At 49.0% G+C, this 125,417-nt stretch overlaps 2 protein-coding genes and 1 long non-coding RNA gene across 3 annotated transcripts; 2 read left to right on the top strand and 1 right to left on the bottom strand.

Moving 5' to 3' along the window:
* Positions 1-4,796: 4,796 nt before the first annotated feature.
* On the top strand, positions 4,797-18,992 carry LOC121133776. Its single transcript, XR_005870754.1, has 4 exons — positions 4,797-4,895; positions 16,497-16,574; positions 18,318-18,466; positions 18,568-18,992. It is a non-coding gene; the product is annotated as an uncharacterized LOC121133776 (long non-coding RNA).
* Positions 18,993-34,776: 15,784 nt separating this feature from the next.
* Positions 34,777-42,630, top strand: Ntsr2 (neurotensin receptor 2). Its single transcript, XM_005084945.4, is given in 5 exon segments — positions 34,777-35,417; positions 38,590-38,863; positions 40,548-40,638; positions 42,134-42,302; positions 42,304-42,630. Coding segments are annotated over 5 exon segments (1,308 nt in total). The 5' UTR covers positions 34,777-34,793; the 3' UTR covers positions 42,454-42,630.
* A 7,669-nt stretch (positions 42,631-50,299) lies between these two features.
* Greb1 (growth regulating estrogen receptor binding 1) lies at positions 50,300-122,236 on the bottom strand. Its single transcript, XM_040730918.1, has 32 exons — positions 121,928-122,236; positions 116,994-117,113; positions 114,841-115,017; positions 106,616-106,798; positions 104,923-105,066; positions 102,436-102,564; positions 99,283-99,396; positions 98,841-98,984; positions 95,938-96,123; positions 92,473-92,823; positions 91,060-91,188; positions 89,470-89,598; positions 88,561-88,758; positions 87,355-87,535; positions 85,687-85,882; positions 84,380-84,516; positions 82,206-82,545; positions 81,005-81,120; positions 79,271-79,467; positions 78,275-78,379; positions 76,941-77,569; positions 74,297-74,399; positions 73,030-73,188; positions 65,571-65,713; positions 61,686-61,847; positions 59,520-59,724; positions 58,681-58,855; positions 57,561-57,779; positions 54,970-55,105; positions 53,458-53,658; positions 52,618-52,756; positions 50,300-51,437 (listed from the first exon to the last, which is right to left on the bottom strand). Exons 1-32 carry the CDS (start codon positions 122,082-122,084, stop codon positions 51,274-51,276), a joined length of 5,868 nt encoding a protein of 1,955 aa, XP_040586852.1. The 5' UTR covers positions 122,085-122,236; the 3' UTR covers positions 50,300-51,273.
* Between the last annotated feature and the right edge of the window lie 3,181 nt (positions 122,237-125,417).

Here is a 125,417-nt window from a genome sequence, read left to right as displayed (position 1 = left end):
CCAAGTAACTGAGAAACTGTCTCAAAGAGGCACACAACCTTCCTATATCCATTGGCATCTGAAGTGGTCATCTGACCTGAGTGTGTGCACATGCACACAGAGATAGACACACAGACACACACACACACGTATACAGATCACACAATTTCTGCTAATAACTCAGAATTGTCAATACAGTTGAAGAGATGACTCGGTGGTTAAGAGCATGGACTGTTGTCCCAAAGGACTTGGGCTGAATTCCTAGCACCTGCATGGTGGCTCAAGATTATCTGACTCCACTTGCAGAGGACCAAACACCACTTGTGGCCCTCCATGGGCCCTGCATGCATGTGGTGCCCTTATATAAATATGGGCAAAACGGGCTCAGCCATTAAAGGCTAGGCTCACAATTAAAATACACACATCATTTCATAATTAAAGACAATAGCAAATTTGCACACTAATGTGCATGCCCTTCTTCGGCTATTACAATATAAAGACACGCTAATTTGATATTTACATGCGAGGACTAGTGGGAGAAAATAGTTGTTTTCTGTAATTAAGCCATTATGTGTCTATTAACATGATAGCAAAAATCCGTACATATAAAAAGCACTGCAATTCACAAGACAATAGCCGTGAACCTGAGCTGAGGTGTTTCAGGCTGCATTGATTGACCCTGCACATGATGGCATTAACACCTTGAGGTCCACACACATTTGATTTTTTTTTAAATCAATTTCTGGTAGTCGCAAGTTGAGAATCCTTTAAGAAGCTTGGAGGTGCGTTCCTGTGCTGGGACTTCACAGGATGGCCTATCCAGCAGCCTCACCTCATGCGTGCATTCCCTCCAGCAACTGTCAGCTTCCAGGCTAATCGCTAACCATCGGAGAGGGTGTTAGGACCACTTCAGAAGACAGAATTCCCATCAAATCCCTATAATTTTACAACAGCTAACACTCCATCCAATTCCTTCTCCTCTCGTCTCTCTCCCTGGTCACTCACCCTGAGGAACGAATGGGCAAGCCAATGAGGGTTTGAGCCTGTCTAGACCCCTCCCTTTGAATTCTCTCTTCCGTTTGCCTTGTGGTGTCTGCCTGCCCGTATCACTGTGTGAACTAGCTAAGACACGGCTCCACCCTGCTGTAGCAGGAGCCCCAGGGCTCTGCAGCTCCAAGAGAGCACGTGGTTCAGAGAGACACGGGTCTACATCTTCATCAAATGTCTGGCCGCCAGGCAGAAGACACCCCTGCCCCGGCTTCCCCGCTTCCCCACCAGTTCTGGGCTCAAGCCCTTGTGAGTCATTTTCATTCTTCACACCCGCCAGACCCCTCCTTGTCACATCTCTCTGTGCCCTCCGTCGCCCATGCTGCACCCTTGTTCGACCACGTCTATTGGTGGATAGTCACACATTTTACTCGGTGGAGCAGGCTCTGAGGGTAGGAGCCCCTCCCCCCAACTCCTGGTCTCAGACTTGAGCGCGTTTCTATCCAGTGTCCTCTAAGACACCCTGTCCTGGGACGGGTGCCCCGTCCTGAAACAGGGAAGTGGGGGACAAGCAAATGTCTGAGGGTATCAGGAAGCAGTGTACTCTGGGGAACAGCGGGAAGGTACAGCGCTTACGACTAAGGTCACCGTGTTTACCCTGGCGTGTAGAAATGCCCGCAGCAGGAAGCAGACACTAAGCTCACCCACAGAAAGGCCACCCTACTCTGCCTAGGAAATTCCAGTCGGGACCTCCCTCATGACTTCAGCTAGCCGGCCCCAGTCATCTTGGCTGGATGTCATAAGCCGCCTGATTGGATGTTTTTGCCTAGCTGTCATAAGCCCCCTGATTGGATGATGTTTTTGCCTAGCTGTCACAAGCCCCCTGATTGGATGACGTTTTGCCATCCGCCTGTTGCCTCCATCCATCTGCTTCTCTCTATTTGTTCTTTTGCCTTTGCTCACCTTACACTTAATAAATTCCCTCATTCGAAACCAAAAGCATGGCCGCCATGATTCATTTCCTACTCAACACAACCCTAGGTCCAGAGTCTCCTCCCTCTTTGCTGTCTTCAACCTTACTTTAAGCATTGCTGTCCACACGCCTGGCAAACTGTGTGGGATCTGTTAGAGACTGTCAGCGGGCTGCACATCTGGACTCTACATTCGGTGTTTCATATGCATGCGTGACTGTTGTGAACCACTCTCCAGCAGGCAGCTATAGCAAGAGGAGAAAGACTATCGATTTTAGCATACCTAATGCCACACCCGACACTCATGTCTCAATAAATTAGACCCTAAATGAATGCCTAACAATCACATCACAGAGTGCCTGCCGTACCTGGTTACAAACAGGTTCGCCACAACTGCAAGCAAAGCTATGATGAAAAATAGAGTCGCCACACTAAAAATAAATGAATGATCCCTGCCGTGGTGTGGAAGGTGTCACCCCCCCCCTTGTTAGAGGCCATCCTGGTGTGTGCAACATGCCAGGCTCAGTGGCAAGTGAGGAAACAGAAGATGACTCTGCTCACAAGGAAGTTAATACCCAACAGACCCCCAGGCCTCTGACAAGAGACAGCAAGTAGTTAGAGTCCAGGGCAAGGTGCTCCCTAGGGTAGGAGAAGACATGGGTGAGGTAGAGGGCTGTGCACAGAAACAGACAGCAAACTGAGCTGTCACTACAGTGTGGTCATTGGCATATGAGGCAGCACCTCAGGGCATCTCTAGAAAACCCAAGAAGCCACCACATAGAAAATAAATGTTCTGTGCAAAAAAAAATACGTTATTGTTGTAACTGACTGTGCTGGTGCCTGTCGATAAGCAACATCCCTACAAACCGATATTAAGAAAATACAGCAGCTGGCTATGAGAGCCACACAGTGTGTTTCTAGATAAGAGTGCGTGACTATCACGAGGTAACTGAGAGGACTCTTTTCACAATGCGTGACAAGGAGGAAGCCACAGAGCAGGAAGCGGCAGGACAGCCAACATGTGCTGTGTTCTCTTTCCTTCAAAAGGAATGTCTTAGGATGGCTCTGCCTGTGATGGAACACCATGACCAAAGCAAGCTGGGGAGGACACGGCTTATTTGGTCTATGCGTCCACATCACTGTTCATCATCACTGCAAGTCGGTACACGAACTCAAACAGGGCAGGAACCAGGAGGCAGGAGCTGATGCAAAGCCCATGGAGGGTGCTGCTTACTGGCGTGCTTCCCTTGGCTTGCTCAGCCTGCTTTCTTACAGAACCCAGGACCACCAGCCAAGAGATGATACCACCCATCTTGGGTTGGACCATTCCCCATCAATCACTAAGAAAATGCCTACAGCACGATCTTATGGAGGCATTTTCTGAATTGAGGCTCCTTCCTCTCTGATGACTCTAAGTTGACATAAAACTTGTGCAAGGTGAGAAAGCTTTTAGAACTTAAAAAATCAACCCTGGACACAGTAGGGGCATCTCCACCTGTTTCCTAGTTCCATGTCTGTTGCTGCAACAAAAACCGGACAAAAGCAACCTAGAAGACAAAGCGTTTGCTTTCGCACAGGTGACAGTCCACCACTGTGGGGAAGGCAAGGCAAGGATCCAAAGCAACCAGTCACATCCACGATGAAGAGCAGAGAGAGAACGAACATGCTTAGGACCCAGCTTGCTTCCTCTACTTCTACACAATCCAGGACCCCTAACTAGGGAATGACATCGCCCACAGTGGACTGGGTCTTCCCACATCAGTTAACATTAGTCATCAAAACAATACCCCCACAGCCATGCCCACAGGCCAACCTGATCTGGGCAAACTTTAACTGGACTCTCTTCCAGGTAACTCTAGGGTCTGCCAAGTTGACACGCTACCCATCACAGCTGAAAGAGAGATTCAATCAGATCCGGAGGCAAACAGAGTTGAGGTAAACACCCCACTGTCGATGGGATAAATACTTTGTCCTCTGTCCCTCGTTATCAGTGAGGTCACTAGAAAGACCAGGTCACTCCTCCAGGTCACCACCATCAGCTTCTGCCATCCCCTTCCTCTGTGTCTCCAACAGCTCCCCTCTCCAGTCCTGGGGTCCATTTACTTCATGCTAAGGCAAGGTTAGGGTTCTTCTTTTAATCCTCAGGAAACTCACCTTATGTCGGAGGCTTTTCTCTAAATTTGCTCCTAAACCATCCACAGGCACCCAGCTCAGCCAAGCTGTTACCACCCCTATCTCTCTCCTACTGTGGAGGCTTGTGGTAAGCAGCAAGGACTAATGTGTGGGATCAAGAGAGTGCCTACTGTACACAGGAGCTACTGTTCTGTGGGGCACCTCGTTCGGGGTCTCTCAGAGACTGCAGGAGGCACAGCAACAGCCACAAGCTTAGGTTTTCATCCCCTACCACGAGTGATGGAGGTGTTCTGTAACTTCGCCCTTTAAGCAGGATGGTGTCTTCTGCCCACTGTCTCCTGGCCTGTTAGGATGAGTTAGTTCTAGGAAGGGCGCCATAACTTGGGCTAGTTGGCTGTTTCCCTCACCTGACTTTCCTGTGAACCATAACCATTGGCCTGCAAGCGGGGCCAGAGGTGAGCCGGAAACCTGGTAGCCATGGCTTCTACCCCAGGGTCCGCAGAATAGGGAGTTGGCCACAGGAAGCAATGTCGGACTACTTCCGTGACCACCAGCCCACGCAGCCACCCACAGAAAGAGGCGCTGCTTACCCAGAAGCTTCCTGCCCCGTCTCACAGAACACTGGCTCCCCGTTCTGGGCTTAACCGCCACTAACTGCCCACTCCTCAGGTTTCCTGGCCTCCCATTGGGTCCATTCCTGTCTACAGTTTAGACGTAGAACGTCGGCCCTCACAGAGTTCCTGGAACTCTGCCTGCTTCAGCCGCCTTCCTCACTCGCTCCACTGGGGCCTCCGGATCCACTCAAGAATAAAATCCCTTGCTCGGGTAAGCACTTCGCTTCGCTAGACCTCTAAGGCCCTGTGCAGGCTTTAGTCTACACCTTTCTCCTGAGCCACTCTAGCCTCTGAGATCTTTGAAGGCAGAGCCAATGCGCTAATTTTGTTTTATGAGTTCAAGGTGACAAGCCACAGCAGAGCCAAATAAGTCTAAGGAATTGATTCTTCGTTGGACTAGTCCAACAGCCTCCCAAAGAACCAGGGGCTGTAATGTGTTGTGTGATCTATTGAAATTTATACTAAGCACCAAGACAAAGGGTTAGATGCTAAGAAAAAGACTCAGGAGGTAGCAGAACCATTTCCCAGAGTAGAGGCTTGCAGCGAGACCTAAGGAGAGAGTCCAAGAGGCCTTGAATGGACAGGAGAGTCAGAGGATGGAGTGGACATCAGGTTCCTGGATTTGGGGTCTGGGGGAGATCCACAATGACAAGTTCCAGGGTCAGACAGAACAAGGATGGTGTAGAATCCTAGAGGGGACAGGAAAGGGTGGGACCTACGGCTTGGACCAGCTACAAGGAAGTAGAAATCCACAGCAGGACCCAGAGGACGCTGGGAAAGCTCAGGTGTGGCCGCCAAGACTATTATTAGACAGACACCTCTGACCACAGCCAGGGACGGCTGTCAAAGCCAAACAAGGGCACGGGTGTTAATGCGGACCTTCTCCCCCTCCATTAAGGAGCCTCTGGATGGTTGTTAATGTGGGAGATGGTAACAATCCCATCTGTACCTGGAGGGTGGTGGACTAACGAGGAGGAGAGAAGAGAAACCAGGCAAAATGATTAGCTGCTTGGGCACAGCTTACAGTGCTCTGGACGCATTCACTGAAGGATTCCCGCTTTGAAGGCTGTGTTTGCCCATGGCAGGAGGCTGCACTGTGACAAGATTTAATCTTGACATATGAAACTACACAGACACCTTAGAGCTATTGCACTCACGTTAATGTTTGAAGGCCACACGTTTCGGATCCATCCAGGGTCTCTCATTATTGGAATCTGAAAAATGAAAAACATTAGAAGTTAGAGGGGTTGGAGAGATGGTTCACTGGTTAAGAGCATTGGCTGCTCATCCAGAGGACCTGAGTTCAAGTTCCAGCACCCACATGGCAGCTCACAGCCATCTGTAACTGGAGTCACAGGGGATCTGACACCATTTCTGACCTCCAAGAGCACTCACAGCATGAACGTGGTGCACAGACACATGCAGGCAGAACACCTTCCACATAAAAATAAAAGATATATATATATACATACATATATGTATGCATACACATAAATATGTGAAGTTAATTAGAGCTTTAAGGTAAGCAAACCATGGCCCTGTTCGTATGTCAAAGTCCTTATGTTTTTAAGTACTAAGAATAAATGTTGAGGGCTAGGGACATGACTCAGTTAGCAAAGCGTTTGCTGACAAGCATGAGGCTCTGAGTTCGACCCCTAGAACCCATATAATAAAATTGAGCATGGCAGCATGAACTTATAATCCCAGCACTAGGAAAGAGAGACTTCCTGGTCAGCCAGTCTAGCCAAATTGTTTGCAATCCAGACCAGTGAGAGACCCTGTCTCAAAAACCCAAGACAGGGTCTAGGGAGAAGGGTCGGTGCCTAGGGTCATTTGCTGTGTAAGATGCGGACCTGAGTTTGAATTCCTAGCACTCACTTAAAAAATAGGGTGAGCCCCTTCTCTCAGTTAAGGGAGAGGTGTCTCTGTGGCTGTGTAATTAATGCCCATGTAACAGAAACCGAAGCTACCATTTGGCCAAAGTCAGAGAAATTAATGTTTTATATTTATTGTGGGATGGGAAGGGTGGGGTGAACAAAACATGAGCCCCTGACACTTTGTCAATTTTAGTGAAGTTTTTCTCCATATGCAGCTTGACCAAGCTTCAAGTACCCCTCAACTTCTAGGACTGAAAAAGACCAAGGGGTGGCCAGAATGATCCCTAAAGATCCCACACATGATAACAGAGATGTAGCCCTACTCTCTGCCCCCATGCCATCCCCACAAGACTCTGGTCTGACCAGAGCCGTGAGGAGGTAGAGAGGAACACCCCACTTCAGTAAAGGAAAACAAGGAAAAGCCATAAACAAAGACAGACTTGTATCTTATTTTGTATTTTTTTAAATAAATACACTTTACATTAAAGAAAAAAATAGGGTGATCATGGCGGTGTCTATGTATATTATACCCCAATACTGGGGTAAAGAGGATATTCAGGCCAACTGTAACAGTGAGCCTGCCTCAAGGCAGCAAAGGGAAGAGGGATGGAGGAAGACACCAGAGCTCCTCCTATGGATTCTGCATGAGAATTGATGGGTATTTGGGCACTCACACTCACGCTCACACATACACATACCACACACATACTCACACACACTCATACATATTCACATTCACCTACAATCACACTATACCACACACACACTCACACACACACTCTCTCTCTCTCTCACAGAACAATAACCATATGTCTTGGTTCACATCTGTAATCCTATCACTCAGAAAGTTGAAGCAGGAGGATGACAGAGAGTTTATGGCCCACTTACACTACATAGTGAATTCCAGGACAGCCTGGACTACAATAAGAGTAAGATCCAACCTCAAAAAACAAAACCTCTAGCAACAAAAAAGAGGGTTTTTTTAAAGAGACAATAGGAACTCTCTAGAATTGGCCAGTAGTAGGGGTTAGAGAACCAGCAACTGTGCTAAAAACCACAGGACAGAACACGTTAGCAAAGAGAATTCCAGCTCAGCCTAAAAAAGAATTCAGGACTAAGCAGCACACCGTGACTTTCCTTAGTACCTAGAATGTGATATGGTCATAAATGCCATTCCTTCCCTCCTTCTCCATCCCATCATCCTACACGAAGCACACACAACCTGCAGGTGAAGCCACAAGGGCAGGCAGGCAGACGGCAATAGGACCAGAAATCAGGAGAGAGCACCTCAGTGCAGTCACACCTGTTTCTTGGGTATCTGTCACTGCACAAAGCCATCTTGTTCAAGGGGATCCTATGGGCACTGTGTGAATGAGTCTACAGAGACTAAAGGGCAAAACCTAGTTCCCTGGTACAGATGCCAGTATCCCGGAGGGCAAAACCTAGTTCCCTGGTACAGATGCCAGTATCCCGGCGCAGTGTGCCCGTGCTAAAACAAACCAACCACACCATGTCTTTTCTACAAAGGACTCAATTAGCCCCACCCAGAGTGTGTCACTATGTGTGGTTAGCCCAGCTTTGTAAAGGTTGTGCCAGCTGTCCAGGGCCTTTAATTAATTACATTCCAATTTTGCTCAGAGCATGCCTTTATTAGCTTCCTTTCCCATGATAGTGATAAAATACCCTGACAAAGCAACTTAAGGGAGAAGGGATCTATTTCAGCTCACAGTTTAAGTCATCCTGATGTGGGAAGCTGGCGCAGCAGGAACTTGAAGCAACTGGTTACATTGTGTCCATAGTCAAAACACAGAGTAATGAATGTATGGAGGCTGTCTGGCTCAGCTCCTTTCTCTGCTCTGTGAGGTACAGGATCCGCTGCCGAGGAAATGGTTCTGCCTGCAGTTAAAGTGGGTCTTCTCATTGTATTTCACGTGATCTAGACAGCCCCTCACAGGTATGCTCAGAAGCCCACTCATCTCCCAGGGGATTCTAGATTACATCAAATTGACAAGCGACACTCAACTGTCTCAACATGATTTGAGCTCACCTAATACAGCTCTAATAGCCAAGTCCCCAAGTCCCTACCCATCCCCTCTTGCTACCTCTTTGACTGAGCTGGCTTTTCCAACCTGCATTTGTTGGGTTGGACGACGGTCTGCTGGTGAATTGGTGATGTTCTGCATTGTTTTTTGTTGAGTGCCTGTCAGAGTCCTGTGCTTGGCTTGGTTCTGGGAGCACAGAGATGGGTGAGATGGAATCCTCCTCTATGAGTCACTTAGGACTCGTGGAGAGCAAAAAATGCAAGTAAAAATATTAAACGGCCAAGGTGACCCTCAAGAGATGCCCAGTGTGATGGTTACTGTTAATTACCAACTTGGAAGATTCTAGAATCAGCTTCTAAGGTAGTCTCTCAATCAGAGATTGTCTAGATCAAGTTGCTCATGGGGGGAGGACTGTTGGTTGTGTTAACTGAGGTGGGAAAACCTTCCCATTATGGGCGAGACCATTCCCTAGGCAGGAGACCCTGGACTGTGTAATCATAGAAAAAGCAAGTTGAGCACTCGTGTGCATGCATTCATTGCTCTTGACTGATGATGTAACGTGACCAGCTTCATGTCCCTGCTGCCTCAGATTTCCCACAGTGATGGACTGCTACCCAGAATTGTGAATCATTTAAACCCTTTGGCCCTCAAGTAGCTTTCATTAGGCATTTTCACTCTCTGAAAAACAAAGACACCTAAGGAATAGTAAGAGCACAGAACAGGAAGCTAGTGGGTCATCTACCTGCATGGACTCAGACTGGAAAAGGCTCCACACCATGAGTGAAAGACCGCACCTGACGACCATATCCGGGGGAGAAGCAGGAAGTCAATGCTTCTGCAAGCATAAGCACAGAAGGAGGCTGGCTACTCAAGGAATGGAGACCCAAGCCCCACAGGGACCCTGTGGGTGAAGAACCCTGCAGCATGCCCAGGAGTGAAGGGGACAGGAGGCCCCCCAGGGAAGGATCCAGAGGAGTCCGGACTTCTGTAGGCTGTGTCTGCAGCATTTTAAGATCGTGTTTCTCAGCCGAGATCTTTGCAGGAGACTATTGTGTAAACCAACAAAGGAAAACCATCCAGGTCAAGTCTGGAGGGGGCAAGAGCGAGCTATCATGGCATCGTGGGCACTAAATCACCCCAGAAAAATCCCCCTGATTGAAGATCAAGGGGAGCAACCTTTCCTCCATCTACATTACTCTTCTTTACAACACACTCCAGCTCACTCAGCTTCTGAAGCCCAGCCTTGCCCAGTGCGTCCCACAGGCCACGCCTCCTGCCTGGAACACACTTCAGCTGCAGAGACACTGCCAAGTGTGCCCGCTCCTCAGCCAAGCTGACCTTGGCCTCCTCACCTCGATCGCCAAGGACTACACCTTCTTGGAACACCTGCGTGGTCCCCCACAGCACTTAGCACGGCTTGCAAATGTGCATCGGTTTGCACACGTGTTCAGCTAATGACAGCCTCCTCCCTAAGGAGCATGGCCTATTCTTGTCATCTAATGCCCCGAAGCCTCTGGCCACGGTAGGTAGTCATTAAATATTGCTGAATGGAAGAACAGAGGTGTAATTGTCTCAACATTCAGAGACAGACACTGGAGCCCAGAGGGTCAAGAGAGTTAGCCAAAGTTACACAACCAGCAGATTGGGGTTGGGGAGTTGGGGTTAGTCCCAGGTTCCAGTAACTTCAAATCCAGGATGTCATCCGTATTCCAAGCAGATGGCTGTGGGAGGGGCTAGCACAGCCCTTATTCTTCCACCTCCCCTACAAGGGAGGGGTCTGTCCAGTTCCCTCGGTAACTGTCTGCAGCTATTTGTGCTTCTACCTGGGCTCCAGGAGTTTTCCCCTAGTCACATCCTCATGCTACATGTGGGAGGGCTGAAGGGTGGCCTCACCCAGTGTCCACATATATGAGCGGCTTCTGCAGGACCTCCTGCAGGTGGGCGGCCAGGCTGAGCACATTCTGCAGAACAGACCCAGTGAATGTCACCAGAAAGGAGGGCCCAGGGCTGAGGGCTCCAGATGTGAGATGCAGAGTAAATTCCATCCTGGAGTGTGGTGAGGGGCATGGTGCTACCTGCTCCAATATTGTCTGACGCCAATGGTATGCACAACGTGACCTGTGGCCCCAGAATTTGTGGATACTCTGTACCGGGGACACCAGATGTCCTTAGATTTAGTGAGGGGTGCAGAAGATGATGGATTTAAGCCCCAGGGCAGAAATCACTGTTCAGAGATTCATGAAGACCTGGGACGGACAATTACTGGGAGTCTTCCAGCTCCTGCCTCTGACGCAACAGGGTCATCCCAAGGCCTGCTGCTTCCTGCCTACCTATACCCCAGAAGTGTGCTGGCCACGGAAGGCAGGCTTGAGCTCTGAAGACTCTGTGTACACATGAGAAAGTGTGTGTGTGTGTGTGTGTGTGTGTGTGTGTGTGTGTGTGTGTGAGAGAGAGAGACTGTGTGAGAGTCGTTTGTGGGAACGTGTGTATGAATGTTTGTAAATGTGTGTAAGTGTATGTGACAGACTATATTGCCTGTGTGCACATGCATGCATGCATACATGTGTGCATCTATTCTAGATTAACAATGTCCTCAAATTCCTCGAGACTCACGGCACTCAGGCAGGAATTTACCATCCTGCCTTTAAATCTGAGCCACTTGAGTGACTGACTTAACAACACGAATCTCCTCAGAGGCCAGGTTGTGAGAGTCCCTGTGGCACCTTCCTCTGCCTCCGCCATGCTCCTTCTTGAAGTGCTGACTACCAGGTTAAGAGCCCTAGCTCTGAGGAGCCACCCCTCAGGGGCTTGTGTATGACTCCTGTCCACAGTCCCCACAGTGCTGGGCCCTCCAGCTCCCTTCCCCCACAGGCTTAGATGGGTTCCTCCAAACCAGCTCTTCTAGCCGGCAGGTACCACTGAGTCAGCCAACACTGAGGGGCAGAAGAATCATCACACACACTCCAGACTTGAAATGTCCCCTATGACGAACGTGGTGACTTAAGTCAGTAAGTTTTCTTTTCCTTTAAAAAAAATGCTTTGTGTCTTTCTTACTTGGTTAACATTTTTAAATCTTTAATGTTTTCATTAGCATATATTGATTATACATACTGAGTTTCATTGTGGCATTTCAGTACATGCAGATAACTTATTTTGATGCTACTCAGCTCATTACTCCCTCTTGTTCCCCTCCTGCCCCTCTGATTCTGGTTCTCTTCCTTCCGAGTCTTCCTTCCACCTTCACGCCTTTTTTAAATGACCCGGTGAGTTCCATTAGGGTTCATTACAGGAGCATGGGAGGGGGCTGTTTGCAGGAGCACGGGTAGGGCATTGGTTACAGGAGCATGTAGCTTATTAGGGCTACACTATTGAAGAAAACATCCCTCCTTCTGAGCCGAGCAACCATCACTTGCCTATAAATGCTCGGTGAGAGGTGGGGCTGCATGGGTCCCCCCCTCCCCCAGTCTTGTGCAGGTAAAAACAGTTGCTATACATGCAAGACTGCAGCAGCCCACGCCACGCCCTAAAGTCAACATTCCACACTACTCCCACCTACTTCCCCCAGACTATACATTCCGGTTAGACAGAGTCTCACCCATGTGGTGCAGGCTGACCTTGAACTCACGGAGATCTATCTGTCTGCCTTCCAAAGACTGGGATTAAAAGCATGCACTACCATGCTCAGCTCAGTTCTCACATTTCTTTAAACATTTATATTTTGTTTGTATGGATGCTCCTCCATAACAGTGTCTGGGGTCAGTAGGCACGTTGCAGGACTCAGCTCTCATCAAATTCAGATCACCAGCACCTAGCCATGTCACTGGCCTCTTCCATCATGTCTGCCCCTTCTACATGCTCCCTGAGCCTTGGAGGGGGTGATATAGTTGTCCCATTTAGGATCAGTTCTGACTCAGCAGTAACCACTGCTCACCACAAAAAGAAAAAGAAAACTAGTGTTTGTCAGCAAAGCTGAGAACAGCACTAACTCACAGGCACAAACAGAGTTGTTTAGAAAGAAAGTCTGCCAGGCACACCGTGTCCACTTAGCAAAACAACAGAGCCTTTCCCATAGGCAAGCCAGGAAGTGTCGGAGCAACATGTTCCAGAAGAGTAAACAGCCAGAACGGAGCATGCGCACAGGAGGGGACAGCAATTTGGACTCGGTGCTTCTATGTACAGTGGCATGCATGTACCTGGAAGGTGGTAGGGACACTGACTGTGCCTGTCTGGGTAAGAATGTCTGTCTTGTCTGTAGGGACAGTTTGGGCCTCGGTGTGATTCCCCTCCCAACCCCTGCCCTGAGTGTGTGTGTGTGTGTGTGTGTGTGTGTGTGTGTGTGTGTGTGTGTGTGTGTGTGTGTGTTTATGGCAAAATGACACTCTCTCTTGAGTGAAATCAATCACATGACTCACTCACCCTCCTGGCTATTTACAAAAAGCACCATGCAGAATCCACGTGTTTACAGACACAGATGCTTCTGTGTGGGGTCAGGTTGACTGGGAAACTGGCCAAGCCTAGGATCCAGAGCTGGCAGGCAGCTATCCCAGCCTCCTCAGTCTCCCTAAAGCCCTGGCCTCCAAGCCTGGAGACAAGCCCAAGAGTATTGGCTCAGAGCCACCCCTACTCCAGTCCCCCCAGCAGGGAGACATTCCCAAAGGGTTTTTCACAGTGCTTGAGTCAGCTTTAGTAAATATCAACTCCATGGTGGGTCACAGAAGTGTAGTCAGAATGAATGGCTATCAAGAAGAGATGTCTGTGCCATAGTGACATGGGGGGGGCGGTTACTAAGGAGACAGAGACAGAGTCAGAGATGATAGATACAAAGGTAAAGAGATGGATCAGTAGGGATAGACAGACAGACAGAGACACAGATTAAAAAGAGACAAAGATAGAGAATCAGAGAGACAAAGACAGAAGAATAGTCATGGAACAACATAGGTAAAGATCAAGAAACAGGGTTAGAGAGCTAGAGTTGGGAGCCAGGGAAAAGAGAGATATACAGGGTCATACAAAGACAGATGCTATAGAGAGAGACTCTGGAGGTGGGGACAGACAGGCAGAAGGGAACTGAGGGAAGGGGAGGCTCACTGCAGCCTTCCTCCTGGCCATCCACACACTCTCTGTGGGTTCCTATTGCACACGGTTTATTCCTAGCCAGGCCATGCCAAGGATGACATGCTTGTCTTTTTTGAGACTATAACTGGCAGATTGAACTATGTCTTCCTTAAATTTATTTTGGGGTTCTTTGAGATAGGATTTTACAATGCAACCCAGTTGTCTTGAAACGTATAGTAATTGTCCTGCCTCAGTCTCCAGCATGCTAGGATTACATGCAAGTGACACCATGCTCTGCAAGTCTCACATTTCATATGTTTCCATCTATTTGAGTGGTTTGGGGATTTTGAGGCACTAGAGGCAGAAGGCAGGGTCTCACACATGCTAGACACATGTCAGACACATGCTAGACACATGTACCATCCCTGAGCTGCACCCTCAGCCCTCCTGTCTGGTTACATTCTGCTGGACTGATGTCCTTCCAGGACTGACCCTGTCTGTGAGGCAGCCTTTCACAAGCCAACCAACCAAGTCAGGACCTATGCTCCAACTGCCACCTCTCTAGGCTCTCACGCCTTTGGGCCTCCAATCTCCTGTCTGTCCTTTTCACCTCCATTGACCATCACATGACGAGGTCAGCTTCCCTGTCCCAGATGATTCAGGAGGGCTGGTCCTGGTCTGGGTGTCTGACCTGACCTCTTCTCTGCCATGGAGGCACCATCTCTGTACTTACCTGGCTTGCAATGCCACCCAAGCAGCCCCTGCTTCCCTGCCTGCCCTACATGATACCCCAGGCGCCCTGCTTCCTAGGGTGCCACTACACTTCCTGCTCTTCACGGCACTCATGTTCATGCCTACATGTCTAGCACATCTTGTTAAAGCAAATTCCAACTAAATTAAAACTCCTGGCTTCCTGGAGCCCTTGACACAGAAAGAAGGTGAAACTCAGTGGAGACAGGCAAGGTGACATTGGTATACTGGTAACCAGACACTGCAGAGGCTAGCTCAACAGGACAACATGGGCGACAGCCTAGCCAAACAGACTTCTGCCAACCACAACAGACACATCAGCCCTGGATTCCCTATAAATGACACAGGCTGCTTGCTATCCTATAGAACACTAGAATTTGACCAGCCGAGCTCAACCCTAACCCATCACAAACATTGTTTTCTCTGCTGTAAGAGAGATATGACAGTTAATGCAGGAGTTAAATGGCACAGCATGTTTTTCTATTAAACTCGGTTAATCCTCTAAGCACTGAGGGTGTTACCATCACGGTCCTTTCTTTGTTTTGTTTGTTTTTGCTTTAATGAAACAGTTTCAGCAAAGTTAAATCTCTTCCCCCAGGCCACACCAGCTTGTCCAGCGAGATTCATGTTCAGTTTTCATGTCATTTTGAACACAGCTCCTGCAAGTGGACGCAGCCTTTCCCTGTCCTGCCCCCTCCTCCCACCCCCATACTAGCCTGGGAGTGCACCAACGGTGGCCGCCAGCCTCACACAGCTTGTTCTTTAGAGCAGGGTACATGCTACATCGCTTAGTGACCCTCAGCTCATGAACGTGAAGAATAGAGAACAAGGGTGACATCACTACTGTTTGTGGCCAGAAGGCATTGAAGACTTACTTAGACCCTCACAGCATCATGAGGTCGGCGCCATCAGAGCAGCTGCGTGTCCCCATGTCACAGGCTTGAAGAGTGGGAAAGGCGATCTAACTTTTCCACCATCAGGGACAGATGGAAAGATCAGATCTTGCTTCCTCTTCTGCCACCTCGATCCCACATGCCACATGGACTCCACACCCCTAGTGACACAGCCCCTATCCAGTACTAGGTACAGGCATAGCCATGGGAGTTCTTAGAAAGTTGAAATTCACACAGCCCATTATTTATTTGTTTATTTATTTATTTTGTTTTGTTTTGTTTTTCAAGACAGGGTTTCTCTGTATTGTTTTGGAGCTTGTACTGACTGGAACTCCATCTGTAGACCAGGCTGGCCTCAAACTCACAGAGATCCACCTGCCTCTGCCTCCTGAGTGCTGGGATTAAAGGCTTGCGCCATCATCCCTGGCCTTAAATCTTCTTAAATTTGAAGTTGTGTTTTTAACTGGCATACAAAGTAACAGGTTTCCCTGTGGCATTTTTATACATACTTAGTCCCCTCCCCCCACTTCTCTCTTCTCCCTGATTTGATCCTGGCTGCGTCCCTCTACCCCAATGATGGGGGAAGTCCTGTACATTTGTTAATAAAGCACTGTTGGCCAATAGGAATCTAGATGGGTGGGACTAGGAATCCAGGAGGATTCTGGGAAGGAGAAACACAGGAGAGTCAACATGTAACGCCATGGGGTAGGAGCCCGGAACTATTCTCCGGTAAGAGACATACTTAGATTAACAATTATGGGGTAATTACTTAAGTCAGAGCTAGCCAGTAAGAAACAAGCAAAGGCGGACAGCTTCATAATTAATATAGCCTCCTGTGTGTTTATTTGGGGACTACAATGCGGCAGAGCCCAGGCGACTGGCGGGGGATAAACCAAAGAGGCTAGCAAAGAAAAAGCTGCTCTTAATACCCCGATATTCCTTTTCCTCACTTTCAAATCTCATGAGCTCCTTCACCCTCCCACCCGCCTCTTTTAAATCATCTTCCCCCTCTAGTTTCCCAGCTGCTACCCACACTCACTCCTACATACACATATAAAAATCAGAAGCTGGTTTACACATGCAAGAGAGAATAGTCTGTGTTTATATTCCTGAGCCTGGCTAACCTCACTTCTTATATTTTCCAGCTCTATCCATTTTTTACCTGTAAGTTTCACAGTTTATCTTTTCTTTATAGGTGACTGAAACTCCATTGCAAGCCAGTGGCACACGCCTTTAATCCCAGCACTCGGGAGGCAGAGGCAGGCCAATCTCTGTGAGTTCGAGGCCAGCCTGGTCTACATAGTGAGTTCCAGGACAGCCAGAGTTATACAGTGAGACCCTGTCTCAAAAAACAAAATGTGTATATGTACCATAGTTCATTATCAATTCTTTGTTGATGGGTATCTGGGTTAACTCCATTTCCTTGCTACTGAAGTAACAGCATTTTGCATGTAAATGGAGTACCTGTAGATGTGCCCTCACAGCAGGTGGGCTCAGTAAGAGTAGGAACTTATGATAGGGGCTGACGCCCTGCACCTGACATTGACCAGTGTACTCTAGATTTCGCAGCAAGCCTCCTGCTCACAAATGCAAAGCCTTGACCTTCTCCAGAGCACAGCAGATTCTAGCTGAGCAGGTTTGCTCACACTGTACAAAGCTCCCCTTTGGGAGGCCAGCCCAGAACTACAGACTGTTAAAGGACACGGTGCACTTTACAGAGTGGGAGGAAAGAATTCAGTCAATGGTCACAGTGTGGCTGCATGGCATCTGGCCACTGACAACTATGACATGTGACTCTAAGTCGTCAATTCAAAAGTGAAGTGTGGAGAAATCAGTTTATGATGACATCAGCGCCTAGACACTGTCCCCGAGGTACCTGGACTGTTCTTGTATTTCTTAGAAGAGGTAGGTGCATGGCAGCCAGTTCTAGCAGCTATGATCAGGAGAGAAGTTTCAAATAAATAACTCTGAGAAAGCCCTTTGGCCTCTAGAACATCCAGTTCCTCCTCTAAAAGCCTCTGACCTCCTGGGACAGCCATGGTGACGTTACCAAGCATGAATAAGGCTATGCACAGTCAGCTGGGTCCCTGCCAAGGCAGCCAGCAGTCAAGAGTCCCCCTCCCCCTGCCAGCCTTGGTTAAGTCTTGCTCTATTTGAGGATGAACTACATGAAAACAGACTCCCACAACCCGGAAAAGCCAGTACCTGGGCAGTATTCTGGGTGAAAAGGTTTCCGTAGCTTGGGAGACAATAATGGCACAGTCAGTACGGCATAGAGCAACACTGCAAGGCCACCACTGGTCTGTCAGGGCTGAGAAGCCACCCAAAGCCCAGATGTGTGACAAGTCAAGCCTGTTTTCCTTGCTTTGAGAGCTGTCCTCAGGAGACCCATTGCTGAACGCATTTCCCTCTGAGTATGATGAGGCAGGGCTTGTTCCCCAGCCGGGATAGACAGGGAGGGAAAGGCTGTGATACGGATGAAGATCACCTCCAGGTGCTCACACACTGGTGAGGACTTTGGGTCCTGGGACTTGTAGAGCCAAGTGCATCATTCTGGCTGTTTTGTTTTGTTTTGTTCCCTCTGTAATCAAAATGACCTCTCCCAAGGCCAGCTCCGTCTCTACCCAGGCTCCCATTCCCCACAGGCCCTCTAGAGCAGTGGTTCTCAACCTTCCTAACGCTGTGACCTGAAACACAGTTCCTCATGTAATGGTGACCCCCAACCATAGTTATTTTTGCTGCCACTTCACAACTGTATGTTTGCTAGTTATGAGTCAAAATGCAAGTATCTGGTATTTCTGATGGTCATTTGATCCCAAAGGGGTCACAAGCGACTCACAGGTTGAGAATCATTGCCCTAGACAGCAGAGATGAAGCCAGTTCTTTGTAATTACCTCCAGCAACCATGTTCTCTTTACAGATAACATAAAGATATAGGCTACTTTGAGTCTGAGTCATAGTTCAAATGTGCCCCGGTTTAAAAAAAAATGGTGCCATTGTCTCTGTGTCTCCAAAGGCAAGCCACAGAACGTGTACCTCCAATTCCTCAGCTATAAGACAGAGAAAACCGTTACTCCCAGGAGTAGGTCAACATTTGGTAAATTAAGACCTTGGAAACCACATATATGTGTGTTGGGGGTAAGGAGTGGATCAGAGACGCCCAAGGTAAGGAGGGGCAGAGGATATGATGGGGGAAAGGGAGGCCTTGGAGGAACACTTACACACACCAGTACCACTGTGCTAACCTGGTCCCTTGTCTCTCCCAGTGTGCCACATTAAGGACTTCAAGCTGGCGATTATGGACCAGAACACTGAGTGAGAAATGACAGTCTTTACTTAGAGAGCTGACTAGACAAGAAGGTGGTCAGGTTAATCTCCAAAGCACGGGTTCTGTCTTGCGTCTCATCTCTTGCCAGCAGGCTTTGTAGGGAAGGGTGGAAACAAGGGTAGTCCATCAGTCCTTCCAGGGTTCAGTCTCCCTCGTTGTCTAGAGATCTGGACTCGGAGACTTTGAAAATGTTGACTGGGGGACAAGTGAGGTGATCCATCGGGTATAGGCTCCTGCTGACCGGAGGTCAATCCCTGTGTCCCACATGGTGGAAGGAGAGATCGAGCTCTCACAAGTTGCCATACATGTGAACCACCATGCATGTAACACCCACACCCAAAATAAATGTAAGGAAAACTAAAATGGCCAATATGTTTAGAGTGCATCGGTGTCAACATAGCACTCTTTCATAGTGACCTAGGCTTCAGAATTAACTCATAACTTTAGCACTGTGTACCCGGTAAGCTATTCGTGACCCATACATGCAGATTCCTTTTTGCAATACACAGCACAAATGTCCCATACAATATAAAATATAGCAGGTCTCCTGTTCATCCCTGCTGGGCCCTAGAAACTCCTCCATCTGGAACACTTGCCCGCAGATTCAATGTCATTTCCTCTGTCCCCTTCAAGCCATTGCTCAAATAGCATCTTCCCCTGAAGCCGCCACTGGTGCCATCTGCCCTCCTGCTCAGAACCCTCCCCTGAAGCTGCAGCCAGTGCCATCTGCCCTCCTGCTCAGAACCCCAGGTCCCTGTACTCTGTTTTATGTTTCCACCCCTATAACACATCACAGAGAGTTTGGTTCCACTGTGCATGGCCTATCCCGAATGAGAGCTCCAGGGAGGCCAGACTGTAGTCTGGGTCTGTGCCCTGTGGGCAGATCTGTTTGGGAAGTTTCTAACACACTTCCCAGGTAGATCAAGTGATAGTTGCGGAGCATCCAAGCACATTACTTAGCCGCACCTTGATTTATTTCTTCATCCATTCAGAGCAGCCTTTCTCCACAACCTACAAAAACCTACTCTCTTTCCATTTGGAGCCCTAACATTCTGCACCAAAATGACAAAAGAACAAAACCGTGCTTTGCTCTGATGAACCTTCTTGGACAATGACACTCTGACACAGACAGGACCTTATGTAGTCTAGGCTGATTGCAAACTCGCTATGTAGTCAAGGGTAACTTTGAACTCCTGATCCTCCAACATTCACCTACCAAGCGCTGGGTTTCCTCACAGGACTTCGGACACCTTCCGGGACTCAGCTGTGAGGTTGTCCCCAACTCTCCAGCGCCATCTAGTGTGCACAAAGTATCCATCCTCGCCATACAGAAGTTCCTTGTAAACCACAACACAGTTCAAACAAAGTCTCTATGATTGACATACATAGGAAAAGCTGATCCCTGACCCCAAATAACCCCAAATAACATATCTTCCTGACTTCAGCCACTCTCAGACTGCAGTACATTCTGAAGATCTCAGGGGAGGGTCAGAATTGTGTTCATCTCTATAGCTTGAGATTTAACAAAAGGTATTTGAGCCAAGTCTCATTTTCTGGTGACTTTTATCAGAGTAAGACATCCGTAGAAAAGGAGCCTGGACAGGTCTTGTCCTACAGTCCTCTGTGATCCAATCCAGGCAGCCCCAGAGCCCCATGTCCCTTGGAGGGAAGTAGAGAAGGAGGCATGAGAGCAGGGAGTAGAGGAGGAGGCATTTGAGGGAACACTTAAGTTCTAAGCACTGTGTGCTGAGCACCTCACAAGGTTTAGGGCACAAAATCTAACCCTGTTGTTGTTTTGTTTTGTTTTAAACCAGAATCAGCTGAAGAGTTTGCTAGCTAGCATTATACATTCTCAACCGTTGCTCATCAGCTACAGATAGCAAGCAGATGAGCCCAAACTCATGTTTGCAAAATGCCGTTTCCCAAGTGGACCACTTGGATCCACTCTGACTCACTGTCTTTTTCCCCATGTGCTGACACCATGAGCATTTCTAACTGGATAGAAGCTAGACACTTGATCTCATCTCGACTCACTGTCCACTGCTAAGTGTCTACCAAATGGCTATTAATAAACTCCATTTCTGCTCAGGTCAAATCAGGTAAAAGCACCAACCAGCTAGGCCCCCTCCCCTGCCTCTTTCATATTGAACTTCTTTGAATTTAAACCGCTCATTCTTAGATGATGAGAGTTCGTTTAAGAGGTTCAATGAAACTCTTCTATTGTTAGCTGGAGACGTTTTATGTATCCAGTTTCTATTTGTCAATGCTGGCCACCCCTCACAGAAGGGATGAGCTCCCTGGGAGACACCTGGCTTGAGCATCTTGTCCGATGGCAACAAGCACAATTTGGATCTTGGGCCCTAGGGCTCCCTGCATCAGTGCTCTGCAGTGCGCAACTGTAGAAACTCAATGGCAGCTCTGACCTCATTTGATAGAAGTGTCCATCACGAGCTGCCACCTGACAAGAAAGCAAGCAAGTGGACAGACAGAAGGAACTCTACCGTGCTCCCGGTGTGGGTCCTTTGTCACTCTCCTCTGCTTATTCTTCTCTCGGAGCCTTTGCCTCACCTGGCCTGTGTTTTCTCAAGCACTGGAAGGGCATGGGGGCCTTGTTTTACACGGGGAGGGGGGGCGGGGAGGTCCATCTTCAGCACTGAGGAGAGAGTCTGGCATATTTATTCCTTACTGACGGATGTATATTTGTGTGCGGGTGTGAGTGCCCAGAAATGGAGGCCAAGGTGCCTTCCTCAATCACTCACCACCTCAGATTCTGGGCACGGGTTCTCTCGCTGAGTCTGGAGCTCTCGGATTCAGCAGGGCTGCCTGGCCAGCAGTCCAGGGATCTGATGTCTCCGCCTCTCCAGCACTTGGATTATAGGCACACACTGCCAGCTCTTTGTTTATTTTGGGTTTCTGGTATTTTTGTCTTGTTCTGTTTTTCTTTCTTTTGTGGGACAGAATCTCACTGTGTAGCCTTGGCCAGCCTGGAACCCACTATGTGCTAGAACTCACAAAAGTCGGCCTGCCCTCTGCCTCCTGAGTCCTGGGATGGAAGGTGTGTGTGGATGCTGGGGTTCTAAATTCAGGTCCTCCTGCTTAACAGGGCAGCATTTTCCAACCGAGCCAGTGCCCTCCCTGGCTCTCCTACTGAAAGACAATCATATATTAGTCTTGTTTCAGGCAGACATGAAATTATCCACTTTTAATCTCAAAGAAGGGTGGAGGAAGGAAGGGAGGGAAGTTGGGAGGGAGGGACCCATCTACTGAGATAATTTCACGAAGGAAAGAGACCTTACACTGGCCATATCTGTTCCTTTTCTCCTCACTGAGAACGAACAACAGAAAGGGAGGATTCTTTATATTGGCTCCTGCATTCAAGGCTTCAGCCCATGGTCACCCGGCTCCTTGAACTTGGGCATGGCTGTGACCCAAGGCAAACCAGTCAGCAGCACCCTCCATGGCCTCTGCATCAGCTGCTGCCTCCAGGTTCCTGCCCTGCTTGAGTTCCTGTCCTGACTTCCTTTGGTGATGAACTACAAAATGGAAGTGTCAGCCAGACAAACCCTGTCCTCTCCAGCTAGCCTTGGGTCACAGTGTTTCATCACAGCAATAGAAACCCCGGCTAGGACAGGCGTATTCTGGAAGTCTCAGGAGGCGGGCCTTCCTGGCAGAAGTGGGCACTGGGAGTGTGCATTTGAAGGTTGTAACAGGTCCTGGGTCTTTTCTTTGCTCTCTGCTTCCTGTCAGCCATAAGGAAATGGCATCTCTGGACAGTTGTGTCAAGGACAGTGGCTTTGTTTACAGGCAGCAGACGGGAATTTCAATCCAGGGACGGTGGACTCCAGAGCCTGGGTGCCCTGTATTCTCTATCCAGACCAGTGTTTCTCAACCCGTGGGTCGTGACTCCCTCACAGGAGTCACCTAAGACCACTGCAAAACACAGATGCAACGCAAGAGGTTCTTGTCCCAGCTGGTCCCATGCCCCTTGAGTCCCAAATAAACACACAGATGCTACATTGGTTATAAATCTGTTGGCCAATGAGTAGGGCTTCTTATTGGCTGGCTCTGCCTTAATTATTAACCCATTTCTATCAATCTATGTATTGTCACGAGGCTGTGGCTTACCTGCTTATATCCTGATTCTGCCCAGCTATGTCACTTCCTGTCTGTCTGTACAGATCTCTAGACCTCCATGGTTAGCTAGTGGCAAGTTTCTGCCCAGCTACGTTACTTCCTATCTGGCCAATCAGACAATCAGTGTTTTATTCATTAACCAATAAGATAAACATATATACAGAAGAACTTACCCCATCACACAGATATTTACATTATGATTCATGACAGTAGCAAAGTTACAGTTATGAAGTGGCAACGAAAATAATTTCACGGTTGGGGTCACCAAAACATGAGGAATTGTATTAAAGGGTTGAGAACCACTGCCTTAGAAAAGGGCAGTCTTTCTGCATGTGATGTCAGGGTACCACCTGCAGGGGGTGCTCAAGACTCCCATGCTCATCAGATACTTGCCAGCGTGGACCCTAGGTGCTGGAGCAGGAGCCATTGTAAAAGGCTGTCACCAGACATCCCTCCCTCCCCACATTATCTCTCTGCACATTACTTCCTGCAATTTTTCTCTCTGACCCTCCCCCAACCACGCCCCCCACCCCCAGTGCAAAAGCTCTTGGACCATGTGAACAGGGGACGCAAGCGCTCAGCCTGGACAGCTCTGGGCCGACACAGGCCTTGTTCCCGATAACCAAAGTTCCTTGAAGAAAGCAACCCAAGGAATCCCCAGTCCCTGGCCCGGAGTCTGGAAAGAAGAGGCGACACCCCAGAAGCAGACATGCTCTGTAGTCTTCTTGCAATCACATCAGCTGAGCCTACAGGATCTGAAGTAGCAGGCTGGGCCTAGGGTCCTGAAGGGTCACCTCCCTGGAGAAAAGGGCATGACCCAGTCAAAGTGTGACTAGGATGCAAGGAGGTCACAGTGCCAAGGAGAAGCTGGGGTTGACTAAAGGTCTTGTCTGGATGAAGTCTACGCTCAGGGTAGGGTCATGACTCCATGTGTGTATGCCCTCCTGAGAGCGCTGTGTTGGACCAGCACCTAAGCACATGTTATAATATGCATGCATGCATACATATGTATATATATGCATGTATATAATACAATTTTATGTAATTATAATTTATAATATATGTCCCATGAGTCTCATGTCCCACAGCTTGACCTTCAACTAACTATGCAGTTAATGATGCCTTCCACCTCTGACCCTTCTCCCTCTACCTCCCCAGTGCTGGGATTACATCCATGCACCACTGAGCCTTGTTTTATGCAGTTCTTGGGCTCAAACCCAGGGCTTTGTACATGCTAAGCACATACTCTACCAACCAAGGTACATGCCCAGCCCTGACTTTTTTTTTTAAGTTTACATTTACTCCTTTTATCTGTGTGTGGCTTGCGTGTACGTATGTGCATCTCACGCATGCTTGGTGACCAATGAGTTCAGAAGAGGACACTGAATGCCCTGGAACTGGAATAGCGATGGGTAGTTGTCAATCACCATGTGGGTGCTGGGAATTGGACCTGGGTCCTCTACAAGAGCAAGAAGTGCTTTTAACCCCTGGCCACCTCTCCAGCCCCCCAGGCCCCAATTTGTCCCTATTACATTCGCAGCCCATAGCCACAGGCCACCATACCCAGGTTCAGTGCTAACGTGAAGGACAACTATTGTCTAGAGTTCCCATGAGTCTTGTATCATCAGATATTGGAAACAATGCTTTACAATTGGGGACACTGAGGCTCTGTAGCAAGCTAACCCTGCAAAGGAATGCCATAGCTGGTATGTGAACCCAGCCAGACCTTCTGGCTCCTGTACCTTGGCCCTTTGGGTCTCATATTTGACCCATGACTGCTTTCTGTCTTTCAGAGGCTGAGTGCCCAGCCAAGATGAATGTCACAGTGCACGTCCCAACTGTGGGGGGGGGGGGATCCCTGAGAGCAGACAGCTTGGGATGGGGAACACCCTGTACTCTCAAGCGTTGCCTGTGCTCAAACTCACCTCCCAGCCCAGTGGGGTCCATCCCTGTTTGCTGTTTATTGAAATCCAACCCCTCCTCCGCCTGGCTCTCAAGCCAGCTTCTCACAGGCGCCTTCCTGGCCCTGCTGGCCGGGGACAATCACTCCTGAACGGGGCCTCAAGAACCCTGTGGCTGGCAGACGGCAGCCTGCCCACCCACAGTTGGCCTGACCTCCTTTAGGGACCAGGCTTAGCGTCTCCCCACCCTGCTGGGCTCTGCACACGCAGGACCCAGAAGGGCCTATGGCCCTGAAACAGAGGCCAGAGACTCTGTGAATGTCTGTGGCCAACGCTGCACGTGGGTGGTGCCAACTGAGCAGGTGCCTCCAGGGCTTGCGTCTCTGCCAGCTGCCCTTTTCCCAGCCCCACGGTGACTGGGCTGCTTTAAGTCTTCCCAGAAGCCAGCCAGCTGAGCCCGGGCCCCCGGCCAGCGCAGCTGCGGCTCCGGCCTCTCCTGTGTGCTCACCAGGCTTTCTGAAGCCTCCCACACGGCACCCTTGGTCTCTCCGTCCATTTGGGCTTCTGCTTCGGTTTCTGGACTTCGTCCCAGTTGCTGTGCTTTACTAACGTCACAACCCTGGGTACTCGTCCCATGTCCCTTGTTCAATGCGAGATCCTGATCCAGACCCCGCTGAACCCCCACTGTCGGAGGGGCACGTTGATTTCACTGGGCCCGCTGGTTAGGAGGGCCGGGGCAGGGCCGAACAGCAGTCAGATTGTCCCAGAAGGCAGAGGGCTAAGCCAAGGTTTCAAGAAAATCCCACCTTAGAGTCGACCCCCTTTGCAGGGAGCCAATAGCAGTGTGTCTCCGGCAGCAGCATCAAGGTGGACTCTACTTCACTGCCCCTCCACACACACACACACACACACACACACACACACACACACACACACACACACACACACACACAGACTTCTGTTCTGAGAAGCCAGGCTACGGTGAGACAGAGGAGAGACCAGCTGCAGACTCCACCTGTTGAATTTCTTTAGCGAATGAGCGTTTATCTAGTCCAAGAGACAGTGTGGGAAGTGACAGACTAAAGGGGGACAGAGGATGGACTTTTGTCCCCTGATTATAACGAAGTTCGGCCTCTGCAATGCTCCAGGAGCTTTCTCTCACAGCCTTTGTGTTCTACACGGTCTACACTGAGCACAGTCAAAACATAAGGGGCGGGCTTGGGAGATAACCGAGTCAGTAGGTAAGATGCTTGCCTCGCAGGCGGGAGGACCTGAGTTTGAGCCCCCACGTGAGACCCCTGTGAAAAATCCTGGGTGTGGTGACGCATGCCTGTGAACACAATTGGGGAAGCAGAGACATGGAGATCAAGGGGATTTTCTGGTCAGTCAGCTTAATCCCAGACCAAAACACAAGGCGGATGACACCTGAGGAATAACACCTGAGGTTGATCTCTGACTTCACACACACACACACACACACACACACACACACACACACACACACCTACCTACCTAACCACACCTGTGTGCCACCCCACCACACACACACACACACACACACACACACACACACACACACACACAACACAGATATCCCACCAGGGTTTCCTCAGGTTACAGAGCCAATGGGCATGAACTTGAGGGTTCGACAGAGTCTACCACAGTCCCAGTTTCACAGTTGGCTTCCTCAGATGCCTGCTAGCTGAGCTGGACCAGACGACACCGTGAGACCTGTACCTCAGGACTACAGAGTGTCAGTCATTCCGGCGGACACCAATGTGTCTGGTGGGCCTCCAGCCCTGCCCACAAAGGAAGAGGAAGCTTACACCTCAGCTGAGACAGATGAGGATAGGTGCTACATTTAAGTGACACTCTGTACTGAAAGAAACAATAAAAGCTACTTTAATGACTGGCTAACTACAAAACTAGCTCATTTAATCAGGGTGTCTGTGATTCACCAGGGCTGCACCCTCAAAGCGCGGTGTCACTGCTGTCCCCAGGGCTAGGCCTGCCCTAACACTTTCAGAAGAGTGAGTCTTCTCAGGAAATACCTGCCTGAGGGGAAGTGATGAATGGGGCACATGCAGCATCCCCAGCCACCTCCCTCCTCGGCTGCCATCACTGCACTGCAGTGAATCCCTTCACAGCAGCCCCTAGGACAGAGTCGAGCAAGCTAGCTGGTGCCAGGTGCTCTAGGGCATCTCCCTGAGGATGCACAATAGCAGAGCCCTCCCTGCTGCTGGTCCAGACCCCGAACCCGGGGTCCCAGCATAGTACCTCGGGCGTATCCGGGGCACCGTTCGGGTCAGCCTCACAATATGTGTCCTGCACCCGAACCCATTAACCTTTTTGGGGACAGTGAGGCCCAAATTTTAGCCTGGGTCCTATCCTCAATACTGCCATTTGGGGTGATCTCAGCCCCCCAGTTTGGGCTTTGGGGTCTTCATCTGACCAACCTCCCCTTTTCCTGGACTTCGAATGAGAGCTGACACAGGCAGGCCAGAATTGCTGAGAGCTTCAGAGTCCAAGGAGGCCAGGTCATATGCGGTGCTGTAAGTGACCATGCCAGACACGAGTCATTCCCATGCCTCTGCCTTCCTCCCCAATGAGGCAGGGACCTGAAAATGCCCATGGTCAAAGCACACACTGAGCATTTTCCATCAGGGCAGAGAAATCAGGGTCTGAGTCCCGAGTCAGCACCCTCAGTTTATAAACAAGCCTCCATAGAGCCATGGGGTAGGAGCTTTCAGGATCCTTGGCTGGATACCGTGAAGGCAGGACATTCCTGAATGGACCCCCTGGACACAGCAACACACAGCACATGTGTAGAGCACGCGTGGTCTACAAACAGCCACATGCAGCCTTACCCATGACCATGCCGAATCCACAGAGCCCTTGTCCCGTGACGCCTCCCACTTAGAGCTGCAGATACGATCCTGCTCTGCCATGGCTAGACCTGCAGAGTCCAGCCAGCCACCTCCTCATTCAACGTCTGGAGAGAAATGACCCTCAGGGACACCAGTTCAGGAGCTGGAGGCTGGGCCTAGCGACACGGGAGCAGGCAAAGCTGCTTCCCTTTGCTGAGCCTGGGCCAAGTCACAAGGTCCCAGCAAAGAGCAGGGTGTTGAATTGCAAATCCTTTCCCACCTGGGGACTGGCTGACAAACACAACACCCGGGATGCTGTAAAGATACCAGAAAATGCCAGTTTCTGTCCAGTTTGTGTGGGGCAACAGGAGGAGGGGCACAAGGCCAGCTGGCTCAACAGGGCACTTCAAATCGCCATGCCCTCTCCTGCCTTTGAGACCCATCTCAGGAGAAAGAACAAGGCACTGAGTAACTTCCAAGGCCGAGAAAGAAGAAACCCACATGAGACTCCCAGAGGGAATGTGATGAGAGGAAGTGTTGGCAGAGAGACCAACCCTCAGGCCCTGTTCCTGGTTGGGTGCAGGAAATGGTGCTCTCAAGTGACTGAAGTCCACATTCGGAGAGACGGCTCAGTGGATAAAATCGCTTGCTGTGTGTCTTAGTTAGGGCTTCTATTGCTCTGATATAACACCATGACCAAAAGCAAGTTGAGGAGGAGAAGAACCTGGAGGCAGGAGCTGATTGATGCAGAGGTCATGGAGGATGCTGCTTACAGCCCACTCCCCATGGCTTGCTCAGCCTGCTTTCTTATAGAACCCAGGACCACCAGCCTAGAGATGATACCACCCACCATGGACTGGGCCCTCCCTCATCAATCCCAAATTAAGAAAATGCCTTACACGCTTGCCTCCAACTTGATCCCATGGAAGCGTTTTTCTTAACTGAGGTTCCCTCCTCTCAGATGACTTTAGCTCGGGTCAAGTTGACATAAACTAGCCAGCACACTGTGTAAGCACAAGGACCCAAGTTTGAATTCCTAGGGCCCGAGTAAAGTTGGTACCAACTGTAATCCTGGTGTACCTGCAAGAGATGGGAGGTGGGGGACAGGAGAATCTCTGAGACACACAGGCAAAACAAGAGACTCTGTCTCAAACAAGACTGGTAAGGACCAACCCAAGCAGCTGGTTGTCCTCACTCCGATGCTATGGTACACACGCACCGGCATTCACACATACACGCCACATACACAAAAGATTACACAGCAGAAGCGGCAGCATTCCAATGCTTCCCCATCCCACACAGCATTCCAATGCTTCCCCATCCCACAGGTTTTCCACCAAATCGGAGTGAACTTGCTCTCTGTGCAGCCCCGTCATGGGCTCCCTGGAGCCAAGAGAGTGGGGTTCAACAGTAGAGCTACATTTCCCATGTGGCTATGCGGCACTCTGAGTTGTGTCCCCTGCATCCTTCACTAGCCTACTCAGTTCCATGCAGCCTTCAGCAGCCCTGGGTTTGAAATGGTTTTTACACCTTGGGAACTCTGCTGAGCATGGAGGCTGCATGATCGTGTGTGTGTGTGGTTTCTCACCACACACAGAATGTTACACACAGAAAGTAGAAGCTTCAAGAGTTGGCCTTGGACTAGTCAGAACACTGTTGCTTCTGTGGGAATTGTCTTCTTACTGGGTTTGAACGTGTCTCGGTTTGCCTTTCTCTTGTTGTGATAAACACCATAACCAAAAGCAACTCGGAAAGGAGAATCACTGGGCTTACATATCCTGATAACAGTTCACCATTGAGAGCAGCAGGGGCAGGAGGAAAGGCAGGGACCGTGAAGGAAAAACCGCTTGCTGGCTCATTCAGAGGGTCATGCTTAGCTAAATTTCCTGTACAGCCCAGGCTCTCCTTTCTGGGGATGGTTTGCCCACAGTGTACTGGGCCCTCTCATATCAATTGGCAACAAGAAAATGCCCCATAGATATGCCCAGAGGCCAACCTAATCAAGTCAAAGGTCCTTCAGATAATTCTGGACTGTGTCCAATTGACAGCTGAGGTTAACTAAGATCGTTATTTTTATAGGGACTCTTCAATTCTGGAGACTAGTCCACTCACTATAATATTCTTAAATTCTTTTCTTAAGATGTTGCTTTTTATTTTGTGGTGATTTTTTTTGCTCTATGAAAACTGTTAAACTTTAATTATTTCTGTCATTTTTTATTTATTTGAAATCTCTACTTAGAAGGCTTTTCATAGGTCAAGATTATAAAAAAATCTGATATTTTATTCTGGTGTTTTTACAGCCTTGCATTTAAAAATTGTGATTAAATCTTTAATTCATGTAGAAAAAAAGAAGAGTTGGCCTTGGGTCAAGATGTGGGAAGTGACAAAGCAAGTCCCGGGTTCTACTGGGTTCAGATGGCCTGAAATTGCTAGGAGGGAGGCTTACAAAGACTGACTTTGGGCACAGCTGGGGTCAGAGGTCATGAGAGAGAGTTTACCTACACAGCAAGGCCAAGGAAAGGAGCTTCAGAATATTGTCACTGAGCATGTTGGTGGGTGAGTGGGTGGGTGCGATCAATCAGTCTTACTTAGCTGTGGGCTCTGCATGTAATACTTCTGACTGGTCAGACAAGATGTGCCCACTGGTGTACAGTGGCATGACTGTTATGTATGTAACAAACTGCTTTCTCATAGGATTTGAAGTCAACTCCACAGGAAGGAATTCACATCTGGTCCTGTAAATCTTGTCAATAGCCCATGGCTGGGGAGGCCATAGGGCCTAGCAAGAAAAGCTATTGCAACTGGTTTGTTAAACAGACACAATATTCTTGCTGACTCGCCTTCCAGATAATTACCTTTGTGTCCACCTTTGGACAGAGAAGCTTCTCTTTGTGGTGGGCAGTGGTAAATGCAGAGACTCGTAACTTGCCAGATTGATGAGAATGGGTGAACAAGCATGCCCAGCCATAAGCAGGACGTCTATATCAACCTTTCTAAGACTCATGAAGCGTCACAGATGAGGGGCAAAAGAATGTAAGTGTGGGTGGAAGAGGGAGTATGGTGTGGAGTTTCAGGTATGACATTGAACTCTCCATTTCAAGCAACGGTGATTATGCGCACAAGATCTGGGCCCTCAACCTCTTGTCACGGAGAGGGAAACTCTCATGGGGCTCCACTCCTCCCTGAGGATTGATAGGCAGTTAATGGTTGCTGTGGAAGGGAGAGACATTTTCCTCAATGGTGTAGTCATAGCAGGGTGCCCATGCCCCAGGAATCAAGCCCCATCCTTGCAGCAAAGCTCATTGGGTCATAAGAAAATAGAAGGGAGGGTCACTGGGGAGAGCAAGGGAATCACTGGAAGGGACAATGGAGGGTAACTGGGGTAAATGTAACCCAAATACATTGCATACACATACAAAAGTATCAGAATAAAACCTGCTATCATGTGCAATTAAAATATGCTAATAAAATAACAAAAGACTTCCCTTTAATCAAGACAAGAGGCAGAGGCAGAGGCAGAGGCAGAGGCAGAGGCAGAGGCAGAGGCAGAGGCAGAAGCAGAGGCAGGTGGATCTCTGGGAGTTCCAGGACAGCCAGGGCTGTTACACAAAGAAATCCTGCCTTGAAAAACCAAAAAAGGAAAACAGAAAATGAGTCAGCAAAGGACAGTGGGTGGCAGAAACCACAGCGTGCCTCAGTTTCTCTTCTGCTTACCCCCTCGTCATGTTCCTGCAGCCCCAGAGGTTATACATCCCCTACCATCTTTAGCTCTGCTCCATGGTCTTGTACACGACACCGTGTGATTCATACAGCACCCCTGTAAGATTATACACAGAAAACAAGAGCTTGAAGAACAGGCCTTAAGTGGCAAAGCAGGACAGGTGAGTTCAGAGACGGTGCCCTTAGGCTGCGTGTGCAGAAATTGGATCTGTTAAGACAGGTTGGTGCTCCACCCCGGGCCTTCAGTTCCAACCCACTGAGCTCTGACACTAACGGCTCTGCAGGGACACCCTGGGCCTTCCTTACTCTGGGGAGGATGGGTGTGCACAGCTCAGAACAGTCACCCCACCACTATGACATACTCTAGTGCCCACATCTGAATGCCCTTAAGTGCCATAGAGAAAATGCCAACGCCTCATGACACTTCCACCGGTCTGGGTCACCAAGGCCCTTACTATTTTTAATTCGCCCTGTCAAGATATTTTCAGAGCCTCATGACTGACAGGTGATAAGATTGAGAGGTGTTGTACCTGTCGGGTTCAGCACTGGCCCACAGTCTGGCAGAAGCACCCCACTTCACAGGAAACACATGTGTTCAGACGCACAGCACTGTGAGGAAGGCACAGTGGGCGGCATCTTGGCCATTGTCCCTGGAGCTCCGAGCCTAGCTCAGGAGTTTTCACACTCACTGGCAGCATGCTGGAAGAGACACAGTGCTCGGGTGGCGTGCGTCTCACTGCTGGGTCAGACTGCTGGGAGCAAGCACTGGCTGGACAGCATGCTAAGAATGGGGATGTGACCACGGATGAGCTAGGAGAATGGGCTCATTTGAGGAGAAGTTCAGCATGGAGGCGAAGCTACAGCTGGAACCAGGCCAGGTATCATCTGACTCCGCCCCCTTAGAAACTGACAGGCCAGAGGGAGACTCATTCCACCTCCAACAGCCCTCCCTTTCCCATCTGGGAAAACAAGGAGTAAAAAACAGCCCCTCCCACACATGTACAGTGACATACACCTGTAATCGAGAGACCACAGCAGGAAGAGCCCAAGTTCAAAGTCAGCCTGTGTTGCAGTGAGCTCAAGGCCAGTCTGAGCAACTTAACGAGAGCCTGCAAAAAATTCTTTCAGGAGGTTGTGGGGAGACTTGAGGCCATGTCAGAAAGGTCTCATTGTGGTCCTTGTGTAAGCATTTGGACGGATCAGATGGGACAGGTATTCTGGCTCTCAGGAGTCACAAAATACTGAGTGTTACACAGCTCAGGTGGAAAGGTATCCTGGAACTCGGGAGCCAAGGACTACCACAGACCACAGTAAGCGTAGCAGCTTACAGCCCTGCCCCAGGGAAAGGCTTCCCCAGTGTATTGGCTCTACTCCGGCAGGAGGGCAGGAGAGGGTCTTCCAGTTGGGGATGTTTGCCCAGTGTAGCAGTTTTACTCTGGCAGAAAGGTTTCCCCAGCAGAAGTGTTACAGCCCTGCTCGCTATGCTCTGCCCAGGGTCGTCTCTGCTCGCCACAAAAGAAGGTCTTCACCCAAAGCTCATCCAAGGGGTTTATTAGGAGGAAAGAATCTAGGAGAGTGGCTGCCCTCTGCCACAGTGGCAGAGGACAGCCGGGTAGCATGAACACCCACAAGTTGAACAGACACAGGGTTTATATAGGGCTTCTTGGGGGGGAGGGCAGAGTTTTCCAGGGTGGGGATTGGTCAGATTTCAATCTCCTGCTCAGGGATTGGCTAATTTTCTGCACAGGGTTAGGGTCAGATTTGGCTCTGGTTTCAGGGCCAAAGTGTGTTTCTTTCACTGGTCCTTTTCAGCCTTTTGGCTCTAGTTTTAGGACCAGGGTGTATTTCTTTCACTGGTTCTGACTCCATGGACAAAGTGTGTTTCTTTGGCACTGGTTTCAGGGTCAAGGTACATTTCTTTGGTTCTGGTTGCAGGGCCAAAGTGTGTTTCTTTGACTGTGCTTAGGGTGTGTTTCTTTGGCTGGTCCCTTTTCCCTACACCTTGTACATTGTAACCCCAGGAAAATGGTGACAATTCCTGTTCTACACAGAAGCTTTGAGGTTGTCTTTAGGAACGCCATTGAAGAGATGCAGAAACAGTGTGTGTGTGTGTGTGTGTGTGTGTGTGTGTGTGTGTGTGTGTGCGTGCGCGCGCGTGCATGCACAGGTGTGCACGCACCTGTTTATGTGGGCACATGTGTATGGGGTACACATACATGTGTATCATGCATGTGTGTATAAACCAGAGGAAAACTTTAGTGTCATTCCTCAGAAACCATCCACTGTTTTTTTGGAGACAGGGTTTCCACTGCCTGAAGCTCACCAAGTGGGCTAGGCCGGCTAGCTGGAAGCCTCAGGGACCCTCCTGCCTCCATCTCCATAGCCCTGGGATTGCCAAGTGTATACCATCACATTTCACATTCTCCATGTGGGTTTCAGAGCGGAAGCTTGAGTCCTCACACTCAATTGGACAAGAGTGTCCCTTATTTGACAGTTATGACGTGCCAAGGAGGGCTGTCATCTGTGATGTTTCTCACCATCCCCACCACCACTGGGACCCCTCAGGACACAGTCTATGTACTCAGCCCTAAAAGCTCAGTCTTATTTTGAACATCATAAGTCCTGGAGGCTATAACTTTTTACAGTAGCACACTGAAGTTCTCCACCACTCCCTCAGTTACTGCGCCAGGACCTGAAGCAATGCCCCTCGCAGATTCCAGCTGTCAGGAACCCACAGGAGGCCACCCTTACCCTGGCAGCCACATCCACATCTAGGAGCCATCCACAAGCCCTCAGAACATGATCTCATCCTTCATGCTCATGCCTGCCCCCTCCTGCCACGACCAAAGCCTCTCCTCCATCCCAGGATGGTTTCTCCTTCTTCTGACCTTTAAAGGAGAAGGTCAGAGTTAGGGGGCTGGTGTGACTGAGGTCATTCTGGGAGCCACACACTCTTGTCACACACATCTTCTCACAATCTTCCCTGGGTTTGGGTAGGGTTTTTCACATCCCAGGCCCATTACTTAACACTGTATCACGAGTGGTATTTAAAAATTGAAAACGGAGCCGGGCGGTGGTGGCGCACGCCTTTAATACCAGTACTTGGGAGACAGAGGCAGGTGGATTTCTGTGAATTTGAGGCCAGCTTGGTCTACCGAGCAAGTTCCAGGACAGACTCCAAAACAATTACAGAGAAACCCTGTATCGAAAAACCAAAACATAAAATAAATAAAAATTGAAAACAGGGGTGGGGGATCACAAAGAGGTTTAAAAACCTGCCCGTGAGTCACACAGCTTATTAGTGATGCTATCCAGGTGAACCTCAAAGAACCCCTTTTTCCACCAACACGAGCTTTTCTGGATTGAGCCGAAAGGGAGAGGCATTCTAGTTTGATGTGGCTCTGGAACTCCCTTTGGGGGCGTGTCCTTCCAGCTCTGGAGGTTCCCAGGAGGGAGGAGGTGCTGGTTCACCGGGCAGCTAGCCCAGGCTCCAAGCAGTGAGAGGGAGGGAGGGAGGGAGCGCAGGCCACCACGAGACAGTGATGGAGACCAGCAGCCCGCGGCCCGCGAGGCCCAGCCCCAGCGCGGGGTTGAGCCTGGACGCACGGCTGGGCGTGGACACGCGCCTCTGGGCCAAGGTGCTGTTCACCGTGCTCTACTCGCTCATCTTCGCGCTGGGCACAGCGGGCAATGCGCTGTCCGTACACGTGGTGCTGAAGGCGCGGGCCGGTCGCCCGGGGCGCCTGCGCTACCACGTGCTCAGCCTGGCGCTGTCGGCGCTGCTACTGCTACTGGTCAGCGTGCCCATGGAGCTTTATAACTTCGTGTGGTCCCACTACCCCTGGGTCTTCGGGGATCTGGGCTGTCGTGGCTACTACTTCGTGCGTGAGCTGTGCGCCTACGCCACGGTGCTGAGCGTGGCCAGCCTGAGCGCAGAGCGCTGCCTAGCTGTGTGCCAGCCGCTGCGCGCCCGCCGTCTTCTCACTCCGCGCCGCACCCGCCGTCTGCTGTCGCTGGTCTGGGTCGCCTCACTGGGCTTTGCCCTGCCCATGGCGTTGATCATGGGACAGAAGCACGAAGTGGAGAGTGCCAACGGGGAGCCCGAGCCCGCCTCGCGCGTGTGCACAGTAATGGTGAGCCGAGCCACACTCCAGGTCTTCATCCAGGTAAGGGGGACCAACGGCAGAAGGGGAGAACCCACTCCTAAAGTTATCCCCTAACCTACACACACACACACACACACACACACACACACACACACACACACACCTCTTTTTAAAAGAAACCACAAGGTGAGCCTGTGAAATGCTCACTCCAACCATGTGTCTCTGGAACTGGCCTCTAAGAAATCTGGAAGGGGCGTCTCTCTGCTCTTGTCTTCTGGGGTCTGATGAGGTTTCTGGCCTCATTTCCTGCACCCTCCTCTCCCTGGCTTACTCCACCCCCATTGTCCCTAGCTTTGCCTGGCCTCTCTCTGGCAATTAGGTCAACAAGTCTTTCTTTGCTCCCTCCTTCTCCAACCCTTCTTAACCGTGGAAGTGAGCTATGTTTTTGCCTCTGTCTGAGAGCCTTCCCTCAACACGCTGTTTCCAAGGCTTCTCCTTTCCCACCTGCTCCCCTAGCCTGTGATCCACTCCCAGAGATTTGTGGTGCCTTTCTGAAAGCAAGTCTCACCTTCCAAGTACTTCCCAAGTCTAATGTTTTGAGTGGTCCTGTTGCCCAGGACCCTCTGAGTTTGCCCGGTCACTGCTCAGATGGGCAGTGAGCCTGAGTGAGATGCACACTGGGGTAGTGAGAGAAACTAAAGCTGCCACTCCAGCATCCTTCCAGGAAACCCAAAGGACCAAAACAGGGTGTAGCTAGCATCCCTTCACTAGCCATGAGCACGCTGAGGTTGAGGGAGGCTAAGCACACAAAAGTGCAGGAAGGTGAGTCGGGCATTGTTGGCACATGCCTGAGGCAGAGGCTGGTGGATCTCTGTGAGTTCGAGGCCAGCCTGGTCTATAGAGCCAGGATGGGCTCCAAAGCTACACAAAGAAACCCTGCCTTGGAGGGGGGAGTGCAGGAAGGCACACCAGCCAGTGGTGCATCAGGACACGAAAGACTGCACCACCACATCCGGCATTGCATTGCTGGCCAGGTATGGATTGCAGTCTAGAGGGAACTGCTGTGATATTCAGGTCCTTGTGTCCCAGAACAAAGAATTGGACTAGGGACACACAGGTGGTGGTTTGTCAGAGGGGAAAACACTTCCATGACTGAAGTGGACAGAGAACAGGAGAGAAAGGACTGTTAGAAGCTCAGTAGCACTGAGCCAGGAGAGTAGATGGTGGCGACATTTTATGGGTCATTTACATAGCATCTGCCTTCCTCCACATGTGTCATTCATGGGCTTTTCTGTTGCTCTGTCCCTTACATGTAGCCATTGGTAAGGGTCATCGGCCTTTCTCTGCCATTGGTTTCTCTCAAATTAATCCTGATACCCCTCTCTCTCCATCCTATTCTCCTGCCATGGTACAAGGCTGCGGCCCCAAGCCCTTCTATTTCCTTGCCTCGCCCTGTGTGTGCCAGCTGGGTCTGGTGGGTAGGGCGAGAGGACATCTGCACCTTCTTTCTCGCCCAAGAGGAATTTGGAGAAAGTGTGGGAGGAGCCAATTGTGCCCTTGTTTACCAGAATTCTACAAGGCTGCATTATCCCTGTCTGGTCCAAGTTCTCCTTGCATAGGGAACTTTCCTCCAGGGGAAAGGGAGACCAAACGCCTATCAATAGTTTGTTTGTAATGAATTTACTTTAAAAAGAGTTCGGCATCTGAAACATATTGTTCATTTCTAGAGAGTTCATCCACTATAGGTGTTGTGGGGGTGAAGGGAAGCTAGTCAACACTCTGTTTCGAGTAATACAAACACAGGAAGAAACTTTAGCCTACAGGACAAGGATGGTGAGGAAAAATGGCACCCTGAGTCAGAATGAAGGGTGTGCTGGCTCCTAGGAGGCACTTTCTCTAGGTTTTTTTTTTCCTGTTGTATTCCTAATCCAGAAAGGAGAGTTTCCCTGTCCATGTGGCGTTCACATGCCTGGGTTTTCCTGAATTCCAAATACATGGTGCCAGTGTCATGAGAATAATTAAATGTGACCCTTTGAAAGTACCAGGGATACAGCATAGTGTGGGTCCTCAGTCCATGTTCCCCCACTCCCTTTCCATTCCCATTTACATTCTAGAAGGTTGATCTCCAGTGTTCCTTCCCACTGAAGTACCTAGCCTGGACCACCTGAGGACATTATCCCATGGCACCATGCAGACCCCCCCCATGCACCTCATGAAGTTCCCCCATACATATGAGTGACAAGCGGAACCTACAGGAGCTGTCCATGTGGCCTCTAAGACCACCACTGAGAGAATGAGTGGGGACAGACTACCCACAAGCCACAATGCCCGCTGCTCTCTTTGCCCTGGGTATCTCCAGGGAGCCCCAGCATAGGCTCCCTTTTGTCACATGGCTCTGGAGACTGCTACTGCTCTTCCTGGACAGACTGAGGGACACCTCCAGAGCCAACACTTGCCACAGCCTTCTTACCTGTTTGTCAGCCTCTGAACTGTGATAACAAGCTGTGATTTTTAAAAACGATTTATTTTATTTTTAATCATGTGTCTATGTTTGGGTATATGGGAATGTCCACATTGAATGCAGGTGCCTGCAGAGGCCAGAAGAGGGCATCAGGTTCCCTAGAGCCAGAATTACAGGTTGCTGTGAACTGCCCAGCATGGATGATGGGAACAGAGCTCTGGTGTTCTGCAAGTGCTCTTAACCATCGAACCATCTCTTCAGCCCATGGAATGTGACTCTTCTTGTTTTTCAACTTGTAGCCCTAGTTGTCCTGGAACTCACTCTGTAGACCAAGCTGGCCTCGAACTCACAGAGACCCGCTTGCCTCTGCCTCCTGAGTGCTGGGATTAAAGGCTTAGGGGCTGTGATCTTAAATTGAAGGTATCCAGCCAGTGGGAGCCGTTTGAAGACCCTGTTTGAGCATAAAGTCTGCAAAGCAGGCTGGGTCACTCGCAGTCCAGACTCCAGAGCAGAGAGGAAAGTGGAATGAGGAGGTCAAGCGTCAGCGATGTCTCTCTTTGGGACGAGTTTCTGCCTCGTGTCTACAGGGAAGAACCCTTGGGCTTGCACTGTAGCATCACAGTCCTTAGAACATCCTTAGACCATCCTTAGCTTTTCCTTCCAGGCCCTTTTGTCTCCCTTTCCTGCTGATGCAGATTCTGAGTGCAGAGCAAACCTAATGACCAGAGTCATGGGCCTTTGCCCGCGTGACGCTTGGAATTACCTTCACAGGTGAACGTGCTGGTATCCTTCGTGCTTCCCTTGGCACTCACTGCTTTCCTGAACGGGGTCACTGTCAACCACCTGATGGCCCTCTACTCCCAGGTACCATCAGCTTCTGCCCAAGGCAGCTCTATCCCCAGCCGCCTGGAGCTCTTGAGTGAGGAAGGCCTCCTGGGTATCATCGCATGGAGAAAGACCTTGTCTCTGGGGGTCCAAGCCAGCCTGGTGAGACACAAGGATGCCAGCCAGATTCGCAGCCTTCAGCACAGCGCCCAGGTTCTCAGTTAAGTACTCTCCCATAACACTCTGGAGGAGAGGAGGTCGGTTACCAGGGCTGCCTCTATCAGTCCCGAGCTGGATGACCTTGGCAAGATATTGCCTCTCTCTAGGTCGTCTTCCCCTGTACCCCAGAGGAGCTGTAAATTCATCCATAGCTTTCCCTCACAAACACAATGGGATCATTAAAAGAAACAAATGGAGTTCTCTGCATGAAAATTACAGATCTGTCCAGGGAGCGGCTCACCCACCTGGCCCTGTTTCAGAAAGTTGAGCTGTGTGAGGCAGCCAGGAGTAGTGAATGACTTCAGTCTGGTGATTGTGGGCTCTCAGACTGGCTGGGTCCCCAAATCCCATTTCCCCTCCAGCACATCTGTTTACTTGCTTGCCTTTGTAAGGATCTGGAACAATCTGGCCTTGTAAGGGGCACTTTTAAAGGCACAGGAGAACAGGTTTCTCCATGCGCCTAGTTGATATCTGGGTGCTAGCTGAAGTCTGGGAGGATCCGATGGGACAGGTCTGTGCTCTCTGCAACATCACAGTATTGTGGGAAAAGACACTAAGAGCTGAGTGCCCTGTGATGTGACTGGTGGCACAAAGTCACCCGGGTGGGAATGCCCAGTCCTGAGTTAAGTCACCCAGGTGGGAATGCCTAGTCCTAGTCCTGAGTTAAGTCACCCAGGTGGGAATGCCCAGTCCTGAGTTAAGTCACCCAGGTGGGAATTGCCCAGTCCTGAGTTAAGTCACCCAGGTGGGAATGCCTAGTCCTGAGTTGGAGTGTATTCCAGCATATGTCAGGCTTCACTCTAGAGTTGCTGGCCTGCAGTTCCAAGAGCCAATGTCTAGAAGATCTTTTCCCTTCGTAGCTCTTTAGCATACGGGCTAAATAGGGCTCCCAAACTTCAGGGTGTATGCAATGGTCTAGGACACATAAAAGACAGAGGGTAGACTGGGGAGGTGGTGGCGCACGCCTTTAATCCCAGTGCTTGGGAGGCAGAGGCAGGCAGGTCTCTGTGAGTTCGAGACCAGCCTGGTCTACAAGAACTAATTCCAGGACAGCCTGAAAGCCACAGAGAAACTGTGTCATAGGGTCTAGCCAGGAGATTCCAACCCATGACGTCTTCAATGGAATGAGGTAATTCTGCATCTCTACCAGGATACCAGTTAATGCTGCTGCAGGTCCACACTGGGCGATTTGTAGGTGGATGCTCATGGGAGGAGGGGGAAGGTTCTCAGAGTCTCGTGGAGAGGAGCTTCATAGGGTGGCAACAGCGGAAACACAGACGAGATGGAGTCAGCATCCAAGGAAGAGCCCGTTAAAAGGCAAAATGTGGAAGGATAGAAAACTAAGAATGTTCTGGCTTCTGGCCTGATGATGGCACCCCCATCCATCCAGAAGAGCTCCAGGACAAGCTTTGCAGAGTACAAAGGGCATTTATAGTATGCTGCCCACACAGCCTCTCAGGTGGGAGTGTATTCCAGCAATCAACAGAAGATTCTGGAAGCATGTTGTGTCCAAGAACAGGGCAAGTTCATATCCAATAACTTAAAGTTCTCTTCCCATCCTTTGGCTCCAGGAAGAGGCCACGGGAATTGCTGTTGTCACCTTGGGCACCTTCCTCCCTGGACGATGATGTAACTGAGAACATGTTTGCTTTCTGTCTGCTATGCCCCCCCCCACTGTCCTGCAGGAGCCATCGTGGCTGTGTATGTCATCTGCTGGCTGCCGTACCATGCCCGCAGGCTCATGTACTGCTATGTTCCTGATGATGGATGGAATGAGTAAGTGTACTGAGGCTGTCTGGCCACTGAGAAGGGACTGCCGGGCTGGCCTGGAGCCAGGCAATGCATCCTCAGCTGCCAAGTTTTCAGGATTTCTGGCCTGTAGTCTATCTGGTCCTGCTCAGGGTCTCAGAATCTTTCAGCTGGAGGTGGGGAACAAGGCATTGTGGGGTTCTTTTGTTTGTTTCAAAAATTACTTTTATTTCATGTGCATTGGTATTTTAGCCTGCATATATATCTGTTTAAGGGTGTCAGATACCCTGGAACTGGAGTTATAGAAGGTTCTGAGCTGCCATGTGGGTGCTGGGAACTGAACCCGGGTTCTCTAAAAGAGCAGTATGTGCTCTTAACTGCTGAGCCAGAATACTGGGTCAGCTATACTGCCTCAGCTGACCCAGTATTCTCTTAGTAGCCAAGCAAGGCAATCCTCCTGCTTCAGTCTCCCAAGGACTGGGATAAGAGGCATATGTTATGCCTAGCAGGATTGGGGCACTCTCTAGAAATCTTCCTGACCTGGTAAGACCCTGGGTATGACAGGCCTTGTGGATAGTCAGGGCTATGAGTATCTTGGAACCAGAATAGACCAACCCCTGCAGCCCAGGGAGGGTGGCAAAGGCCATGTTATTACAAGGAGAGAGAGAAAGACACAACATAGTTCCATGATCTAATAAAAACTGCATGGAAAACAGGATGTGAACCCTCTTTTATTAAAGTTAGAGAAGAGAAAATTCATGGGCTGGAAATATAGCTCAACTGGTAGAGTGTTTGCTTAGCATGCACAAAGCCCTGTGTTTGATCTGCTTTAGTTAGGGTTTCTACTGCTGTGAAGAGACACCGTGACCATGGCAACTCTGACAAAGGAAAACATTTAATTGGGTGGCTTACAGTTTATAGGCTGAGTCCATTATCATCATGGCGGGAAGCATGGTGGCATGCAGGCAGACGTGGTGCTGGAGAAGGAGCTGAGAGTAGAGAAAGAGCTACATCTTGACCTTCAGGAGACAGGAAGTGAACTGGGACACTGGGTGTGGCTTGAGCATATATGACCTCAAAGCCCACCCACCACAGTAGCGCACCTCCTTCAACAAAGCCATTCCTATTGCAACAAAGCCACACCTCCTAATAGTGCCACTCCCTATGAGCCTATGAGGGCCAATTACATTCAAACCACCACAAGGATCATATGCCAAGCCCTTACCACCGCAGAGAATCTCTGCCACAGGGAGCTTGACTTCTGATAAACAAACAAACAAAACAAAACAAAACCTTCCCTTGTTATTAAGCCACATCTCCTTGACCATACCATGAAGTGCAGGGCTCCCAGCATCTTACTGACCTAGGCATATAGCCACTGTCAACAGGGGTGCCACCTACCACATGGGTGATCAGTCATCACAACCACGGAAGTCAGGAGGGGACAGGCACCCTACAGCAGGTCTTGCAGGCGCTGTGAGGAGGTGACAGCCTCTAACCAGACCCCTGGGTTTCCTTCCAGCACACTCTATGATTTCTATCACTACTTCTACATGGTGACCAACACGCTCTTCTACGTCAGCTCTGCAGTGACCCCAATCCTCTACAACGCTGTGTCTTCCTCCTTCAGAAAGCTCTTCCTGGAATCCCTCAGTTCCCTGTGTGGCGAGCAGCACTTCGTAGTGCCCTTACCCCACGAAGCCCCAGAGTCACCCCCTAGTACATATGGTGTCCGCCTTTGGGGATCACCAAGGAACCCCAGCCTGGGCGAAATACAAGTATGAAGAGAATGAACAACGGCTGCTTGGGACATGCCCATCAGACAAGTCACGGCATCACTAACAGTCCAGGTGGACCTCCTGACCCAGCTCAGTCACTGACCAGTGCATACTGCAGGCAAGCCACATAACACCTACTGCCCTCAGCTTCCCACCTGTGCCACAGTTAAAGAACAGGAGCCATTGCATAGTCACAAAGGCCTGGTACATAGCCAGTACTTAATAAATTTAGCTGGTGCTATTTTTTGTTCTCTCTCTCTCTCTCTCTCTCTCTCTCTCTCTCTCTCTCTCTCTCTCTCTCTCCCCCCCCGGTGTGTGTGTGTGTGAAAGAGAGAGAAAAAAAGAGTGTGTGTATGCGCGCATACAAGTTTGTGCATCTTACGTGGTCTTGTGTGTATGCAGATGCACAGGTGAACCCAGGTGCTTGTGGATGTGCAAGCCAGAGATCAACCATCGCCATAGTTAGGGTTCCTATTGCTGTGAAGAGACACCGTGACCAAGGCGATTCTTATAAAGGAACATTTAACTGGGACTGGCTTACAGTTCAGAGATTTGGTCCATTATCACTACGGTAGGGAGCACAGCGACATACCAGAGAGGTAGCCGAGAGTTCTACATCCAGATTGGCAGGCAGCAAGAAGAGAGTGACACTGGGCCTGGCTTAAACATCTGAAATCTCGAAGCCCACCCCCAAGTGACACTTCCTCCAACAAGGCCATACCTACTCAACAAGGCCATGTATCCTAATCCTTTCAAATGGTGCCACTTTCTATGACCCTATGGGGCCATTGTCATTCAAACTACCACAACCATCCCCTTGTTTTTGAGACACAGTCCCCCACTGGCCTTGAGTTCACCAAACATGCTATGCTAGCTGGACAGAGAGTCCCAAGTGTCCTGTCTCTGTCTCCCTGCAGTTAGGGTTACAAGTGAGTGCCACCACACCCATGCATGTTTAAAAATCATGGATTATGGTCATTGCCTTAGGGTTTCTGTTGCTGTTAGGACACACCATGACTGGGGGCTGGAGAGATGGCTCAGAGGTTAAGAGCAATGATTGCTCCTTCAGAGGTCCTGAGTTCAATTCCCAGCAACCACATGGTGGCTCACAACCATCTGTAATGAGATCTGGTGCCCTCTTCTGTCCTGCAGGCATATGTGCAGGTGAGACACTGTGTACATAATAAATAAATAAATCAGGGAGAGAGAGACAGACAGACAGACAGAAAGAGAGAGAGAGAGACAGACAGACAGACAGACAGAAAGAGAGAGAGAGAGACAGACAGACAGACAGACAGACAGACAGACCATGACCACGGTAACTCTTATAAAGGAAAAACATTTAATTGGAGTGGCTTGCTTATAGTTCAGAGGTTTTACCAATATCATTATGGCTCAACAGGCATTATCATCATGGTGTGCAGGCAGACATAGTGCTGGAGAAGTAGCCAAGTGTCCTAATCTTGACTCAAAGGTAACAGGAAGTGGTCTGTCTCACTGGGCATGGCTTGAGCATGTATGAGACCTCAAAGCTCTCCTCCACAGTGACACAATGTTTCAAACAGGGTCACACCTCCTAGTAGAGGGGCCATATTCTTTCAAACCACTACAGTTACCAATATCAGGTCTTCATGCTTGCAGAAGAAGGATTTTGTTGACACCCCAAGTCTGCTACTACTGTTCTTACATTAGCAGTACTGCTGGCGTGTGTTCTCTGAACACCTGTTATAGTTCTCCGTTACTCTGTGCTCAGAGTTTAGGTACAAATGTCCTACAAGTTTCCACAAATGACACAAGTAGCATCCAGGTGCTGATTGAATGGTGGCATTGCATGAGCTATAGTAGAGTTCTCCAGTCTCTTCTATGGGGGGAGGGCAGCTGCTCACAGACAGACATATTCTATAGGCTTTGGAAAGCTAGGCTATCTCTAGCTTCCTGTCAGCCTTTGGACTATGTGATGTTTATCTGTGGCAGGGAAATAGCCGCCTGCACGCTGTGCTGGTCTCAGAACACACAAGCCCAGATGCTCTTGGGCAGCACCATCCTGGACCAAAGGAGAATCCAGGTCCAGTCTGTCTTAACCAGGCTTAATTCCCATGGACTGTCACCCAGTACCAGGCTCTACTTCACAGTATGGCCCTGCTGTCAGGCCAACAGAGAAACGGGGATTCTTCCTGAATGTGGAAGATGCTGTAAGGGAGGCGGGCGGGGCTCTGGGCTGTGAGGGGCAGGAAGACCTGTGATTCCATCTGATGGCCTGTCTGCTTCCTCAGGTCCATGCAGCTCAGCACCCACTATCGCCCTCTCCCACCAGAGATCGGTGAAGTGCACGCTTACGACACACACTGATTTATACACACATGCACCACATATATGACATATGTACGGACACATCACATATCTCATACATATCACATCACATGCATCATACAACATACACATATCTCGGGCATTATACACACTACACATCTTGTGCACATATCACACAGGCACCACTCAACACTACACACACATTTCACACATCCATGCCTCACACACCCTACACATCCATACCTCATCATACATTACATGTACCACACACATAACAATAGTTATGTGATCATCACCCATTACAGATATGTATCACATGCCCATACATCACGTGCACGCACGCACACACACACACACACACACACCTGTCTGAAAGGAATAAATGGCATGGGCAAGGGACAATGGGAAGCACACAAACCAGAAGACAGGCTGCCCTGTCACACAACCTGGGTCACTGTGCTCAGGTTTTTGCAAAGCTTGGAGGTGACTGTCTTCCAGCCCCAGAGTCCTCGAGAGACAACCAGAGGCACTGACCATACTTCCCAGGCCTATTCTCATGAGACCAGCCCCCCATCAGCCTCTCCCCACCTAAGGAGGTGGGCTAGAAGAGTTGTCACCTGAATGGTAGAAGCCAGCACAGTACTGGGTCCCTTGCCATGGCTGAGGGGAAGGCCATAAGGCGGGTTTGTCCACAGATGGGAAAGACAGCCCAACATTCCCTCACATAACATTCCCCCACATGCTAATAAACCACCACACTGGACTGAGCCCTCTCTAATGCCTGTGACCACTAACAGGCTCAGTGGCTCTGGTAGATGTCACAGCCGTGTTCTCCCTGGCTCCTGCCCAAGGCTGGGCTCCTTAGCCTCCCTGTGCCCCAGCAAGAGTTCACAGAGTACTATGAGGTGGAGCGCACTCACTGGGCCCAGGAGTGGCTCACAGTGTGAAGGCTGGAGTGGCCCATGAAGTGGGTCCTGCTGGCCTGAGTGGCCAGAGAGCCAGGCTCAGGGTAGAAACGAAGCAGCATTGCTTACCTGGACTGGCTGTGTGGTTGCTAAGGCGATGTAGCACATGGCTGTGTGGTTGCTAAGGCGATGTAGCACAAGAAACATGATTGTAAAGGACCCCCAGTGATGCTCATGTGTTTGGAGGCTGCAGACCTGAAAGCTGGACCTTAGCTGGTCTCCTAGTTAACTTCAGCTGTCAACTTAGTACAGGTTAGAGTTACCTGTAGAAGTCTCATTTGGGGGTTGTTGATCAGATTGGCCTATTGGCATGTCTGTGGGGCATATTTTTATTGCTAATTGATGTAGCAGGGCTCAGTCCACTGCGGGTGGTACCATCCCTAGGAAGGGGCTGCTGGACGGTATGAGAAAGGTAGCTAGGGAACGAGCCAGTAAATAGCATTCCTCCATAGTTCCTGCCTATAGTTCCCTCCCTGACTTCACTCGGTGATGGGTCATGAACTGCAAGTATAAGCCAAATAAACCCTTTCCTCTCCAAGTTGCTTTAGATCAATATTTTACCACCACAACAGAAAAGCAAACTAGGCCAGCTTCCCCACTACATACCCACGCATCCTACCTTACTTCTTTGCTTTCTGGAAGATGATCCCTGATGTTCTGTGCTGGCAAATCCATCACTCCAGTCTGCACCTCCTTGTCCCATGAGCTCGGCATGCTTGTGGATCCTCAGAGGACATGACACTTAGGGCTACCTTCACTCTAAGACAGTGGTTCTCAACCTTCCTCATGTTGTGCTGACCCCACCACCACCACCACCATAAAATTATTCTCGTTGCTACTTCATAACTGTAATTTTGCTACTGCTATGAATCATAATGTAAATATCTGTGCTTTCTGATGCTCTTAGGTGTTCCCTATGGAAGGGTCCTTCGATCCCTGAAGGGGCTATGACCCACAGGTTGAGAGGGGCTGCTCTAGTGTAATCTTAGTCAATGACATCCTAATGACCCATTTACAAATGAGGCCAGAAGCCCCAGGTGGTGAGGGTTAGGACCAATATGCCATTGCAGGGAATAATGCCTCTTTTGAAGATTATGAAACCCCCGACCTGGGAGGGCAGGGCTGCACCTCTTGAGGGAAATTTCTGTGAAACAGGAAGAGGCACAAGCATGACCACAGTCCCCAGAAAGAATACACAAGCTCGTCAGAGTTTAATGAAGAAAGCAAGAAACTGGGACAGTATATTATTCGGTGAATGACAAATGTACTCAGAATTTTTGTTTCTTCCCTGGACATGAAGAGTTTTAGAAGTCTGCACTGGTCTTTCCAACTGTTTTGTCCATTAAGATGCTAATTTTTTCTGAGCTGGGACATTTGCCCAGACAAGCAGATTGAAAAGGAAATGAGATCAGTTGACGCTGGAGGCAGCCTTGGTTCATAGTCCTCCCACAAATAAAAGCTGTCTGTAGATGCTAAAGCCAGGTCGAGTGGTTTCAGTGCAAATTTCTGAATGAAAAAAAAGATTAATAAACTTCGGTGCTTGAATCCCCAGACAATTTAGAGAAGGCGCAAAATCCAGTGGTTTTGGTATCGACTCATGTTTGGTACAGACTCATGTCCAACATGCACACCAAGTGGGCTTCCAGTGAAAAAATATGGGATCAACACATTTACCCAATACAGAGCTGGAGAATCAGACAGTACCTTCTGCCATGTGGCATCAGTGGAAGTAGGCTTATTAAGATGGAAAGCAGCTGCTGTGTTAACAGGGATGTTACTATACTTGAAGGTGGAAGGCCTACTCTTTTCTCATCTGACATCAGTATAATCTTAGGTGTCTTGGTGAGGACGGTCCCAATGGCACTTAGAGTGTTGTTTTCCATGTTCTGAGGGAGAACCCTTGAAAGGTGTTTGGAAGATGGACCAGCCCAGGCAAGATGTAGTCACTAGAGAGAGCCAGACAGATACAGACAGATCAAGTCCAGGCTGGGGTGTAAGACTGACCTACACCATGACTCTTTGTATGGCTTATCCTATGCAGGGAGAGAAGTCAAGATTTGCCAAGCCCTTAGAACAGGGTAGGAAAATGTTATATAAATGGAAAGTAATACATATGTATTTCATTAAATATATGAAAATGAACATACTTTATTTGCCTGGCACATAAAATTGGCAGTTCCTAAACATCGAGCTCATCTCTCTTGCCTCAAGGAGTCCAAGACAACCAAGTAGACAGACATTGGCAAAACAAATGTCTGGGCAGAAAACTCAAGAAATTTAAAAGAGTACTCCAACTGCAAAGGAAGCAAGAGGTCATCTTAAGGACATTAAAATCAGCACCAAGTCTTTTAAGAGAAAGGAGATAGGAGAGGCAGAAGATGCGGCAGAGATTATCACAGGCCAGGAGCATTTGAGGATGAGGAAGGAGGATGGAGAGGGGTCCCGCCTTCACCAGGGTTGGGAAGGTAATTCTACAGAAACAACCTTGAAGGTGGGCAGCGTTCCTGGAAGGTAGGCTACATGGCCCCCACACAGCTCAACAGCTGGGGAGGTATGGTTATAAACCACCTACCTGAGTTGAAAGGCTGAGGACAGTCAGTCAGCCACAGCAGGTAGCGAAATGGCAAGGGCCACCATCTTGCTAAGTGTGATGGTTAACACTAACAACCTGATAGGATCTAGAATTGCATGGTTAACATTTTCAAGTTCTAGGCATGTCTGCGAGGAGGTGAGGAGGTTCCTAGACTGGATTAGTTGAGGTCAGACTATTCCCCCTACATATGGATGACAGCCTTCTTGGGGCTGGGGTTCCATAACGAACGAAAAGAAGAAGGCTGGCTGAGTGCCATCATTCATCTCGCTCTGCTTCCTGACTGTGGATGCCATGTGACCAGCTGCCCCATGCATGTACCACCATGCTCTCCCCCACCACGATAGTCCACATTCTCAAACCCAGAACCGCCAGAAACCCTTCCCTAAGCAGTTTCTCTCAGGGGTTTTTCATAGCAACAAGCAGAGTAGGTAATACACGGAGTTTCTCAACTTCATGAGAAGTCTTTTGATAAAGGAGCAAGCAATCAGAAATGAGTCTGTGAGGCCACAGACACGGTCATCCAACCATTAGGCTATGTCCAAACAGCAAGTAAACTCTGAGATCTCAGGAGCTTAACCAGGGCGGGGGTGGGGTGTCATGGCTTGTGGGTTCTTGTCACAGAACACCATTAAGAGGAGGAAGATGGCTCTGTTTATGGTCCCCCACTCCTTCCATTTCTTGGGGCCTTTATTCTAACATGGCCATATCCTGGAGTCAACGAGCACAGGTTTCAGAAGCACTGCCTAAAAGCAAACACTGAGTTTAGAGTGAGCAATATTAAAACAAAAGAACAGGTGAAGAACTTACTTTGTGTTTGGGTATTCTACCATAGCAAAAGCAAAATAACTACTACAGTCAATACTCACCTTCCACTTTGAGACAGGGTGGTTCGTTGCTCCCGACTCTGCATGTCAGCCATGAGCTTCAGAGGGTTCTGTTTCCGTCTCCCATGTCACCCGAGGAACACTGGGATTACAGATGTGTGCAACCACACTCAGCTTTACACGAGTACTGGGGCTCTGAACTCAGGTACTCGTGCTTGTACAGCAAGTACTTTTCTCACTAAATGACCTCCCTAGTCCTCTGTGGCTTTATTCTTATTTCCCTTCCCAAAGAATCCTGTCAGGCCATGAGATTTTTCAGCAGGCAGCCCCAGGAAATCACTGGCTAACCTCTGTCTTCTCAAAACAATACAACCTGTATCCACCATAAAAACAAGAAGTGCATTATATGTTTTATTTATAAGACTGGAACAGTCGAGAGTGTCAGTTTAAATTAACTAATAAAACAGGGAGAATGGCACAGGAGCCACTATTTACAGAAGACAAATTGAACTAGAGGACATCAGTTTTGTTCCAAAACAGCAATCATGACATTCACAAAGTGATTGTTTTATAAACATTGATCTAAATATTTTATACGCGTGTATTTTTTTCCTTGGGGGAAAAAGGTTGGCAGTAAATCTTTGGCATCAACTTGAACATGTTTCTCCTTGGACCGTCACCAAGCATAGTGCTTATCTGTGTCTAAGTGGGCACAAGGATTGTGTTCTGATTAAGTTTTCAGCAACCTCAGTTTTTCCGTTAGCCGTGGGTCACTCCTAAAGCACTGTGGTCTCAGATGGAGCTGGACAGTGCTTTGAGTTGAGCTTCTGGTCCTTGCCATGGCTTGTGCTCTTTGCATCATAACCTGTCCATCCTTCAAATGAGAGCAGTCATTCAAGGAGTCACGCAAACAACACACCAAGCAGCTACTCGCCAGGTGGCATCCTAGGGTGTTGATGTAAACATTGTGCTTCTCCCTGGTCCTACTTTCTCAAGGCAGGCCAGACTCTCTCTAAATAAAGATGAATAAGAAAACATAGGCTGTCTCACTGAAAAGTGAGCTTTAAAAAAATTATAGATCTGGTTCTTAACTGGTTTATTGTTGTTGTTTTGAGATTCTCTCTCTCTCTCTCTCTCTCTCTCTCTCTCTCTCGCTCGCTCGCTCTCTCTCCCATGCATGTGTGTATGTGTGTGCACACACTCGCACGGGCACACACGCGCACACACACAAGCATGTACACACGCACTCACACACAGGCCTGAGCACAACAGAGGACAGAAGAAAGGATTGGATCCCTCAGAGCTGGAATTATAGGCATTTGCAGAACACGTGACTTGTTATCTATGTGCTGGGTTCCAAACTCCAGTCCTCAGGACTGAACAGCAAGCATACATACACCACTAGCCATTGCTCCAGCCCTCTCCACTGTCTTGTATATTACTTTGGCTTTCGTTATTTTTTTTTTATCATGCAAGCAATTTGGTCCTCTTTCCTTTGGAAGGCAAATCTTCAGTCCACTGCTACAATCCTAATTTCCTCCCTAAAGCCCTTTTGGTTTTACCCCACACTATTTCAATAGAGTCACTTTTTTTTTCTAAAGTAAAACAATTCATTTTATCATATTAAATTGGATGCCTTTGGGCTAGCTTCTGCAAAGGAGACTTGTAGGTGATTAAATAATTCTTATTAAAATGATCTACTTGGTTTTTTTGTTTTGTTTTGTTTTGTTGTTGTTTTCTTGTCTCCAACCTTTACAGTTAAAATGTTTCTTTGGAATATTGCTCTGCAGGGAGTCATGGGAAACCTATTATGTGAAGTCATAGTCACCATGACAAGATAACCCACGATTCCCTAGAGCAGGTCAAGTTTGTCCATGGAAGCCTATGAACAACAGCAGAGTTAGCAAAACTTCATTCTGCATAAAATGAACTTCAAGATAGCCCAGGGAATGTGGTCTGGCCCAGAACACAGTATTCTTCAGTTTCCTGCCCATTAAGGACTCACGGCTGTGGCTTTAAATCATTATCCATCGCAGGACATAGTGACAAGTGTCACAAGGGGCTTGCCATGACCATCTCTGTGTGTATCCGAGTTCATCCACCCCTTAGTCTGGGACCGTCAGTAGCTTTGGTGGCAGGTGGGTCCTGAGGACCCCACACTCTCAGGAGCTCTGCCAGTCTCTCACTCTCTCTCAGACGTGCCGTCCGGTGAGGAAAAAGAGCGGCCTGTCTTCCTTGGCGTTGGCTGTCTGGAACTCATCCCTCAGCCGGAACTGCCACTCGTCTTCCAACTCCAGGCGGACAACGGTCTGCCGAAGTGAGTTCCGGTCTTGGCAGATCACACACAAGGTGGCTCCTTGAGAGGACAATGGCAGAGGCAAGGAGAGAAAGGGGTGAGTTCTCCCAAGAGAGCTGCGTAGGGAATCCGACCCGCAATAACCAAATGGCTGGGTGGAAGTGACGTCTAACCTCAGCATCCTAGATGGCCGGGGCAGGGATTAGGCAGGCTTGCTGGGCAGACAGTGGGGGCGGGGCAGGGGAGGGTGCAGGAAAGATGAATGGAGCAGGGATGAGAGACACGGGAGCTTGGTCCCAAAGGAAGCCATCTCAGCTCCGGCCTGGCCTCTCAAGACACTGCTCATCTCAGTTCAACCCTGTTTCCCGGTCATGTGCGTCTTGGGCAGCTCGCGCCTTTGCCACATGCCCCGCCACAGGACGTCTCCATCTGCCTAGCTCTCAGCCTGCAACAATCCATCCATCCGTCTGCCAGGCTCTGTTCACAGGTTTTGTTCCTCCCTCCCTACATGTGTTCAGTCATCCCCTGGGGCCTGGCAGGAGTGTCCAACCTTCTCACATTGAGACATCACATGGCTGATATTCACAAGACTCTGAATAATCAAGTTTTTTTTAACAAAGTCAAAATTGGCCACCTACTCCCACTTGCGTGTTTTCAGTAAATTTACCATGCAGGGTGGGGGTTCATGTTCTTAGCTAACCTGGGGCATGTGGGACCCCCCAGACCACAAGCTGGACAAACCCGTTAAACGCTGTTCCTGAGGCGAGAGGTTTGACCCTGCTCTTGCTAATTAATAAGTGAGAGCAAGGAAAACGGTCGAAGGACACCTCGACACCAGCAAGGAATTGGAGAAGGACCGGAACCACAGGCTTTACAAGGCTTTTCCAGCCTTAACCACTAAGAAGAATAGGAGGACTGCAGAAGAGACAAAGGAGGCCACGGTGCCCTGCACCACACAGAAACCTCTGGGGGACCTCAGGCACCAACATAAAGGACTTAGAGGGGAAGGGACAGAGAAATGAGAAATGCCTGTCATCCACCCAAAAGAAAGGGACATCTTTCCTCTGCTGAATGAGCCCTGGGGGTCGAGTCCCAGCTCTCTGCTACTTTGAGAGTCGAGGCCTTTACTTTCCTTCTCCGAGCTTGATTTTCCCCTGGCAAATAAGGATCAGGCCCAAGGATCAACAGAGACGTGGGTGACAGTGGCCAGTCAATTCAAAGTCCAGGCAAGGAGCATTACCTTTCAGAAAATGGAACTTCTTCAAGAAGTTGGCCCCCACGAAAGAGTCACAGAGGTACAGCAGGAGGCCACTGAAGGTCATGTCGGAGCAGCTGATGTTTAAGGAGTGGGGCCTGGAGCTCACATAACAAACAGAAATCTGGAAAAGAAGGAGCCCAGGAGAAGTGTCACCCTCCAGGAAGTACTCAGTCACACTTAGGACTAGTATCCAGCAGTACCAGTTGATTGGTCAAGCTCAAGATGGAGCTTGGGGAAGAGATAGTCATGCTGTCACCAAGTCATATCCTTTAAAAAAAAAAAAGATCGGTTCTAGGAGGTTTGCTCAATTCATAAACTGATTTGAGGATCAGTAACACCTTGCCATCAGAATTGGGTTTGATCCCTAAATTGGCAGACTAACACAGCGCCTCCTGCCTCAGTATTGGCAGAGGTCAAGCATGAGTGAGCATCTGAGATAAGGCTGGAGCACAGCCCGGCCTCAGTATCCAAGCATACCCCCAGTCTGTATTCACCACAGCTCAAAAACATTTTGGGAATTGAGTCTGCATTGAATGAGCAGCTTCTGCGACCTGGTTTCTTTGAACAGTGTGGTACAACTACGCACACCGCACCTACACTTGGATGGCTCGAAGTCAGCTGGAGGTAGTTCCAAGTATACATGAGGATTACATGAATAATGCTAACACAGCTCCCGTCGTGTGCAAGGGACGTGAGCGCATGCATATTCCTGTTAGCCACAGAGTTCCAGGCTGATCTCCATGGATCACTGAGGGATACCATTATTATGATTCGAGATCCTGGCACTGGACCTCTTGCTCTGTGGGTTCCAAGCCAAGTTACCTGAGGTCCTAGGTTAAGGTAGCAGTCCACAGACAACACGGGGTGGCTGTGGTTCTTCAGAGACAGCGGGAAGAAGCAGTGGCTGTGGTATTGGAGGAACTTCTCCAGCAGGAGCTGGGCAGGAGCCGCCAGGAACGTGTGCTTGCTGTCTGGGGCACAGATGTACTGGGATGGCACAATGGCCACAGAGCTGTCGGATACCTGCCAGGAAGAGGGACAAGCCTCAGACCACTCAGATACCTCAGGTAAACTGAAGCACAACACACATGGCGTCTTGAGCTCAGGTCCCTGGCACCCACGTAAATGCCAGTCGTGGTCACAGATATCTGTAACCCTAGGGCTGAGGGAGGGACAGAGCCAGGGCGCATCCCTGCAGCTCACTGGCCAACCAGTCCAGCCAATCAATGGCTTCTGGGTTGGGGGACAGACGGCGTCTCGAAGGGTAAGGTAGAGAGCAGTAGCACAAGAGATCCAACAACAACCTCCACGTCGGGCTTCACATTCAAGTCGACACATTTGCAAGCAGGCAAACGAACATGGACACACACACACACACACACACACACCACCACCACCACCACCACCACCAAAGAGAGCCTGTGAAAACTGACTAATGAGTCACACATTGATCTGCACACATTGATCATTCCGTGAGAAAACACACACAGGCCTTGGAAAACACTCCTACAGACCCTGGGCTACATAGGCATCTAGAGCATCAGTTCTCAACCTGTGGGTCGAGACCCCACTTGGCAAACCTCTGCCTCCAAAAAATATTTACATTACAATTCGTAACAGTAGCAAAATTACAGATGTGATACGCTGAGACAGCTTTTGTTCCCTTAGAAAGCTCTGACCCCCGCCTGTGGATGACGTGTGAAACGGTTGTCAGATCCAGGTCTGCTCCAGCTCAGGTTACGTCACTTTGCAAGCAGTTGGTGGAGACTAGGGAAAGACAGCCACTGAGAAAGGACACCCTGATGTCACACATAAGGACAAGAGTCAAAACAGTATAGGAGAGAATCAGAGGGATCTTCAGGCAGGGGTTGGCCAGCTTACCTGGCATTCTGGGGGATATCTGATTTACTTTTTCTTAAAAGTCTGGGTCTGCTCAGCTAGGACAACTGGAGTCACATCTCCCCAACTAGACCCCAGCTCACGGGCAGATATATGTGGTCACTGAGCTGGCTAGCCTTGTATATGAAGTTAACAGCTCTTTAGCCAAGTGCTATCTATCCAATGGTGTGAAGAAAAGTCTAGAACCCTATACCCTGCCTGGGTGGGGAGGGCAGGAGTGCACGAGAGGCTTGCACTGTGCAGCACCGCACTGGATGCTATTTAAGATCAGAGAGTAGAGATTAGTCCCCAGGGCCTGGTACCAAGTGTCCAACGCTCAGACTCCCTGAAAAGATGTGGCACCACCCTCGATCCCTAGACACCTACTCTCATCTTTGATACCAGGGCAAGTTGGGTGTGGCCTGAGCACCTGCTTGTCAGTGCTGCTATGCTCACCTTGGATGTGACGTGAAAGGACCTGTGCCCACCCACCGCGATCTGCTTCTTCATGACGCTGAAGCGATTGAAGCGGCAAAGCAGGAGGCCGGCGCTGTGCACACGGAGGTTGAAGTCTACATCATCACAGGTAAACCTGCCCAGGGCCAGAGGAGGAGTGAGTCTGACTGAGCACAGCTCCCAGCCCCCCAGACACCACCCATCATGGGACCTACACGTGTCACAGTAAATAAAGGGATCTACCGCTAGGTGGAGACATACCCTTTAGAGTTAATGGGGGAAGGGCCGTTCTGATCTGCTACTGGGATCACCCCTAGGAAGGCAGGTTCACCTTGAGAAAACGTTCTTCCTCATCCCAGAATTCCAGGCCCTCAATATGGTCCCTATGAGCGACTGTGAGGTTCAGCCGGTCTGTCTTTCTGAGTCCCACTTCAGAAAGGCAAAACTATTTCTCTTGCTTCTGTCCTTTTATCTTGGGTGCTGGCCAAGGCCTAAGCAAGCTTTGTGCACTTTTAAACACCCAACACACACGTTTGGCTCCTCGCAGCTGCCTGCAGTGTGGCTGCCGAGCGGTTGCTTCCACACCAGCTCTTCTCCGCCTGCCTTTGGGCCTCCTTTGAAACTCTTTAAGTGGCCTCAAGCTTCTCTTTGAGTCTGTTCATTGTCCCTGAGCCTCCCTTGGCATCTGCTCTTAAATACTTTTTAATTAATGACACTAAGAAGCCCAAGAGGGAACACTACTGATTTCCCCCAGCATTATACGACGGCACTCGGGCATTCTCCAAGATTTCCTATGATACTTCTTTATTACCTTTCAATCCTTCAACTAGCAAAGGAAATGAACTTGCTCCTGCAGCCCCTACACTGAATCATGAGGTCCAAGTGGACTTCACTCCCGTGTCAAAATCTTACTCTCCTGGGATGTGAGGGGAAGCAGAAGGCAAAGAAGAGTATCACTGCACCCAGAGAGGTTGTGTAGGCCCAGGACACCAATTTCCTGAGGACTTGGACGTGAGCGCAGACACCATGAGGGACACTTCACAGACACAAGTCCACCATACTGTCTGGTTTGTTTGTTGTTTGTTTGAGACAGGGTCTCATGAAGCCCAGGCTAGCTTTGAATTTACTATGCACCAAGGATGACCTCAAACTCCTGGTCCTCCTGCCTCCACCTCCAAGAGTTAGGACTAAATATAATTTATGTGCTGCTGAGGAGCAAATCCAGGCCTTCAAATTGTGCTAGGCAAGCTACATGCCCAGGCCTCCACTAAATTGAAAACACACACACACACACACACACACACACACACCAAACCACAGCCCACAGCGTAAAAAAATAGTGGGTATTTTTTATAGCTGAGAGTAATCACTGCCTATTCTACAGGGCTAGTAAATGGGTGAATCTGGGCTACACCAGGATGGTCAATCTGGCTCCAACCTCACACTCCCAAGTGGCCCACTGCCTGGCATACAAGATGCTCAGTCAACAGACTTGTGGCTGGAAAGCAACTCATTCAAATCACTTTAAGTTCTCTTTGACGGTGTGGTGGTTTCAATAACAGGCTCATAGATTTGGATGCTTGGTCATTAGGGAGTAGTGCTACTTGAGAAGGATTAGGAAGTGTGGCCTTGTTGGAGGAGGTGTGTCACCAAGGTTGGGCTTTGAGGTTTCAAACGCTCAAACCAGGCCTAGTCTCTCTCTCTCTCTCTCTCTCTCTCTCTCTCTCTGTCTCTGTCTCTGTCTCTCTGTCTGTCTCTCTCTCTCTCTCCCTGCTGTCTGCGGATCCAGATGTAAAACTCTCGGCTACCTCTCCAGCACCATGTCTGCCTGTATGTCGCCATGCTCCCTGCCATGATGACAATGGACTAAACCTCTGAGCTGTAAGCCAGCCAGCCCCAATGAAATGTTTTCCTTAGTAAGAGTTGCCATGGTCACAGTGTCTCTTCACAGCAGTAGAGCATTGACTAAGACAAATGGTAACATTACTAAAAAAAAGTGACTTTGTTGAGGAAGCCCAAGCAAAAGAAACACCCGGCACAAGGTAGCTCACCAAAGGAAACATCTCTGAATGAAGGAATGGAGTCAAATAACTCTATAAAAATTCAGAGCAATTGCACAGCACACGAGGAGGCCTTCCAGGGCTGTGGGCAGAGCCGCTGCTTCAGTGGCTGTGGTGACTAACCCTGCTTGTCAACTGGACAGACAACCACCATGGAAACAAGCCTCTGGGCGTGTCTCTGGGGGGATTTCTAGACTGGGTCAGTTGGGATGGGAAGATCCACCCTGTGTGTGGGCAGCACCATTTGTGAGACCGGGTACCATTCCGAATACAAAGGAGAAAGTGGGTTGAGCGTCTCTGCTCATCTCTCTCTGCTTCCTCACAGGCCTGCCACCATGCCTGCCCCACCCTGGCGGACTTGACTGCCAAACTCCCAGTCAAATAAGCCTTTCTTTCCCTCAAGTTGCTCCTGTCACATTTTTGCCACGGCAACAGTACAGCGCAGGTAGAGCGGAGGAGAGTCTGCAGCCTGTGCAGGGCTCAGGGCCACCGGTACTAAGGCCAGCCCCCACCCAAGGACCCCATGCTCACCGGTTCTGGTTGTACTGTACATTCTGGGTCAGATCCACATTGAGGATAATGAAGTCGTGCACGTGGCATCGGGAAAACGGCTCCTGCACCTCGCGGCCCCTCGTCTTGCTGGCCCACTTGCGCATGCCGATGAGGGCGTAGTGTGTGATGTTGGGGGACGCCTCGATGTGCTGCAAGACGTACTTCAGAGAGACATTCCTCTCGGACCAGGAAAACTCCCTGCATGGAAGAGAGAGGCCAATGTCCCCAGATGACAAGCCTGACAGGGCATGGCTTCCTAACTGCATGGTCAGGGCTGATATGAACTGAACCCAGACCCACGCAACCAAGGGCATCAGGTATCTGCAAGTACTTCACATTTGTCACCACTTTGAGGGGCAGAATATGGTCACATCCTGTGTATTGACCCCACATACAGACGATGGCTTGGTTCATCTCTACAGTGATGCCAACCTGGGGATTGACACCCTTCAAAAATGAGAAACCTAGAACCCAAAAGATTTAACTGCGTGCCGAAAGACACAAGTGACAACCAATGCCAAGAGTGAAGGGTTCTGGGAGGATCAGGGCTAGAGCATAACACGAGGGGCATCTTGGGAAACTATTGACGTGAAAAAAAAACCTGTATATGAGTTACACTTTGTTATACATGGGACACTTTGCTTTTGGGTGTGTGTCTGTTTATCACACTAAGTATACATTGTCTTTTTCATTTTTAAAGATTATATGTACATGTGCATGTATGTACGTGTCTGTGTGTTTGGATACACATACTTGTGCACGTATGGAGGCCGTATGAGCCCTTAGAGTGGGAGTTATAGGCGTTTGCTGAATGTCTCTCTTGTTATGTGGGTTCTAAGATCTTTGAAGCTAAGTATTTCTTACTGCTGAAGAATTTCTTTCCAGCCCGTGCATTCTGTATGTATTATATATCTCAGCAGTGGTTTTTTTTTAACTCAAGAGAATCAAGACGTGGACAATGGGCCCACTTGTGCCACATCCACAGCCCTGGCTTTCTGTCGTTTAGAAGTGCACTGTGGTCCCCAAGGCTGGAGAGGGGACTGCCCGTCACTGTCTCCTGTGGCTTTCTGAATTAGGAAGTGTGCCCAGGCTGCCTCACCCACTCGGTTCTCCAGCACAGTCCACATCTGCCACGTTCCACATCACACAGGAGTCATCAGAAATGACGACGAAGGGCCAGATGTCCTGGGGCTTGACCCCCAGCTCCTCCTGTCGGCTCCTCTCCAGCTCCAGGTTGTGGTAGCACAGCTCTTTGATCAGGAAGTGGGCGGCCCCTGCGGAGGCCAAGCGAGCTGACTCAATGTTCAGTCCTGCACCCGTATGCACAAGACAGAGCTCACAGCAGACACAGCAGAGCCAACACTTTTATCTGTCTTCCAGTGACCACTGACCACCAGCAAGGAGACACCCCTCTACAGTTTATACACACATTCTCTTTTTCCTAACATCTGCAAAAAATGAGTTCCATGAATAAACATTTTCAAATGGTGTTTATAAGAAAATTCTAACAGAGGGGCTAAGAGATATCTCAGTTGGGAAAGTACTTGTCTTGCAAGCACAAAGACATGCTTTCAAGTCCCAGGACCCATGGTTTTTATAAAGCTGAGTATGGTGGTCTGTGTGTATAATCCCAGCACCAGGGAGACAAAGACCAGCAGATCTCTGGGGCTCACCATCCAGCCAGCCTTATCAAATCATTGAGCTCCAGGCAATGAGAGACCTACTTTGAAAAACCAAGGTGGACTACTTTGGGGAAGTGACACCAAGGTCATCCACTGGCCTCCACACACATGCATATTCACTGGCACACACGTGTACACACACAGCCAAGCACATTAGAGCAGTGTTGTCATTCCCACAAGCAAAGAATTTAATGTCGACCGTTCAGCTCTTTCCCTCTGTAAAATAGTCTCCCGAGTGTACGTCAAAGCCACCTACCAACTCCAGCGCTGTTGAAGATGCTTGGGAGTACAAGCATGATGTGGTTGGGCCAGTATTTCTTATAAATGGCCATTTCATACTCCTTCACCACCAGCACGTGTAGATGGTTGGCTCCGTCCATCGCATGGTACAGATTAAAGAGGCCATGCTCGTGACGGCCTGTCGTTGGAGTGAAGGTTGGGCTCTTGATGTGTTCGTGACTCTGCAAAGTAGTGGGACAGCGAGGGAGGGCGTGTGTAAACGGGGGCACAACGCTTTGCTCCGTCTCACCTCCTCCATGGAAAGATGCAGTTGGTTCTGATCTCAGGAAGAGCACTGTGATTGGCTATAGCCAATAAGACGGGGGGGAAATGACGCTGTCCCAGTTCAGAGCCTGGCCTTGCACAGCGCAACCCCTCAGAAGGTGCCCATGGCTAAGCCTGAGCTAGCCTGCTGGTGCTCAGAGCTCCACGGGGTAAAGAAGCATAGCCCAGAGAGGCCACTCGTTCCCACTGGCTGCTAGTCAATGGCAGCTAACCCAGACACAAGAGTGAGCTTGCTCAAATTCAGAGTGAGATTCATCAAAGCCTCGACTTATCTTCAGGCCTCAGAAGCCTGGGTGTTAGCAAAGCCTAACTGGCATCCCCAGCAGCTAACCAAATTCCATCTCATACTGGAAGCTGATCTCAGCAGGTGTTACTCCTGTATGCCCAAACGCTCCCCTCACTATGGACATGGACATCCCACGCAGCCGAGATGTCAATACTTGCAGTTGGTAATGTCTCATGCCAATAACTCTTCATTGGCTCCTTGCTTAATAAACGCCTCTGACCCAGTTACAGCTTGCATTGCCCCTCAGTTCCTCAAAGCACCTGCTACAAACACAACACATGTCTGTGGGCTACCACAGGGAGGCTGGGAAAGTGAACTGAGTCTGAACAACCCCTCCTGGTATACCTACAAAAGGGCCACACCACCACCAGATCCCAGGGTTACCTTAAGTAACCAAGACCCCTCTGGTGCTGTACTCGATGTCAACAGTCTGCTGAGTCAGCAAGGCCAGCTTGACTGACAGCTGGTGCTCTGAGGAGAAGGAGGAGCAGTGTCCTCCGCTCCTGAGTGCCCACAGGGGCTGGTAAATCATCCAGTCAGCCCTGAGGCTGTCAGGTGGACATGGGGAGAAAGGCACCCTCTACGGGGCATCTCTGTAAGGGGAGAGATGGTGAGGACAAGGGTTTAGAAACCTGCCCTGAACTGTTCATGAGACAAATGGTGAGGTGCTGGGGGTTATTTTCCCCAAAATGACAGAGGGCAAGAGAAGAGAAAACAGAAAACACCACTGACTGTGGGTTAGTCTTTGTGGATGGTGGGAGACAGGCCCTGAGGGACTCGGAATCCTTTTCCTATTCCTTCTACCTCATCCTAGCCCAAACATCTCATGACAGAGCATTAAAGAAGTGGGGGGAGGGGAATCTCACCCAGGTGTGCATGTTCCAGGCACTTCACATTGATCAGTCTAAGTAATTCTTTTTTGTTGTTGTTGTTTTGTTTTGTTTTGTTTTTACGAGACAGGGTTTCTCTGTTTTGGAGGCTGTCGGTCCAGCCTGGCCTCGAACTCACAGAGATCCGCCTGCCTCTGCCTCCCGAGTGCTGGGATTAAAGGCGTGCGCCATCACCGCCCGGCCAGTCTAAGTAATTCTTACAGCAAATGTTGTGGCTCTCTTTGGCCTCATCTAGCCCAGGCTGGGCTGAATGTCTACACAGCCTTGACATTCCTAACTCCACTTCCCCAGTGCCAGGATCACAGAATGAGTGACCACACCCAGTTTATGTGGTCCTGGAGAACCCTGGCTTTGTACGTGTTAGGCAAGAACTCTTAACAACTGAGCCCCAACTCCAGCCCCCTCAGCAAACTCTTTAAAATGAATTGTTACTGCCCACCTTTATAAGTAAGGAAACTGGGGGTCAGCAATATTAAGTGACAACTAACATAATTAGCAGGTGCTATAACAAGGCTCAAGTGTGAGTGACTTCTAAGCCCATACCTTCACCAGTGTCCCCAAGGTTCAGTCATCATACTGTTTCTATGCCCTCCACCAAATGCCCCTGACTCTTCAGGTAGCTTTTTGTGTCTACATGCCCAACTCAGCCATCGCCTGGCACACTGGAACTCCAAGCCAGTACCTTGTCTGTGACGAGGGGCAGACGCATGCTCTCCAGTTGGCCTCCGGGTTGGCTGAACACAAAGTGGTGCTCCTTGGACTTGGGGATGATGAAGTGGAGTTGGATCTCCTCTCCTAGCATGGAGTAAGAGAAGGCAAAGGCGTGCAGGGTGGATTCATAGAGCTGAGGTGTGAGGGAAAGGATAGAGCTTTACCATCAGAGACCGACTTGCTTCCCCCAAAGAACCCAGGCCCAGTCTGGTGGCGACAACACCCACGCCACACCCACCTCTGCCCCACAGTGTAAGAGAGTCCCAGCATAGAGCAGAAGATGCTCAGATCTGGCTACCGGGTGAGCACACCCAAGACCACCCACACAGGGCCAGAGCCGGCTCCATCCTGAATCCCAAGCATGCTTGCCCGGTCCTGTCACTACCGTCACTAAGCCTTTCTGCTCCTGAGATTTGACCTAGAGACGCATCCTGGGTAAGGAAAAAAAGCATTCATGGTGTGTGTGTGTGTGTGTGTGTGTGTGTGTGTGTGTGTGTCTGTGTGTGTGTGTGTGTGGAGACCATAGGACCGCCTTGGGTGTCTTCAAACACTATCCACACTTTTTTTTTTAGACAAGCTCTTTGATTAGCCTGGAATTAGCAAAGTTAAGCAAGCTGGCTGGTGTACCCCAGATCTCCTTTTAAACTATTGTGTATTAAACATAGGCTTCACATCTATTAGATAAGCACTTTACCACTAAGCTACATCCCTGAGCCATCTTCACCTTTTTGAGCTAATGTCTAAGATGCACCAGCAGGCCTTGAACTTGCGATCGCCTGCCTCGGCCACCTGTGTAGGTAGGATTAAAGGCCTGTGCCATTAAAATCAGTTTTCATTTAAATAGGGCATTTTCTGTTGTAGGTGCCATGAGAGCTGGCATACAACAGAACAGCAACAGCCACACAACCTTGTATGTCTTACTACACTCAGCCGAGTGCAGGGTGCCATTCTGCCCCCTTTGCGCTGTCAGTAATAACCCTGGGAAGGATTGCATCCCTAGGAGGCACAATTGCTACCCTACTGTATGGACACAGGCTAGCATCCAGAGGTCCCGGGCTCACTCATGCCACCTGGTCTACCATCACGTTCCTCCTACCCCGGGTGACTGTGTATACTCTTTTCTGGAAGTGACCCCAGTCTAGCTTTGTTCTTGACTTGAGCAGTCTCTTGGATCCTACTTGACAGCCCTCCTCTGTGCTACATACAGGAGCTGCAGAGGAAGGTGGCCACCCAGCATCCCAGCACACACTTCCTTCTGTATCCAGCAGGGCTCTGCTAGAACCATAGAGCCTTCTGGGGAGCAAGGGGGTCAGACTCGGGGCGGGGACTATGTAGTAAAGGTGGTGATGGGAAGAAGATTTGTTTAAAAAATAAATAAGAGGACTCTTGGGAGGCAAAAGGAGAGAAGGCTGAGATGACACGGGGCCAGAATCAGATGCTGATGCTCCTGCATCCATCACCAGACAGGATCTAGACGCCCTCGCCATCCCAAGCAAGCTCTCATCTGACTCCCTCCAGACCTGTGCGCCTCATGGACCAGGCCCGGAGGATCCCCATCATCCTAAACACAGCTGGCTCTGTTTCCTGCCTGTGTGCTTTGGGTTCCCACTAGTGTAGAGAAGAGGGAGAAGGCTCTTGATTTTAAGTAACAATTCACCGTTGAAAGTTAGTGTTTCGAGGTGTGATTATAGCACATGAGTCCTTTTCAGTTTATCAAATTTCAAAAATCAAGAAAACAGGTATGTATGTGATATTCTAGCTGTCAATGAGTACACAGACACGGAGAAATTGCTTTTATATTTTGTAAATTTTCTACATTTACAGGAGAAATATCTGGAAAACTATAGTAACTTAGCATATTTAGGTAGGAAAATTCCCAATATATTAAGTTGGAAGCAGGCTGGATAATAAGTTTAGAGCATTGTTTTGGAGTAAATGGTTATAAATTTTGAATGCCTTCAACAGTTTAGCATGTAATGGATGCTTCAGCAGGTACGAACTGAGGCACGAATCTGCGAGTGCATTAACTGTATCAAAACATTAAAACTCAATGTAAAGAAAATATAAACTCTTCCTGTCCAAATAAACTATATCCTGGTGGTGGAAAAAAATAAAATAAAATACAGTGAAATGTAGAGACTTTAAAAAAGAAGAAGAAGGAAATAGTTCACATTTTATTTTTGTTTTGAATTCTTGAAACAAAAACGTCATGCTGAAAGTATGGAAAATGGCCTTCATTTATGTGGCATGAGTAGTATTTGGCCTATTTAAAATTTCTTTCCAATGTCATCCATAGTAAAGTCACATATTTAAAAATATGTAGAGCTAAAAAAAAGGCAGCTGCTATATCTGGGGCAGCCAAGCCAAAGGCCAGGCTGAATTAAAGCTACTGGGTATCACTTCTCTTCATCAACAAGACAAACAGGAAGCAGGAATCCTTGCCTTGGACCTTTCCAGGAGGACGGTGGCCTTCAGTTCCCTGTCACGAGCAGGTGTCCCTGGCTCCTACCTGCTCCAGCCCTCTGTGTCGTCCTGCCTCCCTGCTTGGGTCTGAACTACGAAGAAACTCAAATCTAAACTGCTGGAGTCTACGTGCTTATTCATAGCAAAGGCCGGTAAGCTGGAGGAGCCCATCCACGCTGCGGCCTTTCCTATGGAGTTCTGGAAAGAAGCCTGCCTGCTTCTGGGTGCCCAGGGCCTTCTGTGACCCGGTCTGCAGCCCCCCTCCTGGATGCCTCTTTGGACCACCCACATCTTCCATTCTGAGCTCCAGCCACACCCGACTGGGATCAGTTCTCATCCCCCCACTCGGCACCCTCCTTCTGCACGTGCTATGTTTCCTTTCACTGGCTTTGACCCCTCAGCAAATCCCTACTGATCCTTCAAAAATCCTTTCCCTACCCCACCTGCATTGTAAAGGTTGAATATCCCAAATCTGAAATGCTTGATCCCAAGGAGCATTCAGATTTAGGATTTTTTTCCGGGTCTTGTAAAATTTCTATGGACTTTTCCAGCTGGGCGTCCACAATCTAAAATCCCAAAGGCTCTGAGATCTGTCTTGAGCATCGTGTTAGTGATGGCTTCAGATTCCCCGATAAGGGAAGCTCAGGTTATGTTCATTTGTAAAGCAGGGATGATGAGGCATAGGTGAGAATCCATTAAGAGCCTAGATAGGATGCTTTTCCAGCCAGGGAACCCTGAGTGAATTACAAGTGTAGTTTTTTTTTTTAACACAATGCCCTGATAACCAGCCAGAGTCTGAGACATCCAGAGGCATGGCCCAGGAGTTTATCCGTTTATTTATTCATGACAGGAAGAGCTGGTACATAAGGAGGACAAGTGCATGCTGCTGGTATGCAGTAGGTGCTCAATAATTCAAACTCTTCTCTTAATCTATGTGATTTCTGTGCCACAACTATGTAATTCTCCCCCTGCTTCATGCTGTTCTGAAATCTTACTCAGGCGCCATCTCCCTTCCAGTCCGTGAACCCTAAGGATGGAAACAAGGTTTATTTGTGTCTGCATCCCCAGGTCCTTCTAGTAAGTGTTCAGTGAGTGGCCTTGAAGTAGCTTTTGCCTTCTCTAGAGCCTGAAGACAGAAATGACACCCCTGATCTTGGCCACTGAGACCTGAATGACCACAAGAGAATCACTGTGGGGTCAACAATACGTTCACAGCCTATGAGGAGACCCTGGGAGGCATGTAACCCATGAAGCAAGGGCTTCCAGAACTCTCCTCTCCTCTCTCTCCTAGAACATTATCGAGGGGCCACAGAGAAACAGACACGTGGGCTGTGATACGGCACCAGCAGGAGCTGCTGGGAGCAGCTGGAGAGCCAGGCAGTGTCTGGCCTACCTGGTAGTGGGGGTGAAAGCCCATGTACTGGTGGCACTGCTCACAGTGGTGGTATGTGTTGTATGCTGCATACTTGGACAGTCTCATCCGTGCCGTCTGGCGCCGCACATAGAGGTCCTCTGGCTTCCGGGGCATCTCTCTGTCTGCAAAGATACCCCCAGAGTTAAGGAACGTCAGCCCAGAGCAAACATCCCTGACTGCCAAACTCAAGTGAATGCATTGCTCAAAATAAGTGGCCCACAAGCAGGCTGTACCTGCCCTGAAGATTGTCTCTCCCCTTCCTACTCCCTGGTCAGAGGAGGACAGCTTCTCAGTGGGGAAAGTAACAAGGGAGAATTTGGACCAAGTGGCATCACACTTGTGGACCTAAAAACACTTCATAAATACTTTGAAAGAAACTTTAGGTGAGTAGGAAATTAACAGCATGTAGGGATAAGATTGAAACACTAGACCTTCATTAGGGCTATCTATGGGAAAGGACCCCTACCCTACCCCCACCCCTCCTGTCAGCAACAGGGATTCAGGCAAGCAAGTACCTTTTATCTTTTTGGAGACAGGGTCTTACTATATAGCCCAGGCTGACCCCCAACTCTCGATCCTCCTGCCCCAGTCTCCTGAGTGCTGGGATTACAGGTATACATGCCACACCCGATTTACAGGTAAGATATTTTCCCTAATATGACATTTATTAGACTTTCTCAGGCTATATTCATAATCCCATGGGCCACTCCCAGCAATGTTGGATGCCCTTGTATACCATAGAAGCCAATGTACTGCTTACCATCCCAGCGGGAGCCAGGCACCCCAGGTCTTCTTTTCCACCAAGGAGACCAGGGGACCAGCAGGTCCAGGTAAACAAGGCCCTGCATCCAGGCCTGCCTTCCAGTGCCTGGGGACTGCCTACTGACTGCCACAGAGCCTCCCATCCCGGCAGAAGCCAAGCACTCCAGATCCCAGGTCTTCTCCTCCACCAACAGGACCAGGGGACCAGGTGGGAGACTACCCACCCCAGATTCCTGGGCTTCTTCTCCACCCACGGGACCAGGACTAGGACCAGGAATAAAAGAACTACCAGAGTATTGGACTTGCTTGCTCCCACAGAAAGGGAACTCTGATCCCCTAACCACCAGACCAGTAAGAGGCTCTTTCTGCACCTACTACAAGAAAAGATGGAAAAGAGAAAAACAAAAACATACTCAGCAACAGAAAAACAAATATGACACCACCAGGTTCTAGAGACTCTACACCAGCAAGACTCCAACATTCCAATGCAAATGAAGCAGAAGAAAATGACCTTAAAAACAACTTCATGAAAATGATAGAGGCCCTAAAAGAGAATATAGGAAAATCCTTCAAAGAAATGGAAGAAGAAACAAACCAAAAAATGCAAGAAATGGAAGAAAAAACAAACCAAAAATTCATAAAATGCAACAAATGGATGAAAAGACAAAGCAAAAGTTGCAAGAAACAATTTAAACAGTGCAAGGGTTGAAAACTGAAATAGATACAATAAAAAAACACAATCTGAAGGAAGGCTGGAATTAGAAAAGCTGGGCAAATGGTCAGGTACTACAGATACAAGCACAACCAACAGAATACAAGAGATGGAAGAGAGAATTTCAGGTGTTGAAGATACACTAGGAGAAATGGATTCATCAACCAAAAAAAAATCTTAAGTCCAACAAATCCATAACACAAAACATCCAGGAAATATGGGGCACCATGAAAAGACCTAAGAATAATAGGTATAGAAAAAGGTGAAGAAACCCAACTCAAAGGGCAGGAAACATATTCAACAAAATCATAGAAGAAAACTTTCCCAACCTAAAGAAAGACATGCCAAGGAAGATACAAGAAGCCTACAGAACACCAAATAGAGTGGACCGAAAAAAAAAGTCCCCTCACCACATAATAATCAAGACCTCAAATAGACAGGATAAAGAAAGAATATTAAGAGAAGCTAAGGAAAAAGTCCAAGTAACATATAAAGGCAAACCTATTAGAATTACACCTGACTTCTCCATGGAAACTCTGAAAGCCTGAAGGTCCTGGATAGATATTCTACCAACACTAAGAGACCATGGATGCCAGCCCAGACTACTATACCCGGCAAAGCTCTCAATCACTATAGATGGAGAAAACAAGATATTCCATGGCAAAACTAGATTCAAGCAATATATATCCACTAACCCAGCCCTACAGAAAATTCTGGAAGGAAAACTCCCAAGGAAGTTAACTACAACCAGAAAAACATAGGCATTAGATAATCCCACCTTAACAACAGCCAAAAGAAAAAAGGGGTGCAATTCCACACATAATTCCACCACCAACAACCATTCCAAATTAAAGAAGAATGAACAATCAATGGTCATTAATATCCCTCAATATTAATGGCCTTAACTCACCCATAAAAAGACACAGGCTAACAGAATGGATTCGAAGACAGAACCCATACTTCTGCTGCATACAAGAAACACACCTCATCTTCAAAGACAGACACTACCTCAGAGTTAAAGGCTGGGAAAAGATTTTCCAATCAAATGGACCCAAGAAACAAGCAGGGGTAGCAATACTAATATCTAACAAATTAGACTTTAAAATAAAATCAATCAAAAGAGATGAAGGTCATTACATACTCATCACAGAAGAAATCCACCAAGATGAAGTTTCAATTCTGAACATCTATGTTCCAAATACAAAGGCACCCACGTTCGTAAAAGAAACATTACTAAAACTCAAATTACATATAAAGCCCCACACACTTATAGTGGGAAACTTCAACACCCCACTCTCACCACTAGACAGGAACACCAGACAGAAACTTAACAAAGAAGCAAAGGGTCTAATAGAAGTTGTGACCCAATTGGGATTAACAGACATCTATAGAACATTCCATCCACATAAAAAAGAATATACCTTCTGCTCACCACCACATAGAACCTTCTCAAAAATCGACCACATACTTGGCAACATATCAAACCTCAGCAGGTACAAAAAAATTGGAGTATCTCCACGCATCTTATCAGACCACCATGTGTTAAAATTAGAATTCAACAACAACACAAATTGCAGAAACCCTACAAACTCAGGAAAATTGAATAATGCACAATTGCACCATTCCTGGGTCAAAGAAGAAATAAAAAAAGAAATTAAAGATTTCCTATAATTCAATGAGAATAAAGACACAACATACCCAAACCTGTGGAACACTTTGAAAGCAGTGCTACAAGGGAAGTTCATAGCGCTAAGTGCCCACCTGAAGAAACTAGAGAATAGTTATACTAGGGAATTAACAGCACAGCTGAAAGCTCTAGAACACAAAGAAGCCCCAGGAGGAATAGACACCAGGAAATAATTAAACTGAGGGCTGAAATCAATAAAGTAGAAAGTAGAAAAACAATACAAAGAATCAATGCAACGAAGAGTTGGTTCTTTGAGAAAATCAACATGATAGACAAACCTTTGTCCAAACTTACCAAACAGCAGAGTGTGGACATGCAAATTAACAAAATCAGAATTGAAAAGGGGGACATAACAACGGACTCTGAGGAAATTCAGAGAATCATCAGGTCATACTTTGAAAACCTGTATTCCACAAAATTCGAAAATTTAAATGAAATGAACAATTTTCTGGATAGCTATTACTTGCCAAAATTAAATCAAGAACAGATAAGCAATTTAAATAGATCTATAACCCCTATGGAAATAGAAGCAGTCATCAAAAGTCTCCTAATCAAAAACAGCCATGTCCAGATGGCCTCAGTGCAGAAATTCAAAGAGCAGCTTATACCAATTCTTCTCAAAGTATTCCATGCAATAGAAGCAGAAGGGTCTTTGCCAAACTCTTTCTACGAGGCTTCAATAACCTTGATACTCAAGTCACACAAAGACACAACTAAGAAAGAGAACTTCAGACCAATATCCCTCATGAACATTGATGCAAAAATACTCAATAAAATACTGGCAAATCGGATCCAAGAACACATCAAAACAATCATTCACCACGATCAAGTAGGTTTCATCCCATGGATGCAGGGATGGTTCAACATACGAAAATCCATCAATGTAATCCACCATATAAACAAGCTGAAAAACAAAAAAATCACATGATCATCTCACTAGATGCAGAAAAAGCCTTTGACAAAAATCCAACACCCCTTCATGAAAAAGGTCTTGGAGAGATCTGGGATAACAGGAACATACCTAAACATAATAAAAGCTATATACAGCAAACTAACGGCCAGCATCAAACTAAATGGAAAGAAATTCAACGTGATTCTGCTAAAATCAGGAACAAGACGAGGCTGTCTACTCTCTCCATACTTTTTTAATATTGTACTTGAAGTTCTAGCTAGAGACATACGACAACAAAAGGAGATCAAGGGGATACAAATTGGAAAGGAAGAAGTCAAACTTTCACTATTTGCAGATGATATGATAGTTTACATAAATGATCCAAAGAATTCTTCCAGGGAACTCTTACAGCTGATTAACACCTTCAGCAAAGTGACAGGCTACAAGATCAACTCAAGAAAATCAGTAGCCCTACTATATACAGATGATAAAAGGGCTGAAAAAGAAATCAGAGAAACATCACCCTTTACAATTGCCACAAACAACATAAAATACCTTGGGGTAATGCTAACCAAACAAGTGAAAGACCTGTATCGCAAGAACTTTCAGTCTTTAAAGAAAGAAATTAAAGAAGCCCTCAGAAAATGGAAAGATCTCCCATGCTCTTGGTTATGTAGGATCAATGTAGTAAAAATGGCAATGCTGCCAAAAGCAATCTACAGATTCAACGCAATCCCCATTAAAATCCCAGCACGGTTTTTCACAGACCTTGAAAGAACAACAGTCAATTTTGTATGGAAAAACAAAAGACCCAGGAGAGCCAAAACAATCTTACTAAACAAAGCAACATCTGGAGGCATCATCATCCCTGACCTCAAGCTCTATTAAAGAGCTGTAGTCCTGAAAACAGTTTGGTACTGGCACAAAAATAGACAGGTAGACCAATGGAATTGAATTGAACACCCTGATATTAACCCATACATGTATGAACATCTGATCTTTGACAAAGAACCTAAAAATATACAATGGAAAAAAGAAAGCATCTTTAACAAATGGTGCTGGCATAACTGGATGCTGGCATGTAGAAGAATGTGGATAGATTCATGTCTATTGCCATGTACAAAACTTAAGTTCAAATGGATCAAAGACCTCAACATAAATCCAGCCACACCTGAACCTCTTAGAAGAGAAAGTGGGTGGTACCCTTGAACAAACTGATACAGGAAACAGCTTCCTGAACATAACACCAGTAGCACAGACAGTGAGGTCAACAATTAATAAATGGGACCTCCTGAAACTGAGAAGCTTCTGTAAGGCAAAGGACACAGTCAATAAGACAAAAAGGCAGTCTACAGAATGGGAAAAAATATTCATTAATCCCACATCTGACAGGATTGATCTCCAAAATTTACAAAGAACTCAAGAAGCAAGTCTCCAAAATACCAAAGGATCCAATTAATAAGTGGGCTACAGAACTAAATAGAGAATTTTCAATAGAGGAGTCTAAGATGGCTGAGAGGCACTTGAGAAAGTGCTCAACATCCTTAGCCATCCGGGAAATGCAAATCAAAACAACTCTGAGATACCATCTCACTCCTGTCAGAATGCTAAAATCAAAAACACCAACGACAATTTATGCTGGAGAGATTGTGCTGAAAGGGAACACTCCTCCACTGCTGGTGGGAGTGCCAACTTGTACAGCCACTTTGGAAATCAGTATGGAGATTCCTCAGAAAAATGGGAATAAACCTACCACAAGACCCAGCAACTCCACTCTTAGGCATATATCCAAAAGATTCACGTTCATACAACAAGGACATCTGTTCCACTATGTTCATAGCAGCATTATTTGTAATAGCCAGAACTTGGAAGCAACATAGATGCCCCTCAACTGAAGAGTGGATAGACAAAATGTGGTACATTTACACAATGGAGTACTATTCAGCAGAAAAAAACAATGGAATCCTGAAATTTGCAGGCAAATGGATGGCACTAGAAGAAACCATCCTGAGTGAGGTAACCCAGTCACAAAAAGAGAAACATGGCATGAACTCTCTCATATATGGATTTTAGACATAGATCTGGGGAGTGCCAGCCTACAATCCCATGACCAGAGAGTTTGGGAAACAGAACTTTCATTCAATGGCTGATGGAAGCAGAGGCAGACTCCCACAGCTAAACACTGAGCTGAACTCAAGGAATCCAGTGACAGAGAGGGAGGACTGATGAGCAAAGGGGTTAAGACTGGGCTGGTTTAACCCCCAGAAACAGCTGACCTGACAAGAGTTAACTCTTGAATCCCAGACTAATGGCTGGGAATCCAGCATGGGACTGATCAAGACCCCTGAACATAGGTATCAGTGAGGAGGCCTAGGTAATCTATTGGGCCTTGGGTAGTAGATCAGTATTTATCCTGGGTATACAAATGGACTTTGGACTCCCATCCAACAATGAGAGATGCACTCTCAATCTGGACTCCCAGGGGAGGGTCTAGGCCCTGCCCTGGATGAAATGACAGACTATGGACACCCCCATGGAGGGTCCCACCCTCCGGGGGGAAATGAGGGTATATTGGAGGGGTTGGTGGGAGGGCATGGGAGGAGAGGAGGGAGAGAGAGAGGGACCTGAAATTGATATGTGAAGCAACCTTGTTTCTAATTTAAATTTAAAATTAAAAATTAAAAAAGAAGCCACTGTACCTAAGGAGTAAAAGAGACTGAGGATGGGAACATATGTACCTATTTGTTGACAAATGGTAACACTCATCTTTTACCCTCCATTAACCAAGCCTTCAACATATCCTGACCACAAGTCCTTGGGGTTCTCATGGGTTTTGTGGTAGTTCTTTCCTTCTACTGACAGGGGGCAGTCTCATTGCTGAATCAGGTTCTGGTAAGTCATTCACTTCCTACCAAAGAGCATCCCTAACAGGATGTATCTGAACCCAGCTGACATCCATTAATAAATAAGCAATTAAGCCTATGTACTTTGGGCAAGAGTGAAGTAAGACACCTCACTTTCCTGGCTTCTCACTGGCCAAGTCCCCCTCCTCCCCATGCGTGTGTGCATGTGTGTGTGTGTGGGGGATTATTTACCCATAATGTTCACATGCCCATATAGGTACATGTGGAAATTAGAGGTCGACCAGATGTCTTCCTCAAGAGCATTTCCATTTTATTTTTTGAGATGAGTTCTTGGCTGAATCTAGAGCTCAGCAATTGACTAGGTCATTAAGATCCATCCACATATCTCTCCCAACTCCCCCAGCTATGGATGTGCATTGCCATGCTCATCTTTTTCACATGGATGCTGAGGATCTGAACTGAGGTCCTTGTGTGTGCGTAGCAAGCACGTTATCAAACAAGCTGTCTCCCCACCCTCTAACCTTCACTCTTGATGCTCTGATGATGTGAACAAATCAGACTGGCATCTTCATACTTCGGGTCATGAATGATGTAATCAAAAGGCATCTTCTTGAAGAGCTCCAGGTCTGGCCAGGGGTCAGTGAGCTGGAGGTAATGCCAGTCTGATTCCTCTCGGAGGCCTACAAGATTGGTAGAAAAGGGGATGCATGAGAAACAAGATTTGAGGATGTGTTGTTTACCCGTGCCCAAGGATGGTGAGAAGAACTGAATCACTGTTAATCAATGGCTTCCTGGGATCCCTACTGTATCTAGAAGGTTTTTGACATTATTTCAGAATGGCTTTAACAAAACAAGACCATACATTGAGATCTGCCTCCACCTAGGAGAACAGCCTTCACTCTGTCTCCTATAGACACAGGTCTGCTCTCTGTGCCACACACTGACTTCCAGTCCTCTAGATCCTGAGCCCTGAACTCATCCTGCCTTCCAGCAACACCTGCTTCATGCATGGCCTGGGCTCCTTGTCCATGCGGCACATGTGTAGGTTTCTTTCTCACTCTATCATCTAAATCACCCCAGTCAGGGTGACTCAAGTTCAACCTCAGAAAGTGCTCACAGGACAGCTCTGATGCCAGTGTGGCTAGTTGGTGGTCTCCGCATGGCAGTCAATTTCCCTTACACAAGGGCACAGATTCATTTTCCAGGCCAAGACCATGAACCATGGGACAGGATATGAGGAGGAAAGAGAAGGCCTTACAGTTAGCACAAGGCATGTGCAGAGAGATGCTTGCCTTACCCAGAGCAAATCTACTCAGCAAACAGGGAACCCAGAACCTTCTCCCAGTTTCACATAATTCTTCTCCACCCCAAGATGCTGTCCTAGGTATCTGGTTGCTGAGCTGTGGGGGACCTTCCCTGATGAAGAACTCCACATTCTACAGACCACAGACCAATGCAGGCCAGTTTCTGTTTTGGTACTGTCCAGCTGGACTTCCCATGTAAGAGGACAATATCCCAGTTCACTGTATTGAAGATCAAATGGGGATAGTATCTATCACAGTGCTTGACACATGGAAAGTACTCAAATATGAATTACTTCAGAGTTAGCAACTCTATCCCTATGAAGTTCCCGAATGCATCATTGAGGAAAAGACAAGAAAGAAAAGCCCCCAGGGAAAAGTCAAACTGAAAGTCCATCCTAAAAGGGAGAGACACAGTTACCAAGCTCACTGACAAAGGTCGATGGATACTTGCTCAAGCCCAAGGGTCGCAAAATACAAAACTCACTGGTATTGATCTCTTCTTCATCGTAAACATCCACTTCTGTCAGCCGAATCAGCATCCTGGACAAGATACTGAGGAACTGCAGATAGGCACCTGTCTTCCCTATCTGTGAAGACATTAGAATCAGAGTCCAGTGGCAAGAAACACACAAACACACACACACACACACACATATATGCAGGAACACAAACACGCATACATGAACATACACAAATTTAAAATAATTACTGAAAAAGGACCAATGATCAATGGACATTGCAGTGTGCTCTATTTTATTAATCAATACCCTGTTTCCCATCTATTAAATGAGTAAAAGCTCTTCTGCTATAAGATTCGGCACTGTGTGGGAACAGACATGTGGGGGCTCCTAGAACGCCTGTTCCTTTTTCTACTTTGCATGTGTGTTAATGTATGCATTTGTGTGTATGCATGCATGTAAAGGCCAGAGGTCAACCTTGGGTGTCATTCTTCAGCTGCGATCCATCTTGTTTTTTGACCAAGGGTCTCTTCACTGGCCTAGAACTTGCTAATTAAGCTAGGCTGGCCCAGGGACCCTCCTGTCTCCATTCCCACCAGAACTGTGATTACAAGTATGAACCCCTATGCCTGGATTTTTATGTGGGTGCTAAGGCATAGAACTTGGGTCCTTAAGTTTGCATGACAAGTACTCTGCCAACAGATCATCATCCCAACTCCATTTTCCCGATGTTTTTAATTAGAAAAAGTAATGTATAGTCATTTAAGACAATGAAAAAAATACAGATTAAGAATGATGTAGAAAGTTACTCATCCTGCCTCCCTGCTAAAGACAGTGAGTTAGGAGCTATGCTTCCCAACATCCCTCAAGACACGTCCACATATACAGTGACTTCTTTCCTAATTGATATGACATTATGTGGGAGGCATGTTGATTACAAGTTAAGTTTCTTAGAGAAATCTCATTGGCACAATATAGAGACTGCTTAAAACTTCTGTGGCTGAATTGTAGGATACATTTATCCCCAGGTGGGTCATTCTCATCACTATAAACAATACTCACATGAGTGATCTTACGTGTATTTTGTGCATTTGCGTTTCAAGGGATGGATTCCTGGAGATGAGCATGCAAGTGGGCAGACAGCCCATGGTGAACAGTAATGAGACATACAGAGCAGTCCATGTGCGCTCTTGGGAGTCGGGCAGTACTCTAAGCACCGTATGCCTCTACACAGGCAAGATACATACAGAGCAGTCCATGTGCGCTCTTGGGAGTCGGGCAGTACTCTAAGCACCGTATGCCTCTACACAGGCAAGATCAAATCAGGGGACGCTTCTCTTCTCCTTTGAGCAATTCTAAAGAACATGCCACTCTCCTCCTCCCATGCCCACCATAAGACACACACATACAGACCCTTGGGGCTCTGTGAGTGTGTCTGAGAATGTGTGAGTGTGCATGAAGAAAGAGGTCAATATTGACTGTCTCCCTAAATCCCCCCACATACTTTATATCCTTTAACACAGTCTCTCACCCAGCCTGGAGCTCACCAAGGCAGCTCCCCAGCACTGGGATAATAGGTGTGTAGACCACACCCAGATTTTTAGTGGACACTGAAAGCATGACATTGTGTTTGCACAGTGAGCACCTCACCAGCTGAGCCCTCTCCCAGTTCTGTTCTCTGTGGATTTGTCAGATAAAGTGGTCTATGTTGGATACACAGTGAACTGAGAGTGAGCTGGGCCCAGAGTCCCCATTAATAGTCCACCAAAGCCTTCCAACCCACACTGTCACTTTGTTTCCTACTGGAGAAATAGTCAGAGACTGTGCCTGAGGGTGAAGGCCAAACTCTGCCTGAAATTACAAGAAGTTCCTATCCATATGCCATCTCCACAGCCCACACCCATAGAGGAAAAAACTTGTATTGGCCGATGGAAGGAACCCAGCAAGGAATGGACTGTGACTGCTTGCCATCCACCCGCTCACTCCGGGCCATTAGAAAGATTCTTCGCTGTGATGGCTAGTTTTAACTGCCAACTTGACACTACACTGAGAAGAGAGTCTTTTGCTGTTGTTGTTGGAGACAGGGTTTCTCTGGGCCGTCCTGGCTGTCCTGGAATTTGCTATGTAGACCAGGCTGGCCTTGAACTCACAGAGATCCACTGCCTCTACCTCCCAGGGCTGGGATTAAAGGTGTGCTGCCACCACACTTGGCTGGGAAGAGATCTTCATGAAGGATCGTCTAGATCGGGTTGGCCTGTAGCCACACCTGTGAGCAGTTATCCTAATTGGTTATTTGACGTGGGACGACACAGCCTGAAGAGGGCACCATGATTCCCTGGGTTTGGTCCTGAATTGTCCAGAGCAGTGAAATTAAGCTGAGCACTAAGCACGAGTGTGTACATTCTTATGATCTTGACTGTGGATGTGATGTGACTAGCTCCTTGCCATCATGACTTCCCTGACATGATGGACTATAGCCTGGGATTGTGAGCAAAAACGGACCCTTCTTCCCTAAATGGCTTTATGCCAGGGTATTTTATCACAGCAATGGAAAGGAAGCTAGGAGATCCATAGAAGGGGCCCAAAGCAAACAAGTTGACACTCTGGCAGCAAAAACAAAGGTGACCCTGGAGGTCTGGCCTGTGCAGGGGCAGCAGGCGTGGCACCCACCTGAGGTGGCCCACTGAGCAGCAGCCTGCGTGGGTGGAAGCTGTCCACGCGGCCTTCAGCTCGGTTGCCATAGTCCATGTGGCTGGGCCTGGGCACTGTCCACTGCCGGTAGTAGAGGGACTGTTCAGTTGAGGTCATCATCTTGCTGAGCAGGGGGCGGAAGGAGCTAGTCCACATAACGGAAGGGGAAGGCAGGAGGGAGGCAGACTTGGGCAAGCCGCTGCTGTCGGTGGACACGAGCATATCATACACGAGCTTAGGCAGGAAGACAATGGGTGGCTGCCGGCAGGCCTTGGCCATGGAGCACTGCGAGGCCTGGAGGACTAGCACATTGGCAGTGGGCACCGCACATGTGGACGATGAGCCTGAGGAGGAGGAGGACAGCTGGGAGGACGGAGCAGCTGGCACCTGTAGGCTCCTCTGGCAAGTCTTGAGGCTGGAATCAGGTTGTGGCGCCAGCCCAGGGCTCTGCCTGCTGATGACTGTAGGTCCCTGACTCACTCGGAGCCGCTGTACCTCGCCGGGGGTCCTGCCCTCCTCCACAGTGCCACAGGGCGGAGGTGACCTGGCAAGCTCTCCCTGTGGAGGGCCTGAGAGCTGAACCAGGGACTCACCACAGAGCACTGAGCCTATAAAAGAGAGGAATACGGTCAGAGGCACCCCCGGAATGACCTGACACAAATTCACAGCTGCTTCTGTGCCTGCCCCAGGAATGCTGTGATTTCAGGCAAAGCTGGTGGGCATACATTTGGCCAACCTCTCCTCCACAAACCAGACCTTCCTTCAGTCACGAAGTGCCATGCTGATGCAAAAAGGGTATGTATATCTGTGGGGCAGACCATACCCACAGGGCCTGCTGTCACTCCTGGGGTCTTGGCTGAGCCCAGAAACCAAGGATTTTTTGGGGGTTGGTGCCCACATGAGACTTTGTTCATAGTCTCTCCTCCTGGGTACAGGCGTTGTGGGCTCTTGTTGTTGCTTCTCCCGTGAAGCCTCCTAGGTCTACTTCTCTGTACAAGACTTCTGCTCTCCTTAGGCAGGGGATGCCCAAGGCAATATCCAAAAGTAGTACCGCCATAGTGCTAGGGCACGATGGGTAGACTAGTCCTCTCCTACAGCTGTACCCAAAAGTCCTATCCTGTCTTCAAGTTCTCACATGTTAAATTCAGTTCTAGGCTATTCTTGAGAGTCTGTTCTCATAGGTCCTTATGAGAAGTCAGGGGTCAGCAAGGCCCTGGGTCCTGACCAGAAGATGGGATCAGCAGGCCCTGAGTGTACTTCCCGTGTCTGAACTTGGAGGCGGCCCCGTGTGATGTTCCCAAGTGGAGACTCACCAGATGCTTTGGAAGAGAGGGTGGAAGATGCTGAGTCATGGGAGTGGGAACGCTCCCTCTTCACAGGGCTCCTCTTCTCTGAGGTGGAGCCCGCTTCAAAACACCCTGTGAACAGAGTCGTCACCATCCCTGACCTGACTGTGGTCTGGCACTCAGAAGCCATGAAACCGTCACTCCTCTTTGCCATTTCTTCTCTCACTCCTTCATTCACCTGCAGCCATTTCAGCCCTGCCCCCTTTTACACGCACACACACACACACACACACACAGAGGCACAGACCACTGACCTCACAAAGGAATTAAAAGACTCGAATGAGGTGGGTCAGAACAGGCCAGTGAGTCTAGTCACACTCACTGTAGACAACATGTAATACCATGGTCAGTCATGCTAAAATTAGCTACCACACATAAAATCCTGGTGAGCAGGCCTTGCCATCTTACGGGACAAGCTATGGCCAAGAGGGGCAGTACTCCTGCCTCGTGTCACCCAGTCAGCAGACCGAGAAGTAAGGGGAATTACACTCCTCTCTTTATCCTCTGTCCCCCCAAATGCACATCACATTTACACCATTGGCTTCTGTTTGCCCACTGTACAGTGGGCCACGGCCAGACACTGCCCTTATTTGTGTGTCATATTAAAGATACGGCATGAGACTCTAGGAATCTAAAAATGATGCTGGCCTGCTCTCTTAAACTTCAGCAACGTATCGCGTGATGGCAGGTGAGTTGATTTCCCACAGAGGTAACAAGTGAGTGAATCTACCAGCACTGAAAACAAAGCAGGAACTTGAACCCTAAGACGCTGCCATTTTCTTCCCATTCTTTAAGAATTCCAGATCTTAGAAGAGCCTACAGCAATTCCCATCTTCCCACACCAGAACGATGGAGAAGGGCAGAAAGGCAGAATCTGAATCTAATGACAGCGTCGTCACCTAAAGGATGGTCCAGGAGGGTGCGAGGAAAGAACACCGAGGTACGGGGAGCCTCCCCCCTCACCTTCCATCCCGGCCTCCTCATCTTCATCTGCACTGCTCAGCTTCTCCCCATCACTCTCCAAGGCCTCGCTCTTGGTCCCCTTCTCCAAGGGGATATCATTGTTCACAAAGTAGGCAGCCAGGCCCAGTTCCTGCTCCAGGGCTGTCCTCACCAGGCAAGAGGAATTTATTAGACGCAGGTCACAGTACCTCAGAGACCTGAGGAGAACAGAAGGTGTTCATCCATCGCATGCCTTCCTCCGGGAGGCTCGATTGCTGGAGGTCAGAGTGATGGCGTCATCACTGCCTCCCTCATTAGACCACAGGACTCTGATGCATGGAGAAGCCTACTGTGAGCTCAGAGCAACAGAGTCAGGCTCCCACTAAGTCTCTGAGGACAGCACCCACCAGGAATCTTCTCCTGTGGGACATGTAATCTAGGTACCATTGACTTTCAGGCTGGGCGGAAGTGAGGATTGAACCTCAGCATCACTGCTTCCCGGGGCTGAAAATGGACAGAGTGTGCAGCTACTTGGAGGCTCTGGTTTTTCCCCCATTTAAAAGATGAGGCAGTGATGGCACACGCCTTTAATCCCGGCACTCGGGAGACAGAGACAGGTGGATCTCTATGAGGTTGGTTGTGACCAATCTGTTCCACAGAGCAAGTTCCAGGACAACCGGGCTTCATAGAGAAACCATCTCGAGAAGAAAAAAAAAAGATGAAACTGAATATGTATAAGGGCGTACATGCACTGTTGTAGACTGAATGTACTAACTGGATAGTCAATTGAGTGACCCACACTTAATGCATCCCTGTGTTGTGCTGGGAGTTAAGAATTGACAGCAATGGAATCAGACACAGTCACTTCTGTGTAGTCACCTCTTGCAAGAGGACAAATGACCCCCATCCTAAGTGTCTGTGTGTAACCTAAAGATCCTAGGGAGTCACCCAATGGACACGTATCTGTGATGACTGCAGAAACATGCAGATGTGGCGTCTGAATGAGAATGGCCCCAGCAGGCTCATAAACTTAAATGTTTGTTTCCCAGTTGGTGGACTGTTTAGGAAGGATCAGGAGGTATGGCCTCATTGGAGGAGGTGTGTCACTGGGGATGGCCACAGGCCCAGTCTCACTCTCTATCTCTGCATCCAACATACAGATCAGATGCAAGCTCTCAGCTACTGCTCAGCACCATGCCTGCCTACCTGCCTGCCTGTTGCCACATTTCCCAACATGACGATCAAAGATGAACTCTCTGAGCCTGTAGGCATGCACCCAATTAAACACTTTCTTCTACATGCCGCTTTGGTCATAGGGTCTCTGCACAGCAATAGACCAGTAACTAAGAAAGGTAACATCTATTCTTTGTACACTTATTTTTTCTGAATGGCATCATGAGCCCCCTCCTACACCTGTCATCACAATGGTCAAAGTACCAGTGAAACTGGCCCCAGCTCTGGAGACAATGGCCATCATCCTATATGGCACTGTCCTCTCTAATACACAGAGACACCTCCCCAGCTCAGTTCATTTCCCCTCAGCCTGGCATTGCTGCTTCCCCAAAACTCTACCCACACCCAACGGCATCCTTGGAGAATTGGCCTCAGACATGTTGCCCTGGAAAACCATCCCAAATATACCATCCGTGCTAAGAGTGGGAAAGCCTCCGCCTGGGGTTGGGTGGTGCTAACTCAGTCTGTTCTCCACCCCTCTCCATCTCCTCAGGACCTCAGAGACCCTGATTCCCAACTTACCGTGGCAATGACTCCCCATGAGGGTCCATCCCACTGAAGATTAGGATACAGGGCAAGCCCTCCAACTCCAAGTAAGTCTGGGGCCTCCATTCCGCATCCTCAATCTTCTGCCACATCTGCAGACAGGACAAGGGGGGAACGCTGCAGAAGTGAGGCCTGACTCTCAGAACTGCCCCTCCCTGGGGTTGTTACTGAGCATCCCTGAAGCTCTGATTGTCCCCATCTGAAAGAAGGGAGGATCCAAAGGTGCCATAGTGGATTAGACGCACTAATCACTGCTGGTGAGATGGTTCAGACGGAAAAGCACTTGCCGCCAAATCTTATGACCTGAGGTCAATCCCCATAACCCCCTCGGCAGAAAGGGAAGAACCAACGCTCAAAAGTTATCTTCTAATCTCATGCACATACGCCACAAGCAAGTGTTCAAAAACCATGCTACCTAGACACCCACTGGACAATACACACGTAACATGGGCCACTTCCTAACCACGCCAGCTCTAGGATACCCTGATGTCCATCCACAAACTGGCGGCCCTCACAAGCCATCTTGTAAGACAAGAACTTCATTCTGCATGTAAGTATGTTGTGAGTCACCATGTTTTCTGTTGGAGGTGAGGTGGGCATTGCTCTGTTCCTGTCTGCCTCTCACAGCAGGAGCCGGGTGTGTGAGGACATCTGAAAACTGGCCAGTCCTCCAGAAGACAGTGGGTGGGTCCAGCTGTCCCTGACATCTCTCCCTGTGTTCCCTAGTGGTACTGACTGTGCCCTTCCCTCCATGGCTTACACTTAGCCTTTCAGTCAATTTTCTCTGCCCCTTTTATATTTTCTGTCACCTCTGTGTCTTATTAAGAGCTCCAAGGAACCAGGCACTGTACTCATCATTGAGGGACCTAGATCTGCCTCTCCCTTACCACTTGGACAGGAATAGAGGCCCCAAGTGTGGAACATGATGCCTTTCCCAAAAGGGAACGAAGTCAAGCTGAGTTCTCAAAGAATAAGCATCAGTTAAAGCAAAGGAGGAGAAAGGTGCCTGGGGAAGACAAAAGCACGCTTTGTATCGAGGACTGATGCTGCAGGCGGTGTTGGGGGACACAGGCAAGCGGGAAAGCCCCAGAGGAGGTGGGGTGGTCAGGTCTGGAGGGTCTACGGACACCATCTCCTCTTGTCATCCTTTGGTGACTCCCAGGTAGCACACACCTACCTTGAGCTGCCTCACAAAGTGCTTGCCCACGGTGATGCCTGAGCTGGGGTGGCCCAGGATGATCTCGAAGTGCTCCTCCAGGGACAGCCGAGCTCGCACATGGGCCAGTCGCTCATAGGCCACGGCTGCCAGGGGCGAGCAGGGAACACGCAACAGGACCATGAGCCCATGGCCACAGGGGCACTGCTTCGGGGAGTTGAGGAGGTTCTGGGTGATCTCCAGGGTCTCCACTGATGTGTGGTTCTTCATCTGCGGGAGGCCACTCACAGCCATCATGGCGGCCGCGTAGTGCTGCACGAGAACAAAGGTCCTGATCACCGCGCTGTGCAGGCGGGGGAACCTGCAAGGAACACAAAGAGACCATGCCCATGACCCCAGGGCTGGCCACGATTGCCACCCAAGACACGGCAACTCCCAAGTGACAGACTCAATGGGACCCTGTAGAGGTCAAACTGCTGGGGACTTCTGAAAGCAAAGCAAAAATAAGTGCCTTTGTTTTGCCCAGCAGGGAGACAAAAGCATAGGCTTGTTGCCGCTGCTACTTGTACATTTTCCAGCACTGGGCATGAGAGACATGCCTGCCTAGTTTGCCATTAGCTCAGGCACCTCACCCCAGAAGCCAGGTGTGATGGTCAGTCTTCATTATCAACTTGACAAGATTTAGGGTCATCCCAGAGACACACCCCTCCATATGTCCACGAGTGTGCTTGTCTATGCATGTGCTTTCATAGATGCTTAAGTGATGGAGCAGAGACATTGCAAATGTGGGTGGCACCGTCCCACAGGCTGGAGACTCAGTTAAAAAGAGAAAGCAAAGCCAGGCATGGGTGGCGCACACCTTTAATCCCAGCACTGGGGAGGCAGAGGCAGGCGGATCTCTGTGAGTTCAAGGCCAGCCTGGTCTACAAAGCTACACAGAGAAACCCTGTTTTGAGAGAGAGAGAGGGGGGCAGGGAAGGAGGGAATGATGGAGGGAGGGAGAGAAGGAGGGAGAATCTGGGTTCCAACATCCATCTCTCTCTCTGCTTCCTGACTGTAGCTGTGGTGGAACCAGCTGCCTCACCCTCCTATCATGACTTCTCTGCCATAGGATCTCTCACTAAACCTGGAGCTCACTGATTGGCTAGATGGGTTAGGCAGCAGACATTAGTGATGACTTTTTTCTACTTTTCCACACTAGAAGTACAGATGTGCACTACTACACCAGAGGTTTTATGTGGGTGTTGGGGATCCAAACTCAGGTCCTTACACTTGCACAGCAAGCACTTTACTTGCTGGAGTTCATACACGTGGTTAGAAATAGTCACCTCCCTCATAATCCACATGGAAATCCCATGAGTTGTGGAATGCCGTGACTAACTCTAGAAGGTTTTGCTTCACTCGTGGGCAACGAGGTATGGAGTGTGAGATTAAATACTGTTCTTCGCCATCCAAAAAGCTTAAAGGCAAGACCTGGGAGGCTTTAACTAATTCTCAGCAACTTAATTGTATCCCAGAATAAAACTCAAGGTTAGCAGGAATAAAACAGACAGCACGAGGTAAAATCTACAATTTGATGTGGGAAGTCCTGTGATTATGTCAATAAAGCACTGTTGGCCAATAGGAATCTAGATAGGTGGGACTAGGAGTCCAGAAGGACTCTGGGTGGGAGAAACACAGAGAGTCAAGATGTAACGCCATGGGGTAGGAAGCCTGGAACTATTCTCCAGTAAGAGAAATACTTAGATTAACAATTATGGGGTAATTACTTAAGTCAGAGCTAGCCAGTAAGAAACAAGCAAGGCCAACAGCTTCATAATTAATATAGCCTCCTGTGTGTTTATTTGGGACTGATGCGGCTCTGGAACCAGGCTGGCGGGAAGGCTTCTCCCAAGGAAAAGGCTTCTCTTTACAAATGTTCTGAAGTAGCTGTGTGGTAGGAGTGTCACTAACCCAAGGTGCTTCAAGGGCAGAAGATGGAGGGACTGAGTCACCTGGGGAGGGAGGGAGGGAGGGAGGGAGGGAGGGAGGGAGGGAGGGAGGGAGGGAGGGAGGGAGGGAGGGAGGGAGGGAGGGAGGGAGGGAGGGAGGTGAACACCCTTCTTAGAACTCCCTGGCCCAGAGGCAGAGACTTCCCTTTCCACTTACACTTGATGCTACCAAGTTACTTCTAGTAATGTGGAGGAGAAACGTACCTTTTCCCTAATGCAGTGACCATGGCTTCAAAGGAGCTGTCATAGCGGAGCAAGGGGAGACTGTGCCCTGACAGGGTGGAGTCAATAAACTCAGAGAGCCCAAAGTACTTCTTATTTTCATGATACAGATCCACTCCCTAAAACACAAGAGCACCAGTCACTCGATGTCACATTCACAGGGGCAGTCAGGGTTCACAGGCCAGGCCTGTGGACTGTGTTTGATTGGCATTTGGATCTAAACAGTGCTGGTGGCACTTCATAAACTTCATGCTGCAGGCCTAGCACAAAGAACAAAGACGGTGTGCTCCCACCAGTCAAGCTGCCCACTCATTTTGGCCCCAAATACCTTCATGGTTGGGGATGATGAAGGAACGAACTCAAACTCATCTAACAAATCTTACATCAACATAAAATTATTTCCAAATTAATGCAGAAACTCCTCCTACCTGAGCTGAGCAAAGTTGGGGGTGTCCAAAACACAAAGAGGGGAACTCTGCTTTCAAACAGCAGAGTGGTTAAGTACTAGGGCCAAGGAGCCTGCCTGGGGGTTACCCCCAACAGTGTGGTCCTATGTGAGCAGTTCACCCCTTCTTCTCATTCTTGTCATAAGTAGATCAGAATATCCTCTGGCCCTTTTGCATAAATTCATGGGTATAAAGCATTCAGGCTGGGGCCCAAGGTAAGTGACCCAGAAGTATTGGCTCTGATATCATGGGTTGAAAGCTAGACACCCACATCCTTGGGAGTTTGTGGGATGGCTGAAGCATTCTGAGTAAGTCCAGAAATCTAGAGTACTTATTTATTGTATACCCAGGTAGAATCCAGTCATGTAGATTTCTCAAATTACCCGAACTGTGGGCTTCTATCTACTTTCATAAATGGTGACAGGTGGCCAGCTAAAACAAGCCTCCCAGGGGGAGAAGGTGAGTTCCATCTGAAGAATGCATTGAACATGACTGCACACCAAGCCATCCATGGGAAGCCCAAACCTCTACTATCTCCCAGGGCTCCATCTTAAGCATCTTATCTGGTACCAGGAGAGCAATCACTGAGAATATTGCTCTGAGACTCAGGGCTTCAGTTCCTGGGGAAGATGTCACACCAACTGTACTACCTATACATTTGACATGAGACCACCAATGGATGGGCTTCAGAAATTTGTCCAAAAATACAAGGAATCTAACCACAAGTCAAACCAAAGATCCAAGGAGCTGGAACCCACTCGTTCCCAATGGACAGGACTTGGACTAAAGCTGGTGTCTCCAAACTTAAGCAGACTGGTTATCCAACAGCACGGCATCACTCACGTTACTGTAGGAGACAGGCCAGTGGATCTCATTGTAGGGGCTGATGAGGGAGTGCTGTGTCTGCAGTGCATACGGGAAAGAGGTCACCTGAAGGGTGACAATGTTGGGTGCCTCCTTCACCTCCCTGCAGTTGAGCAGTCTGTCCACTAATCCCACGGTGGGGTCGCTTTGAGAGTAGATGTTATGAACAGCACTGCTGAGAGGAGAGAAGGACAGAAATGTTAAGTGGAATTACTAACTCCATTTGACCATCTTACAAGGGTAAGGGGGCTGATTAAGCATCTAACTGGGTTCCCCGACTTCACCTACAATTGAAGTGTATAGCCCTGCCCATAGCTAGAAAAACAAGAAGAGGTGATTAGAGCCGGTGCCTGTCGGGGACTCTGTCAGTACTCGACACACACAGGAAAACGATCAAGAAAGGAACTACAGTGGATTTCGTGCATCACGCTGTGTCTACTCTGGAACCATGATTCATACCCAATCTTACTCCATGTCAAAAAGTGATGGGGATATGAGTGAGGAAGGCAGGAGCCTCCCAGTGTCTTCCTAACTTGGCAGAGGATGTTGGCTTGCTTGCCCAGCATGCATAGGGTCCTGGGTTTGATCCTCAGCACCGCATAAAACAGGGCATGGTGGTGAACGCATGTGAACCCAGCACATGGCAGGTGGAGGAAGGAGGATAAGAAATGCAAGGTCATCCTTGGTGATGTACTGAGTTCAAGGGCAGCTTAGACTACACGAGACCAGGTGGTGCCTCAAATAAATTAATAATAACAATACCAATAATAATAACAAAACCAAATAAAGTCCTACTGACTTGAGATGATTCAAAGATAACATACGAGGGCAAATTCTACATTTGTTTAGAAGACAACATTAAAGTCATGGGAATCATTTTGGATCTGGGGTCTTAGCAGCCAGGCCCAGCCCAGGCTTTCTTTGTAAGACAATGAATGGGCTTAGCACCCTCTTAAATCTAGGGGACAGAAGAAAAAACTCAGTGCTTCAGCCTCTGGGTGCCAGGCAACTACCTGAGACACTGTCCCCAAAATGAAGATCCAAAAGACAATGGCTTCTACTATTTCAGGACACGCCATTCCTCCAACCCCACATGCAGACTCTAGACTGTAAACCCTTCAGGTCCTAGCAAGCTTAAACAGCTACAATTGGTGGCGATCAAATGTCTTGTTCTATGGCCTGGTCCAAGAATGAACTTCCTCGCCTCTACCAGAGGCAACACCTAGCTGGTCAGCTCCAAGGCTAACCTCTGGAAGGAGACAAGCCCCTGTGATCTCCCACTCATCAGCCTCATACACATCTAGGGTAAAAGTATCTGTCTTCAGGAGGGGCCAAACCAGTCAGCTACCACCACAGTCCTAAGCAGGACAGACTTCCAGCAGGGACGGCTCCACCCAACAGGCTCAGACCTTACTCCGGGAGCCATGGTCCAAGGCCTGGCTCTTCCACCAACACCTCCAACCTGGCTCCAACTCTACCTGACGCTCCGCCTTCTGTGGCCCAAAGCCCTTAGCCCTTGGAGATTGTGCCAAGTGACCTCTAAGATACTGGAAACTGCCCAGATCCTCTGCTTACAAACACCGAGCCCCAGTACCCGCTCAAGACTTGCGCCCTCACCCCAAGAAGAAATACGTCAGGAGGTCTGACCTCACTAGATCCCAGTGGGCGTGGTCGTGGATGAGGATAAAGAGCGTGTGTGGGTTCTGGAAGGAGTTTTGCAGGAAGGCCTTAAATCTTGCCTGGGCCTCCGTGTCTAGTTTCAGAACATGTTGCTCCGCCCTCTGCTTGGTCACAGGCTCTTTTTCCAGGCCCAGCTCCAGCAGAACCCCTGCAACACAGCAGAACACCTCAGGAGCCCCTGGGTTCATTCACCACCGACCAACACAAGGTAGGCCAGCCCTGATGGAGAGGGCAGCAGCCGGAATGCATACAGTGGCGACAGGTGGGCAGGCGAGTATCTCTGAACTCTTCAGCCCAGGGAGCAGGGCAGAGGTCTGGCTATGGGCATAGTGTCCCCACCCAAGAGTACCAGTGAGCAAACCCCTAAATCAGCAGCTCTCAAACAGGTAAGACTAAGGGATGGGAAAGGCCAAGCTTCTAACAAAACCATCTCAGGTTCAAGCCGCAGGCCTAACATCATGCCTCTGAGGAGACAGGACATGCTATATGAATGCATGTTAGCAGCGGCCAGTGATGAAACTGAAGAGAGAAATAGCAAAACAGACAACTACTGGTTCTATCTTTCAGGTTCTACCTTTAATCTTGAGAAAATAATGACTGTCTTTGGACATGTTTTATGGTCTCTAATAAATGGACCACAATAATACTTGCTCCATCTACCCCACAGAAAAATGTGGAGACAACATCAAGGTCTATGGTAGCTTGAACGTAATTGGCCTCCATAAGCTCACAAGGAGTGGCACTATTAGGAGGTGTAGCCTTGTTGGAGTAGGTGTGGCCTTATCGGAGGAAATGAGTCACTGTGGGGGTGGACTTTGAGGTCTCATATATGCTGAAGCCACTCCCAGTGTCTCAGACCACTTCCTGTTGCCTGCAGAATCAAGATGTAGATTCTTTTCTACTCTCAGCTCCTTCCCCGGCACCATGCTTCCTTCCATGATGATAACCAACTAAACCTCTGAAACTGTGAGCCACCCCAATTAAATGTTTTCCTTTATGAGAGGTGTCATGGTCATGGTGTCTCTTCACAGCAATAGAACAGTGACAACTTAATGGATGGACCAAAGCTCCTCCCCTGGGCCTCAAAGCTCCTCCTCCGATCTCAAAGCTCCTCCCCCTACCTCAAAGCTCCTCCCCCTCGCCTCACACCTCCTCCTTGAAAGGCCCCCCTACCTGAATGCCAGACATGGAACACGGTCTGCTGGTAGGTCACCTCTGATGGTGGAATGCAAATGAGGAAGTCCACCTTCTCGAAGGACCCCAAGTCCAGATTTTGGGTGCTGGAATCTGCGATTGAGCAGACATGCGAGAGGAGCTTCTGTGCCACAGCCAGCTGAAAGGGCCGGATGCCCCGCGGCTCCAGACGGTAACCTGCAGTCAGAGCCCGGGAGGGATCCTGGATGAGCACAGCAGGCAGCTACCACCCTATGCTAGTGAGACTGATAAATCCCAGCACAGGGGGGATGCCCAGCCATACAAAGCCATACAGGAAAGAGAGGCAGTCATAGTCATCCAGGGCACTCTCTCAGTCAGACCTGGGGCAGCCTCTCACATCTCCTCCTTCCTCAGACAATAAAGTCTGAAGGAAGCAACAAAATAGTTAGATACTCTGCCTGCTGATGCTGAGCTTGGGAAGGAAGGGGCACCACTTTCCCTGGAGGGGAAAGAAATGGCCACAGCTCCTTAAGCCCTTCTCTGACCGAACAATTACAACAGTGCACGGAGGGAAAAGAATTTGGCACAAAGGAAATGTAAGGAGAGGACACCCTCGCTTGATTATCAAGTAGGGCTATTTTAAGCTTTCTAGGTGTAGCATGGAGGCTTTAAGGTCTCAAAGCATCTGGAGAGATGTTGCAGAACCCAGACCCATGCCTGCAGGTTTTCCCGTCGGGTGGTGAGCACGCCTGACTACCTGCACACACCTGTGCATACTGCAGCCAACCAACACTCACTGTGCACGGGGTGTGCAGAGCGGCGCCAGTGTTCCCCATGCAGCAGCCCCACCCTCGGTCACCCACTGTCCCCCTGGCGTCCTCCCTCCGTCACTTACTGCGCTCACCTGCCCCCTTCCCCACCACTCACTTGTGCACACGGGAGCCCCACTGGCATCCAGCACGGCTGATTTCTTGGTAGAGGGAGCAGTGAACGAGGAAGAAACGTGGCCTTGATTTTCCTGGTGAAATTTGTCCAGCAAAATGTCAATGTCACCCTCTGCCCAAAACAGAGAACAGAAGTGGGTTTTGCATCTCAGACAACTTCAGCAAACCTCTCTGGACCAGCTCCTGTGTCTGGTCTTGACCTGAAGTAATGTGTGGAGAAGGCGTGGGCTTCCTCTGCAGAGCTGTATCCACCCTCAGCTAGAGGATCAGGCCATGGCTCCGTGGGGGATGGGACAGAAATGGAATACTTGAAGTCTGAGACAGAGGGCTTTTACACCTTCCCAAGGCAAAGGTTGGTCCACAGAACTTTCTTGGGGTGCATTAAATGAGTCGTGAGGGACCCGAGTTGTGGAGGAAGGAGCATCTGAGTGGCTGAATAGGCCACAGAGATAAAGAGAAAAAAAAGGCTCTAGGCACAGGGAGAGCCGTGTGCTGTGGCCCAGTCCTGTAATCCAGCACCTGAGAAGATAAGATGGGAGTGCCGCCCTTGAGGCTATCCAGGCTGTAAAGGGAGACCACCCTGCTTCAGAAAGATACACACACACACACACACACACACACACACACACACACACACACACACAGATACACAGACAAACACACACACAGAGACATAGACAGACACACAGACAAATACACAGACAGACACAGTTACACAGACAGAAAGACACACACACACACACACAGATACACAGACACACACACAGAGAGACATAGACAGACACACAGACAAATATACAGACAAACACACACAGAGAGACATAGACAGACAGACACACAGACAAATACAGAGACAGACACACACAGAGACATAGACAGACAGACACACAGTTACACAGACAGACAGACACACACACACGCAGATACACAGACAAACACACATACACAGAGACATAGACAGACACACAGACAAATACACAGACAGACACACAGTTACACAGACGACACACAGAGACAGACACACACACAGATACACAGACAAACACACAGAGACATAGACAGACACACAGACAAATGCACAGACAGACACACAGTTACACAGACGACACACAGAGACACAGACATACACAGATATACAGACAAACACACAGAGACATAGACAGACACACAGACAAATGCACAGACAGACACACAGTTACACAGACGACACACAGAGACAGACACACACAGATATACAGACAAACACACAGAGACATATGACACACAGACAAATGCACACACAGACACACAGTTACACAGACGGACACACAGAGACAGACGGACACACAGAGACACACAGAAAGCACCAAACTCTCCTCTGACCCTGGAGCTGGACAGTCAGAGCAGGAAGACAGATGGACAGCCAAAGAGCTGCAACAGGAAGCAGGCGGAGGACAAGTCAGCACACAGAATGGGGGCGCGGGCAGAGAAGCTCAGCTGCAGCAGACCCCAGGCCTGAGGGGCCAGCAATCTCCCCTCCACACATCCTCTCCTTTTCAAAGTGCGCACTTGCAGCGGCCTCTCCCAAGCTTACCTGGACAGAGGCTGCTAACAAAGGCCCCCAGTGAGTCCACTTTGCCCGTGACCAGCTCGTAGTGAACCTCTCTCTGGTACTCTGCAGGGCTGAGGAGGCTTTCGGAGAGTATTCGGGCTTGGTATTTCCCTGGAAGACAACATGCAGCTGTCATTGGATCCTCAGTATAGAATCACCAGGAGCCCTCAGACGGCAGGGTCCCTGCCTGACCTACCCCTGCCTGATGAAGAATGAAACACTTGCAACATCTTGACAGTGGGGGGATAATACAAAGGACTGAGACAGCCAAGATCACTTAGAGAAAAGCCCTGGGTCTGACTCTGTATGGGCTTATTGAAGGTGGGCAGACTCAAACCCAGAAAAATGATTAATAAAGAACAGTAAGTATGTTTAGAAACTAAGAATGCTAAGTGATTTCCACCACACTGCATAGGAACAACGGGTGCTTTTTTGTTTGTTTGTTTTTTGTTTTTGTTTTTTTGTTTTTATGAGACAGGGTTTCTCTGTATTGTTTTGGAGGCTGTCGGTCCAGCCTAGCCTCGAACTCACAGAGATCCGCCTGCCTCTGCCTCCCGAGTGCTGGGATAAAAGGCGTGCACCACCACCGCCCGGCAACAATGGGTGCTTTAGATAGGCATACAAAAACTTCAGGCTGAAAATATATTTCATTTGAGAATATTATAACAGTCCCACAAGGGGGCTGGAGAGATGGCTCAATGGTTAAGAGCACTGGCTGCTCTTCCAGAGGACCCGGGTTGAACTCTCAACCCCCACATGGCGGCTCATAACTGCCTGTAACTCCACTTCCAGGGGATCTGACACCCTCACACAGACATACATGAATAGAAAACACCAGTGAACATAAAATAGAAATAAATTAAATCTTTTTTTTAAATCCAGTCCCCCAAAGCCTGTGTGCTTGGTGCTTACCTTACCAAGGAAATTCCCTCCAACATGCCATCCTGACTCCCAGCCCCAGGAGCAATGGCTGCACACAGTAGGCTTCAGGGAACATTTTAATACTTAACTAGCAAAGTAGATCATTGTTTCTTATCTCAGTCTGGCCCTTAAATAACCAGGGGCCAGAGTGGTGGTATGAGTGAACTTCTTTAGCCAAATTTTATAGCCAGGGCAATTTAGACTCCAAAGTTGGGCCCAGTCTCTCCAGAGGCCAAATGGGCATTGCTAACCTAGCCCCTGAGAGTTGGCATGTCTGTAACTAAGCATGTTTCCAGGGATGAGTGGCTGAGAACAAGGCTACCTTCTAAAGCCACCAGCATGGGCTAAGGTACTAACTGCCCTGTGACATTAAGCCCCAAGACCAAAGAGGGAGACCCACCAAGGAGAGAGAGAGAGAGAGAGGGTAATCCATAGCATGGTTTTCCCATTGACCAAGAGGTAGCCAGGACTCACCAGTAACAGCGATGCAGGAGTCAATGGCAGCATTCCTGCAGGCACAGATGATGACCACATAGTTGGTCTTGGAGAGTTTACCCTCAATGAGCAGCCGAAACATCTCGGAGAGGCCCTCAGCCAGGGAGTAAGCACACTCAATGACATGCACACTGTCGTTGCAAGAGCTGGCGGCCAAGCCTGCCAGCCAGGGCAGCTGCGCAGAGGTCACAGGGGCTGCAGTGCCTGGGGCTGGTGGAAAGGGCTGCGGAGGCGCCTGCTGGTGCTGCCTGATCTCTGTCAGGTGGGATTCGCGCCAGGAGCGCAGGAAGATCTGCTCCAGGTCCTCCATCAGTGGCACCTGATCTGCAGCTGCAGACACGGTGGCGGAGAGATGACGTCAGTGCCTGCTCGGCAGGTGCACAGGCAGCTTGCTGCCAATGTTTTGGGCATCTGAGAATAGGTGTGCTTGCTTAAAATAACACAACCTGAAATACTGATGTCAAGTCACCGAGGCTTGGAGAATAGAGAACATAAAATGAAGCCAGCCCCTAGTGTGCCATCTTGAAAGAGCCACAGAGTAAAAAAAAGAAAAAGAAAAACCATAGTCTTTCTCCCCATCTACTGTAAGGATTGTGGATGCTCAACTTGATTCTTAACCATCACCCTACAACCTCAGTTTCCATATGTTATGGTCTCCTTGCAGAGCACTGCCGATGGGTGCAAACTGTTCTCTTGGAGGGGCCATTTGGTCAGCCTTGTCACTACTGCAGATCTCTGTGTTTCTTCAAGAAGTTCCTCTGTAGGTACTTCTGAAGTGCACGTCTTTAGGTACACCACCGTGTTACTTCCTAGGCATGCTAGACAGCTTTGTCTACTTGACACAAGCTAGAGTCATTTGGGAAGAAACCTCCTATTGAGAAAATATGATCAGATCGCCCTGGCTGCCGGGCAAGCCTGCCTGTGGGGCATTTTCTTGATTGATGACTGATACAGGAAGACCCAGCCCATTGTGGGTGGTGCTACCTCTAAGCAGGTGGCCCTGGCTGGTGTGAGAAAGCAAGCTGACAAGCCAGTAAGCAGCACTCCTCCATGGTCCCTGTATCCGTTCCGGTCCTGTTAGCATCCCTGTCCTGACTCCCCTCAGTGTTGGACTGTGCTGTGGAGCTGTGAGTCGAAATAAACCTTTTCCTCCCCAAGTTGCTTTTGGTCGTGGTGTTTTATTACAGGAAAAGAAAGCCTAAGGCTTGAATTCTCAAAAGTCAGCTTCCTTCAGCATGGTGTGTGTGTGTGTGTGTGTGTGTGTGTGTGTGTGTGTGTGTGTGTGTGTGTGTGTGTGTGACAATTCTGGCCCAGCACTCTTGAGCATCAATGGGACCATCTCTTGGGTACTGAGAAAATTGACGTTTCAATTGCTGGAGGGGCGGTCCCAGACTTGTACCCAGTCCTCCCCACACTAGCTATGGTACCTTAGCTGCCCTGCTCATAGGACAGCTACGAACACAGCACAACACAAACATCATAAACTTTCTCAAAACACCAAGACACTTTCCCTATTTTAAGAACTCTGAATGCACGGCCCTTAAGTGTGAATTCTGTAGGCGACGATGCTGGGTTGCAAATGTCACAAGGTTGGCCAAGCCTATGACAACTCCCCAGTCTATAAAAGGTAGCTTGTAGTAGCAGCTCAGAACTGCACCAGAGCCGGGCTTCTAGCTTCATTTATTTTTCCACTTATTTCTTGCATGTGCCATAGAACGTGTAAGGGTGTCACAATACAACAGGCAGAAGCCAGTTCTCTCCTTCCACATGTAGGTTCTAGGAACCAAACTCATCTTCAGGTTTGGTGGCAAGTACCTTTACCCCACACCACCTCACTGGCCCTGTTGACTTTATTTTTGCTTAGATACTTCTGGATTGTGGCTAGCTATTTCAAGAGAGTAATAAAATTAGAATTGGCAGATTAGCTGTTATACCCCTTGTCCCTAAGAACTCTCCCTGAGCCCATATCTCTCTAGAGCCATCACCTCCAGGCAGAGCTCCAATACAGGTGGTCTGTATGCTCTACACTAGTTTCTTTGCCTTCATTCTCTCTGACCTGCTCTTACATGACTTTTGTCACTGCCCCCTCCTCCAATATCCTTCATTAAGGCATCCAGCCTTCCATATGGCCAAACCACAATCAGTTAGCAGTGTCCCTGCATCCTAGACACACTGATGGGTGCTCAGCCCTTGACCTTGACATAGTTTCCTTCAGTGGTATCTATATCAACCCATCACACACACACACACACACACACACACACACACACACACATCCACAACACACCCTCAGTGAGAACCAAGCTGGCCCTGTAGAGGCTGCACCCACATATAAAGCAGCTACGGACCAGCGTTCTTGGTCGTGAAGCACACACATCCTAACCCAGGAGAGATGCTCATAGAAGCCCAGCATCCCATGATATGCTCCTAGAGTGACAGACATTGCTCTACAAAGGAAACTAGATATAGGCCAGGGGCCCGAGGTGTGGGAAGCTATCCTGGGTGTGGCCACAAGACTCGTTTGAGGAGGTGGTGCATGGGTCACACCTCAAACGACAAGAAGGGGCAAGGTTCACAGATGTCCTAACCTAGAGCACTTCAAAGGGAAGCTGCAAACCCACAATGCTTCAGCACGGGCAACACTGCTCGGGAGGCAGCCGCTGGGGCAGAGTGGGTAGACGGGAGTGGAAGGCTGGCAGCCACCAGACCTGGGGATGGACGTCTATTGAGCAGGACTGGAAATGGACAGCGAGCTCCAAGGAGGGAGGAGGTGTGGTCTGGTCCGCAGTTGTCACAGACACGGAGACCAAGAGGCAAGGGAGGCTGTGATGGGGAGGATGGTAAGAAAGTCAGGCCCCTGGGTGAAGCTGTGCCGCTTGGTAGATTCACATGGATCTTGCAAAGGAGCCTCAGAGAGACCTGCTGCTGGGTCTGCCAGAGTCTTGACCGTCCTGAGCCTCTGACTACCCAGGTATTGGGGATCCAGCCTGAGCTCCTCACTGTCTGTCAGTGACTGCTCACAGCGGATCACGGCTGGGCTGGATACTTGCACACAGACTATGCTCAAGCACAAGTTTGCTAAATGTATACCTTTGGCCTCAGCCTCCGTGGGGTTCAAGAGCTCTCCCTCCAGAGGGCAGCTGGCCTGAAGATTAATGCAACTAGAAGCAACCGACACTCGTATCACTAATTCCCACTACTCACTCTTCACTTGTGCCCACCCCCAGCCCCCACACTCACCCCACTGTGCCCGCTCATACTCACAGTCAGCCCCCATCTATGCTCTCACCCATACCCCCAACCTGTGCTCCCACCCACGCCCAGCTGACCTCTCCCTGGGAAGGTTAGGGGTAACCTGGTCTTATCCCTCTCTGGCCTCCTAAGTCTAGTTGCCCTCCCCCCCAGTAAGATCCAGCCCTAGCCCACAGATAGACACAAGCTCACCTAGTCGGACAAGGTAGTAGACCGTGAGCAACAGCTGCGTCTCCTCAGATATAGGCTGCAAGCTAGAGGCCCCGTGCTGCTCGTAGGCCCTGGAAAGCGACTGTGAGTTCTGGTAGCAGGTGTATAGCAGGGGACTGATGACCACATCGTTCAGGTTTCCGCAGAGGTAGGGGAAGTTCCCATGACCTAGGGAGGAAGAAAGCGGCCACTCGGCAACTGGTCTTGTGCTCAGCCTGGATGAGGTACCTCTGTGATCCCCTGACCATAAGAGCCAGGAGAGCTCTTAGATCTCCTGGGGGTCCCTTTTCTGAGAAATCTCAGACTTCCTACAGCCCTCGATGACCTAGCGCATCTGCTCTGCCTTCCTGGGACCTAGGACAGAAATGTCATCTGTCATATCCAGACGGAGGCAGAGCACATGTTCTTTTTGTTCAATCCCCTTATTTTGCAGTTGATCAAGTTCAAGGCCAAATAAAAGCCTGCACAAAACCAGACAGCAATGACCTTGAAGCACAGCAATGACCTTGACAGCTGGTGCACATAGCGGTGGGAACTGTTTACTAGACCTTGTGTCCCCAAGGCCAGGCCTTAAACCCTCCTCTATAGTGAGCAGAGTTAGCTCTAGCTTTGGGTCAGCGTCTAGACCCAAAGACTCTAGACAATGGCAATGGGCGACCATGAGTGATGCTGGAGTGGACGTCAGCATCCTTTTGATGGCAGCTCTTGGGGTAGAACCACACAAGCAAGGGTCCAACACCCACTTTGCCATCATTGGCTGCATGACCCTAAGCAAGAACTTGACCTTCTCAAAGCCTTTGCACAATGGGGAGATGTCAAATGGTCAGTGCATGATGTGAATGAGGTTCTCCCGTGTCATCCAAATGACACCATATCTACCCCATGCATGTACACAGGTGTCATGTGGGGCTCCAAGAGCCACGTCTTGAGAAAAAAAAATGTTTCTCATACTTAAGTGGGACCAATTTTCTAAGACACATGCCAGCCCCACCCACAGCTCCAGGTTCAGAATTTAGGCATGTTCTGACTCCAGGGCAGACCCGTGAGTTCCTGTCTCTGTTCACGCCCTTCAGATGCTGGAATGGGGAAACCAGGGACCACAGCCAGACAGCACTGTCCACAAATGTGCTGACTTAGAAGAGCCATGTGGTTACTTTAACAAAAGGGAGCCATGTTTGACATGCCAGGGGCTCCTGGAAGCTGCCCTGAGAACCAGATGAGAACCAGAACCAGATGTTACAGAGCCGCTGGCTGGGTCTGGGACACTGGGTGGGGGGTTATGGGAGATGTCCTTCTGTATGCTGTAAATATGTGTTTCTCTTATTGGTTGTTGAATAAATGCTGATTGGCCAGTAACCAGGCGGGAAGTATAGGCAGGGCTACCAGACTAGAAGAACGATGGGGGGAGGAAGGCAGAGAGGAGCCACCAGAGAGACGCCAGGTAGCCGATGAAGGAGTAACATGCCGGAGCATTATGGTAAGCCACAGCCTCGTAGCACTACACAGCCTAACAGAAATTGGATAATAAGTAAGAACGAGAGCTAGCCAATAAGAAGCCTGAGCCAGCCAGGCGGTGGTGGCGCATGCCTTTAATCCCAGCACTCAGGAGGCAGAGGCAGGCAGATCTCTGTGAGTTCGAGGCCGGGCTGGACCGACAGCCTCCAAAACAATACAGAGAAACCCTGTCTCGTAAAAACCAAAAAAAAAAAAAAAAAAAAGAAGAAGAAGAAGAAGAAGCCTGAGCCATCTGGCTTTTAATTATATAATATTATATAATTAATATAAGCCACTGTGTGTTTATTTTGGGACTAAACGGCTGCAGGACCAGATAGGACAGAAAGAAACGTCTACGTAGGGTGTCAAGGAGGCGAACACACTTAAGTAAAGAAGAGGACCTGTCCTCAAAGATGGCTCAGTGTGAGATGCGTGTGTGGGGCCCCTTCTATAGGATCCTGGTCAGTGCAGATGCTGGTGCCACCCCTGAGCCTGCAACCCGCCCCAGCTCTGTACCCTCAGCCTCTCTCACGCACAGAACAGCCTGAGAGAATACCCGGAATGGTAGAAAGCGAGCCCCCCAGGGCCCGTGGAAGATCCGAAGGTCAGATTTGCACCCTCCTTTCTGAATCGTGCGCCATTTTTGATCCGGGGTTTGGGGGTTCTGTTTCTAGGAAGAAAGAAGGTACCCTGTCCCACTAAGGAATTAATGCCTCTGCCATTTTCCTGCCATGTCCCCACCTCTCTTTCTACAAGCAGGATGTGAAACGAACAGTCAAGGACATGGATATGTGGCCCTGCACTCCTCATCCCCTGAGGCACGGCTGCCTCAACCTGCACACAGCTCCCCATTTCAAAGTCCCCCACTCATCACAAAAGGATTTCGTCAGTTGAGTCCCAAGGCTACCTCCTGGGAACACACACTAGCCACTACACAGAGGACAGCAAATCACATCTTATTTAAATGCTTCTGTAGCAGTGACCATGACTGTCTTGGCCCAATCAAAATCAGAGTGCACGGCTTTGGGTGACAGCGGAAGGAGCCATGGGGTGCTTAGTCCATACCCAGTCCTCAGTGCTTTGCACTGGCTGGGTAACAAGAGCCCGGGTTCTATGAGACAGGGCGAATGAAGAAAAGGACGGTGAACAAGCAAATGAGTGCAATGGAGTAGAATCATGTGCCTGCTGGGACAAACGGACACGCTCTGCCATTCTCAGCAGTCCAGAGACTGGGCCCGCCTCATCTTCCTGCCCTGGAGAGCTTTGGGGTTGGCTCAGGGTGGGATGCCTTTGGAGTTGGACTAGGATGAGGTCACAATTTTGTGTGGGATTCCTTGCAGGCTTTGCTACCTCCACAGCTGGGGGCACAGCTGGGGCACAGCTGTACTTGCCTTTAAATATCACCGGCTTGGCCTTGCAGATTTTCAGCAAGTTGTCAGGAACAGACACCGGTTCCCCGGAGGCCACCACCGGGAAGGTGACTGAAGCTGGTCCCACCAAGCCAGGCTGGGGCACACAGGGTGTGCCGGTGCCGTCTAGGAACACAGCAAGCATGACAGTAAAACATAGCAAACGAGGCATCCGTACCCAGTCCACCCAACATCCACCCGCAGTACAAAACTGCTGCCTGAATGGGCCCCTGCTCACCAGACTTGTGGACTCAGGCGGCCCCACCTTCCCCACCAAGAGACACAGACTTCCTCGTCACACAGGCCACAGTGTGGTAGAGAGGTTGCTTGTCCTTGTGCTATGCCAGGGGCTGGCTGCCCAGAAGCCCTTCACTCGCCCTCCTACCCGCAACTTTGGGATCTGGGAAAGGCCCTAGCCACTTACCATACTTAGCACTGTTGCCGCCACCCTGAGGAAAGCCACCATCCGTGGTTGATTTAGACTCCGGGGACCATCCTTTGTGTCGTTTTTTGGGAGGTCCAGAGTTTGGTAAGATACCTAGACAATATTCAGAGCATGGGTTAGGCCACCATTGGGAACTGGTGTCAATAAAACTCCCCCATGATTTGAAGAGTACATCTGTTTTGCTTCCTTGCTTGGTTTCCAGAGCTGGGGCTCAAACCCAGGACTTTGGACATGCTAGGCAGATGCTCCCCCACTGAGCTACATCTCCAACCCCGGTGGTTTTTCAAGACAGGGTTTCTCTAACAGTTCCGGCTATCCTGGAACTTGCTCTGTAGACCAGGCTGTCCTCAAACTCACAGTGATCCGCCTGCCTCAGCCTCCAGGGTGCTGGGATTAAAGGCGGGTACCACCATCACCCGGCAACCCTTGGTAATTTTTGAAATCACAGCTTTATAATGGACTTCAAGCCTCTAGTCAAGGATCTAGGCAAAAGGAAACATCCTGTCAATTTTTATAAATGTTTCACTCCAAAGTTGTGTTTAAGCTGCATCTCTCCAAGTTTGAATGCCCTGGCTTTTAAAACAGCCAAAGTAATAATACAATCTACTGGGAAAATGGCTTAGTCAGCAGTAGAGAGAGCACATGTAGAAGAATAGTTAAATGAAACACTTAGTCAGGGGTTTGAGCCCAATAAACGGCAACTGCCACCACCAGCATCAAAGGCGTTACCTACACAAGTGTTTGATGCACCAGCACTGATTTACCACTTGAGGGCAGTACTGAGCCACCAGCACACCTCTTCCTGCCCTCTAACTCCATGCTCACTCCCCCACCCCCCCCAATCTGGAGAGCTAATTTCAGACATTAAGAAGCAAGGACAGAAAGCTAGACCCACTGCTGCTTGTGACTTATCCCTGCCCGCTCTAGATATTAACATGCTCATGACTCAAGACTACTCATAAATTAGTTTTCTTTAAAATCTGGACACGAATGTTCACATCTCTAGAGCTCAGTCTCAACCCTGCGGCAATTTAACCTCACCTGTACATTTTTAAAGCTAGCCAAGTGTGGCAGTGCACACCGTTAATCCCGGTGCCCAGAAGGCAGAAAGAAGCAAGCAGATTTCTGTTGAGCTCAAGGCTAGCCTGGTCTACACAGCAAGTTTGAGACCAGCCTGCCTTTAACTACAAACAAGCAAACAAAAGCCTGTCTGTCTGAACACAGTCTATTCCGAGGAACTCTAGAAGCTCAGCATGTGTGGAGAGAGTCACCCTGATACCTGGGGCTCCAGGGTGATAAAAAACCCATTGTCAGAGTGAGGGCTGAGGGTAATGTCTCCCCCTAGGCAGAGAACACACACACACACACACACACACACACACACACACACACACACACACACACACACACACATGCCCAGCCGTCCCTCCCTAGGCTCTGCCTAGAGCTACCACATGGGGCCCCTGAATTGACAGGAAGAGCATACATTTTGTCCCTAGTGCCCAGGTTATTCGGCAGCCATGGTACTTTGAGAATGAGTCTCTTGGAAGGAACCTCAAACACTATCCTTCGACTGACCAAAGTGGAAGAAAATAAATTAAGAACCAAACAAACACAACGGTAAAAGGACACGAAACACTTGGCCTACAAAGAGCTTCGTTGCCCTTAAAAGCAGGGCTGTCACTTCTGCACCCGGTGCCCAGCGGGCCAAACACTGGCCCCAGGAGCAGAGGAGGAGCTCTCAGAGACAGGGCTGGGTTCCTCTGGGAAGTGGTCCTGAATTACAAGAGGGTGGGGCTGGAGCTGAGGATGCAGGAGAAATCTATAGGCATCCCTCCCACCCTAGAAGGTCAAGCGGAAATGTCTCTACTGGAGCAACCACCCACATCAGTGTGAGCCGCTATTTCTCTAGAGGGAACCCTACTTGGCTTTTTCTCTAGAGGGAACCCTACTTGGCTTTTTTGGGGGGGTAGTGGTGGTTTATTATGCAGCCACTTGCTGTAGGACTTTTAGCTTCCTGTCCTCTCCATCCAGGAGCACCAGCCCTCATCCTAAACAAGGCTCCTAGTTCCCATCCTCCACCAGGGGGCAGCATTTCACAGAGGGCAGCGAGCGGCGGTCTCACTCAGTTGGAAGCAGTTTCTAATGGCTTTTGAGTGTCCCCAGGACAGCTGAGGCATGGTGGCTCTGACACAGGTCTGTGCTCAACTCTATGACCCTGGTCAGCCAGTGTCTCTGAGTCCGCCCTTCCCTCTGTCAGGCTCTACCACAGCCATGTGCCAGGAACCACAAGGGACCTCCAAAGATTAGAGTAGGTTGCTGGAACCCCACTAGGAGCTCTTCTGTGGGAGAGAAAGGGCAATGGTCTTACATTGAGCTCTAGACGGCCATCCAACAGAGGTAGGGTGAGCACTGAGAGACGGGGCGGAGTGTGGGCATCATGGTGAGGTCACCAAGGAAGAGAACAGCGAAAGGCAGAGAATGAACTCCAGTGGGTTAACTCAAGAAGGTCTTTGCGGTCCCAGCAGGAAACTTAGAGACCTCCATTCCTCACAAGCCTCCACAAGGTAGGCATGGAAAATTCTAGTCCAATCCTGAAGGAGCCTCTGTAGGCTACCTGCCCAAAGCCAAGGTCCTGGGGCCCCAGGCTGAGAGGATCTGGTCATTATTACATGAGGAGAAGACTGAGTGTCCACAGAGCTAAGCTCAGGGAAGAAGCCATGGACAGCAAGGGGCTTCCCGGACTTATGACCAAGGGCAGCTCTTTGGCCATGTGGCTACCCAGCATCCAGCACCTGGAGATGAAACAGCCACCGGAGGAAGGTGGGGGTCTTGTGGGTAGGGTGGGGAGTGATGAAAGTTCCGGAATGTGAACACTAATCAAGACTGGGGAGCCTTGGATTCATGGGAGAAGGGGTGGGGGCTGCTCCTTCAGCAAACAGCTACACGATTGACACATCTGGGCCAGAGAAGCCCTCCGGTACAAAGGAGTTGTATTCCAGGCCAGGGTGCCTCTCTGTTGCTATCTCTTCTTGATGTTGAGAATCAATCCCAGGCAAACATGCTCTACCCATGAGCTCCAACTCTATGTACAGGCTGGGCATTTTCTAAGGGTCTTTCCAGCCGTACTACCTAAGGCTGAGGGACGAGGCAGGGCAGACAGGCTATTCTTCGACAGCTGGGGATGCTTGGGGGAATCCTTGCCATTGAAGACAGCGGGACCCGTTGCTGTGGTCACTGAGGGGTGATCAGAGGCCAGTCCTGAAAGCAAAGGAAGGGAAGGTGGTCAGACCACAGGCTGCACTGGAACCAGGCAGACAAGCTAGCTCTGTGCTGGTGAGTCCCATCAGGAAAGCAGATCTCTGACACGGTGATTCTGCCACACACACACACACACACACACACACACACACACGTACACACACACACACACACACGTACACACACACGTACACACACACGCATTTATTCACATTTTCACATTTGCTCACACACTCATAACCCACACACACATGCGTGTGTCCACATAGAAACACATGCACACCTGTGTGCACATTCTTGCCCATGTGGACCATAAATGCACACATATGAATGCAAACTCATTTCTGATTTCACATGCATGTACACATATGTACACGTATGCATATAGGAGCATACACATGATCTCCTGCTTATACATATAAGTGCACAGAAACATGCTTAATAAAGACACAAATGTACAAGGAACCAATATACACAAACACATGTATGCACACTTATAAATACATACATGTTCCTGCTCACAAATGAACATGTGAGCAGACAGACACATGTGAACATGAACTCAAAAAATACCATGAACCAGAGGGGCTAACGTGGGCAAGGGAGGGTCCTGGGGTGCATGTGTGGCCAGGACTTCCTCACCTGCAGCCCCATATCTGACATGGTTGAGTCTGCTTGATTTTCAACTTCCTCTACCACAGACTTCAGCAGTAGCAAAACACTGCGGGGAAGGCTGGCAGGTTGGATGCTGACAGCGTCTGGTCTACTTAGAGGGTTCAGGTTTCCTAACTCTTGAGAATACTTCTGGGGACAGCCACAGACTTGGGTCCCATAAGGAGGCCTACGTTGGCTACAATCGTAGGAAGGCTCTCCCTATTGCGGCGGTGGCCTTGAGACAGAACCAGAGTGTGATTCTGGGGCTGTCCAACTTGTGTCTGTACCACAGTCCCATTACTTACAAGCGATGTGACCTAAGACACATACTGTTTGTCTCCAAATTCCAATGTCCCCTCTGTAAAATGGGGGTCATGAGGGGGCTGTAGAGATGGCTTGGTGGCTAAGAGCACTGGCTGCTCTTCTAGAGGTCCTGAGTTTAATTCCCAGCACCCACATGGTGGCTCACAACCATCTGTAATGAGATCTGGCGCCCTCTTCTGGCCTGCGGGTGTACATGTAGAGCATTGTATACAAAATAAATAAATATGAAATCTTTTTTTTAATGGGGGGTCATGATAGCAACTGGTAGAGCTACTATGTGAAGGCAGATAGTGCATGGAACAGAGTTGGCACGGAACAATTACCATGAGGGGCTGCTGTCACTATAATCCCATTTACTTCTTATGTCCTTAGACTGAAAAGGACACCCCACCCCACCCCCATCCTCAGGTTTACACACGGGGAAACAGTTAAGTTCCAGGAAGTAAGTGAATTACACCACCATTCAGCAAGGGACAGCAGGGCTGGAGTCTACACCAGGTGCTTAGACACAAACACAGCAGGTTCCCCAGTCCGCACTGGCAAAGGGAGGAAGGAGCCAGGACACTAGAGGAGGAGGAGGCCAGAGGCCAGCCCATGGAAGGGAGCCTAGAGCCCCCAAAGGACAGCATGTCCCAGCGAGTGTGATTGATGTACCTGAGGCACCCAGGGCACTGGCTTCACTCCCAGGGCGAAGAGCCACACTGACTTTCTGGGCAGGAGGGCTGAAAACCACCATGGCCTTCCAGAGTCTTTAGGAAGGCGGATGTCTCTAGACAAGGCAACCACACTTACTTACAGCCATCATCGGTGTGGCACGGGGCCAGCCGTGTGAAACAGAAACACCTGGTGTACAAACTTGTCTCCCCCGACTCCTCCGTGTGAGGTCCTGGGCAAGCCTCAGCTTCCACGGAGCCTCAATTTCCCAAACACTCCACTGCTCACACGGTATGGTGAGCTTTAGTACACCCATCGTGGGATAAAGGACAGAAACCTAACCTCTGCCCCGCCTAGAAATCCACTTGAAAGGCTGGTTTGATACTTGTCATCCACTAAACTCTGTGTTGTAACTTGGGGATGCAGAATCGATACAGGGTCCCAACACTAAGGGAAATCGCATTCCTTATCAAACAGGAGAGCAGGCAAGCTTTCCAAATGAAAGGCAACGTGTACACGTTGCTAAAGCTTACAGATTCAAATACGGCATAGAACCTGCATTGCTGATGCAGTGGTGAGCATAGCTGCCTTCAAAACGACAACACTCAAAGTGAAACCTACAAAATGGCATAGGACAACACACAAAGTGTGTCCTTCATTTCTGTTGAAGAATGCCGACCCCGGGTGCATGGCTTTAGCACCTGGGATGTCACTCAATAGTCTCACCTGCCTGTTGAGCTCCCACTGGGACACTGGGGTTTGCCCCAGGAACAGGTTCACTGGGGAAGGCAGCCGGAGACCCCGAGCTCTCCAGCGGTGGGAACAGAGAACTGGAGCAGGTGTTGGTGGAGTTCTGCCGGCTTCTGAACTCTAATGGAGGCAAGAAGGACAGGTGAGGCTGGGTGGTGGCAGCGGCAGCGCACGCCTTTAATCCCAGCACTTGGGAGGCAGAGGCAGATGGATTTCTGTGAGTTCGAGGCCAGCCTGGTCTACAAAGCTAATTCTAGTGCTACACAGAGAAACCCTATCTCAAAAAGCAGGAAGAAGAGGAGAAAGGGGAGGGGAAAAAGGAGGAGGAAGAGGGGGAGGAGGAGAAAAAGAAGAAGAAAGAGGTAGTAGCGAAATCTAACTGGCTCGTATCTAATGGCTACAGAATGACTTCCTAGAGTGGGATTGTCTATTGGAATGCGGGGCACGGGTATCTATAAAGGACGCCTGTACCATGCTTGTCTGTTGCAGTGTGTTGCAGGGCAGAGGTACCACGTTCCATAAATGGTTACCTGCGGAAGGGTGGCTTGTGAATGGAGTTCTCTACCTGCGGACAGAATGAGTGTCCTGTTGGGGGGGAGGTGGGGACAGGAAGTACACTTTATGCAACTGAGCTATCTGAGCCCTGTGCTTAACATCCAAGGAGACATGATGTTCTAAGGCACAGGACCACTCAGCAGCACCTCCCTCCTCCCCTACATCATCCTCTTTTATAACCCCGCCCCCCAGCAGCAGCTCTATCCTGTGAGCAGGATAAAGAACTGGACGAACACGGAAGGTCAGCTTCATCCATGGGGTCTGGGACTGACTGGCACATGGTAGGGACTTAGTAACCGTTCATAGCGTAGAGTAAAGGAGGAAGAGGAAATGAGAGGGGAGAGGGGGAGGGGAAGCGAGGACTAGTACTCAGAGTCAGACACTCACACCTGAGACCTCTTCCTTCCACTCGGAGAACCTGTGTGGAATATTCCAGGAGATGTGGGGGGACAGAAGGACAGTTCTCCTGGACACTTCTGGAAAGTTCCTTCTCAGACACACTCCTCCACCCAAGGCAGACCCCAGAACAGCCAGTGCCCTAGCTTCTCCCCCCCGGCTGACAGGAGAGCTGCAGGGGAGAATGGGGAAGGCCAGAGTGCAGCTTTTCCTGGTAAAACCAGAGTCCAGCTCACCCCTGGGGACCAGACCCCAGAGCTGGTCTCTTTGGTCACAATGAGCAGAGTTCAGGGATGCAGGAGGTGGTGACCGCATGGCATTGTTCAAACACAGTCTTCTCGGCCTCATCCCTGTGACACTGTGGGAACCATAGCCTCTTACACACTGCAGGGTTTTTAGCAGTATTCTAGGTGCCAGGAGCAGCCCCTAGACATTATGATCAAAAGCATCCCTAGGCAGTAATAAATGTCCCCTGAGGGAAAAAATGTCCCTTATATGCACCAGAGAGAGGCTCAGCACCGGCTGGCCCTCTGCTATTGTTTGTCCCATGCAGTGAGTCTGTTGAGTAATAAGCTGTCTGAGACCACGGAGCATCTTCAGGGCCATGGGCTAGCCCTCCTGCCACAGCCCGTACCACTCCCCCCCATGCCCCACAATGCCCACGGGGGTGCACTCCCAGTTCCCCATCCCTGCCCCTCCAGAGTCAAGCCCCCCTCACCTGAGCCTTTCCAGCAAATCAAAGGTCCTTTGGTCAACGCCCCTTGTGCGTTCCGGGCCAGATAGTACTTGAGGTGCTTCTGTTTCTTGGGCTGAGTGCTCAGCTTCAGGTTGATGTGGTTGGAGAATTCGGTGAAGTAGCAGAAGCCCTTCTTCCCACAGCCAACACAGTTCCCAGAGAAACCTGGGCAGGGGGAAGCAAGCCATGAGCCTCACTGTCTCCCTTTCAACTTCCCTCCAACCACAGTTCATCAGGGCTCTGAGCGTTTGCACGCATGCACACACGCACACACACACACAAATACAGACACACACAAACACACACACACACACCTGTCACCCGTCACTCAGAGAACGCCATAGGCATGGTAATCAGGCTGAGGAGTCAAGACTACCTCGATTCAAACAGGAATAAAGAGACTGAGTGTGGGCAAACGCGGAAGACTTCACCCTCTTGGGGGCATACTGAAAATTCCATGTATGTGCATGTAGTCTACACACGCAGTGGAGAGTGGAGTTTTATCCAGTAACAATGTATCATTGAAGGGAAATAAAATGAGTGGAATTAGAAATGATCATGTTAAATGAAATAAGCCAGACTCAGAAAGACAAACATTGCACATTTTTCTGTCATATGCAGAATCTGTATTTTAAACATGTATGTGTACACATGTATATGTTTATGTATGTGGGTGGGTATATATATGTATACATGGGGCTTTAAAAGGGGAGAAAGAGAAATAAGAGAGATAATGGGGGAAGAGAGACAAAATACTACATATTTTTGATATTCAAAATTGGGATATTTTGTATATCTGACATATATGATATACACTTGTACACAAATATATATTGTTTTAGATATATAATAAAGGGGTAACATTCAGAGGAGGAAGGGAACTAGTGAGCAGATAGAAGGGACCACAAAGGGTAGCTGGGGGCAAATACGAGCAAAATACAATGATATACAAGTATGAAAACACCATAATAAAACTCAACACTAAGAAGTAAGAAATAAAAAGCCATACATAGAGCTCACTTTAAAGGGCCAGAACTAGCCTATTCAGCCAGTTAGGCAGATCAAAAAATACCGAATGCATGGCGGGGACCCTGGGAGTGAGATTTAAAGTTCAGCAGCCAGCAGAGTGGAGACGCTGTTCACAAACATGGCTGTGTCAGGGCAAGCCATCCTCTGCTGTGACAGACAGGCCTCTCCGCCAGCTTGCAGCCCTAGATAGACCATCTGAGAGCACTGGTGAGAAACCTCCTTGTATGAGCTATGGATATGCAGAGTATGTGTTTGAAAGGGTCTCTACAAAGCACAAAGCCATTCCAACAGAACCAGCCACAGGCTTTGGTTCATAAAAGAGACACGTAATAATTGGGCCTCTCCACCTGACCACTGCTCCTATATAAGCCATCCAAGACAACCTTGTTCTGTCAATAGCAGGTCCTGGGTCAAGTGAGGCCCGGAGGCAGAGCCACATTTACTTCCTTTATCACACTCTCTGCTTGATGGTCTCCAGAGGTCGTTTTGCATGAGGCCATAAAAGCCAAATGTCCCTGGGGACTCTGACTAGTATTCAGAAGTCCAGTAGATGACATGAAAGTTAAAAGCACTGCCCCAGAGCAGAGAAGACTCCACACTGCGCAAAAATCTCCACTCTGCACATGTCTTCAGCATTTTAATATTCTATAAAAGGCCTTAGAAACAGGGCAAACTCCTGCTGGCTGGGACAGGTGCAGGGTGACTTAGCTATGCACATCCCATTCGTGCGGCACCAGTATGAAGAGGTTAGGGAAGCCAGGGTCATGGACAGTGCTGAGTGGGGCTTGGGGGAGGCTGATGTGCACACAGAGCCGGAGACATTGTACCATTCGTTATCAAGTACACCGGACTCTCTGCTGAACTGACCCCATTGCCAGTCACCATGGAAAGTAAAACATTTTTGTGAAATTGGCAGAAACGGAGACACAAAGTGTGGCATTAAACCGTCGTCCGCGGATGAAGTTCAGATCCACAGACGCCAAAGGCTGTGCAATCTTCCACACATCTCCAGCTTCATCTTCTCCTCACTGACGCAAGGTGCCTCTTAACCCACCCACTCCAACTATCTCCACCTCAGTTTCTTCCTCCACAAATCCCTAACCATGCCCACTCCTTCCTCAGTACTCAGCGTCTGGACTCAAGTGATGGGGATGTCCTTCTGTGTGTATGTGTCTCTTATTGGTTGATGAATAAAACACTAATTGGCCAGTGGCCAGACAGGAAGATAGGCAGGGCTATCAGACCAGGAGAAGGCTTGAAAGAGGAGGGCAGAGAGAGGGTCAAGAGACGCCATGCTGCTGAAGGAGTTAACATGCTGAATTACAGGTAAACCACAGCCTCACGGCAATACATAGATTAATAGAAATGAGTTAGTAATTAAGACAGCTAGCCAATAAGAAGCCTAAGCCATTGGCCAACAGTTTAATAATTAATGTAAGTCTCTGTGTGCTTATCTAGGGATGAAGGGCAGTGGGACCTGGCAGGACAGAAACCTCCATCTTCAGTCAAAAGAGGGACTGGCATTTCCCCCAGGATCCTACGCTCTTCTTGCTCAGAGTCCTGGAAGCTGCTCAGCATCAGGAAAATGTGTCTTGTCCCCCACTAACTTCCTGCTCTTCCAAAGGGCCGTGCTCTGGTGCGACTGCACACATGTTAGGCTGTATCTATGTAAGCAAATGTGCACTGCCTGAGAGCGCCATATGACAACATTGCCAAGAAGGTAAGAAAGAGAGGGGTAATTAATCAATCATTTACTAATAAATACTTCTACTTACTCACTGGCCTCCAACCCAGGAACCTTGAGACACACACAGCCCAACTGGCACCCAAGAATACAACCTGAAGAAATGCCCACGGCTCCTGAGAAGAAATCCTAAGCCTAAGTAGAGAAAAGATGCTGAGCACGACACAGGAACTTCAAGGTCAAGGACTTTGAGAGACCAGCTAGGCAGGTTACAAACCATGTACGTGGGGACCTCATGGTGTGGGCGACCATGCCCATCAGGGGCATGACTCGTGGAGCAGTCACCCCGGTGACTCAGAGGTAAGAGTTATGTTCCTGGTCCAGTTGGGTCCAGCAAGCAGACTGCTCCCCTGCAACAGAAAAACCTTGCAGATGGGGACACAAGTGTCCCGAAAGTCACAAAGCCATTCGGAGAGGCAGCTGGGGGATGAACAAAGAAGCCAGGTGAGAGGACAGGACCTAACCTGGATCAAAGGAGTGGCTCGAACCATCAGCTGAGCAGCTGACACCATCCTAAGACCTCAGGAAATTCCTTGAAGGGCAATGAACACTTTAAAGAAAGATTACAACACGGAGCCATTCCTTTTGGAAATTGACCTTGGGACTTAGACGTTTATTTTTAAAAATCAGAAAATGAGGTATCTGGACTAAAGACTCAGACTCCTGCTGGGCACAGAGGCCAGGAAGGGAGGGACTATTCTTCAGTTACCAAGCCACCAAAAGTGGGCAGGACAAATAATCCTCTTCTGACGGGTAACCTCAGCACCCTGGCTGGGATCATCCCGTGGATCAAGTTTGGTAACTACAGGGTTACCTGTCTAAGGATCACAAGCCTGAAAGGATGCTGCCTTTACAGATCACTGCGTGAAGCATGCCCTCCCATGGGCAAGAAGGCCCTGACCACCACTCGCATGCAGCAAGCAAGCAGGAACACAGACGTCAGCAGGACTCAGGGTCAAGCCCTGACTCACGTGTATCAGGCAGGCTACTGCATGCCTCCGCGATTCATTTTCACATCTGCAAACAATATGACGTGACGGGAGCTGACATTCATTGCACAACCACCACGTGTTAAGCTGTGTGTACGTGAAGCCCTTTGTGTTACCAGTGCCCACCACCCCCTTTGAATCTCACGAACCCTGTAAAATAACCCATAATGTCTACAGTTTGCAGGTGAGGGGATCAAGGCACAGAGACGTGACTTCCTTAGTGGGCTGGGGTGGCTGGGAGGGGCTGAGCCCTGTTTGACGTACTCTGTCATGCCACCATCTTCTTCCACAAAACCACGCCACAGGAACACTACAAGAGTTAAGGTGTCCCCTGGGTGTCTAACCCCTCCCAGACTCAGGGCATGTCGTCCTCTCTCCTTCCTCTAGGACTAAGTGGGGGAGAGACGAGTGCAGGTGGTGGCTCTGGGTTCCCGTTGCCTAGTCACAGAAGACAGGAGGGGAAGACAGGGATAAAAGCTGTAATTTCTTTCCAGGACTGAAGTGGCATGATTCTTCCCGGAACCTCTTGCCACGGGTTCCTTTGGACTTGGTGGGTGGTGTCTAAGCACACAGCTTAATGGCTATGGGGTGGGGCAGGGGGCGGGGCAGGGGCGGAACGGGTGGGGGATGTCTAGGCTGGTTTCCAGGATTACTTCCTTTGTAGAGAAGGGGGGTCTCTACCACCCAGCCCTCACGAATGGGCGGGATGTCCACTAACATCTGACTTTTCCTAATGAACTACAGTCTAAAGAAGACCTCCTGGCTAGCCCTGCGGGAGATATGAGTGGCTACAAACGCCATGTTCGTTGTCACATTCCCGTTTGAGAATGTGCGTGTGTTCTGACAGCAAAGGAGGAAGCAACAATTTCTGAGTTCCACCTTGAAGTTTGAGACAAATCCCAGGCCCGTGCGGAAGCACTCTACTTGTTTGGAAGACGCAAGCAAATCCCAGGCCCGTGCGGAAGCACTCTACTTGTTTGGAAGACGCAAGCAAATCCCAGGCCCGTGCGGAAGCACTCTACTTGTTTGGAAGACGCAAGCAAAGCTGAGTCAGGTAGATGAGCAGGGCCAAGGCAGACTGTGGAGGGCTTGAAATTTCTGTCAGAACATCAGTTATCTTAAGTCCTACACTCTGCTCAAAACTCACACCTGCCTCGGTTTCCTTTCGATGAAAGTCAATTATATGTGGGAGCCCCAAGAAAGCTTTCTAAAACGCAATAGCTGCCTTACTTTTTTAAAGATTTATTTATTATTTTTGTTTGTGTGTGCATACATGTGGCAGGGGATGCCTTACATGTGCAGGTACCCACACAAATCATTAGAGAATACTGAATCTCCTGACCCTGGAGTGGGCACCAGGAACTGAACTCAGGTCCTCTGGGAAAGCAGCTCTTAACCCCTGAGCCCTCTCTGCAGACCCTAATTGCCTTAGTCATAACACCACTAAGATTTCTTAAAAGTGTATGTTGGAAGGTCAAGGTCATCTGCAGCTATATAGTATTTTGAAGCCAGCCTGGAATACACAAGACAGTGTGTCAAAATATAAATACATACCAAAAATGCAAAAGAGAAAAAAAGAATCAACCAAGTGCTTTGAGAAAACTTCGGTTTAAAGAAAAAAGACTGTATGATAAAATCTGAACTCACTGAGTATTTAACAATATTTAAAAATGCTTAAACTTTTTAGATAGGATAATGGCACTGGCTTTCCAGAAAATTGTCCTTGTCTTTTAGAGACAGGTACACATGGAAAAAAATTCCGGTGAGGTCCATAGGTGGTGGACTCATTTTTTTTCCCTAAGAAATGAGCATGCTAGGAAGAGAGATATTTTCTCCTATGACGACTAAGGGGTTGGCCATCTTTATCATTGGCCACAGCAACAAAAGCTGGAGAACGCGCCTAGAATTGTAACCTTTCCATTTTCTCTAATCCCTCAACAGCTTCAAAGTTGCTAGAGCAACACTCCTAAAGGCTTTACTCCCTCGAGGATGATCCACAGAGCCAGTTTTATGGGTCAATAAACACGGCTGGACCTGATTACTGCAGGGCTGTGGAGACCACCTTGTCCTGGGCAGCCACCCAGTTTAATAGCAGGAAACTTAACCCGTGCTAAAAGTGTCCAAACTAAGAACGTAAAGTGACATTCAAAGGAGAAAACCCAGGCTGTTTCCATCCATCCCTTGTTCCTCACTCAGGATGGCTTTTTGCCAGCAATTAACAAAGTTCCTTCCTGAGTACTCTGGGAGGGGCCAGACTCTTAGGGGCTGGAGGAGAAAGAACTGGAAGATTCCTGTCTCCAGGACTCAAGGGACGGAACCTCCCTGGTTTACTGCCCCAGCAATTCCCTTGTAGTCGCAAAGGGGTGGAATTCAGACAAGCCCCTACCCCTCTGGTCCTATCTCATCTCATCCCAAAGCACCCCACCAGCAGATCAAAAGACAGCTGTGTGAGACACCACTGTTCATATGGGTACTACGTGCACCCAGGGAGCAGGCTCCAATGGCCCAGCGGGCATGCTCCACGGACCCAGGGGGCAGGCTACACACACTCAGGAAGCAAGCTCCAGCACAGTTGCAGGGATTCTGCCAGCTGCTTGGGCAATTTTCTAGGGTTATTCTTAAAGAGCTGATCTCAACAAGTGTACAGACCTGCCTTAAAATGCACCCCGAAGATGTGCTGTCCCTCCTACCCCCTGGGAGCATCCATCTGCCTTGTTTGACAGTTTGCGCACATTGTGACCCCAACCCACGCCCACAGTCTGGAAACAGGCACAGTTCCTTTTCTTCCAGATCCCCACTCTCTTCCACCCCAGTCCCTCAAGCCCTTCCCCCACAATGAGTCTCCCCACCTGGCTTTGGGCCATAAGAACACAACTGGATGTTTAAAGGGCTTGAGACCCATGGAGGATACAAAAGAGCTTGTCCATTTTCTTCATCCATAGGTTTGTACCAGGAATGCTCTCTAGTACAGCGACAAGACTCCACATGAAAATGGACCACTGCCTACTTGTCCACTACCCAGTGCTCCAAAGCAATGGATGGCCAAATCCAAAGTTGCTAGACAAGAAGAGACTGCCCAAAGCCAGAACGTGTATCCAAACCCCTGTCTACTGCATGGATGAAGCAGGTACTGGGGGACACATGGCGGCGGTCCGTGGGTAAGCAACAAGTCAGCCCTATCCAGATCTCTAGCCTCTCAGTCCTAGCCGGTCTCTTCCTTGATGTTGCCACACAGGAAGGGAGCAAGGTACACAGCAAGAGCATAATAATGCCATCTGAACAAGAGAAGGTTAGGCATGGCTTCAGTGTCACACTGAGTCATCAGGATCCTAGTGGGGCAGTGATGATTTAAAAGACAGTGGGCAGGTTCCCATGGCCAGAAGGGAACAAGACCCAGACTGAACCTTAACCACAACAAAAGCACAATGTATAAGGGGAGAACTTGGAGCCTAAAAGGCTTGAACTTGGGCTCCTGGTGTCTTCTTTATTCTCATGACAAATTCATGAACAAGTCTAAGCTGTCCTACAGAATTGTGACAGACACCACCTCCCCAGGGAGAGCCGTAAATCAAAGCAGAGGATGGCTAGAGTCTGGCAATCAGTCAGACGCATCCATCCCACAGCAGGGGCAGGGGCAGGGACAGACAGACAGACAGACACACACACACACACACACACACACACACACACACACACACATACATACATACACACAGCCTCACTCTCCTGTCTTCCCCTGCCTGTTAGGTTCTAAAAGTACCTGCTTCAGGGTTTATAAGCCCTTTCTCCTCCCGACAGGCAAAGGAAGGTTTCAACAGCAAACTACGAAAAACCCAATATTAAATGATGGGCTATCTAGAGGGAAGGAACCAGTCATTTTTTATTAATATATGCATGTAGGTGTGTAGGTGTGTGTGTGTGTAGGTGTGTGTGCTCGCACACACACACAAATGTGAAAGCCAGCAGTCAACCTCGGCTGCCATTCCTAAGGAACTGTTCACCTGTTCAGCTGGGTTTTTTGCTTGTTTTTGAGGGTTTTTTTTTGCATACAAGAGGACTGTATATTTTATTGAAAATTGGTAATTAAAAGGGGAAACTTGGTAAAATATGGATTTTTAAAAGCTTAATATTTCATGGTATGTGTGCCTCTTCAGCTGGTTTTATTGAAATATCCTTGGGCTTGATAATTCAGCTCACCTGGCTGTCCAACAAGCCTCAAGGACCTGCCTGTCTGGGGTTATGATAAGCATCGCTCAGACCTGCCATTTTACCTGGCTGCTAAAGGTCAAACTCGGTGCATGGCAACACTTTACCAACTGAACGATCTACCCAGTCCCAACCAGTCATATTTTTAATTAATTCCCATTTTTTGTTTCAGTCCATAAAGAAATGTACAAGCAGACAGGTGTAGGACATCAAACAAAGAAATGAAAGCAATAACTCACCAAGCAGGGCATTGTGACCATTGTCATCGGGCAAGAACCTCTTGTCCACCGCACACACCAGGAGGTGGTCGGGCAGGCTGGGAGACTTGGCCCCAACAAGGAGGAAGCCTGCAGGGACCTCAATGGGTTCTTTGGAAATGGAAACAAGGCGGAGATCCTTCCCGGCCTGGCAGAAGCCTAGAAGGGGTAGACAGGGCTCACACACTGTCCCAGGAAATCCCAAAACCGGGGTCACAGGAGCACCAAACACCACCCTTACCTCTGGGTTAGGGTTTGACATTAATTACACTGAGACAAGACAAAACCATGAGAAGGTGAGGTAGTCTCATCTTACACTTTATGGGGCTGCAGAATGAGGACCTTCAGGAGGAGGGCCAGAGTCAGGCCACCTTAGCTTCCTCTGTGGGAACTTGAGGTCCATGGCAGAAGCCTCTATGTAGCCTTTGAACCTTTGTACTGTAAAACTTCTAAATATATTTCTTTCTTTTTTTTTTTTGTTTTGTTTTGTTTTTCAAGACAGGGTTTCTCTGTACTGTTTTGGAGGCTGTCCTGGAACTCACTCTGTAGACCAGGCTGGCCTCAAACTCACAGAGATCCACCTGCCTCTACCTCCCGAGTGCTGTGATTAAAGGCACGCGCCACCAACGCCCGGCTTCTAAATATATTTCTAATGTGGAAAATAAGTCCTCAAAAGTATCCAAGAAAAGGAAAAATAGGGGGAAATGGCCGGGGATCCTGAGGCTTTCTCCAGTCTTGTACTAACACAGTGGTTCTCAGCCTCCCTGACACTATGACCCTTTAGTACAGTTCCTCATGTCGTGGTGCCCTCCAACCACAAAATTATGTTCATTGCCACTTCATAACTGTAATTTTGCTACTGTTATTAACTGTAACGTAAATGTCTGTGTTTTCCAGTTGTCTTAGGTGACCCTGATAAGGATGGCTTAGCACTGCTGTTCTAGATGAAGGCGAGCTAACATCACCGGTTCTCCGCACTGTCGACCATCCGAGAGATGCAAGATCCCCCACTCCATCCCAGGAGCCAACTACAGGCCCCTGCCAGCCTTCACACGCTGCTCTCTCTTCGGCTGCTCCAGGCTGTCCTCACTGGTCCCTTCCTCAGGCTTCCTCTCAGCCCAGCAAGCAGCCCAGCTTCAGGGCAGCTGGAGAATATGGGCAGTCTGGGTCAACTGCAGTGACTTAGAAATCCTGTGAAAGCCACTTTCGTGACCCCCATTCTCACTGCCCCCCTCTGGGGACTATCTCACAACTGTCCTGACTTCTCTGTCAGGGTCAGGGGTCAAGTTCAGGCCTGAGTGTGGAGGGCATTGTTTCCAATGCCAGCGTGTCATGACTCCCTGCCTGAGTGTCCTGTTCAGCTGCCTGCAGCTCCCAGGCGGAATGCATCTCACCCCATGAGCCTTTGGACCACTGCTTCCTCTGCAGTTTCCAAGCTTCCCTAAGCCTCTGTAGCCTCCTGTCTAACTCCTGCCAATCCTCAAAAACCCAGAGGAAGGACACCCTTCTCCAGGAAACATCTCCAAAACTCGACCTGCATTTGGAGTTTCCCTCTGTGGGCTATACTTGCCACCCACAGAGAGGGCACAAAGCCCCGAGATAATCCCCCAAGTTCCCATTTCTAATCTCTGAACTTCCAGAGCACAGGCGCAATACATTACTGATTGCACATTACTAGTGATGGACAGGTCTTGGTGCAGGGAGAGATTGGGCCTGAAACGTGAACCTGCAGGCTCCCCAGGAGCACAACATAAGCTCTTGCCACTTCGATGAGACTTTGCCACACCCAGCATGCCTTGCCTCTGTTCCTTGTCAGTGACACTGCTGACTGCCCCGAGATAATGCAGGAAAATTTGCTTCCCAGCCGAGAACTGACAGGCATGAAAGTCCATCCGAACTCATTCCAAATCAAGGGCAAGGAAAGTATATTCCCATTTCCAAACATCGAACCCTAAACAATGAAGATTGGACCCCATGCCGTTCTTACAGCCGAGGCTGCCTATGGAGGCCTAGTGGCTGGGACTGACTCTCAGCCTCCTGTAGCCTGTGTGGGGACACAGGCCCAGCTCATATCTCAGGGGACAAGGAAGGATGTGACCTAGCTGCAGATCCTGAGTGGGGGTACAGTGTCTTACCATCCGTGGTGCAACAGCCTTCAGGAGGAGGGGGCAGCTGGTAGGCATTTGAAGGACTGCTAGGTTCTAGCCCCCCTTCTCCCTCATCCTCTTCTTCCTCGTTGTCCACTCGGCTGCCACCTGGGTATGGGAGAGAAGAGTGATGACTTGTAAGGAAGCTGCTGTGGGGTCTCGGAAGCCTCCTCCAGGGCCTCGTACTGCACCTGGAGCTGTAAGCTCAACCAAGACACCGAAGACACCGGGCCTGGGGAACTCATCATATAAAGGAGGCCTGCACCCCTCGAGGAAGCACCCAGTCAGCCCTTGCTGCTGTGTAACTCACTGGTCCTTGAGGAACACTTGGAAGTTGGGGGGGGGCTGGAGACCTGGCTCAGAGGTTAAGAGCACTGCTTACTCTTCCAGAGGTCCTGAGTTCAATTCACAGCAACCACAAGGTGGCTCACAACCACATATAGTGAGATCTGGCGCCCTCTTCTGGCGAGCTGACATATGTGTAGGCAAAACACTGTGTACATAATAAATAAATCTTTAAAAAAAAAAACGACTTGGAAGTTGGGCGTTCTGATCCATCTCTCAGGGAGGATGACTCCCCAAGACCAAGGTGTACACAGTCAAGGCTCAAGTTCACTTCTCTCAGCCACGACAGCTGCCTGTGTCTGCCCGGGTGTAGGGGAGTTGCTATGGATATGGTAGCTAGCTAAGGACCGAATGCAAAGCCTTGACACGACACAGTAGGCATTCCAAAAAAACATTTGTGTAAGACCATGAAACATGTAGTCCCTTTTAACAAAAAAGGAACCTGGGGCTGAGAAGGAATCGATGACCCACAGCCGTTCAACAGCCTGTAGCCGACCGAGCCTGTGGGCCTGCAGGGGCACCCGGTGTTCTTGCAAACAGAAATAGCATATGCTGCCTCACTATTGCATAAGGGAGCTGCTAAGCCATACATTAGCGTGCATCTAATACAGGCACCTCCTTAGCTCAGCAGGCAGTGCATCAGTCTCATAAGAATGCATATATTCATTGCTGGGAAATGAAGACACACACACACACACACACATTCCAGAAAATTCTAGAACATAGCCAGGCAAGCTGTGCCTACTGTGGGAAAGGAGGAAGAGCTAGTGTGGAGCTGGGGAGCAAAGCCTTGGCCGTGAGCACATCCCCTCGATGTAGTGCGCTCAGCACAGTCTCCTGTGGGCTCGCATCCAGCAAGGTTCCCTGTGCAGGGGCCGTGCTGGGGAAAGACCTGCCTGTTGTCCAGGTCTTACCCACTGTTGGGGGAAAGCAAGAGGTTCACAAAATCAACTTGTTTCAAAGTTGCTGACATTTAGCCCTTCCAATGCCTTCTCTCATGGTGTTGTGGGTAAAAATACTCCTCAGTGTGTCTTTAAGTTTCAGGTACTAAACAGCACAAAGATTTCCGCGTGGACAGAGTCATTGTAAAGGTGTAGGGGAGACACGGCTGTCTCCTCTCTTTCCATTTCCCTGTCTCTTGCTGCTGACTTGTTTTTATGTCCCCCTACTGTTCTCATACTTGGCCCTAAACATCTCCTCCCTCCATCTGAAGGTTTTAGGTTAACAACAAAAGTATGTGGAATGGAAAAGTCTAGACCACAACTCTGGTAAGTCAAGTTTCGATACCTCGATGACTGCTGAGAGTCAATTTACCTCTCTGTGCAAAATGAGTTGGTTACAAGGTAAACCCCCAAGGTCGCTGTGAGCTGTGATGTTCTAGAAAATACTGTGCCTCGGAGTGGCACCAAGTTTTCTACCTGTGATTTAACTGTACAAGCTGTTGGGGATATAACTTGACTGGGGCCAAGACATCGAGGAGGAAATAGCAACTTTCTATCCTTAGTGCCTTGGACCTTGTGAGTACAGAGGACAAATACCAAATGTTAGGAAAACCATAGAAAGATTACACAAGGTGAACACACAGGGTGGGGAACGGGCCCAGCAGCTCAACTCCTTGGCGTCTTCTTCCTGTGTTTAAAGTAGGCACGCTCTGGCCCCTCTAGCAGGTCTCAGAGTCCAGCCAGACTCCAGGCACTAGCAACAGAGCAGATGGCACAGTCCACGTGGGGCTCTGGTCTAACTCTGCAGAGACCCAGAGAGTGGCACAGACACCAGCCTTTGAGTGGACATTCACACAAGATCCCCAGCAACTGATACCAACGTCCCCAAAGCCAGAACCAGGGATCAGCCCTGAGTTCACAGGGACCAGGCTGTACATTATTCTGCTAAGCCCAACCAACAGACATTCCAACACACTTAGAAAGAAACAAGAGAGGAGAGAGTCTTAAGCCACAGAGAGCCAAAGGGCTCAAACTGCAGGCAGGGTTAAAGGTCAAAGGGTCTGTGGCGGGCTTTCCGGACTTTGATGGGCTCCTCAGTCAGCATAAGTCCCAGAGCAGACTAAACAGACATGTTTATGGAGGTCTCCTGGTATGGTGAGAGTCTTAAAGTGGTCTTAGACGAAGCCATCAGGGTTGAAGGGTTAGCGCAGAAATAATAAAACACAAATCCAAGGACCCCACAGCGCCCCTGACCACAGGCACATGAGGCTATCCACTCTTGCCATGAGTGGCACCTTATGGGCATGCTGAGCAGGTAGAATTATAGGAATCTACCTGTATCCTATTTAAGTAACCAATTTATGATGCCTAGGGCTGATGCAGTCATCCATTCTGTTGATCTTTCTCTCAAAAAGTCAATATTGTGTGAAAGCATTTCCCCCTAAAGCTGGCAGTGGGTAAGAGCCCCAATTCAAAGAACAAAGCTATAATAAGGCCCCTGCTAAATTACCCCCACAAATACATAAAATGTTACCAGATCCCTGGGAGTTTAGTGTCCCTGGCACCCTGGTAATAAGCCATCATCAACAGTGGTATTATCTGAGGAAGGCCAGCCATCAGATAAGAGACAGACAGACGAAACAAGATGGGGCCCCAAAATGCCTGTCTGCTCCAAGGTTTGTGATGCAGAAGACACTGCCCAAGCAAGCTTAGTGCTTGGTTTATGGTGACATTTAACAAGCCCAAAGGTCTCCCTCTGCCACCGACCCCTCGGGCTGACTTCTGCACTGGACAAACAAAATCCCAGGAGATGGAGATGGTTCTGGGGTATTTGCTGAGCAGAGAGGAAAAGTTCAGAGGGGCTGGGTCAAGTCGGCAGATGAACTCAAAGGCCGAGCAATTCCACCGTCATCTGGCAAGGGGCTGGGAACACTCCGAACCAGGAGGAATCAAATTCATGAACCTCAACGCTGTCCCTAGGGGCTGAGATGAAGCTCAGAGGTAGAACATTGGCTAGCTCATACGTCTTGGACAGCACGGTCAGGGCAGGGGTGGGGTCGGGATCCCTGGAAAATACCAAGCCCATCAAAGGGGAGCCCCTGAGAAGATGTGACCTTCCATCTAGAAGGTGGGCAGCCTTCAAGAGCAGGAGAAGGCAACCAGGGGAGCCTCAAGGACTTTCTGTTGCTCTCTGCTCCCATGTGAGCAGCTGGACACTCATTTCCCCCTCCCCCCAACACCCTCCCCGCCACCTCCCTCCATGAGCCATGGCTGTCCCATCCTTGACAGCCAACACTGAAGGTACAATTCTGCTATCACTCAACATCTCCAAATCATGGGAGGTCTAGGCAGTAGCAAGTGAACAGACAGAAGATTTTAGGACACTGCTGGGGTATTCGAAGTTATCATCACCACTGCTGTGAATTTACCATCAGCAAGGCTTGTCGACACAGTAAGTAGTTAAGGGTGGCCCTGGAACGAGTATTTCACAGAAGCCTTCTGGCTGGTCAAAACTGGGATCCATTGCAGATTCTTTACTAACTTCTTGGCTCCCAGTGAAGTCACGGTGACACGGTGCCAGAAACATTGGCACTCTCTTAATGGCTATCAGAGAGCTTCATGTTTTCCTAACAGATAGTGAAGGGTAAATCTAGTTTCTCTTAGACCCAGACCCAGGTTGGCTAGGTCCTTATCTGTGTCATTTGCAAGGTTAATTTACTAAGGAAGCCAGATAATGACTTACATTATCCTCTCTGGAAAATAAGGGTGAGCAGGCATCCATACGCTCAGCACAGAGTTACTTCAAGGCAGCCCCCTGAAGCCTAACATAGTGCAAACCTGATGGACATTTTTTTCTTTCTTGTTTAATGGTGTTTTTTTTTACTTTAAAACCATGTCCTTTCCTACTTCAAAAACTACTGACACTTGTGTGTAATTTTAAGCAAAAAACATGAACTTACAAAACAGTAGCTATTTTACGCTGTGCATTGCATCAGGCTTACTTGACATGAAAACACACACTCGCACACCTGTGTCCTCTGGAAGAGCAGTAAGTGCTCTTAACCACTGAACCATCTCTCCAGCCCCTATAGTCACATACTTTATCTTCCAGATAAAAGAAATCCCCAAGTCATCCCCAGACCTGTACATGAAAAATTCACAAAGGTATACGTACTCTATTTTTTTTTAAGTTTCTAGAGGTTCTTACACCTGTTACCACACAAAGACCCAGCCATTCAACTATTTTGCAAAGATAAGACCAACTCACAAGAGGAAAAGAAAAGAAAACAGGCAGCTGAGGACCAAACATATTAAAATCCCTTACTTAGCAAAGCTAAGATGGTCAGCTACCAAATCAGAGTACAAATAGCAGTTTCAGGAGGGTCTAATAAACAGTACTCTCCCCGCCTCCTATGAGCCCAAGACTCATTGGTTTTGTTGGATTTTCTGACCTGAACTTACTTTTAAACAAATAAAAATCTGTGTGCAACTTTCATTGTTTTGTTTTTGTTTTTTGCTAGACTCTAGATTTCCAGAATGGAGAAGGGGTGGGGGGCTGCAGGTTTACGCTGCTCACATTAGCTGCACATAATAAAACACACACACACACCAACATAAGAAATGCATGTTTCTTACCTTCTAAGGAGGACAACTGTTGCTCGGCCTCTAAATACAGCTGGGAGAAGATGGGTCTGGGCACCAGGGTATTGGAGCGGAGGGAAGCCTCGATGGAGTTGTGGAGGACCTCTTCAAACCTCGTGCTCTTTAGCTGTCCAGCATAGGAATTGCCCATCTCCAAAGCACAGAGAGCACCGCGTCTTCGGGTTAAAACGACATTTCAGTTCCCCAGAGAAGGACTGCCTCCACACAATGCCCGACGAGGAGGAGGTAAGGGGAAGGGCTGTGGCCTCTGCACAGCCCCAGACAGGAGAGGGCGGCTCTTTGCAGCTACTGCCAGGCAATTACAGGAAGTTATATAAGTAACAACCCCATTGATTTTGCACTCAGAGAGCCCACCACCTCTTTGAATGTCGCACCAGGAAGAGCTGCTTTGGCTTTCCTGATTTTCCCGCAATAGGATCCTGCCTCCAAGGGTCCCCAGGCAAATGATATAACTTATTCTATAAATGGCCATTCACATCTAGACAGGATCAGAGCACAAGCCCAGGTTTTGGGATTACGGGAGGCACACACATATTCATATGCATACATACTCTTATACACATAGACACACACAAGCACACACCTATATACACACATACACAAACATGCATATGAATACATGCATGCATACACACGCATACAAATACATACATACATATGCACACACATGCCCAAAGGCAGGATTAGCAGATTCCATCACTTTTGGCTGGTTATTAAAATTCTGCCTTTAGAGTTGAAAAGGTTCTCAACCTGTGGATTGCAACCCCCTTGAGGTCAAATGACCCTCCCACTGGGGTTTCCTAAGAACATTGAAAAATTCAGATACTTACACTATGATTCATAACTGTAGCAAAATTACAGTTGTGAAGTAGCAACAAAAGTAAGTTTATGGTTGGTGGCGTCACCACAACACAAGGAACTGTATTAAATGGCCTTAGCAAAGTTGGGAACCACTGCTTTAGACTATCATATAGCCAATGCAGAACAAACCGGAACCCCAACCCCCAGACAATCACCTCATTTTATCAGTGGCAACTTCATAACTAATTCACACACCAAAGAAGACAACTCATTGGTTTTTTAGTATATTCACCATTTTATGCAACTGTGACATGATAGATCTGGCATGTCCATCATCCCCAGACAGAAGTCTCAGCGTTGTCACTCCCCAGCCCTGCAACCAAGAATCCATTCTCTGTCCCCCGCAGATTTCCTTCCCTGTTAGCACGGTGACTCCAAGATACAAATGGGATGAATCAGCAGTGTGCTGCCACTGGGATTTGCCTGGGTTGTGTTTGGGTTTTGTTTGTTTGCAGTCTTGAGGATCAGCTGCTGAGAACTCTACCGCTGCCTCCTGGACCAGCCCCGACACTGTGATATTCTGATGTGTTTTTGCAAACTAAACTCTTTAGAACTTTGAGTGAGAAGGGATGGGGACTGTATTCACAGAAACATAATAATAATTATTTCACGTGACATACACATGTCACTCCTCCCTCTTACATGTGCTTATAAAATCACCTTAATGGCTGCATGGCATCTCACTGATTGAAGACCAGGTACTTGCCCAAACACTTCTCTGATTTGTACTGAGGGTTAAATTTCCATCATTGGTCCTTTCCGATAGTAAGCATCCAATGTCCCATGCCCTTCTGACAGTTTCCATTCCTTGGCTCTTACATTAATGCTAGCTTTGGGTTTATGTTTCCTTCTTTCCACATTCTTTTAGTTTCATCTGTTGCATTCCTTCTAACTCCCTTAAAATAATAACTTGTTCATGTGATTTCAACAATAGGGACATGTAAGGTCAAACCGTCCTCTGGCCATTTCTTTGCTATGGTATGTAAATTAACCATGAAGTCAGTTGGTTAATCTCTTCTTTTCCCTCTCTTGTCCTTCTTCCCTCCCTACACACACACACACACACACACACACACACACACACACACACACATATAGACTCACAGGTACAGACACACAGATGCACACAGAGACACACAGACAAGACACACACATACATAGACACACAGACACAGTCACAGACACATACATAGACACACAGAGACAGACACACAAACACACATATTACACACACACACAGAGATACAAGATCTGGAGTAGCCCAGGCTCCCCTCAAGCTTGCCATGCAGCCAAGGCTGACCTTGAACTCTTAATCCTTCCACCTCCGCTTCCTGACTGCTGGCATCACAGGTGCGTACCACTGTGCCAGCTTCTCATTTACTTCCTGACATCTTATGTCCTCCATTTTGGTTCCCTCTGCCTTTTTTCCAATGCTATAAAAGAGTGTTTAATTTCTAAATAATCAAAATGATGTGTGTGTGGGGGGGTGTGTCTTGCTAACCAAATTCTAGCTAAGGTTTGACACTCTGCTTTCCAAACCTTTTAAAGATCTCTTCCTGGCTGAGGCCTGAGGGAGTTCACTGCACACAAAATGGAACGCAGAGCCCTGTCCACGTGCGAGGGGTCTAAGGAAGCAGGTCAGATTACTCCTTTGTATGCCCTGGCATGCTTCTCGTCTAGCATACTGTCAAACTTTAAAACAACTTAGGATTCATAGAACAACACGAGATACCAAGAGCAGCAGCCCTGGACAGCAGCTCCTAGCTTCCGGCTATAACAACACAGACACTAGTGGGGAACTCAGCCCACCGCTCAGCAAACTCTGACCCATCAGTTTTCATCTTAAGACGTGTGCAGCAAATTCTCCTGTTCCTTGCTCCATGGTGGCAGATAAGCCTCTAAGATGCTGTGGGACTTAGGAAGCTCCAGTCCTTTCTACCTGAGGGGGAAATGAACGGGCGTGGGGTGTGAGTTTCCTGCCTCAACTGCAGGGGGCAACAACCTTTCTCTTTCAGCTCAGTCAATGGAGCCTATTAACCACTTCCTGCCTGCGGTGATAATTACCGCCCACAGGCCCCTCCACCAGCTCACTAGCTCTGCTACAGCCAGGGAAATGACCTAAGAATAGCTCGGGAACTCACCCCCAACAAAGAGAAAGTGCTCCGGAGTGGAAAGGTCAGCATCTGACACCCCGAAAGACAACAGAAGGAGTCTTGGTCTCCTGTCCACCAGCTGCTTGGGTTTGTTGTTTTGTTCTACCTGTCTCCTCAAGATAGTCACGAAAATATCTCAGGACCATCCTTGGGGGGCCTCGGATAGTTACCAATTCAGGGTTAGGTACACATTGGGGGCCTGGCGTAGTTCTCAATTCAAGGTGGCCCATCTAAGCTGCCGCCATTAATAGCACATGAAGGCCTCCCTGCATGTGTAGCATCCTTGTCTAAACAAATCCAGGGCCATTAATACCACACAAAGGCCTCCTGGTTATGTAGCATCTTTATCTGAACAAAGCCAGGCACACAGGAGGAGCTTTCTATTAGCACACTGACTCAAACGGTACCTGCTCACAGCGCTAGCCATTGGCCTGGCGGTACCAGACTGG

Source organism: Mesocricetus auratus, unplaced genomic scaffold, assembly GCF_017639785.1.
Source record: "Mesocricetus auratus isolate SY011 unplaced genomic scaffold, BCM_Maur_2.0 Super-Scaffold_100024, whole genome shotgun sequence".
Taxonomy (NCBI): Eukaryota; Metazoa; Chordata; class Mammalia; order Rodentia; family Cricetidae; genus Mesocricetus; species Mesocricetus auratus.
This window is presented reverse-complemented; position numbering and strand designations above follow the sequence as displayed.

Bases quoted from the DNA above. Each gene is read 5' to 3' on its own strand.
- Greb1 (XM_040730918.1), bottom strand. From the start codon at position 122,084: ATGGGCAATTCCTATGCTGGACAGCTAAAGAGCACGAGGTTTGAAGAG. The intron at 96,124-98,840 runs GCAAGTACAGCT...CTTCCTCCCTAG, and splicing joins CAAGCCGGTGATATTTAAAG to GTCATGGGAACTTCCCCTAC. The intron at 55,106-57,560 runs GTGAGCATGGGG...GGCCCTGGGCAG, and splicing joins GTACAGTACAACCAGAACCG to GTTTACCTGTGATGATGTAG.